This window comes from Canis aureus, chromosome X (assembly GCF_053574225.1).
Source record: "Canis aureus isolate CA01 chromosome X, VMU_Caureus_v.1.0, whole genome shotgun sequence".
NCBI classification, from domain to species: Eukaryota; Metazoa; Chordata; class Mammalia; order Carnivora; family Canidae; genus Canis; species Canis aureus.
In genome coordinates, this window is record NC_135649.1 from 66,899,274 (window position 1) to 67,013,473 (window position 114,200).

Genomic DNA, 114,200 nt, shown 5'->3' on the forward strand with positions numbered 1-114,200 from the left:
ATCAAGGGGTAGCTATCAGATGGAATGCAAGCAAAGCCCCAGCTAACGAAGGGGATATGGACATGCCAGGAAATATATCAACTTGTACAGAAATATATTAATTTACAGATATCTACAATTTGCATAGATGAATCAGAATGCCAGATCCTGTCAGATTGTAGCCTACTAAGATCAGAAAAACTTCATTTCTCAGTTTGATTCCTGGCTCATGCCCCAAGAATTATCCCTGTATTTACAGAGATCTATTTTTTTTCCTCTGGAATTGACAGCTATACAGTGGGAGATTTGAGATAAGTTCAATAAAAAAAGATCCAGGATATTTTTCTACCTCATAGAATAAATTTATTCATGATAAATGACAAATGAAAGTTTCACATAAAGAACTTGCAAAGATGCATGGGGTGGTCCGACAATGATTAAAACCATATTGGCATAATATTTTAGAACTGGAATATAGATCCTTGAAATCTCTTATTTGACAGCAGAGACACTGAAGCCCAGATTGCCCAAGATCTTATAGTAAATGGCAAAACAAGACTAGAATCTTGGCTTAAAAAAATACCTAGTCCGGTGTTTTATCCATCATACTATGCTGTCACCCAAAAATCATCTAAGAATGTTTCACATTTATTGAAATTTTGCTTTATGCCAGACTCTGGGTTAAGTACTTTACATGTATTTTGTCACTGAATCTGCACAAGAACACTCAGAATCTGGTACTATTAATGGTGATATTAAGGGATCCCTGGGTGGCGCAGCGGTTTGGCGCCTGCCTTTGGCCCAGGGCGCGATCCTGGAGATCCGGGATCGAATCCCACATCGGGCTCCCGGTGCATGGAGCCTGCTTCTCCCTCTGCCTGTGTCTCTGCCTCTCTCTCTCTCACTGTGTGCCTATCATAAATAAATAAAAAAATATGGTGATATTAATAAAGAAACCGAGGCCTTGAGAAGTTAAGTAATTTGCCCTAAGACAAAGAGTTACTAGGTGGTTTAATGTAGTTCTTTCAAGCACTGAAGCCTGTTATCTATATAATTATGCTACTCTGTATTACAAATAATAAGCTCTACTTGAAAAATGCTCAGCCTCACTAAAAATAAATGCAAACTGAATTGTTAGGAGCATTTTACTCCTCTTAAGATACTACTACTACTACTACTACTACTACTAGAACTCAATGCTAAAGAGGTTGCCAAGAATTAGGTACATTTATGCATTGCTGATAGTGACATAATTTGTCCTTGTAAATATTTATAGAGAGCAATCTGGCATTATGCATCAAGAGTTGTAAGAAAGTCAGTCTGCTCTTTAACCTAGAAATTCCATTTCCAGGATGTGTCCTAGGGAAATATTATGAATAAGTTAAAAGATATTTGTGCAATACCACTGATATTCTATTAGTGGAAAATGGGGGAATTTTCCAAAAGTCCCCAATGGGGAAATGTTTAAATTCTAAAATCACAGAATGCTGAAACCAGAATCTTTGAGGTCATTTTTTCCAAATGCTATTTTTAAAAAATCACCCCACCTTGTTTTTCAGATGAAGCAATGGAAGTAAACTCTAATATCAACTGGAATGACTTCTATAGCCATCAAACATGATAAATACCATAAAATGTAGGAAAGGATATAAATAGAATATTGTAGTCACAGCCTCCTATGAAAATGTAATGAATAGTGTAAGAAAAAAGCCAGTGAAGGGGTACCTGAGTGACTCAGTATGTTAAGGGTCTGCCTTGATTTCAGTTTATGTCGTGATCTTGGGGTTGTGGGATTGAGCCCTGTGTCCAGCTCTGCACTCAGTGCAGAGTCTGCTTGAGATTCTCTCTCTCCCTGTCTCTCTGTCATCCCCTGCCCTCTCCCTCTCTTTCAATAAATAAATAAATAAATAAATAAATAATACATAAAATCTTAAAAAAAGAAAAAATCTAGTGAAAAATCAAATTTTTAGGCCCATTCCTTGACAGCTGTCTGATACCACTAATTATTGAAATTTGCATCATGATGCCTAGATCATTTGCCTGATTCAGAGATCATTTATCTAGAGATAGGGGAGGGGAGAGAAAGCAGGTGGTCCTGTTGTTATCAATGTAAAGACAAATAAAAGAAAATAAATAATACTGCAATGAGAGTCAGGCAAACTTAGTTTCAGTTCCAACTCTGCTGTTAAAAGCAAGTCTTTGTCCACATTAGGACTTTTTCTTATTTGTATTGGAGAAGATGCCCTCAAAGATCTTCTTCCACTTCTAACACTGTCAATTCTATAATTTTCCCTGGAAGTTTAAAATTTAAATGCAAATGTGAGTTGTTCAAACATCATGTTCATGAGGCCAAGTCAGTAAGTTTAAATCCCCTTACTTTATCATAGATTACTTCCTCAATCCTAGCAAGTAGTCTCACAAATATGTGCTACTGGTTATGGGGAGGCCTGAACAAGAGTATCTGTACTACATTCTCAAAACTAGTGTAAAAAGTACCAAGGTAATATTACCTGAACATGAGGAAGATAAAACTATTATGCTTTAATAGTTTAAAACTATGGTGTTAAAATAAAATAAAATAAAATAAAACTATGGTGTTTTAATCTTAAAACTATTATGTCAGGTGTTGGAATTAGTTAAAAAGATTTAAAAGGAAGAAAGGAAGCAAAGCATCTTTAAGAGTCTATGTTGAAGCAAAAAGCAAATGGAAAGATTAATTAATAATTTTTAGTACTATATGCCACTTAGTTTTAACAAACTTTGAATTATCTCAAGGGGATAAATAAGAGGCTGACTGCTATAGGAGTTCACTGGCCACAGCTTCCCTAAGGGGGAGGATCCTTTCTTTTTCATCTGTGCTCTGGTAACTAGTATGTGTGGAGATGTCCTGGACAACAGCAATACTTTCCTTCACTTGCAGTTTTGAAAGCTCTTTATATCTATGATCTCATTTGATCCTCACAATAGCCCTATGAAGCAAGAATCATTATATTCTCACCATTTCATAAGTATATCATAGATTTTACGTGATCTCAAAGCTAGAAAAACGTAGGGCCAGCATTTGAATCCAAATAATCTGATTCCAAGTTCAGTGCTCTTTCCACAAGACCACTTTTACTCTACTTCAGGTGCTAGGTCTCAGAGCAGTCTCCAAAGGCTGCCTATTCTTTCTTTTTCTACTCACTAGTCCATGATCTCTTTTAATCTTTAGTTTCGTTTTCCATTCTATTGTAGATCAGCAGACTAGAACGTGGAAAAGATGCATTGCATACCTAGAAAAGAGAGATTTTAAAGTAGATTGAGTGTGTTGTAGGCTTAGGTGCTGGCATGTCTTGAGGAACTATTCATTTTTACAAGTTACAATTCATTTTTTTCCCCAAGAAAGAACATCTTAAAACCTCTTTCCAAGCCATGTCCCATTACCAACCTTTTCTATTAAACAACTAGACAATATGAGCATAAATTATCTCTGTCAGCTATTACTGATCTGAGGAAAAACTGGAACATAATATTTGGGTGACAGTAGCCACTGATTTCTTTGGATGCAACATCATATATCCCTCTAGTTGCTCCGTTCTTTATGGTAGGGTCTTTTTTAAATAATAAATTTATTTTTTATTGGTGTTCAATTTGCCAACATACAGAATAACACCCAGTGCTCATCCTGTCAAGTGCCTCCCTCAGTGCCCGCCACCCAGTCACCCCCACCCCCCACCCTCCTCCCCTTCCACCACCCCTAGTTCGTTTCCCAGAGTTAGGAGTCTTCCATGTTCTGTCTCCCTTTCTGATATTTCCTGCCCATTTCTTCTCCCTTCCCCTCTATTCCCTTTTACTAATCTTTATATTCCCCAAATGAATGAGACCATATAATGTTTGTCCTTCTCCAATTGATTTATTTCACTCAGCATAATACCCTCCAGTTCCATCCACGTCGAAGCAAATGGTGGGTATTTGTCATTTCTAATGGCTGAGTAATATTCCATTGTATACATAAACCACATCTTCTTTATCCATTCATCTTTCGATGAACACCGAAGCTCCTTCCACAGTTTGGCTATTGTGGACATTGCTGCTATAAACATCGGGGTGCAGGTGTCCCGTTATGGTAGGTCTTGATCTCATTTCTCTTCATTACAACTTCTGGAGTCAGCATAGGTCTGCTCTTAGTGATCAAACCATTTCTCTTAATCTTATGGTATCTTTGAACCAGGTACTCATTCCTCCCAATTGAGACTTAATTCTGACTTGGTGCCCGAAATATATCAAAGTTCATTGTTCTTAGAGGCCAAGCCAACACTAACATGAGTCAGATGAAATCAATAGGTTGGCCAGTGGAGTTCCCATTCTCATTTGTGAGCACAGATTTATTTGTTGATTGTTTCTTTCACTTTGAGCAAACAAAAATTTGAGACAGATGAATAAAAGCCAAGGTTGAGATAAAAGCCAAACTGAAAGAGAAATAAAATTAAGGATTATATAACACAGTAGTATAATTGATTACTCATTAAGCTCTTTATAGAGTAGCAGACTGATATTAGAGATATCATAGAAAATGGGGATGTGAATGCAGAGATAATCCCCATCAAATATGGATGTTAAGAGCATCCAGTTAGTTGAAAGGTTGGTATATTTGAACTTTCTCCTTCTCTAGTCACTTCAAATAATCAGCTGGAGGAAAAGGGGTCCCAGAAAATTTCTTCAACATCCAAAAGTGTAAAATCATTGTTTATAATTCATTACTCTTGCTCTTTGGCCCCTTTAATGTACATTCTATCTAATTTCACTAATCCTTGGGGACTTCAATTTTGAAAGCATTTGGAAGTCTCTTCCTCTGCCTTTCATTCTGATCATTATCTATGTCACTCTGAATATCTGCATTGTTGCCCAGTTTTCATCTGTGAGAACCCTGATCAAACTGTAAGTACAGTTGGTCCTTGAACAACATGGGTTTGAACTGTGCGGGTCTGCTTATATATAGATTTTTAAACTAGTAAAGTACTATAAATATATTTTCCTTATGATTTTCTTAATAACCTTTTCTCTAGTTTATAAGAATATAGTATATAATACATGTAACCTACAAAATATGTGTTGACTGTTTATGTTATTAATAAGGCTTTCAGTCAGCAGTAGGCTATTAGTTAAGGTTTTGGGGAGTCAAATTTATACATGGAGCTTTGACTTCATGGGGGATGGTGGTGGCCGGTTGGAGCTCCTAACCCCTGTGTTAAAGGTCAACTGTATTTCAGGATGTTTTCTCAGAAAACACAATGAAACATAGCAGGGTCCATGCACATGATGGGCGTACAAAGAATGCCAAAAGAACTTGAAGAGTGACCTCAAGTAAAAAGAACTGAGAAAGGACCCACTACTTCTACCTTGGCAGAGTTTTCTATGATCAACATTTTTTAAAACATAAGCAGCAGTAGATAATCTTGATGAAAGAATTGGATTAATTTATTCACCTATCAGAAGGCATACATTGTGAAATTGCTCTTCCATAGAAACAAAAGTACTGTGACTTGATATCTTCCCAGTCCTTTCACATGCTACCTTCTTAATCCTAACTATTCTGTTAGATGTAATTATTTCTATTCTACGGAAGAGGCAAAGGCTAAGAGTAAAACTGCATTCTCAAGATTGTCTAGAGAGGAATAGCAGGCAGGAAGCATAAAACAATTTACAGTAAATGTAATATAGATACTGTGCTTCTTTCCCTGAATCATGGCTGCCTTTCAAGAATTGGGAAAGCAGGTAAGAGGTAGCCATTTTAGAAGAGTGAGAAATAATCCTGTAGGGACACAGAATATGGCAAATAATATGTTAGGAAGGGCCTCTTTCATAAGGTGAAATTTTAAAAGCTATCAAGGGAAGCAGTATATCTGATTGCTGAAAGATGGGAGGGTAATTATAGACACAAATTGTTTGCTGTTTTTTTTTTTTTAACTAACTATCAGAGTTCTGTAAATCATAGAATTTGAGTCAGTGGTTTTTAAGGGTTGAAGTATCTAGCACTGACTTTTAAGGACAGATCTGCAGGGTGGAGGATAGTGTCCTCAGGCCCCTCAATGGAGGAGCAAGGATTTTCTGTTCTATTCTTGGATGCTGGGGATGCCAGTTTGACCCTTCCAATTTTTGCCAATACCCCACCCAATTAGCACCTCTAAATAGTGTGTCTATTAATTCTTACCCTTAATTCTCCCTGTCTATCCAGAGGAAGACAGAAATACTGAGTGTCACATCTCCCATGCCTCTCTTAAAGCAATTTTGGAATATACATCAAGAGCTATAAAGACTTCATATCCTTTCACCTAGTAATTTATAGGAATCTTTCTGAAGGAAATTACCAGACTCAGGTAAAGATTTATGTATGAAAATGCTCAAGAAGTCATTATTTATAGTAGCAAAACACTGAAAACAGACTGAATACCAAACTGTGGAAAGTTATGTCATATTCAAACATTGTACTTCTATATAACCATAATTTCATTTCAAAGATCACATACTGATATGGGAAAATATGAAACTGTAAATGCAGCATACAATATGCAATATAATTAAAACTTTAAAAAAATGCATTACACATACATATAAAAATGTTATACTGTAACATTTAAGACATTAAAATGGTTGTAGATGATGGGGTTATGGGAAACTTATTTTCTTCTTCATACTCACCATATTTTATAGTAGAAGCCAATATTTTTATAAGGGAAAATTATCTTAATTACCAAACTTTTCATACATTAGACCATAATACAGGTGCTATTAAAACAAAAACTTAGATCTGTTTGTAGTATCTAAACCTATTTTTCAAAAATGTTTTGAGTATAGTTGACACACAATATATTACATTAGTTTCAGGTGTACAACATACAGATTCTCTTGTATCCCTGAAAAAGGGTGTGCTATGCTTACCACAGTGTATATACCATCTGTTACCATACAACAGTATTACAATATTATTTACTATATTCTCTATGTAATGCCTTTTATTCAGGTGACTTGTTCATTCCATAACTGGAAGCCTGTATCTCCCACTCTCCTTCACCCATTTTGCACACTCCTCTAATCCCCTTTGCTCTGGCAACCCTAAGTTTGTTCTCTGTATTTATAGATCTGATTGTTTTTATTTATTTGCTTTTTTAGATTTGATTTATGAGTGAAATAATATTAGCCTATTTATTGGGTCCTTTTTTACAGAAGGGAAAAATAGACTAATTTAAAAAATTTTTGCATATTTTTAATTGGAGTTCGAATTGCCAACATATAGTATAACACCCAGTGCCCATCCCATCAAGTGCCCCCCTCAGTGCTCATCACCCAGTCACCCCATCCCCCCACCCACCTCCCTTTCCACTACCCCTTGATTGTTTCTCAGAGTTAGGTGTCCCTCATGTTCTGTCACCTTCACTGATATTTCCTACTCATTTTCTCTCCTTTCCCCTTCATTCCCTTTCACTATTTTTTATATTCCCCAAATGAATGAGACCATATAATGTTTGGCCTTCTCCGATTGACTTACTTCACTCAGCATAATACCCTCCAGCTCCATCCACGTTGAAGCAAATGGTGGGTATTTGTCATTTCTAATGGCTGAGTAATATTCCATTGTATACATAGACCACATCTTCCTGATCCATTCATCATTCTATGGACACCGAGGCCCCTTCCACAGTTTGGCTATTGTGGACATTGCTGCTATAAACATTGGGGTGCAGATGTCTCGGCGATTCACTGCATCTGTATCTTTGGAGTAAATCCCCAGCAGTGCAACTGCTGGGTCATAGGGCAGATCTATTTTTGACTCTTTAAGGAACCTCCACACAGTTTTCCAGAGTGGCTGTACCAGTTCACATTCCCACCAACAGTGCAAGAGGGTTCCCCTTTTTCCACATCCTCTCCAACATTTGTTGTTTCCTGCCTTGTTAATTTTCCCCATTCTCACTGGTGTGAGGTGGTATCTCATTGTGGTTTGGATTTGTATTTCTCTGATGACAAGTGATGCAGAGCATTTCCTCATGGGCTTGTTGGCCGTGTGTATGTCTTCTTTGATGAAACTTTTGTTCATGTGTTTTGCCCATTTCATAATTGGATTTTTTGTTTCTTGGGTGCTGAGTTTGATAAGTTCTTTATAGATCATGGATACTAGCCCTTTATCTGACATGTCATTTGCAAATATATTCTCCCATTATGTAGGTGGTCTTTTAGTTTTGTTGACTGTGTCTTTTGCTGTGCAGAAGCTTTTTATCTTGATGAAGTCCCAATAATTCATTTTTGCTTTTGTTTCCCTTGCCTTCATAGATGTACCTTTCAAGAAGTTGCTGTGGCCAAGTTCAAAATGGGTGTTGCCTGTGTTCTCCTCCAGGATTTTGATGGATTGTGTCATATTTAGATATTTCATCCATTTTGAGTTTATCTTTGTGTATGGTGTAAGAGAATGGTCTAGTTTCATTCTTCTGCATGTGGCTGTCCAATTTTCCCAGCACCATTTATTGAAGAGACTTTCTTTTTTCCAGTGGATAGTCTTTCCTGCTCTGTCAAATATTAATTGACCATGGAGCTGAGGGCCCATTTCTGGGTTCACTATTCTGTTCCATTACTCTAGTTGTCTGTTTTTGTGCCAGTACCATGCTATCTTAATAATCAGAGCTTTGTAGTACAAGTTGAAATCTGGCATTGTGATGCCCTTGGCTATGGTTTTCTTTTTAAATATTCCCCTGGCTATCCAGGGTCTTTTCCACTTCCACATAAATCTTAAGATGATTTGTTCCAAAAAAAAAAGATGATTTTTTCCAACTCTCTGAAGAAAGTCCATGGTAGTTTGATAGGGACTGCATTAAATGTGTACATTGCCCTGGGTAACATTGACATTTTCACAATATTAATTCTTCCAATCCATGAGCATGGAATATTTTTCCATCACTTTGTGTCTTCCTCCATTTCTTTCAGAACTGTTCTGTAGTTTTTAGGGTATAGATCCTTTACCTCTTTGGTTAGGTTTATTCCTAGGTACCTTATGCTTTTGGGTGCCATTGTAAATGGATTGACTCCTTCATTTCTCTTTCTTCAGTCTCATTGTTAGTGTATAGAAATGCCACTGTTTTCTGGGCATTGATTTTGTATCCTGCCACATTGCTGAATTGCTGTATGAGTTCTAGCAATCTTGGGGTGGAGTCTTTTGGGTTTTCTACGTATAGTATCATGTCATTTGCAAAGAGGGAGAGCTTGACTTCTTCTTTGCCAATTTGAATGCCTTTTATTTGTTTTGGTTGACTGACTCCTATACTACGTTGAATAGCAGTGGTGAGAGTGGACATCCCTGTCGTGTTCCTAATCTTAGGGGAAAGGCTTCCAGTGTTTCCCCATTGAGGATGATATTGCCTGTGGGCTTTTTGTAGATGGCTTTTAAGATGTTGAGGAATGTTCACTCTATCCCTACACTCTGAAGAGTTTTGATCAGGAATGGATGCTGTATTTTGTCAAATGCTTCCTCTGCATCTATTGAGAGGATCATATGGTTTTTGGTTTTTCTCTGTTGATATGATCTATCATGTTGATTGCTTTATGTGTGTTGAACCAGCCTTGCATCCCAGGGATAATTCCCACTTGGTCATGGTGAATAATCTTCTTAATGTATTGTTGGATCCTATGGACTAGTATCTTGTTGAGAATTTTTTCATCCATGTTCCATCAGGGATATTGGTCTATAATTCTCCTTTCTGGTGGGGTCTTTGTCTGGTTTTGGAATTAAGGTGATCGTGGCCTCATAGAAAAAGTTTGGAAGTATTCCATTTCTTTCTATCTTTCCAAACAGCTTTAGTAGAATAGGTATGGTTTCTTCTTTAAATGTTTGTTAGAATTTCCCTGGGAAGCCATCTGGCCCTGGACTTTTGTGTCTTGGGAGGTTTTTTGTTTTTTTGTTTTTTTTTTTTTAAAGAGATTCTTTTTTTTTTTTAAAGAGATTATTTTTTTAAAATTTTTATCTATTTATGATAGTCACAGAGAGAGAGAGAGAGGCAGAGACACAGGCAGAGGGAGAAGCAGGCAGAGGGAGAAGCAGGCTCCATGCACCAGGAGCCCGATGTGGGATTCGATCCTGGGTCTCCAGGATCGTGCCCTGGGCCAAAGGCAGGCGCCAAACCACTGCGCCACCCAGGGATCCCCCTTGGGAGGTTTTTGATGACTGCTTCAATTTCCTTGCTGGTTATTGGCCTGTTTAGGTTTTCTATTTCTTCCTGTTCCAGGTTTGGTAGTTTGTGGTTTTCCAGAAATGCGTCCATTTCTACCAGATTGCCTAATTTATTGGCGTATAGCTGCTCATAATATATTTTTTTAATTTTTATTTATTTATGATAGTGACACACACAGAGAGAGAGAGGCAGAGACACAGGCAGAGAGAGAAGCAGGCTCTATGCACCGGGAGCCCGACGTGGGATTCGATCCCGTGTCTCCAGGATCGCGCCCTGGGTCAAAGGCAGGTGCCAAACCACTGCGCCACCCAGGGATCCCCATAATATGTTTTTAAAATCGCTTGTTTTTCCTTGGTGTTGGTAGTGATCTCTCCTTTCTCATTCATGATTTTATTGATTTGAGTCTTTTCTGTCTTGTTTTTAATAAGGTTGGCCAGTGGTTTATCTATCTTTTTAATTCTTTCAAAGAACCAACTCCTGGTTTTGTTTATCTGTTCTACAGTTCTTCTGTTCTCTATTTCATTGAGTTTTGTTTGAATCATTATTAACTCTCTTCTTCTGCTGAGTGTATATCTTATTCGCTGTTCTTTGTCCAGTTCCTTTAGGTGCATGGTTAGCTTGGGTATTTGAGTTTTTCCAGTTTTTTGAGGGATGGTTGTATTGCGATGTATTTCCCCCTCAGGACTTCTTTGTCTGTATACCAGATTTTGAACGGTTGTATTCTTCATTCTCATTAGTTTCCATGAATCTTTTTAATTTTTTCCTGATTTCCTGGTTGACCCTCTCATCTTTAAGCAAGATGGTCCTTAACCTCCACATGTTTGAAATCCTTTCAAATTTCTTCTTGTGATTGAGTTCAAGTTTCAAAGCATTATGGTCTGAAAATATGTGGGGGACAATCCCAATCTATTGGTATCAGTTAATACTTGATTTGTGACCCAGTATGTGGTCTATTCTGGGGAAAGTTCCATGTGCACTTGAGAAGAATGTGTATTCAGTGTATTCAGTTACACAGATGTAAAGTTCTGTAAATATCTCTGAAATCCATCTCGTCCAGTGTATCATTTAAAGCTCTTGTTTCTTTGGAGATGTTGTGCTTAGATATCTGTAGATTGTAGAAAGTGCTACATTGAAGTCACCAAGAATAAGTGTGTTATTATCTAAGTATGCCTTAACTTTGGTTATAATTGATTGATATACTTGGCAGCTCCCACATTTGGGGCAGAAATATTCATGATTGTTATGTCCTCTTGTTGGATCGATCCTTTAAATATGATAGTGTCCCTCTTCATCTCTTACTACAGTCTTTGGGATAAAGTTTAATTTATCTGATGAAAGGATGGCTACCCCTGCTTTCTTTTGAGGACCATTTGAATGGTAAATGGTTCTCCAACCTTTTATTTTCAGGCTGTAGGTGTCCTTATCTCTAAAATGAGTCTCTTGTAGACAGCAAATAGATGGGTCTTGCTTTTTTTATCCAGTCTAAAACCCTGCCCCTTTTGATGGGGTCATTAAGTCCATTCACTTTCAGAATTACTATTTAAAGATATGAATTTAGTTTCAACACGATACCTATTCAGTCCCTGTTTTTGTGTATTGTTTGTGGGGCTTCCTCTTTCTTTTACATAGTCCCCCTTAATATTTCTTGCAGAGATGGTGTGGTGGTCACATATTCTTTCAGTTTCTGCCTATCTTGGAAGCTCTTTATCTCTCCTTCTATTCTGAATGAGAGCCTTTTGGGATAAAGTATTCTTGGCTGCATGCTCTTCTCATTTAGGACCCTGAATATATCCTGCTAGCCCTTTCTGGACTGCCAGGTCTCTGTGGAGAGGTCTGCTGTTATCCTAATGCTTCTCCCCATAAAAGTTAGAGATTTCTTGTCTCTTGCTGCTTTAAGGATCTTCTCTTTATATTTGGAATTTGCAAGTTTCCCTATTAAATGTCGAGGTGTTGAGTGGTTTTTTATTGATTTTAGGGGGATCTGTCTATCTCCTGGATCTGAATGCCTGTTTCCCTTCCCAAGTTAAGGAAGTTCTCACCTACGATTTGTTCAAATATATATTCTGGACCTCTGTCCCTCTCGGCGCCCTCGGGAACCCCAATTAAATGTAGATTTTTCCTTCTGAGGCTGTCATTTATTTCCCTTTACCTATCTTCATGATCTTTTAATTGTTTTTCTCTTTTTCCCTCAGTTTTCCTCCTTGCCATCAACTTGTCTTCTGTGTCACTCACTTGTTCTTCTACCTCATTAACCCTCGGTATTAGGGCCTCCAGTTTGGATTCCATCTCATTTAATTAATTTTTAATTTGGCTTGATTAGATCTAAATTCTGCAGTCATGAAGTCTCTTGAATCCTTTATGCTTTTTTGTAGAGCCACCAGTAGCTTTATAATTGTGCTTCTGAATTGGCTTCCTGACATTGAATTGTAATCCAGATTTTGTAACTCTCTGGGAGAGAGGACTGTTTCTGATTCTTTCTTTTGAGGTGAGTTTTTCTTTCTAGTCCTTTTGCTCAGTGCAGAGTGGCCAAAAACAAGTTGTGCTGGAAATAGGAGAAAAAGAAAGAAAAAAAAAAAAAAAGAAAAAAGAAAGAAAAAAAAACGGGGGGGGGGTGGGGAACAAACAGAAAACAAAAAACAAAGGGGAGTATCTTCTGATAATATATACTGTAAATCCCTCGACTTCCCCTGGAACTTTCCAGTGCTGCTTGGTCAATAACTTGCTCTTCCCCTGTCCTTCCAGCTGGTCTTCTGGGGGAGGGGCCTGCTGTGCTGATTCTCAGGTGTGTGAACCTGGGGTAGCTGCCCAGCCCCCTGCCAGGTGCACGGCTCAGCGGGAGCTGTTTATCCTGTGAGGCCCCTGCTCAGTCTCAGGTACAAGGTGACACCAGGAGGAACAACAGCAGTGGATGTGGCCAGCTCTCCAGCCCTGGAGTCAGCTCCTGCAGTAACCACCACAGGGTCCAGTCCACTGGGGCCTGGATACTCCGGGGCGGTGGGGCACATATCTGCACAGCTTGGGCTGCCTGGCGGCAGGAGCATCCTTGCTGTCCTGGGACCTCCCTGCCTCTGCCTGCCCCGGGAGGAGATCTGGGCTGGATCTTGGGCTTGTCCCCCAGCGCCCTGGGCTCCAGGGCCTGCACTGCTGGAATCGTGCTCCTGGCCACGCAGCATCCTCTTCGCAGAGCCTCTGCCTGAGCCGCCTCCGAGCTGCTCCTGGGCTCAGCGGGGCGGGCGCTGCAGCCCTTTAAGGAGCTTGGCCGCGGTGTGTGGCGCACTCTCCCCTGGGGCGCAGTTCCTCTGTTAGTGCCCCTCGGAACCTGAGGGCATCCCTGCCCCTCCTGGGATCCTGCTCGAACCCCCTGTGAGCACCTTTCCCTCGGGGAAGTTTGGTAAAGCTCCTGCTTCTCCGGGACTGGGCTTTCCTGTCCTGGGGGCACTCTCCGCGGGTCCTTAGCCCGCCTCCTCGTGTGGGCTCCTCTCCCTTGGATGCTTTTTTATTTCTTTATTATTTTTTTTCCGTCTTCCTACCTTGATAGAAGCGCAAACTCTTGTCACTGTAGCATTCCAGCTGTTTTCTCTTTAAGTCTCAGGCTGAATTCGTAGGTCTTCAGGATGATTTGAAGGTTATCTAGGTACGTTGGTGGGGACAGGTGACTTGGGGTCCCTAATCTTTTGCCATCGCCAGCAACTCCCTGCATGTTCTTCTCATTTAGGACCCTGGATATATCCTGCCAGACCTTTCTGGCCTGCTAGGTCTCTGTGGAGAGGTCTGCTGTGAATGTAATAGTTCTCCACATATAAATTTGGGATCTCTTGTCTCTTGCTGCTTTAAGGATTTTCTCTTTATCTTTGGAATTTGCAAGTTTTGCTATTAAATGTCGAGGTGTTGAACGTTTTTTTTTAATGATTTATTTATTTATTCATGAGAGACCCAGATTGAGAGGAGAGGCAGAGACATAGGCAGAGGGAGAAGCAGGCTCCTTGCAGGGGGCCCGATGAGGGACTCGATCCCGGATCCGGGGATCACGACCTGAGCCAAAGGCAGGCGCCCAACCACGGAGCCACCCAGGCGTCCCTGAATGGTTTTTTATTTTAGGGGGGGGGGACCTCTCTATCTCCTCGATCTGAATGCCTGTTTCCCTCCCCAAATTAGGGAAGTTCTCAGGTATGATTTGTTCAAATATGCTTTCTGGTCCTCTGTCCCTCTTGGTGCCTTCTGGAACCCCAATTAAACGTGAATTTTTCCTTCTGAGGCTGTCATTTATTTCCTCATGGTCTTTTATTCGTTTTTTTTTTTTCTCAGCTTCCTTCCTTGCCATCAACTTGTCTTGTATCACTCACTCTTCTGCCTCATTAACACTTGTTGTTAGGACCTCCAGTTTGTATTGCCTCTCACTTAATGATTTTTAATTTCGGCATGATTAGATCTAAATTGTGCAGTCATGAAATCTCTTGAATACTTCATGCTTTTTTCCTTAGCCACCAGTAGCTTTAGAATTGTGCTTCTGAATTGGCTTTCTGACATCGACTTGTAATCTACATTCTGTAACTCTGTGGTAGCAAGTACTGTTTCTGATTCTTTTTTTTTTTTTTTTGTGGTGAGTTCTTCCTTTTAGTCATTTTGCTCAGCGCAGAGTGGCTAAAAATGAGTTGTTTTGTTAGAAGCGAAAACTCATCTCTCTGTAGTGTTCCAGTTGTTTTGTCTTTAAATCTCAGGTCGTAAACTGTGGAAAGAGCCTCGGTGTCCATTGAAAGATGAATGGATAAAGAAGCTGTGGTATATGTATACAATGGAATATTAGCCAGTAGAAACGACAAATACCCATTTGCTTTGACGTGGATGGAACTGGAGGGTATTATGCTGAGTGAAATGTCAATCAGAGAAGGACAAACACTAAAAAAATAAATCTCAGGTTGAATTCATTGGTTTTCTGGATGATTTGAAGTTTACCTAGGTAAGTTGGTGAGGACAGGTGACTTGGGGACCCTATTCCTCCGCTGTAAACAGCCTATTTTGAAATAAGTCTAAATTTTCTTTTAGATTAATATCTTGGTACAACCTATTGTGATAAAAGAGAAATAATTAGCAGTCCAATATAAATAACAAAAGATAGGATAGATTTTATGATTCATACCTAGAATTCTTATCATGGAACTGTCACCTTGGGCAATATTACTCTGGGGAGATAACAAGGTAGCTGCTGCTTTGGGTGTTTGGCCAAACTTTTGTTGCAAAGCTATAAAGTAAAGATTAGTTCTAAAATAATGTGTTTGTCTTCCCTGCTTGTGGCTGTGTTTCACTAGGTGGTCTTTGATGCCACTATTCTATTTGGAAGCTTGACTAGCTTCATAAACACTATCCATTTATCATACACAGACTTTCAGAGGCATACAATTTGAAATACACCAATGTTATAGAATCATCTCATGGAAACTTAAAATGTCAGAATTAATTGAGGCTCTAGAAAGTGTCTAACTCAGGAATTAGGAAATCAGTAGGTCATTTGTTAAGAAAACAGTTCCCTCCACCACAAAAACAAAACAAACACCTAAAACCCCAAACACTCTCTCCATCACCACCACCCACTCACCAAATTCTTAAAAAGAATATATGTAGCTACCATGGTTCATATTTTTTCCTTAATTTTGAGACATGGATTCAAGAAATATTTTGCTTTTTACCTATATCATAAGAAAACAACATAACATGAGTTTCAGGGAGACAAGAGTAAATAGTAACGACTGTGGCACAACAATAAATGCTCCCTCCAAAAAGGGCAGGCTGCCATTCAGCTCTAGCTAATTGTTCACATGTGAAATTTCTCAAAAGAAGTGAGAAATCTGGATTTTTATGTGAAGTCTCTTAAGTGCTGGCAACTATCTCAAAATGTGTGAAAAAAAAGTCTGTAGGTCAAAGACATGTCTGTTGGAGGACTGGCTGTATCTTAGTTTGCAACTCTGATATAACTCAGCCTCCTTCCTGGGGATGATGGATAAAATCAAGCTGAGTGTTCTGATTTTTGCTAGAAGTCACTCAGGTAACAGAACAAGGATCATAATTCAGATTTATGGTAATTAGAACTGGAGAATTCTAGTATCCCCCAAAGAATTTCCTACACTGAGGTAGGTAAGTATCCCATTCTGTGTTAAATATTATTTAATCACAGATATAAAGGCAGCTGGTATCAGCCCTCAATAATAGAAAATGTAATGTAAAAGTATTTCCCACATAGCACATCCTACTCCACACCCAAGAAGTTATCAATAAAAAGTATAGATTTTTACATATCCATATGGTAAAGTTTCAAAAAATAATTTTATTTATCTTTAAGATTTTGAGAGAGAGCAGAGTGAGAGCTAGAGAGCATGATCTGAGACAAGGGTCAGAAGGAGAGGGAGAAGAGGGCTCCCTGCTGAGTGAGGAACCCCATGTGAAGCTGAATTCCAGGACCTTGAGATAATTATAATTATCAAAGATGATGGGAAGAATTGAATTTTTGTTATATTACATTTTCCTGCTTTGCTGAATTTGCAAAAGTTTGACATAAGTTTAAAAAAATCTAATATTGCATGCTAATCAGCTTGAGTAGCAATTTAGGTAGATGTTAACATTTGAATTTATAACTGTTGACAAAAGAGTCAAAACTTTTACCTAGTAGCTTCATATTTTGACATTTCTTTCACTAAAAAGTTATGCTTAAGTAAGGTGGAATGCCATATGACTTGACTTTTAATTTTATAGTTCACAGGTGGGCATGCAAAGTAGTTTAGAAACAAATTCCTACTTAGGCAAATACCAAACACTGGGCACAACAAAGGCCTCCAAAGCGAATATATAGTATGAATTACTTACAGGTTTAGATGTAACATTAGCAAGTGCAGGAAGATATGCAATATGCAAAATACAATTTTTAAAAGGAAGCCTTAAGTAACCAACTTAGAATGATGAAAACATAGAAGAGAAGGAAGAAAGGGAGATGTACCAAAGGACACACAATTCATTAACATAGATTTGCACTTTATTGTAATTTTGCATCCTGAGATAATAAAATTTTATATCTGACAAGTGAACAAAAGAAGCAGCAGTGAAAGTTTCAGAGAGGCAAGTGTCCTTCATTTTGGCACAGCTGTAAATAGGTTGAGTTCTTTCAGGGGAGTGACTCTCAAACTAGGGAGAAAAATAAATTCATTCCACAAGCTATGTAACAATACAAGATGCATGAATATTCTTGGTTTGAATGGACATATCCATTTTTATTCTTTTCTGGTAAAGCTGTCCCAGTAGGAATCCTCTGCCAAAAAGTAGAAATCCTAGGCTTTTCAAACGGATGTTTTGATCAATGCCCATTTTCCAGCTACCAGCATTTCCTGTTTTTGTAGCTGAGATTCATATTTGTATGTGGTTAGTCCAAGGAGGGCACACTAGCTTGTTGATTATATAATTTCAAACATCTGTAATTTGTTCAAAGTTCAGGCATTAAAATAATTCTACACTATATACTTACTAGAAAAATGGAAAATTAAGAAAATTAAGCGAAGTAAATAGCAACAAGATAAGCAGGACAAAAAGGGACATTTGAGAAATTATTGCTTATAATGAGTTTATACACAGAACTACTTTGAGACTCAGAAATTGATATTTAGTCCAATGCTTGAACATATAACAGTTTCCACATTTGCAATCCTATGTGTGTATGTATAATTTACAAATACACACTCAATCAACTCAATTATCCTGGAACAGAAGAGAACAGAAGGCAGATTCTAATCTGAAGTTATATAGCCCAGTCTAGCCAAAACACACACACACACACACACACCACAATTCAGCATTTCATTATTTAGGGACTGGTTTAAGTAACTTGTGGAGAGGGTCAAATAATCTTAGTTCCAAAAAAAATAATCTTAGTTCCTTTACAAAAGTGGCCTCCAACATTTTCACCATAAGGATCCCTTTATTGTTCCTTCCCCATGTTTTGAAGAGTTTTATTTACTAAACTTTATGTAATAGCAGGCTTTTTCATTCTTTTATTAATCAAAAGCAGAACTGTCATTCACAACTTCTGATCAGTGTGTGATAACCAGTATTATGTTAGGCAGGATTTAAAAAATCTAAGCAAAGTGCATGGAAATTCAATGTTTTAGTTGGCTTATGCAGTAGAAATATTATGGGTAAATGTATGATTTCTAGTATACTTTTTGAAGTATTAAAAAAAGGTTCAAGGATGCCCTCACTGCTATCTTTATCTGTCCCAAGTTGGGAACCACTGATTTACATCCACCTGCTTTTCCTTCCTAAGTCAAGTATTAACATAACACAATTACTCATGTTAACATATAGGGGATTAATAACAAAATTTACTACTGATAAAACAGATTAACTGCAACACTCATTCTGTAGGGTTTGACTGAGAAAGAAAACATAAAGACTTAAAGGAATCTATTTAGAAATGACAAAATTATGATATCCAGTATATATCTTTCAGTCAACTTCAAAAGCACATTAATATGTGAAAAAATCCTCAATTCCCCTGTGAGGTAGGTCCAGATTATTGTCCCCACTTCCACAATGAGGACATGAGGTACAGAGGAATTAAGCAGCAGAGCTAAGAATTAAACCAGAAGTGACTTGGGTTTGAATTCCATACTACTTCTCTTTCCGTCTAATAGCAATTTGTTCCAACAGATCCTTTTGAGGATATGGAACTTAGTAAGACACTGAAGCAGATATTGGATATTAAATTTTTCACATCAATTTCAAAGTGGATCCTCCCATATCTCCATTGTTGTCACAGTTATAATTCTTGCCTGGATACCAAAAACATAGATTCCACATATGCACAGCCCACAGACCTAAATCTTTAGTTCTTAGGGAAATTAAATTTATTTTTATTACCACAGAAGGGCTGAGGTCTAGCAGGTATCAGGTTCTTTGAGTCTGTGTGACATGAACACACATCAGCTAGGAGCCAGTTGGCAAATCAAACATTTACTGTGTGCAAGGCACTGTGAGAATTTCCACCAAGGGTAGAAGATCTGAGAAAAATCACTCTGGGATTCTGTAGAGAAAAATTTCCTAAGGATTCCTAGAATCAAAGCATGTTAGGTTATCTCTAATTTTCTGTCCAGCTCTAGGTTCAACCCCATGCTTTTACAGATAAATAGACGGATATGTAATTTAAGTGACTTGCCCAAAGCCCATGATATTAGATCATTTCCTCACTTAGTAAGAACCTGACAAAGTCCACAGAAAATGAATATATTCTCAGGTTGCCATCATCAAAATGAAAAGCTGGCTCAGAATCAAAAAAGAGAAATTTGGGGCAAGATATGGATATACATATCTTTTCTTTTTTTTAGTCCTCATGTTACTTAGACAAGTATTATTAATAAAATCTATTCCTTTTCTGTGAAAATTTTCCAATAATTTACCATTTAAAGGAATTCCAACAATTTGACAATTGGTGCAAAATGCAAAATGAATTTTTTAATGCAGAATTTTAATAGGCGTAAGAGGACTTAACTTCAATGAATTTGGGGATGTTATAATCAAATTAGCAAAACATATTTCCATATGTGAAACTGCTCAAACGAGTATATATAATTTTTATATCCTTCTAGGTCAACATAGTTAATTCTGATGAAATACTGTTTGGGGTTTTATGTTCAAGTACTGAGGTTTGATTTTAAGTGGTGGTTTATTTGTAAACAAAATTAAAATGCTAATAATTTTTAAAAGCTCTAATACATCTGGAAAAACCCTAGTTGTTCTAAGCCTTACAAATGCTGTTATGGAACATTTGTAAGGATGTGTATGGAACTTCATTCAAATTATGAAAAAAAATAAGAATAAATTTCATTAAAAATGGTAGGGTGCTAAATATTAACACAGATTAATTGATCACATATTAGTGTTTATAGATAATAATATAAATAGTATGTACATTAAATACTTAAGTGGATTTTGGTAGGGCTTCAAAGACCACTGTTCTTCTAGAACCATATTAAATTACATATTTGCTAGCATTAGAATTATACCAGTTTTATAAGTGATTGATAGTCCAGTTCTGTAATATTTTATTACTAACATATATGATTAGGGGAAAACAAAGAAATAGGCTTTAAGTAATAGAAGAAATATAATATGCTAATGAAATATTGGTATATTTGAAAAACATGGTTTTAAATTTCATGATCTGTCAATTTATCCATTCTGTTTCCTTCAAAATAAAACGTTATCTTTGTTGAAAAAAGACAAGGCACTTCTCCATCTAATTCTAACATCTGACTACAATGGTCTCTTTCTTAAATTAATACAGTGGGTAGGAGGGAACAAAAAGTAGTTGGAAAAGGTTAGGCCTTAATTTCTTTTTATACATAATTTAGATGTTTAAAGGGGCATTGAGGATGGAGATGTGTAACGGAATGTTAAAGAAGGAACAGTTTTAACTTGTAATTTCAAAGCTTTGTGAGATCTATATACTTTGGCAAATAGATGTTATTTTCTCTGGAACCTACCACAGCAGGTTTCATAAAAGAATATCATGTAACAAAGAAATTCAACTTTCTTTAACCTAAAAACAGCTTTCATAAGAATATTCTACTAACTTGATGGAAATATCCAAGTATGTTTTATCCTGAGGATAAAAGAAAAAAAAGGCCAATGGGGGAAGAATTAATGATCACATAGTGTACTTCGTCATTTCACCATTCATTGCTGCCAATTTCATTGAAAACATCCCCCTCCAAAGCAGTCCAAAATACTCAACTGCTAATTAGCCCCCTACATAGGAAAATAGTTTGAAAAAACAATCATATAAGAAAGAAAAAAGAAAATTGGGTATTTTCTGAGTAGTTCAAGAAAATAAGATGAGCCAACCAGCATAATGAGCAATAAAACAATAAATTTAAAAACAATTAGAGTAGGTTTAAAAATTAAGTTTACAAACACTGGCAAATTATTTTTATGACAAATATTACTGTAACTTGAGTTATATTCTGTCACCTTCAGATGCACTCTATTTCTGTCTCAATATTTGTTTCATGGAAACAATTCACCACTTCTTGCTGTTCTTTGAGCAAACCAAGTGTGATTTATACATGGCAGAAAAAGTTACTATGACCAAATTCTAAATGTACAGAAGAAAATGAGATTTTAAGGACTGACACTCAAAATTATTCTACCATTGCTAATTAGAGATTTCATACTGTTCTGGAAAACAATTTTGGTATTAGTCACAGTTTGAAGCATAAACCTGATGATATTAGCTGGAGCATAAACCACAGATACAATTGTTCCCTGACCTTAGCTATAAAACAAGACATTTGGTATGCATTTTCAGAGGTTTCCACCTTGTCTATAAAAATACATATTTAATTTTGCAGCAGACAGACAAATGATATTTGCAGGCACACATATTACAAGTTAGAAATTCTGGGTGGCTTGGTAGCACAGGGGTAATGGCGCTCTACAGTGGGAGGTGGAAAAGTGTGCAAACAATTAGAGTCATATCAAATAGTGTCTTTTTTTCCCTCTTCTTTTACTGGTCCAGGACTATGGATTTCAAATTAGGCATGAATTTTAAAAGTGACTTTAAAAGACTTGAACTTGTATGAAAAAATGACTGTTCTCTTCACTGGGATAAATGTTTACCTAAAAATTTTTACTGAATGTACTAAGTAAGAGTTAAGATGACAAATAGGATATTACTGAATCTCAGATACTTTTAACTTATTTTTAGCAACAGGAATTACAAATAATGCCTATATACAGGCATACATTTGTAGTTGAATTAACAGAATATAAAGCTTTAATTATGTTAAAAAATCAAACTAAGTGTGGTGTTCTTGTTCATCTTACTTGTGAAGAGAAAAAGAAAAATAGGTACATATCAATAAAAAGGCTACATGTGTGGTGAATTTATAAACTAAAATACTTTTGTCTAAGTACCTATCTTTCCTCATTAATAATATTCAAATGTTTAAAAAAAAGATGTTCAAAAAATAATATTTTTATCAATTATGAATCAGCCACGAAGTATTCTTTAGATACAGCTTCTCAATTAGCCTTCTCTTTCCCAAAACAAAATATCAGAACTCCATAAAGGGATTAGCAGTGGCTTTGAGTGAGGATCTAGACACCTCCCAGGACATCTGAAATCTTGAAAACACTCCTTTAAGATCATAATTGTGTATATTTTCAAATGAGGGAAAGGATACATAATGGGAAATAAATAAGGACAGTGAGGCTATGAAATGTGTCAGATGTCAAATGAATTTTTTGGGGGGTGGGAGTGGAGGAAAAAATGGGAATTACTGGATTAAATGGAAAAACTAAGGTTCTTGGTTTCAGGTGCAATGCAGAATATATCAGACAATGATTTTAATTTTAATTCACTCGTTACAAAGGGTAATCCTGCCCTACACCTGAAATTTTTAACAAACTCATTATGGCTCTGCCATAAAACAGCATGTTAACAGTCTATACATTCAAGAGGATGCTTGCAAACTTCATTCATATTAAAACCTATGCAGATTTGTTGGCAATACAGTAAGAGTAATATTACATTCTGTAAACCATGGCATATCACATTTTATGTTATGCAAAGAGACAGTATTTATAAGTTTTTTAAGAGTTTAATATTTTATCCACTAACATAAGTGATAATTTAGCAAAGTGCAGGACAAAACCAGTGCTATTAATTGCATGTCCTTTAAAAGCAAGTAAGAGTAAAACCATTTCTAAAAGCTACCAAAAGCTAATTTACTTATGTCCAGTAAGGGATTACAGAGCATTAAGTAGCCTAGAAAACTGATGCATATTTAGAAACAGTGAGTATGAAAATTATAAGGCAGCATGCTCAGAACAAATTTTTGTTTTTGTTTTTTTAAACACCAGCACTGATGTTTTATCTTTAGTGGCAACTATATATATACATATACGTCTCTGTGTGTGTATTTATTTAAAAACTGAGAGTGCAAAACACAAGCTTCATTTAACAAAAACAAAAAGATGTGCAAATTTTCTTCTTAAACCAACACAAATAAAAGAGTAAAGGAGAATATTCTAAGGAAGAAGAAGAAGAAGAAGAAGGAATAATAATAATAATAATAATAATAATAATAATAATAATAAAGAATAAGTTGAACACAGTAAAGGAGACCATCTTCATTCCAAAATCATCTACAAGGCACTAAGGGTAGGAAATGACAAGTAACACAGAAGTGACTGAATCAAATTCCTCAGTCAGGCCGGAATATGGGATATTTTGGTAAGAATTCTATTAGTATTACCTGTAAAATAAAAACAAATAAGAATATATTGACAAAATAATTTTCATTTACTAGAACATATATAACCCAAGAAGTCTATAATCATTTTTCATAGGATTATACTTTGGTCCTCTGTATAAAGCAAGTGAAATATATAAAATGGTTATAGAAACAATTTACAAGTTATCATTAGATTAGCAATTAAACTGGCAAATAACTATTTATTGTAGCTAAGTTTCTATGACCTAATTTACAATAGTTATTTGTTTAGGTGCAGAAAAGTAAACCCTCTTACATTATCATCTCCTTCTACACCTCCTCTCCCCCCTCCCCTTTTTTTTCTAACAAAGTAGAAAGGATTAAAACTGTTTTATACAGATTTGAAAAAATACCTTTATGTATATTACATCTATATATTTTTCAATTAAAGCAGTGATAATGGTTATTACTACCTTTTACAAGTTGTTTGCAAAAAATAATGAAGTATCCAAATGGATTGATTAAAACATTTTAATTAAAGAAAGGCTAGAAATATAATAAGAACCTAAGGTATTTATAAACATAAATTTATACATTAAATTTATATTTAATATTTTATTTATAAATTTAATGTATAAACTTATAATACATTATATAAGGTATTTATCTATAGTGGATTTTTGATTTGTGGTCATTTGCACATTTTTTCCCTAGCTATTCAAAGTGGAGAAAAATAACATGATAATCCTTATTTATGATATGGAAATGGGATGTTTATACAGTAAATATATACTATATGCCAACAACTTGAAGCTTAGATAAATTTCATATTATTTTGAATGTTTTTTTATTTTTTTAAAGATTTTATTTATTTATTCATGAGAGACAGAGAGAGAGAAGAGGCAGAGTCACAGGCAGAGGGAGAAGCAGGCTCCATGCAGGAAACCTGATGACGGACTCATTTCTGGGACTCTGGGATCAGGCCCTGAGCCAAAGGCAGACGCTCAACTGCCGAGCCACCCAGGTTGACCCTCTTTTGAATGTTTATGATGCTGAAGTTACCATATTGGCTATATGTTGTGTTTTGTGATTAAGATTGTATAGATTTCAGTAAAAAAAGCCTATGATGGGATCCCTGGGCGGCGCAGCGGTTTGGCGCCTGCCTTTCGCCCAGGGCGCGATCCTGGAGACCCGGGATCGAATCCCACGTCAGGCTCCCGGTGCATGGAGCCTGCTTCTCCCTCTGCCTGTGTCTCTGCCTCTCTCTCTCTCTCTCTGTGTGACTATCATAAATAAATAAAAATTTAAAAAAGCCTATGATTTCTTTATTAAAAATTAAATGTTAGCTAAGACAAAAACCAAGAACATGAATTCAGAATTCAGAAGTCAATTACTATTTTATGCAAGTTTTGTCAAGATCGCATTTAGAAATACTTTGTTCAACAGCAGCTGTGCCCATTACCATATGTGATGGTCTGTACCTATATGAAAAGATTAAGGTTGTACCATGTTTTCATTGGAGAATACTACCTGAGATTTTTCTCGGATCTAAGTAATTACTAGCCTTCAAGATATTTTATGTTGGCTACAAATCTAAGGAAGATGGAAGGAAATCTCTATGTTCCAAATGACAAAAGTTTAGGCTGAGGAGAGAAAAAGTAGAAAGAAGAACTGACAAATGATAAATAAGCATAGTAAAATGTAACATTTAGAATGGAATCCAAAAAAAGTAATTAGAAACAACAGCATACTTACATATTCCATCATATTGCTAGTTTCGCATTTCCTTTTAGTCAACTTCCAGTGCAAAGCAAGCTAAGAAAGTACAGTTAAGAATTTTGATATCAACTTATATTATTACCTATAACATTTGAATAAATCACTGAGAACCATCCAGGAATAAGCATAAGATACATAATATAACAGTTAAAAACAACTTGTAAAGAATATACATTAAAATTGAATATTAGTTCTTTAATCCATTCTTTTGTGGTCTGAAAAATTCCCATTTTTTTCAATATAATAATGCAAATATATAAATGGGGCATTTACTTGCTTAAACTTTCTTACCTTGTGATATAATCTGTTATTTTCCCATTCTAATAACTTCTGAATTGATCTTCTGGTCTAAGAGAAAGAATCAAGACTTTGTTACAAGATGAACTGAAGAACTTTGTAAATTATGTGTATCTATATTTTTCTGCTTATTTGTAAAATCCAATTGTTTTCTCTTCTTGTTTTTCCTTTAGAAATCAGAAAAAAGCAATGTAACTGACAGAAACTTCCAAAAGAGGAGTAATATGAGCAATTATTATACTGTTAATATAAGATCTCTCTCTCCCTCTCTTCATACACCCACACCTATATATATGAGATTTTAGTATATGCTTTTCAAAATGAAATATGTACAAATTGTTCTGTGTTATGCATTCACCGGATTATTGTGAAATCATTACCGATACCACTAGTAGTCCATTTATGGACCTAATCTTGACTTTCACATACCTTTCCATAGGGTTACTTTTTCTATATACATGTAATACGCCAAGTTAATCTGAATCCTCACAGAAAGCTTTCTCATAAGAGGTCCTAGCACAATGCCTGGCATATAGTAGTCACTCGAGGCGAAGTATACAAACTGAATGAAGCAAGCCAACATATATCAGAATTTCCACTGAAAAGAACATGTTAAAAACAGCTAATCAGAAAAATCGTATTTAAAGGAAAAACTATCAATGAGAAGCAGCACAGTCCTAAACAAAGGGACAGAGGGTGAATTTCTCTATTTGGAGTGCACATATTTTGTAGGGAGGAAGAAAAGTTTGCAAAACCTTCAAAAAATTAAAATAAAAGATTATACATTTTCAACTCTTATTTGGAAGAGCTTTTATTAGGTTTCTGATAAAGAAGTCATTGTTACTTTTTTTAAAGATTTTATTTATTTATTCATGAGAGACAGAGAGAGAGAGAGAGAGAGAGGCAGAGACACAGGCAGAGGGAGAAGCAGGCTCCATGCAAGGATCCTCTAAAGAGGATCAGGAAAAAGGGATGCCTGGGTCGCTCAATGGTTGAGCATCTGCCTTTGGCTCAGGTCATGATCCAAGGGTCCTGGGGTGGAGTCCCACATTAGGCTCCCTGCAGGTAGCATGCTTCTCCCTCTGCCTCTCTCTCTGTGTCTCTTATGAACCAATACACAAAATCTTTAAAAAAAGTTCAGGAAAAAGACAAGAATGTCTCTTCTCACTACTTTTATTAAACATTGTACTAGAAAGTATAGTGTGGGCAATTAGATGAAAGTAAGAAATAAAAGGCATCCAGATTGGAAAAGAAAAAGTGAAATCATCTTCATTTGCAGACATGATCCTGCATAGAGAAAACTCTAAGCGATTTGAAACTATGCTCCATAGGGTTAATGAAGTTAAAACGGTCACCAGCAAGACCCTCAGTGACTACTCCTTCTTCACAAGAATGTTATCCTTATCTTTTAGAGGCAAACAACAGGAAGAGCTTGGGTAGGCTTAGACTAGTTTGAGCTTGACCACAGACTCACACTTGTGCAGATGGACCATGGAATGTCTGACAGTAACTTCTACTTCATTATAATCTCTGCCCAAGGAGGAATTCAAACCTCATTAGCATAACATACAATGCATGTAAAGGCCTATTTCCTAAATACGTGTATATGACATTAAACCTCTACATGCAACGACAAATCCCTCCCCAACTTTTCTGAATATTCATCCTATCCCTAAATAAAAGAAATCCATTTATCTCCACTCAAGAGTCATGGCTTTGGAAGCTATTTCTCATGATTTCCTTATTTGTTGAAGTAAAGTTTTCTTTGTGTGACAACTTCACCTGATGTAGTCTGTTTGTAACTCACCAAGGAGTGAACTCACTTTAGTTGCTAGGTTACAAATTCACTAAAACATTACTTGAATAAGTAAATTCAAGTTTGCAGGAAATGAGATGTTGATAGGTAGAATTATGGCCTCCATAATCTTTACCTCCTGGAGTTATAGCTGTGAATATGTTACACTACATTGCAAAAGGGATACTGAAGATGTAATTAAAGTTGCTATTTGGCTTTAAAATAGGGAGAGATTATCCTGGATTACTATGGTGGACCTGATGTAATCTTAAAAGCTCTTAAAAGTAGAGAACTTTTGGGGCACCTGAGTGGCTCAGTGGTTGAGTGTATGCCTTTGGCACAGGTTGTAATCCTGGGGTCTTGGGATGGAGTCCCACATTGGACTCTCTGCAGGGTGTCTGCTTCTCCCTCAGCCTATGTCTCTGCCTCTCTCTCTCTCTGTGTCTCTCATGAATAAATAAAATCTTTGAAAAAGAGCAGAGAACTTTTTCTGGCACATGGAAGGACAGAGGGATTTGAAGCATGAGAAGAATTCAAACCACCATTGCTAGCTTTAAGACAGAAAGGGCCATATAAGAAGGAAATGATTTCTGCCAAAATCTGAGTTTGTAAGCAAATTCTTTCCCTCTAGAAAGAAATACAGCCCTGCCAGCACCTTGATTTTGAACTTGTGAGATCCTAATATGAGAACTCAATTCAGCCACGCTCAGACTTTTTTTTAAAGATTTATTTACCCATGAGAGACAGAGAGAGAGAGAAAGAGAGAGAGAGAGAGGCAGAGACACAGACAGAGGGAGAAGCAGGCTCCATGCAGGGAGCCTGATGCCGGACTTGATCCTGGGTCTCCAGGATCACGCCCTGGGCCGAAGGCGGTGCTGAACTGCTGAGACACCTGGGCTGCCCACACGCTCAAACTTCTGACTATGAAATAATAAAAGGTATTGTTCTAAGCCATTAAGTTTGTTACACTAGATAGAAAAATATAAGGATCAACCTATAAAAATCAATTGTATTTGTATACACTAGTAATGAACAATCTGAAAAGGAGAGTAACAGACTTTTTACAATATATTAAGAATAAAATATTTAGAAATAAATTTGATAAAGTATAAGACTTATAAATTGAAAAACAAAAAAAAAAACTCTCCTAAAATACCCTAAAGAAGAGGTAAATAAATGGAGAGATATCCTATGTTCATGAATCAGAAGACTCATGGAATAGCATTCACAACAATGATGCTGGAACAATTGGATATCCAAAAGAAAAATTATAAACTCAGATACCTATCTCACACCATGCACAAAAATTAATTCAAAATGGATCAAAGACCTAACCATAAGAGTTAAAAATTTAAAACTATAATATAGGAGTAAATCTTTGTGATCTTGAGTTAGGCAAAGCCCTTTTAGATATGATGCAAAAAGTACAAGCAAGAAAAATTTAAATATGACGTAATCAAAATTTAAAATTTTTGTGTGTCAAAGATATCAAGAAAGTGAGAGTCCTTCCAGAATGGCCATGTGGGGATCTTAGGAAAATCTCTTCCTTGTAGAGACAACTATTAAACTGATCAGTATTAGCAAGGATACTCAATCAAATGTTCCAGAGACTGATCAAAGGGATTACAATAGATTGAGAAGTATTTATTCAACAAAGTTATAGATAATAGCTAAGAATACTGGGAGGCCTTGGTAATGATGCTAGGCAATACACCCATATCTCCATTGCTCTACCTTGTGGAAGGTACTACTATTTTAACAAGGTTGGGAGCTGAGTGCCAGGTGGTTCCCCATAGCTCCTAGCTCCCTGGAGTGGAACTGCTTTCCTGGGTAGTTTCGGCACGGCAACAACTCTGTGTTGCAGAAAGTCTACATTGCATGGGTTGTGGCAGCAGGGGAGCATCCACTTCCCTACTGTCAACTTTGCAAAATTGGCAAAACAGTTGGTGAAGAGAGCAGTCCCTCTTTTTGGCACATATCCATATTGTGGGAAAACTGATTTACTTGGCTAGACAACTAAGTGGCAGTTCCCATCTTCCAAGGGCAGACATATTCTGGGTAGATTTGATAGATGGTGAATATTAGCAGATCACACCCTCTGGCTCTGGGCTAAAAAAACCCACAGCTAATATCATACCAAATAAGAAAAAAATCGTAAGTCCCAAAATTATACCAAAGACTGAAAGTTTTTCTTCTAGGACAGGAAAAAGACAATGATGCTCATGTTTGCCACTTCTATTTAACACACTACTGGAAATTCTAGACAGGTCAGTTAGGCAAGAAAAGCAGACAGGGGATCCCTGGGTGGTGCAGCGGTTTGGCGCCTGCCTTTGGCCCAGGGCACGATCCTGGAGACCCGGGATCGAATCCCATGTCGGGCTCCCGGTGCATGGAGCCTGATTCTCCCTCTGCCTATGTCTCTGCCTCTCTCTCTCTCTGTGTGTGTGTGACTATCATAAATAAATTAAAAAAAAAGAAAAAAAGAAAAGAAAAGACATTTAAATTGGAAAGGAAGAAGTAAAATTATCTCTGTTGGCAGGTGATATTATCTTATGTGTAGAAAATACAAAAAAAATACAAAAAAATCTATTAGTGCTAACAAACAAATTCAGTAATGTTTCATGATACAAAATCAACATGCAAAATTCAGTTGCATTTCTAGACAATAATAATAATTCAAAAAAGAAATTAAGAAAATAATTACATTTACAATAGCACCAAAAAGAATAAAATACTTAATAATAAACTTAAAGAGGTGAAAGACTGGTAACACAGAAAACTACAAAACCTTGTTAAAAGAATTTAAAAACCTAAATAAATGTAAAGGCATCCTATGTTCATGGGCTACATGACTTAATATTGCTAAGATGACAGTGTTGTCCAAAATGATCTATAGATTCAATGCAATCCTTATTGGAATCCCAGTGACTTTTTTGTAGAAATAGAAAAACATCCTAAAATTCATATGGAATCAAGAGACCACTATTAGGCAGCAATCTTGAAAATGAACAAATATGAAAGACTCACATCTCCTGATTCCATAACTTATTACAAAGCAATAGTAACCAAAACACAAACAAACAAACATGGTACTGGAATAAAGATAGATATATAGACCAATGGAATAGAGTAGAGCCCAGAAATAAACCTTTGAATGTATACGGTCAACTTCAACTGTTTTTTGACAAGAGTGCCAACCATTCAATGGGGGAAAAGGAATAGTCTTCAATAAATGCTGCAAGGAAAACTGGATATCCACATGCAAAAAATATTAAGCTGGACCCTACATTTACACCATATACAAATATTAACTCAAAATGGACTAAAGAACCAAACATAAGAGTGAAAACTATAAAAGTCTGTGAAGAAAATATCAGAGACAATCTTTGTGACATTGGATTTTACAATAATTTCTTGGCTATGACACTGAAAGCACAGGCGAAAAAGGAGAAAATAGTTTAATTGGACTTCATCAAAATTAACAACTTTTATGCATCAAATGACACTACTATCAAGAGAGTGAAAAGATAATCTACAGAATGGAGGAAAATATTTGCAAATCATGCATCTGATAAGGGATTAATAACCCGAATATATAAAAACTATAAACCAGAATATAAACCATTTTATTTTATATATAAACCAGAATATATAAAAACTGCCCCAACTCAACAACAAAAAACAGCTTAGATGCAAAATGAACAAAATACCTAATACTAGAAATGGCCAATAGCACATGTAAAAATGCTCAACCCTAGTCAGAGAAATGCAAATCATAATCACAGTAAAACAACACTTCACACCTATCTGAGTGGCTATTATCAATAAAATGGAAAATAGGTAATGTTGGTGAAGATCTGCAGAAATTGGAATCTTTGTGCATTACTGATGGGAATGTAAAATGGTGTAGCTCCAATGGAAGTTTGGCAGTTTCTCAAAATGTTAAATAATTGCCATGTGATCCAGCAATTCTACTCCTATGTATAGTTCCCAAAAGAACTGAAAGCAGGACTTGACCAGATATTTGTATGGCAATGTTAAATGCAGTATTATTCACAATAGACAAAAGGTAGAAAGAATTCAGGTGTCCATCAACTGATGAGTGGATAAACAATGTGGAATATATATAGAATGGACTGTTATTCAGCCAAATAAAGGAATGAAGTTCTAAAACATGCTATGACATGGATGAACCTTGAAGACATTATGCTAAGTGAAATAAGCTAAGTGATTTAATGCCAGGACAAATATGGAATTACTCTATTTATATGAGGTATCCAGGATAGGCAAATTTGTAGATACAGAAAGTAGATTAGAGGTTATCAGGGTCTGAGGGGAAGGGGAATGAGGAGTTATTACTTAATGGCTACAGAGTTTCTGCTAAAAAGTCATGAAAAAGATTTGGAAATAGGTAATAGTACTTACATTGTGAATGTAATTAATGCCACTGAATCCTTAAAATGGTAAATGTTATGTGTATTTTACCACTATAACACATTTTCAGAAAAATCCAGTAAGCACAGTAGAAACCAAAAAAAAAAAAAGATATCATTAGTTGACCAAAATATAAGTAATTTCTGTACAATATAGATGACCCCATCCTTAAATGAAAAACTGAACTCTAAAAAATTATAGCCTGACTGCAGACATCTTGGTATGAAGGTATAGAAGCCTGAAAAAGAAATAAAGATGAATTTGAAGTAACTTTAAATGTGCACAGCAAGGAGGACATATGCACCCAAAAGAAATTAAGATTCTTTTTTTTTAGATTTTCTTTATTTATTCATGAGACACACACACACACACAGAGGCAGAGACACAGGCAGAGGGAGAAGCAGGCTCCACGTAGGGAGCCTGACGTGGGACTCGATCCCGGGTCTCCAGGATCACGCCCTGGGCTGAAGGCAGCACTAAACCGCTGAGCCACCTGGGCTACCCAGAAATTAAGATTCTTATAATAAAGGAATATAATATGCCATGCCATGACCAGAAATTTAAAAAAGAAATTATGTTGTCAATGGCTCATTAATATCTACAAGGAGACAAATTATTAAAAAGAATCAAATGGAATTCTGGAGTTGAGAAGTACAAAACTGATATAAAAGAAGAGAAAGTAAGTTTGAGCTGAACAATAATCAGTGAACTTGAAGACAGATCAGAAGATAATATGTAATCTCAAAGCACAGAAAAATAGAATGAAAGAAAACGAAAAGAGCCTCAGAGAAATGTTAGACATCATTAAAGGCACTAACATACATATATTGGGAGTATCAGAAAAATACGAAAACAAAACAGAATATTTAAAGAAATAATGTGAAAATTTCTACATTTAGTGAAAAACACTTATATTTCTAGGAAGCTAAAGAGCTCCAAGCAGGAATAAACCACAAGGAGATCCGGAGCAGATACATAACAGTATATATTGAAAAACAGAAAACAGAAAATCATGAAAGTAGCAAGATGAAATGACTCATTACTTACAAGGAAACTACAGTAGGATAAATAGCTGATGTCTGATTAGAAACAATGTAAGGGGGCACTTGGGTGGCTCAATGGTTGAGCGTCTGCCTTTGGCTCAGGGCATGAACAAGCTTGAAAAGGATGGGGGCAGCCTGGGTGGCTCAGAGGTTTAGAGCCTGCCTTCAGCCCAGGACCTGATCCTGGAGACCCAGGATCAAGTCCCATGTCGGGATCCTTGCAGGGAGTCTGCTTCTCCCTCTGCCTATGTCTCTGCTTCTCTCTGTGTGTCTCTCATGAGTAAATAAATAAAATCTTTTAAAAAAGAAACAATATAGGACAGAAGACAGTAGGATAAAAAATTGAAAGTGATGAAGGAAAAAAAGATTGTCAACCAAGAAGCCCATATGCATCAAAATTAACTTTAGAAAATTAAGGTAATTCATTTAGGCATATAAAGGCTTCAAAGTCATCTCTTCTGCCCACATATCAAGAAAAAAAAAAAAAAACAGAACAACCTGAAAGCCAACTCCTATTAGATTCATCAGAGTAGAAACACAGGAGAAGAAAACTGTGGGAACCAGGACAAGGGTAGCAGCACCTGAACTTGATGAATTGCTGGAAGCTCAGTAGAGACAAGTTTGAGAGTTAAAAATCCCAAAGGGGCCCAGTCGTGGGGAAGACTCCCACAGTTTGAGTTTTGTTACCAGGAGCCCTCTCAGGTTCTCACAGTGACTGGGGAAAAATCCCTTCATCTTTCTAGTAGGGAAAGGGAAAGAACAGCCACTTTTAAGTATGCCCAGAACATTCTGTTCTTAAAGATTGTTCTTAAGAGAAACTATTGTACCAGAGCCTAGCCAATCTTGGGGAAGGGAAATATACAACTCCAGCACCCTCTAGCCTTCCTGTCCCACTGAAAGGGGAAAATAAAACAGAATGAAACAAACTGGGAAGCACTTAAAAGAGCACAGCTCCAGGGCACAGGGGCACTAAAAAACTGGCCAAATCATAGTACTACAGAATACTTTCAGTCTTCCAACACTGTACCACTTCATCAATAAGGTGTCTTATAATATGGGAATACAACTGAAAGAATCATGCATCTCAGACAATATAAAAAATAAATCATATGGATGAAAAGTATAGCATAGGGAATATAGTCAATAATATTGTAATAATTTAGTAAGATGACACGGTAACTATACTTATTGTGTTAATAAGCACTGTGCAATGTAGAGAATTGCTGAATCACTATGTTGTACACTTGAAACTAATATATCATTATATGACAACTATACTTCAAAAGACAAAAAATAAAAATAAGCAAAAAGTGAAGATAATTTACCTGCAGTACCCTACACTAGAGAATTTATTAAATAGTTATATTAGATTAAAAAACAAAAAAGAAATCTCTAGGGAAATCTAAAGAAAACAGGCCAGACAAACACAAGGACCCACTGGGGAAAGTTTAGCCTTCAACAGTGCCAACTACCGCAAACAGTAAATACAGCCAAATGCCTCACCTTACATTACCTTGTAAGAAATGTTAAAAGTTAAAATCTTATTTAAAGCCCTATTTACCTCAGTTTCTTTCACCTAGTACATATGTGTGGCTTTCAAACAAAAAGTAGAAGTCATACTAAAAGACACTGCAAGCATCAGAACCAGGCACAGAAATGGCAGAGATGCTGAAATGATCAGACTGGAAATATCAATCAACCAAAATTAATATGCCACATGTAATGCAAAAAGTGGACAACATGAAAGAACAGTAATGTTAGCAGAGAAATGGCAACTATAAGAAAAAATCAAAAGGAAATGGCAGAAAGCCAAAATACTATATAACAGAAAGAATGTCATTGATCGGCTCTATCAATAGACTGGACATGGCTGAGGTAAGTATCAGTGAAGGTTGAAGATATACCAACAGAAACTTTCAAAACTAAAATAAAAGAAAAAATACATAGAATATTCCAGAACTAGGGGCCAATTATAAAAGGAGCAATAGACACCTAACAGAAATGTCAGAAGGTAAAGAGAAAGGAACAGAGGAAATATTTCAAGTTACAGTGACAAGATAATTTCCCAAAATTAATGAAAGGCATCAAACCATAGGTTGAGTAAGTTCAGAGAGTACAAAGCTAGATACTCAAAAATCTATACCTAGTCCTCTCCTATTTAAACTGCAGAAAATCAAGGAAGAATCTTGAACAAAGCCAGAAGAGAAAAATGCCTTACATATAAAGGAGCAAAATAATAGTTACATCAGACATCTCTTTAGAAACCATGTGAGATAAGAAGAGTGGAATGAAATATTTAACGTGTTAAAATGTATCACCAACCTGGAATTCCATATCTAGCAAAGAAATACAGACTTTCTCAGACAAAAAATTAAGGGAACTTGTCACCAGTAGAATTACCTTGTAAGAAATGTTAAAAGAAGTTCTTCAGAGAAAAGGAAAATGCTATATTTAAGACAATTAGATCTTCAAGAAGGGTTATAGAAGGAAAAAAATGAAGATAAAATAAAATAGTTTATTTCTATTATTCCTTTTTTTAAATAAAAGTGTTCATGTTTTTCAATTTGAGGGTTAAATTGGGGGTATTTCTCTTATTCTTAATTGATCTAGGAGGTAACAATTTGTTCAAAATAATAATAATGTATTTAATGATTATAGCTTATGGATAAGTAAAACAAATAGCAGCAATGTTATAAGGGATGGAAAGAAGGAACTGGAAATACTCTGTAAATAAGGTACTTCCACGACCTGGGAAGTGGTATTGTGTTATATGAAACTGGTCTTGAATTGGTTGTATATATATATATATACTACAAACTCACTTTAGTTGGCAACCCTCTCCCAAAAAGGATTATAAAGATTATAAATCCTTTTTGATATGCTAAGGGAAGATAAAAAATGATATCATACAAAATACTCAATTAAAATCATACAAGACAGAAAAAGACTAGGAGACAAAAACAGGAACAAAGAACACGAGCAATGAAGAGAAAATAGTTAACGAGCATGGTATATATTAATCCAACTATATCAATAATCCCTTTAAAAAGGCTGCAGTGCAGTAGATGGCAGAAGAGTAGGAGTCCTCAACTCACCTGGTCCCATCAGCTTACCTAGATAACTTTCAAAACATCCTGAACACCTATGAATTTGACTTCAGATTTAGAAACAATGGCCGGAATGCTACAGAGAGAAAAGTTTTCACCTCTAGCAAGGTAGGAAGGTGAGATAAATATATAAATGAGAAAGAAGAAAAGAAAGAAAGAGAAAAGAAAGAAAAGAAAAGAAAAGAAAGAAAGAAAGAAAGAAAGAAAGAAAGAAAGAAAGAAAGAAAGAAAGAAAGAAAGAAGTGGGGGAGGGGCACTATGAGGAGCCGGGCTAAAATCTAGCAGTGAAAGCCTCCAGGACACCAAAGCTCAGCAGCCCTGGAGAAGTGGGAACTTTAAAAATCCGCACCAGATTTTTCCCTGACAGAAAAGTGCTTAGCAGGGAAATCGGGCAGAATCGCAGGAGGGTCAGTGAAGCCTCCAGTTTCCTGAGTCACTAACAGAGGAAGTGCGCTTGGGGGAAAGGGGGGAAAGCGCACCACAAACAGTGGGCCCATCTCAGTAAAGGGCTGGAGGGCGCACCCCTTTGGGGGAAGCCAGTCAGCTCTGGACGGAGGTGGCTGTGCCCCATTGCCTTTGGGAGAGGTGGCCCCTGGGAGCGCAATTCTAGCAGCACAGGGCCCCAGATAACAGGGTACCCGAGCGGACAAAGCCAGCAATCCTGCATTCTCCCTGGGACAGGTGGAACAAGGGCGGACACAGGACAGTGAGAACTCTCTTGCCGCTGGGTGTCCCACAAGCTGTGCAGATCAGTGCACCTGCGCCAGCCCCGGGAGCATCTAGAGCATGCGGACTGGGAGACTGCACTAGTTACTAGAGGGGCGCTGACTCCAGAACTGGAAATCTGGCCACCACCATTGTGTTTTCCCTTCTTGTTTCACCTTATGCCTGGGAGGGGAGGGGCCGCCAGGGAACAAAGGCCTCACAGCATAAACAGCTCACACTGAGCCCAGCACCTGGTAGGGGGCGGGGCATCTTCCCAAGGCATACACACCTGAGAATCAGCACAGCAGACCCCTCCCCCAGGAGACCAGCTGGAAGGACAGGGGAAGAGCAAGTTATTGACAAAGCAGCTCAGCAAAGCTCCAGGACCAAGGGAAAATCAAAGGAATATAATATATAGAAGTAGAGGGTCCCCCCGTTTTAAAAGTTTTTTCCCCATTCTTTTCCTTTACAATTACAACTGATTTTTATATGACACTAAAAATTTCCAGTAGTTTTTTTCATATAGACTTCATTATCCCTCCAGTACAACTTCTTCACCACCATCTCCCAGTCCCCCAACTTTTAAAATTTTTTTCCTCTTTACTTTTGTTTTTTTTTTCTTCTTTGGGATTTTTGGCCATTTATTTTTTTCTACTTTGTTTTAAAATTTGTTTTTCACATTAGTGGTCCTTTGGTGTTATTTTGTTCTGATCTTCTTTTTCATTTTCTGGTCTCTGACCTCGTCAAAACCATATAGGGTGAAATTTACTTAGTTTGTGGTTGATATTCTTGCCTCACCCTACTCATACACCCACTCTGCACTGAACAAAATGAATAGAAGGAAGAATTCACCACGAAACAATCAGAAACAGTACTCTCTGCCACAGAGTTACAGAATATGGATTACAATTCAATGTCAGAAAACTACTTCAGAAGCACAATTATAAAACTACTGGTGGCTCTGGAAAAAAGCATAAAGGACTCTAGAGACATTGTTACTGCAGAATTTAGATCTAATCAGGCCAAAATTAAAAATAAATTAAATGAGATGCAATCCAAACTGCAGGTCCTAACGGCTAGATTAATGTGGTAGAAGAAAGAGCAACATAGAAAACAAGTTGATGGTGAGGAAGGAAGCTGAGGAAAAAAGAGAAAAACAATTAACAGCCCATAAAGAAAGGCTAAGAGAATTAAATGATAGCCTGAGAAGGAACAACCTACGAATAATTGGGGTTCCAGAAGATGCCAAGAGGGAGAAAGAGACAGAAAGTATGTTTGAACAAATGAGAGCTGAGAACCTCATTGTCCTAAAGATGAGGGCTAATGAGGTAGAAGAAAGAGTGAGTGACATAGAAGACAAGTTGATGGCAAGGAATGAAGCTGAGGAAAAAAGAGAAAAGCAATTAAATGACCATGAGGAAAGGTTAAGGGAAATAAATGACAGCCTCAAAAGGAAAAATCTACGTTTAATTGGGGTTCCAGAGGGCACCGAGAGGACAGAGGACCAGAAAGCATATTTGAACAATTCACAGCTGAGAACTTCCCTAATTTCAGGAGGGAAACGGGAATTAAGATGCAGGAGATAGAGATCTCCCCCCAAATCAATAAAAACCATTCAACACCATGACATTTAATAGTGAAACCTGCAGATCCCAAAGAAAAGAGAAAATCCTTAAAGCGGTGAGAGACAAGATTCTTAACTTATATGGGGAGAAATATCAGATTAACAGCAGACCTCTCCACAGACCTGGCAGGCTAGGTAGGACTGGCAGGATGTACTCAGGGTATTAAATGAGAACAATATGCAGCCAAGAATACTTTATCCCACAAGGCTCTCATTCAGAATAGAAGGAGAGATATAGAGTTTCCAAAATATGCAGAAACTGGAAGAATATGTGACCACCAAACCAGCTCTGCAGGAAATATTAAGGAGGACACTGCAAAAGAAAGAGGAAGCCCAAAGAAATAATCTGCAGAAACAGGAGCTGAACAGGCATTATGATTACACTAAATTCGTTATCTTTCAAGTTACTCTGAATGTGAATGGGCTAAATGATCGCATCAAAAGATGCAGGGTATCGCACTGGATATAAAAGCAAGACATCTTGATTTGCTGTCTAAAAAGGACTCATTGTAGACCAAAGGTCACCTCCAGCCTGAAAATGAAAGGGTGGAGAACCATTTACCATTAAAATGGTCTTCAAAAGGAGCTGTGCTAGCAATCCTCATCTCAGATAGATTAAGGTCTATCCCAAAGACTGTACTAAGAGATGAAGAGGGACATTATATCATACTTAAAGGGTCTATCCAACAAGAAGACCTAAGAATCATGAATATTTATGCCCCTAATGTGGGAGCTGCCAAGTGTATCGATCAATTAATAACCAAAGTAAAGAGATACTTAGATAATTATACCCTAATAGTAGGAGACTTCAACATGGCCCTTTCTGCAAATGACAGATATCCTAAGCAGGACATTACCAAAGAAACAAGGGCCTTAAATGATACACTGGACCAGATAGATTTCACAGATATTTATAGAACTTTCTATCTGAATGCAACTGAATACACATTCTTCTCATGTACACATGGAACTGTCTCCAGAATAGACCACATACTGGGTCATAAATCAGCACTCAACCAATACCAAAAGATTGGGATAGTCCCCTGCATATTTTCAGATCATAATGCTTTGAAACTTGAACTCAATCACGAAAAGAAATTTGGAAGAAACTTAAACACGTGGAGGTTCAAGAGCATCTACTAAAAGATGAATGGGTCAACCAGGAAATTACAGAATAATTAAAAAGATTCATGGAAACTAATGAGAATGAAGATATAACGGTTCAAAACCATTGGAATACAGCAAAAGCAGTCCTAAGAGGGAAATACATTGCAATACAAGCCTCCCTCAAAAAACTGGAAAAAAAAAATCAAATACACAAGATAACCTCACACCTAGACGAACTAGAGAAAGAACAGCAAATAAAACCTACACCAAGCAGAAGAGAGTTAATAATGATTCAAACAGAACTCAATGAAATAGGGGCCAGAAGAACTGTGGAACAGATCAACAAAACCAGGAGTTGGTTCTTTGAAAGAATTAATAAGATAGATAAACCATTAGCCAGCCTATTAAAAAGAAAAAAGACTCAAATTAATACAATCATGAATGAAAGAGGAGAGATCACAACCAGTACCAAGGAAATAGAAACAATTTAAAAAATATATTATGAGCAGCTCTACGCCAACAAATTAGGCAATCTAGAAGAAATGGATGCATTTCTGGAAAACCACAAATTACCAAAACTGGAACAGTAAGAAATAGAAAACCTGAGCAGCCAATAATCAGTGAAGAAATTGAAGCAGTCATCAAAAAACTCCCACGACACAAAGTCCAGGGCCAGATGACTTCTCAGGGGAATTCTATCAAATGTTTAAGAATAAATAATACTGATTCTACTAAAGCTGTTCCAAAGGATAGAAAGAGACAGAATACTTCCAAATTCGTTTTATGAGGCCACCATCACCTTCATTACAAAACCAGACAAAGACCACACCAAAAAGGAGAATTATACACCAATATCCCTGATAAACACAGATGCATCAATTCTCAACAAGATACTAGCCAATAGGGTCCAACAGTACATTAATAAGATTATTCACCATGACCAAGTGGCATTTATCTGGGGATGCAAGGTTGGTTCAACACTCGTAAAACAACCAACGTGATAGATCATATCAATAGGAGAGAAAATAAGAACCATATGATTCTCCCAATAGATGCAGAAAAAGCATTTAACAAAATACAGCATCCATTCCTAATCAAAACTCTTCCGACTGTAGGGATAGAGGGAACATTCCTCAGCATCTTAAAGCCATCTATGAAAAGCCCACAGCAATTATCATTCTCAATGGGGAAACACTGAGATCTTTTCCCCTAAGATCAGGAACATGATAGGAATGTTCACTCTCAGCACTGTTATTCAACATAGTACTAGAAGTCCTAGCCTCAGCAATCAGGCAACAAAAAGATATAAAAGGCAATCAAATTGACAAAGAAGTCAAACTCTCCCTCTTTGCAGATGACATACTCTACAGAGAAAATCCAAAAGAGTCCACCCCAAGATTACTAGAACTCATACAGCAATTTGCCAATATGACAAGATACAAAATCAATGCACAGAAATCAGTGGCATTCCTATACACTAACAAAGAGACTGAAGAAAGAGAAATTAAGGAGTCAATCCCATTGAGAATTTAAACCAAATGCATAATATACCTAGGAATAAACCTAACCAAAGAGGGAAAGGATCTATACCCTAAAAACTACAGAACACTTCTGAAAGTAATTGAGGAAGACACAAAGAGATGGAAAAATATTCCATGCTCATGGATTGGAAGAATCAATATTGTGAAAATGTCTATGCTACCCAGGGCAATTTACACGTCAATGCAGTCCCTATCAAAATACCATAGACTTTCTTCAGAGAGTTGGAACAAATCACATTAAGATTCATGTGGAATTAGAAAAGACCCCAAACAGTCAGGGAAAATTGAAAAAGAAAACCAGAGCCAGGGGCATCACAATGCCCAATTTCAAGTTGTACTACAAAGCTTGATCATCAAGACAGTGTGGTACTGGCACAAAAACAGACACAAAGATCAATGGAACAGAATTCTAGAGAACCCAGAAATGGGCCCTCAACTCTATGGTTAACTAATATTTGACAAAGCAGGGAAGGCTATCCACTGGAAAAAGGACAGTCTCTTCAATAAATGGTGCTGGGAAAATTGCACAGCCACATGCAGAAGAATGAAACTAGACCATTCTCTTATACCATACAGAAAGGTAAACTCAAATGGATGAAAGATCTAAATATGAGACAAGAATCCATCAAAATCCTAGATGAGAACACAGGCATTGTGTATTTGATTTTTTGAACTTGGCCACAGCAACTTTTTGCAAGATACATCTATGAAGGCAAGGGAAACAAAAGCAAAAATGAACTATTGGGACTTCATCAAGATAAAAAGCTTCTACACAGCATGAGAAACAGTCAACAAAACTAAAAGACAACCTACAGAATGGGAGAAGATATTTGCAAATGACATACCAGATAAAGGGCAGTATCTAAGATCTATAAATAACTTATTAAACTCAACACCCAAGAACCAAGCAATCCAATCATGAAATGGGCAAAAGACATGAACAGAGATTTCACCAAAGAAGACATACACATGGCCAACAAACCCATGAGGAAATGCTCCGCATCACTTGTCATCAGGGAAATACAAATCCAAACCACAATGAGATACCACCTCACACCAGTGAGAATGGGGAAAATTAACAAGACAGGAAACAACAAATGTTGGAGAGGATGTGGAGAAAGGGGAACCCTCTTGTACTGTTGGTGGGAATGTGCACTGGTACAGCCACTCTGGAAAACTGTGTGGAGGTTCCTCAGAGAGTTAAAAATAGAGCTACCCGGGACGCCAGGGTGGCTCTGCAGTTTGGCGCCTGCCTTTAGCTCAGGATGTGTTCCTGGAGTCCCAGGATCGAGTTCCACATTGGGTTTCCTGCATGGAGCCTGCTTCTTCCTCCACCTGTGTCTCTGCCTCTCTTTGTGTGTCTCTCATGAATAAATAAATAAAATCTTTTAAATAATTGTAAAAAGAAATAGAGCTACCCTACAACCCTGCAATTGCACTGTTGGAGATTTACCCCAAAGATACAGATGCAGTAAAGACTGAGACACCTGTACCTCAATGTTTATAGCAGCAATATCTACAATAGCCAAACTGTGGAAGGAGCCTGTTTTCCATCGACAGACGAATGGATAAAGAAGATATGGTATATATATATATATATATATACATACATATACACACACACACACACAATGGAATATTAGCCATTAGAAATGATGAATACCCATTTGCTTCGATATGGATGGAACTGGAGGGTATTATGCTGAGTGAAGTAAGTGAATCAGAGAAGGACAATCATCATATGGCTTAACTCATATGAGGAATATAAAAGATAGTAAAAGGGATTATACGGGAAAGGAGAGAAAATGAATGGGAAAAATCAGAGAGGGTGACAACACATGGGAGACTCCTAACTCTGGGAAATGAACAAGGGGTCGTGGAAGGGAACGTGAGCAGGGGGGTGTGACTGGGTGACGAGCACTGAGGGGGGCACTTGAAGGGATGAGCACTGGGTGTTATACTATATGTTGGCAAACTCAACTCCAATAAAAAATATACATAAAATAGAAATCTGCAATTTTTAAGATTTTATTCATCTTTTAGAGATAGTAAGAGCCAGAGAGAGAGCACATGAGCAGAGGGCAGGGATAGAGGCAGAAGGAGACACCCCACTAAGCAGGGTGCCCAACATAGGGGTTCATCCCAGAAACCCAGGATCATGACCTGAGTTAGGCAGACGCCTAACTGACTGAGCCACCGAGGCACACCACCTAGAAATACTTTAAGTCACAGCTTTGGATTTTGTGAAAAGAATTAAATAGCTTAGTTTCATTTAAATTTACTTCAGTACTCCATTTATACTTCATTTAGTTAAAATGATGGGAATTCAAATCCAGACAAAGACCCTACCAAAAAGGAGAATTACCAATATCGCTGATGAACAAGGATGCCAAAATTCTCACCAAGATACTAGCTAACAGGATCCAATAGTCCATTAAAGCATTATTCACCATGAACAAGTGGGATTTATTTCTGGCTTGCAAGGTTGGTTCAACATCTGTAAATCAATCAATATGATTCAACACATAATAAAAGGACAAGAATCACAGAATCCTCTGAAGTCATGCAGAAAAAGTATTTGACAAAATACAACATTTCTTCTTGATAAAAACTGTCAGCAGTGTAGGGAAAGAAGGAACATACCTCAATAACATAAAAACCACATAGAAGGACCTACAGAGAATATCATCCCCAATGGAGAAAAACTGAGAGCTTTTCCCTTAAGGTCAGGAAAGCAACAGGGATGTCCACTCTCACCACTGTTATTCAACATAGTATTGGAAGTCCTAGCCTCAGCAATCAGATATCAAAAAGAAATAAAATGCATCCCAATAGTCAGATAAATAAATCTTTCATTCTTAGCAGCCAACATTATACTGTATATAGAAAACTCAAGACTCAAATACAAAAATTGCTAGAGTTCATACTTGAATTCAGCAAAGCCACAGGATACAAAATTGATGCACAGAAGTCAGCTGCAGTTCTATACATTAACAATGAGACAAAAGAAAGAGAAATAAGGAATCAACCCCATTTACAATTGAACCAAAACCATAAGATACCTAGGAATAAACCTAACCAAAGAGGTAAAGGATCTGCACTCTGAAAACTATAAAACACTTATGAAAGAAATTGAGGGAGACACAAAGAAATGGAAAAACATTCCATGCTCATGGAATAGAAGAACAAATATTAAATATTGTTCAACTGTCTATGCTATCCAGAGCAATCTACACATTCACTGCAGTCCCTGTCAGAATACCAGCAGCATTTTTCACAGAGCTGGAACAAACAATCTTAAAGTTTGTATGGAACCAGAAAAGACCCTGAATAGCCACAGGAACATTGAAAAAGGTAACCAAAGCTGGAGGCATCACAATTCCAGGCTTCAAGACATATTACAAAGCTGTAACCATTAAAAGACAGTATGGCACTGGCACAAAAACAGACATACAGATCAGTGGGAACAGTATAGAGAACCCAGAAATGGACCTCAACCCTATGGTCAACTAATCTTCGACAAAGTAGGAAAAAATATCCAATGGAAAAAAGACAGTCTCTTCAAGAAATGGTGCTGGGAAAATTGGACAACCACATGTAGAAGAGTGAAGCTGGACCACTTTCTTACACCTTACATAAAAATAAGCTCAAAATGGATGAAAGACCTAAATGTGAGACAGGAATCCATAAAAATCCTAGAGGAGAACACAAGCAGAAATCATTCTCCGCTTGGCTGTAACATGCTAGACATGTCTCCAAGGCAAGAGAAACAAAAGCAAAAATGAACAACTGGAATTTGATCAAAATAAAAAGCTTCTGTACAGCAAAGGAAACCATCATCAAAATTAAAAGGTAACCTATAGAATGGGAAAAGATATCTGCAAATATCTAATCAGATGAAGAACTAGTATCCAATATCTATAAAAAACTTATCAAACTCAATACCCAAAAAACACAATCCAGTCAAGAAATGGGCAGAAAACATGAACAGACATTTTTCCAAAGATGACATAAAAATGGCCAACAGACATATGAGAAAATGCTCAACATCATTCCGTATCAGGGAAATACAAATCATAATGACAATAGGATGCTACCTCACAGCAGTGAGAATGGTGAAAATTCACTAGACAGGAAAAAACAAATGTTGGAGAGGATGTGGAGAAAGGGGAACCCTCTTGCACTGTTGGCGGGATTGTGAACTGGTACAGCTATTCTGGAAAACAGTATGGAACGTCATTAAAAAGTTAAAAATAGAGGTACCCTTTGACCCAGCAATTGCGCTACTGGGTATTTACCCCAAAGATACTGATGCAGTGAAACACTGGGACACCCGCACCCCAATGTTTATAGCAGCAATGTCCAGAATTGCCAAACTGTGGAAGAAGTCATGATGTCCTTTGACAGATGAATGGATAAAGAAGATGTATATATATATATACACATACATACACAATGGAGTATTACTCAGCTATCAGAAGAGACGAATACCCACCATTTGCTTTGATGTGAATGGAAGTGGAGGGTATTATGCTGAGTGAAATAAGTCAATCTGAGAAGAACAAGCATCATATGGTTTCACTCATACAGGGAATATAAGAAATAGTGAAAGGGGTTATAAAGGAAAGGAGGGGAACTGAGTGGGAAAAATTAGAGAGGGAGACAAACCATGAGAGACTTCTAACTCTGGGAAACAAACAAAGGGTTGCGGAAGGGGAGGTGGGTGGGGGGATGGGGTAACTGGGTGATGGGCAATGAGGAAGGCACTTGATAGGATGAGCACTGGTTATTATACTATATGTTGGCAAACTAAATTTAAATAATAAAATAATATAAATATAAAAAATGTAGTAAGAGACCAGATGTCTATTAATAGATGAATGGATAAAAATGATGTGGTATATATAAACAATGGAAATCTTGCCATTTGCAATGATATGGATGGAACCAGAGGGTATTATGCTAAGTAAAATAAGTCAGAGCAAAAGAGATACCATGTGATTTCACTCCTATGTGGAACTTAAGAAACAAAACAAATGGACATAGGTGATGGAAAGGAAATATAAAGTAAGATAAAAAAAATAGTGAAAGGGAATAAAGGGGAAAGGAGAGAAAATGAGTGAAAATATCAGTGAGGATGGCAGAACATGAGAGACTCCTAACTCTGGGAAATGAACAAGGGGTAGTGGAAAGGGAGGTGGGCAGAGGGTTGGGGTGACTGGGTGATGGGCACTGAGGGGTCACTTGATGGGGTAAGCACTGGGTGATATGGTATATGTTGGTAAATTGAACTCCAATAAAAAAATAAAAATAATAGAAAGAAAGAAAGAAAGAAAGAAAAGAAAGAGAAGGAAAGAAAGAAAGAAAGAAAGAAAGAAAGAAAGAAAGAAAGAAAGAAAGAAAGAAAGAAAGGCGTAAGAGATGCTGAACTCCAGGAAATAAACTGAGGGTTGTTGGAAGGGAGGTGAGTGGGAGAAGGGATAACTGTGTAATGGGCATGAAGGAAGGCACCTGATGTAATGAGGACTGGGTGTCATATGCAACTAATGAATCACTAAATTCTATCCCTGAAACTAATAAAAAATAATAGTCAATAAAGAGAAGAAAATAAAATGATGGGAACTCATACTAAGTGATACAGTATTAATAAAGGCTGGACAAATCACTTTATCTCTCTCCCCCAAGCTTGTCTCTAGAATGAGGCTAGCACTGTTAAGAGAATTTTTTAAAAATTATGTAACATACTTGGCACATTTAAGTGTTTAATAAATGTTAGCTCTAAGGTTATACATAAAATGGTTACTCACTCTTTTGTTGAGACAAATAACAGGCCACAGGCTGCAACCCAGTGTGCAACAGCAGCAGAGACAACCACATAGCAGCCATTTCACATTGACTGGGAGAGCCTTTTTCAAACATGCATTCACACGGCCAATGCTGGTCTTAAATTCTTCTGGGGCCACCTGTAACAGGGGCATAATCTTTATTTAACAGTTTGTGGGCAGCTTTCCACCACTTATCTCTAAACCTAAAGAAAATGTTTATCTTATTACAAACATTTTAAGGAATTACATGTCTAAAGACATTTCCTCCCTATATGTATCACATACTCTTGGATGACATCAGAAAGCAAAACAATATAATTTCATGTTTACAGAACTTATTCTGATGTTCAACATAATCTTTTGAAATTACCAGTAATAAAATAACAATAAAACTGGTGGTAGGGATCCCTGGGTGGCGCAGTGGTTTAGCGCCTGCCTTTGGCCCAGGGCGCGATCCTGGAGACCTGGGATCAAATCCCATGTCGGGCTCCCGGTGCATGGAGCCTGCTACTCCCTCTGCCTATGTCTCTGCCTCTCTCTCTCTCTCTCTCTCTCTCTCTCTCTCTGACTATCATAAATAAATAAAAAAAAAACTGGTGGTAAAGAATACCCATCAAGCAGTTTTTTTCTACCAAATATTCTTATTATTCAGGGAATATTACAGTCTCCAATCATTATGACTAGTAAGACTAGAAGTGTTACGTAACAGTTAAAACCTAAATATTACCAGAGGAATTGGAATTAAAATTAAACTTTGGTAATATTCCTGGATTTTAAACTTCTCCTGGATTTTTCAATTTTTCTCCCTGGCAAAGTTGCAACATAACAATTTTAACACTTGTTATTGTTTGCAGGGAAAAGCTACACTAGAAAGACAGTAAGGAGTGATTACATTTTTTTAAAAGGGTCTTAATATGCAGCATAAAGTAGATTCAAAATTGCTGTAAACTTTGAATTTTGAAAGGTCCTTAAATACACAAACTTAACATTTTAAATTACGACCTCCATTCCTGGAAGTGCTGCTTGTGCCTCTCTGTAAACAATGACAAACTTAGTTCAAAGGCAAGAGCATGGTAGGCATATTTATACTGGAAATGCTGCGTGAAGGTTATACAATTCAAAGGCATACTAAAAATAGTTTGCTTTCAGTGAAATCGTATTTCTGGATCACAAAAATTATTCCCTTTTTTTAGAAAGCTGTTTGACTATAAAATCTATGGGAAAAAATTCTAACATCTGGCTGTGCAAGTAAAAATTATGAAAATATTAGAAAAATAAGCTGCTATAAAAATAAAAACCCTATTAACATGTTTGGTATAAAAAAATATGGAGCTTTACAACTCTTCCAAGTAAAAATTGCACTAGAGGAATCAATTTATTGAATTTTTATCTTTTAATGGACATATCTTAGAATCAACACTATAAACCATATACCTATTAGCAGATGTTATAAAGATACATGACCAAAGAATTCAGTGCCATCATGATTAAAACATTAATTATACTAGCTTTATAATTGTTCATGCCATCCAATAAAGTTAATTGCTTAACCCATAAATCTTATTTTCTTCCTAATATGTTAACCAACAACACTTGTAAAATTGCAAGGCTCAAAACTGTTTTTACATGGGCAAATAAACTAATCTATTCTCCATCTAAATTGTTGGCCATATCACCTAAAGACAATCACTAAGTAAAAAGAATTCCAATTAAATGGCTAAGTTCCTGGGGTAAATATGAAAATAAATTCAGAGAACCATGTCTTATAGCTGAAAAACAGAAAATGCTAACAGGCTAAGCATATTAGACAATAAATGAATATTTTTTATTCTAGTTACTTATTAGCTATGAAAAATCATAGACAAATTCATTAAATTTTTCTGAGTTTTAGTTTTCCATGTATAAAATGAGAATAATAATCTTGGTCTTACATATCTTACAGGAAATGGAAATCATATCTGAATAAGAACCTCATAATCAGACTGTTTTGAAAAAGGAAGCCAGTGAATCTTCTCTCTTGACTGGATTTGGAGAAAGAAAAGCAAATCTCTCTGTTGCATGGAGTCTCACCTGAAGGCAGGGGGTTTGATCAGGTAACCATTAATAATCCACAGCCTTTCTATACCCTCTATTATAAACAAAAGGATAATTAGCTACACTTTTTTTTTCATTTTAATTCCAGTAAGGTAATATACAGTGTTATATTAGTTTCAGGTGTAAAATAGAGTAATTCAACAATTCCATACATCACTCTGTGCTCTTAAAAAATACACTCCTTAATCCTCATTACTATTTCACCCATCACCCTCAACCAATTGTTCTCTATAATTAACATTGTTTCTTGCTTTTTGTCTCTTATTTTTTCCCTTTGCTTATTTTGTATCTAAAATTCCACACAAGTGAAATCATATGGTATTTGTCTTTCTCTGACTTAATGCACTTATCATTATATAATGATACTTTCTAGCTCCATCCATGTTGTTGCAAATGGCAATATTCCATTCCTCTTTATGGCTGAATAATATTCCATTGTATGGATATATCTATATCTGTATCCACAACTGTATATCACATTTTATCCATTCATCAATCCACAGACACTTACATTGCTTCCATATCTTGGCCCATTGTAAATAATGATGCTATAAACATTGAGGTGCATATGCCTCTTTAGTATTCTTTGGGTAAATATCCAGTAGTATATTGCTGGAACATAAAGTAGTTCTATTTTTAAGTTTTTTGAGGAACCTCTATACTGTTTTCCATAGCAGCTGCATGAGTTTGCATTCCCCACAGTACATGAGTGTTCCTTTTCCTCCACATCCTTTTTATGCTAGGACCGTACTGTCTTGGTTGCCATGGCTTTGAAGTATAATTTGAAGTCGGAATTGTGATGCCTACAGCTTTGCTTTGCTTTTTCAAGATTGCTTTGGTTATTCTGGGTCTTTTGTGGTTCCAGACAAATTTTAAGACTATTGGTACTAGCTGTGTGAAAAATGCTGTTGCAGATGGCATTAAGTCTGTAGACTGCTTTGGGTAACATGGACATTTGAACAATATTTGTTTTTACAACCCATGAGCATGGAATGTCTTTCCATTTCTTTGTGTTGTTTTAAATTTCTTTCATCAGTGTTTTATAGCTTTTGGCATACGGTTCTTTCACCTCTTGGTTAGGTTTATTCTTAGGTGTCTATTATTTTGGATGTGATTACAAATGGGATTGTTTTCTTAATTTCTCTTTCTGTTACTTCATTCTTAGTGTATAGAAATGCAACTTATCTCTGTACACTGATTTTGTTTCCTGTGACTACTAAATTTGTTTATCAGTTGTAGTAATTTTTTTGGTGGAGCCTTTAGGAATTTCTACATATAGTATCATGTCATCTGCAAATAGTTAAACTTTTACTTCTTCCTTGCTGATCTGAATGCATTTTATTTCTTTTTGTTGTTTGATTGCTGTGACTAGGACTTACAGTACTATGTTGAATACAAGTGGTGAGGGTGGGCATCCTTCTCTTGTTTTCAGTTTTTCCTCATTAATGATGACGTTAGCCGTGGGTTTTTCATAGGTGGCCTTTATTATGACGAGGTATGTTCCCTCGAAAATTATTTTGTTGAGGGTTACTATCATGAATGTGTATTTGTTCCAATGTGTCATTCAAAGCCATTGTTTCCTTGTTGAAGTTCTGTTTAGACAATCTGTCCACTTATGTAAGTTGGGTGTTAAAGTCCCTTACTATTATTGTATTATTATGGATTAGTTCCTTTAGGTTTGTTACTGTTTTATGAATTTGCACGCTCCTACGTTGGGTGCATACATATTTACAGTTGCTGTATCTTCTTGTTGGATTATCCCATTTATTATTGTATAGTTTCCTCGTCTCTTGTTACAGTCTTTGTTTTTTAAAGATTTATTTTCTTATTTTTTTTTTATGATAGAGAGAGAGAGAGAGAGACAAACAGGCAGAGGGAGAAGCAGGCTCCATGCCAGGAGCCCGACGCAGGACTCGATCCCGGAACTCCAGGACCACACCCTGGGCCAAAGGCAGGCGCAAAACTGCTGAGCCACCCAGGGATCCCCAGTCTTTGTTTTAAAATCTATTTTGTCTGATATAAATGTTGCTACTCTGGCTTTCTTTTGACATCCATCTATATGGTAAATGTTTCTCCATTCTCTAACTTTCAATCTGTAGGTGTCCTTAGGTCTAAAATGGGCCTTTTATTTTTTTGGTATTTTTTTTTATTGGACTTCGATTTGCCAACATACAGCATAACACCCAGTGCTCATCCCATCAAGTGCCCCCCTCAGTGCCTGCCACCCAGTCACCCATCCCCCTGCCCACCTCCAGCTTCCACTACCCCCTGATCGTTTCCCAGAGTTAGGTGTTTCTCATGTCCTGTCACCCTCACTGATATTTCCCACTCATTTTCTCTCCTTTCCCCTTTATTCCCTTTCACTATTTTTTATATTCCCCCAATGAATGAGACCATATAATGTTTGTCCTTCTCCGATTGACTTACTTCCTCAGCATAATAAGCTCCAATTCCATCCATGTTGAAACAAATAGTGGGTATTTGTCGTTTCTAATGGATGAGTAATATTCCATTGTATATATAGACCACATCTCTGTCCATCAGGAATATTGATCTATAATTCTTTTTGGTAGGGTCTTTGTCTGGTTTTGGAAATTAAGGTGATGCTGGCCTCAAGAACGAGTTTGGAAGTATTCTGTCCCTTTCTACCTTTCAGAACAGCTTTAGTAGAATAGGTATGGTTTCTTCTTTAAACGTTTGATAGAATTCCCCTGAGAAGCCACCTGGCCCTGGATTTTTGTGTCTTGGGAGGTTTTGGATGACTGCTTCAATTTCCTCCCTGGTTATCGGCCTGTTCAGGTTTTCTATTTCTTCCTGTTCCAGATTTAGTAGTTTGTGGTTTTCCAGAAATGCGTCCATTTCTTCTAGATTGCCTAATTTATTGGCGTATAGCTGCTCATAATGTTTTAAAAATCGTTTGTATTTCCTTGGTATTGGTGGTGATCTCTCCTTTTCCATTCATAATTTTAATTCTTAGAGTCTTTTCTCTTTTGTTTTTAATAAGGCAGACTAACGGTTTATCTATCTTATTAATGCTTTCAAAGAACCAACTCCTGGTTTTGTTGATCTGTTCCACAGTTCTTCTGGTCTCGATTTCATTGAGTTCTGCTTGAATCTTTATTAACTCTCTTCTGCTGGGTGTAGGTTTTATTTGCTGTTCTTTCTCCAGTTCCTTTAGGTGCAAAGTTAGCTTGTGTATTTGACTTTTTTCCAATTTTTTGAGGGATGCTTGTATTGTGATCTATTTCCCCCTTAGGACTGCTTTTGTTGTATCCCAAAGATTTTGAACGGTTGTATCTTCATTCTCATTAGTTTAGTTTCCATGAATCTTTTTAATTCTTCTCTAATTTCCTGATTGGCCCATTCAACTTTTAGCAGGATGCTCTTTAACTTCAACGTGTTTGATTTTTTTCCCAAATTTCTTCTTGTGATTGAGTTCAAGCGTCAAAGCATTATGGTCTGAAAATATGCAGGGGACAATCCATATCTTTTGGTATTGGTTGAGTGCTGATTTATGACCAGGTATGTGGTCTATTATGGAGAGAGTTCCATGTGCACTTGAGAAGAATGTGTATTCGGTTGTGTTTGGATGTAAAGTTCTGTAAACATCTGTGAAATCCATCTGGTCCACTGTATCATCTAAAGCTCTTGTTTCTTTGGAAATGTTGTGCTTATAAGATCTGTCATTTGCAGAAAACGCCATGTCGAAGTCTCCCAGTATTAGTGTATTATTATCTAAGTATGTCTTTCTTTTGGTTATTAATTGATTGATATACTTGGCAGCTCCCACATTAGGGGCATAAATATTCATGATTGTTAGGTCCTCTTGTTGGATAGATCCTTTAAGTATGATATAGTGTTCCTCTTCATCTCTTACTATACAGTCTTTGGGATAAATTTAATTTATCTGAGATGAGGACTGCTACCCCCAGCTTTCTTTTGAGGACCATTTGAATGGTAAATGGTTCTCCACCATTTCATTTTCAGGCTGGAGGTGTCCTTAGGTCTAAAATGAAACTCTTGTAGATAGCAAATAGATGGGTCTTTCTTTTTTATCCAGTGCAATACCCTGCGTCTTTTGATGGGATCATTAAGCCCATTTCACATTCAGAGTTACTATTGAAATATATGAATTTAGTGTCATCATAATACCTATTCAGTCCCTGTTTTGTGGAACATTTCTTTGGGCTTCTTCTTTCTTTTACTGAGTTCCCCTTAATATTTCTTGTAGAGTTGGTTTGGGGGTCACATATTCTTTCAGTTTCTGCCTATCTTGGAAGCTCTTTATTTCTCCTTCTATTCTGAATGAGAGCCTTGCTGGATAAAGTATTCTTGGCTGCAGGTTCTTCTCATTTAGGACCCTGAATATATCCTGCCAGCCCTTTCAGGCCTGCCAGGTCTCTGTTGGAGAAGTCTGCTCTTAATATAATCGTTTTCCCCAAATAAGTTATGGATCTTGTCTCTTCCTGATTTAAGGATTTTCTATCTTTGGAATTTGCAAGTTTCACTATTAACTGTCGAGGTGTTGAATGGTTTTTATTGAGTTTAAGGGGGAACCTCTCTATCTCCTGGATCTGAATGCCTGTTTCCCTTCCCAAATTAGGGAAGTTCTCAGCTATGATTTGTTCAAATATGCTTTCTGGTCCTCTGTTCTTCTCGGCCCCTCTGGAACCCCAATTAAATGTAGATTTTTCCTTCTGAGGCTGTCATTTATTTCCCTTCACCTTTCCTCATGGTCTTTTGTTTTTCTCTTTTTTCCTCAGCTTCCTTCCTTGCCATCAACTTGTTTTCTATTTCACTCACTCTTTCTTCTACCTCATTAACCCTCGTCATTAGGACTGCCAGTTTGGATTGCATCTCATTTAATTGATTTTTAATTTCGGCCTGATTAGATCTAAATTCTGCAGTCATGAAGTCTTTTGAATCCTTTATGCTTTTTTCCAGAGCCACCAGTAGCTTTATAATTGTGCTTCTGAATTGGCTTTCTGACATTGAATTGTATTCCAAATTCTGTAACTGTGGCAGAGAGTACTGTTTCTGATTCTTTCTTTTGTGGTGAGTTCTTCTTTCTAGTCATTTTGCTCAGGGCAGAGTGGGTAAATATGAGTTGTACTGGAAAAAGGAAGAAAAAATAAAGGAGGGCTATCCTCTGGTTCTATATACTGCAAATCCCTTGACTTCCCCTGGAGCTTTCCATTGCTGCTTGGTCAAGAACTTGCTCTTTCCCTCTCCTTCCAGTTGGTCTTCTGGGGGAGGGGCCTCAAGTGCTGATTCTCAGGTGTGTGCACCTGGGGGAGCTGCCCCGCCCCCTGCCTGGTGCATGGCTCAGTGGGAGCTGTTTATCCTGTTAGGTCCCTGTTCCCTGTTGGCCCCACTCCGTCCCAGGCACAGGGTAACACCAGGAAGAACAACACTGGCGGCAGCCAGCTCTCCAGCTCTGGAGTCAGCTCCCGCAGTAACTACCACATTCTCCCAGTCCACGCTAGCCTGGATGCTCCGGGGGCAGGGGGTGCTGATCTGCACAGCTTGGGGGTGACTGGAGGCAGGAGAATCCTTGCTGTCCTGTGCCCTCCCCACCTCTGCCTGTCCCGGGGGGAGCACAGGATCCTGGGCTGTGTCCACTGGGCATCCTGGGATCTGTGGTCTGTGCTGCTGGAATCGTGCTCCCGGGGCCAGGGCTCCCAAAGGCAGCAGGGCATAGCGGCCTGAGCTTCTCCTGAAGCCCCGCCAGGCGCACACTCCAGCCTTTTACCGAGATCGGCCCACAGTCTGTGGCACATTCTCCCCCGGGCACACTTCCTCTGTTAGTGACTCCGGGAGACTGGAGGTTCCACTGCCCCTCCTGCAGTTCTGCCTGAGTTCCCGGCTAAGTGCCTTTCTGTCCGGGAAGAATCCAGTGCGGATTTTTATAGTTCCCTGCTTCTCTGGGAGTGGGCTTTCCCGGAAGGCTTTTGCTTCCCTGCCTTAGATCAGCTCCTTGCAGTGGCCCCTCCCCTACTTGATTCTTTTTAATTTTTTTTCTGCCTTCCTACCATGTTAGAAGTGAAAACTCTTCTCTCTGTAGCATTCCACCTGTTCTCTAAATCTCAGGTCAAATTCATAGGTTTTCAGGATGATTTGAAAGTTATCTAGGTAAGTTGGTGGGGACAGGTGACTTAGGGACCCTACTGCTCCATCATCTTGCCCTGCCCCCTTATATGGGCCTCTCGTAGAGAGCAAATAGACAGGTCTTTTTTCTTTTTTTAAAGATTTTATTTATTTATTCATGAGAAACACAGACAGAGAGAGGCAGAGACACAGTCAGAGGGAGAAGCAGGCTCCATGTAGGGAGCCTGATGTGGGACTCGATCCTAGGTCTCCAGGTTCATGCCCTCCCTGGGCCATAGGCGGCGCTAAACTGCTGAGCCACCCAGGCTGCCTGCCCCCCCCCCTTTTTTTTTAACCCATTGTGTCACCCTATGTCTTCTGTTTGCAGCATTTAGTCCATTTACATTCAACGTAATTATTGATACATACATGCTTATTGCCATTTTGTTACTTGTTTTGTGGTTGATTCTGAAGATTTTCTCTGATCCTTTCTTGTCTTTTTTCATGCTTTGCTTATTTTCTTTAGTGATACATTTGGATTTCTTTCTCTTTATTCTTCACATATCTATTAGTGGTTTTTGAGATATGGTTAGTTAGGTTTGTATGTAACCTCTTCTGCATATAGCAATCTATACTGTTGATGGTCATTTAAGTTTGAACACATTCTTTTCTCTTGTCCTCTCCACTTTTTAGGTATATGTTATTTTATTTTATATCATTTTTGTGAGTTCCTTGACATGTTGCAGGAAAATTCATTTTTATTGCTTTTGTGTTTCCTACCTCTATACTGTCACTTTTGGTCTCTCTACTCAAAGAGTCCCTTTAATATTTCTTACAGAGCTGATTTAGTGGTCATGAACTCCTTTAGTTTTTGCTTGTCTGGAAAACTCTTTCTCTCCCCCTGTATTCTGAATGATAGCCTAGATGGATACAGTATTGTTGGCTGCAGATTCTCATTCAGCACTTTGAATATATCATGCTATTTCTTCTGGCTTGCAAAGTTTCTGTGGAGAGATCTGCAGGTACCTTTATGGGTTTTCCTTTGTAATTTAATGACGACTTCTTTTGTCTTACTGCTTTTAAAATTTTTTCTTTATCACAATATTTTGCAAATTTAATTACGAAGTGTCTGTGTGTTGGTCTGCTTTTGTTGATTATGCTGGGTGTTCTCTGTGCCTCCTGGATCTGGATATCTCTTTCCTTCCCCAGATGAGGGAAATTTTCAGCTCTTATTTCCTCAAATAAACTTTCTGCTTTTCTCTTCTTGTTTTTCTGGGATTCCTATAATATGGATGCTGTTACATTTGATGTAGTCACTGAGTTCCCTCAGTTTATTCTCATTTTGCATAATTCTTTTCTCCTTTATTCAGCTTGATTAATTTTCATTACTTTGTCTTCTAGGTCACTAATTCATTTCTCTGCTTCTTCTATCTTTTGTTCATTCCATTAAGTGTGTTTCTCATTTCATTTATATTGTGCCCTTTATCTCTGCTATGTTAATCTTTACCTCTGTGTTAAGGGTCTCACTCATGTCCTCCACTTTTTTCTCAAGCCCAGTGAGTATCCTTATGACCACTGTTCTCTATCAGGCATGTTACTTACATCTGGTTTGGCCTAGGTCTCTGGTTATGGCCTTGTGCTGTTTTTTCATTTCAGATAAATTTCTCTGTCTCCTCATTTTGTCTGCCTCTCTGTGTCTCTGTGTGTTAAGAAAGTCAGTTGTTTCTTCTGTTCTTGAAAGTAGTGATTTTATGAAGAAGAGGTCCTGGAGTGCCCTGGAGTGCAGTGTCCCCTGTTTACCAGAACCTGGCCCTTCAGTAGAGTATCCTATGTGTGTTGTTATGCCCTGCTGTTTCATCTGATTCAGTTTTCCTTTTAGTGCATCTGCACTGACTCTCTCCCTGTTGTGGCTGTGCTTACTCTCTGTGGGATCCAGCAGGCCAGCTCTGGGAGGTTGTGTCTACTGGGGAACTTGGGAGCAGAGGGACAGTGTTAGCAAAATTTGTGCTGGATCACTAGTCCTATGCTGGATCCCCCCGAAGCACCGTGGCAGCTGTGGGCTTCAACCAGGGTGGCCAAGGGCACAAGGCTGGGTATGATGTGTGATGGTGGCTGAGGGTGTTTGGTTGGGCACAGTGCAGGAGGACTGCTAGGGGAGCACAACTGAGTGCAGTGTGCAAAGGCACCTGAGGGCACCTGGCTGGGCAGGTGTGCAATGGCACCTGGAGGCAATGGAAAGTGTCCAGAGAGGTACATATGTGGGCATGGCCCATGATGGTCAATCAGCTACATTTTGCATGCAAATTCAATGCTCTTCAGTTCTTCAATTCTTTAGAGGAGTTTAAAAGAGATGTCCTTAAAAAAAAAAAAAGGTGCCAGGTTGCAATCAAGATTTACCTCTCAGACAGTGATATTCAACTTTTTTCCTAGTCAATTACTTGGCAACCAAATAGAAATTAAAATAAGGAAAACATATTTATATATTTAGCTCTAATTTGTAATATAACATTACTATTGATTCTTTTTAAATTGTGTGTCCAGAAACACACACGTTTTTAAAATATGGTAAATTTTTATGTAAACTCACATAAATCATAAAATTACTGAATCTGTGCACTCACAAATTTAAGTGCTTATAATTAAAATTTAAATTTTTATTTAAAAAGTAAAATTTTTACTTAGAATATTTATTTGGAAGTGTATAAGCACAGATAAATAAAAGAGGGAGGCTAAAGCCAGAAATGAATCAGTTTAAAAAGTAAAAACTTGTTTTTTGTTAAAATATTATTAATAAAATATATACCAAGGTATGTAAAATTTGCTATTTTTTTCTTTTATTACATGCTTCTGGAAATAACCAACGGTTTTACAGAATGTGGCAATTTTCCTTCTTTCCTGCTAATACCTTCCACCTTTAACACATAATCATATCAATTAGTACTCTATTACCATGGGAAAACTAAAAACTACAATACTGAAGTTACTAAAAATGAGAATTCAAGTTTTTTGAAGTCATAAGATAAACATATTGGAAGGAAAACTTCTAGAACTTCAAACAATAAAATAAAATCTGCATTTTGCCTTTTTAAAAAGGAGGCCAGGATTGTCTTTGGGAAAAAAAATCTGTATTTGAATAACAGTAAAAGTTATAAAACAGATGATGAGGGCATTAGAAATGAGAATTGGTTAATTCCTAATTTTAAACATTGTGAAAAAAATGTTTAGTTAACTGTGGAATCAGGGTTTTACTCATTTACTTCCACATAACTCAGTATCTTTAGTAATGAAAGCTGAATGGGAGCCTTTTACCTTCTAGTTGAATGGCAGGTTGTAAAGAAAAATTTAATTCCTTTTGACTTTCTTGGAAAGAAAGAAGCAAGCCACATCATAAAGGTAGGGGAAAGGGTCATAATATTTTATAGCAGGATACAAGAGACTCTGCAGACAGAAGAAAATATAAGCAAAACCCAGCAAGACTGTTTGCCTCTTCCAATCATGAGGAACACAACCCTATCAATCACCTGTCATATTGGGTCACAATAGTAATGGTCGATTTTATGGCTTAGGGTTCCTCCAACACTGCACACCCATCTCCTCATAATACCATTTAATTGTTTCAAGCTGAGGGTTGGAAGCTTTTATTTCTTCTAAAGTTCTGTGGTTCTTTCATTTTCTGTTCACCATAATCTATGTGTATGCACCTGATTGATATACCCTATCATGATAGGAAGACTTATCTTTAGTGAAACAATCTTTACTGCACTTGATACAAAAGGTTAACTTTTTATTTGTATTAGAAACATTAACACATAAGAAGCACAAGATTAATACTGAGCCACAGTTTGTCAAAATGGCTTTACATTTTCAGAATTAACTCTGTGGAATACTGTTTAGTTAGGCATAAAAGCTATTTAGAATCCCATTCATGCCAGAAGACTGATTTTGTAAAAGGTAGATATATTTTTCTATTTTAGATACTGCATTTATTCATTTTTAAATATTTTACACAAAGGTTGCTAAGTTTGGAATTCAGACCCTCCTTTTAGCTTTTTTTCCTGGTTAATGTAATTCTTCTTGCTCCTTCCCCCAGTTATCAGAGAAGCATTTTGATAATTCATAGTAACCTATACAAATACAACAGTGTGTAATAGACAAAAACTGTTTCATTAAAGAGAAAAATGAATAAAGCTAATGTTATCACCATGTGACTTAAAAGTCAGACTTTCAGCATTCCTTTTAGTGTTGTTTTCATCACTAAAAACTAAACTAAGATAATATCATAGTGTCATTTGTGCCTCATTTAATATATGAGAATTCTCATCCACTTTAAATAATGCACACTAGAATAAATATCCAATCATTGATATGTACTACAGAAATGGTCACCTGAAAATAAAGGATATCTTTAAGAACATCTCACATTCAGATCACTTACGTCTTGTAAATGCATACCAAAAGCAGCTTAATATTCTTATTCTAGTTCTAAAAAAAATGTATTATCTTTTGCAATGGTGGAGTTTTTAGTTTTAGAAGGCTTGTAAAGAAATGAAGAAGTATGAAGGAATATTCTGAATATTTTTTGGGCATATAAAACTGGCCAATTTCAAAGATGGATAAATTTTGTGCTTGGGAACTGATTTTCTTTCTTTTTTTTAAAAAAAGATTTTGTTTATTCATGAGAGATAGAGAGAGAGTCAGAGACATAGGTAGAGGGAGAAGCAGGCTGCATGCAGGGAGCCCGATGCGGGACTCGATCCCAGATCCCAGGGTCATGACCTGAGCCAAAGGCAGAAGCTTAACCACTGAGCCACCCAGGGATCCTGGGAACAGTTTTTCTTTTTGATTATTCATTTTCTAGAATTCTATGGGCTTGTAATTTAAACTTTTTTAAAAAAGATTTTATTTATTTATTCATGAGAGACAGAGAGAGGGAGCAGCAGAGACACAGGCAGAGGGAGAAGCAGGCTCCATGCAAGGAACCTGATGTGGGATTCGATCCCGGGACTCTGGGGTCATGCCCTGAGCTGAAGGAGATGCTCAACTGCTGAGCCACTCAGGCATCCCATGTAATTCAAACTGTTAAAAAACAAACCAGTATTAAAACTGAATGTAACTGCCCAGACAACACATGCAGCTGTACCAGGGAAACATATTTTCTATTGGAGATGTTTTAATTCACATTTTCTTTAATATTGAATTTGTCACCTTTCCACCAACACATTATTATTCAAGAGATTTTTCCACAGCTATTTTTTTCTGTTGGAGAAAACATTTATGATTAATTCATATAAAACAAATCTAAGTTTGAACTGCTGCTTCCCTTGGCAAATTATTCTAAATAATCAGGATAGGAAGGTAGAACATTGTAGAGAGTGAGGCCAAAACCTCTTTATGAGGGCTCTTTGTATCCTAAAAAGGTAAATGGACATATATTTTCTGTGAACGTAGCCAGGGAGTATTTCCACTTGCTTATTATATGGAATGATTTAACATTATACTTTAGGAAAGAGAGAAAAGGTCAACAGTTAAAAGGATAAACTACTGATGGGACCAGTGAATAAACTGTTTCTCAGATAATGTAAAAGAAGCAAAAACAGCTAAAAATTGAAAACTGGAAAGAAAAAAATTAGAGAAATAATCAGGATGAAACTGAGATATACTGGTGAAAAATGGTCAATAGCAACCACAAATTTATACTGGGAAGCTAATAAGTACCTGACAATATATTAGTTTTATACATGCTCTTTCATTTAACACTTACAAGAAGTGAGGTACTGTTATCTTCATCTCTATTTTTCACTTAAGAATTGAGGCTCAAAAAAAAAAAAAAAAAAAGAACTGAGGCTCAAAGAAGTGGCTTGCTCCAGGCCACAAAGCCAGTAAGTGATAGACCTTGTATTCCAACCCAGAACTGATTTCAAAGTTTAACTACTCTATAGTGTCTCTTGCTTGCTCCCATTTTTCAGATGGTAAAGGAAGCAAATAAAGTATAAAATACCTTTCATGATTAAATAAAATAGAATTTCTTATAATTTTAATGATAATTCTCATGAAAAGAAATAGCTCTGCTATATTTCTCTCCCCATCTACTTCTGAATAAGGCTGGGGAGAAGATTGGGATTAGGCCAAAAGTGAAAAGCAAGCAGCTGGAAAATATATCATGACCAAAAAGAGTCAATATTAGATGTATTTTATCCCATTCTCAGAGTTTGGAATGAGAGGACAAATTAAATTAAGGTTTGAATTGGTAACATAGTGACATGGTTGAAAAATCAAAACATTACTAAAAGATACTCCAAAAATGGTGTCATCCTTACCCTTGCCTCCATCTATCTCATTCCCCTTCTCCCATCAAGGTAACCACTTTTATTTAGTTCCATGTATAGCCTTCTACAACTTCTTTACACATTAATATGTGCTTATTTCTCTCCTTTATTACACATACCAGAGACACTGATTTGCACCTTGCATTTCTTACTAACATTATGAGAAAAATTAACAATAAGTTGCATAAAAGCCCTTTAGGGAATGGAATAATTTTAAAATACAACTAAAATCCATTCTGACAAGCAGCATTATTCTAGTACTAAAATTGAACAGAACAATATTAAATTACAGGCTTCAAAATACAAAAAGTTAATTTCTTTTAACTCCAAAACATCATTTCAGCTATTAACCATTTGGAAATTAGTATTTTGTAATATAATGCCTTTTCTCTTTCTTCTATATTTCCTCAAGTAACAAACACGTGTAAATAACTTTTTGTCTTAGTCAAAGTATTTTCCTTTGGGCTTAGAAGTTAGCATTACTGTTATAAGAGGATTTTCCAAACAGTTTCAAATCCTAGGAAGTCTGGTAACATTGAACCTCAAGTTTGAAGATACTGTTGAATGTAGAGGAACCAGGGAATAGAAAAGTAGCGAGTCCAATTCTAGAAACTCAAGCTATCTAAAAGGCAGACCAACTCCTAACTAAACATTTGATTCTTTTGACTTCTATTGCAGGACACTTTAAAAATAATAGAGTGATACAAAGTTAAACAATTATAACTTTTGTTAACTCTAAAAACATTGGGATTACTGACCCAAATGAAAACAATTACAGCTACTAGTGCTTAGAATAAAGGCAACACTGGAAAATCTGAACAGATAAGCAAATAGTGGTTGGCATTCATGGACAATGAACAAGATAACTGGTCATGGTGACAGCTTTCAGTCACTGACACAGCCTCCAAGTACCCTGGTCTCTTATTACCAACATTACCAGGGAGCCAAAGCATTTGTCCTAACACGGAATAAGCTATAAAACAATGCTTTTAGAATTGAAAAGCACAAAGTAAATTCTCACTTACCTTCCCTGTTAGAACTGAGGGAAATTCAGTATCAAACTTGTTGCTCAAGCCAAACCTTAAAAACAAAGAACAAAATATATTCTACCCAGCATATTTAACTCTTTACTTCTCTCCCTTTTTAAATAAAAAAGCTATGCATTTTTCTTTTGATGTGGTGATTTAAAAACATGTCCTAAAAATAATTTTATGTTTTTTACAGAAAACAAATCTTTGACTATTAATCTGAATTAACAGTCAAAGAAACTTATGATGCAAATGTTAAAGTAGGATTCTAACTGCTATCCACGAATGACGTGGGATTAAATAATCACAAATCAGAGCTGGAAATAAGATTTTTGACTGAATGTTTCTGTTAAAACCCATTTTTGTTGATAACTATAGATCTGACTGATTGGTAGTATATACGACTGGATGACACTATTTGTTTCTACTTTAATGTATATATGAAAATTTTTCTAATAAAACTAATTTAAACTTTGGAACTGTAGCTGAAACACTTATCATCAGTTAGTATTCAGATACTCAAAGGTGGTCTTTACAAATGGCTTTCACTCAACTTGTTTCAAGAAAACGGGTCTCAGCCTTGAAAGCTCTGACTCAAGTAAGCTCATTGCCATGTGTTTTCAGAACTCAAGATTAATTTCATAAGCCTTCAATTCACCTACTTGTTGGTTTCAGTAGTAATAATAAAGGCCATTTCCTGCATCTTAGATGATATATCACAGTGACAATAATTTTATAGTATAGTGTAGTATTGTATAGGGGTTGACAGGTGGTGAGCAAAAATGAAGAAAACAGGATTATTTATTGAGAACTCCTGGTGATGTAGGCAGTAATAGTAATGGTTACCAGTAACTATCCACTTACTATGGGTTAGACACTGTGCTCGATAAATATATTACTTCTAAAGTTTGCAATCCTGCAAGAATGATAGTCAACCCCTCTTACATACAAGAAACCTAATACTCAGAAATTTTTTTTCAAAAACTAATTATGAAGAAAGAGAAATTAAGGAGTCAATCCCACTTACAATTGCACCCAAAAGCATAAGATACCTAGGAATAAACCTAACCAAAGAGGTAAAGGATCTATACCCTAAAAACTACAGAACACTTCTGAAAGAAATTGAGGAAGACACAAATAGATGGAAAAATATTCCATGCTCATCAATTGGAAGAATCAATATTGTGAAAATGTCTATGCTACCCAGGGCAATTTATACATTCACTGCAATCCCTCTCAAAATACCATGGACTTCCTTCAGAGAGTTGGAACAAATCATCTTAAGATTTGTGTGGAATCAGAAAAGACCCCCAATAGCCAGGGGAAGATTGAAAAAGAAAACCAGAGCCGCGGGCATCACAATGCCAGATTTCAGGTCGTACTACAAACCTGAATCGAGACAGTGTGGTACTGGCACAAAAAAGGACACATAGATCAATGGAACAGAATAAAGAACCCAGAAATGGACCCTCAACTCTATCGTCAACTAATATTTGACAAAGCAGGGAAGACTATCCACTGGAAAAAGGACAGTCTCTTCAATAATTGGTCCTGGGAAAACTGGACAGCCATGTGCAGAAGAATCAAACTAGACCATTCTTTTACACCATACACAAAGATAAACTCAAAATGGATGAAAGATCTAAATGTAAGACAAGAATCCATCAAAATCCTAGAGGAGAACACAGGCAACACCCTTTTTGAACTTGGCCACAGCAACTTCTTGCAAGATACATCTACGAAGGGAAGGGAAACAAAAGCAAAAATGAATTATTGGGACTTCATCAAGATAAAAAGCTTCTGCAAAGCAAAAGAAACAGTCAACAAACCTAAAAGACAACCTACAGAATGGGAGAAGATATTTGCAAATGACATATCAGATAAAGGGCTAGTATCCAAGATCTATAAAGAACTTATTAAACTCAACAGCAAAGAAACAATCCAATCATGAAATGGGCAAAAGACATGAACAGAGATTTCACCAAAGAAGACATACACATGGCCAAGAAGCGCATGAGAAAATGCTCCGTATCACTTGCCATCAGAGAAATACAAATCAAAACCACAATGAGACCTGCCCTACGACCCAGCAATTGCACTGTTGGGGATTTACCCCAAAGATACAGATGCAATGAAACGCCGGGACACCTGCCCCCTGATGTTTATAGCAGCAATGGCCACAATAGCCAAACTGTGGAAGGAGCCTCGGTGTCCATCGAAAGATGAGTGGATAAAGAAGATGTGGTTTATGTATACAATGGAATATTACTCAGCTATTAGAAATGACAAATACCCACCATTTGCTTCAACGTGGATGGAACTGGAGGGTATTATGCTGAGTGAAGTAAGTCAGTCGGAAAAGGACAAACATTATATGTTCTCATTTATGTGGGGAATATAAATAATAGTGAAAGGGAATATAAGGGAAGGGAGAAGAAATGTGTGGGAAATATCAGAAAGGGAGACAGAACGTAAAGACTGCTAACTCTGGGAAATGAACTAGGGGTGGTAGAAGGGGAGGAGGGTGGGAGTGAATGGGTGACGGGCACTGTGGGTTATTCTGTATGTTGGTAAATTGAACACCAATAAAAAATAAATTAAAAAAAAAACCACAATGAGATACTACCTCACACCAGTGAGAATGGTGAAAATTAACAAGACAGGAAACAACAAATGTTGGAGAGGATGTGGAGAAAGGGGGACCTTCTTGCACTGTTGGTGGGAATGTGAACTGGTATAGCCACTCTAGAAATCTGTGTGGAGGTTCCTCAGAGGGTTGAAAATAGAGCTACCCTATGACCCAGCAATCGTCCTGCTGGGGATGTACCCCAAAGACACAGATGCAGTGAAAAGCTGAGACACCTGCACCCCCATGTTTATAGCAGCTATGTCCACAATAGCCAAACTGTGGAAGGTGCCTTGTTGTCCATCGAATGATGAATGAATAAAGAAGATGTGTGTGTGTATGTATATATATATATATATATATACATACACACACACACAAATGGAATATTACTCAGCCATTAGAAATGACGAATACCCACCATTTGCTTTGATATGGATGGAACTGGAGGGTATTATGCTGAGTGAAGTAAGTCAATTGGAGAAGGACAATCATTATATGGTTTCACTGATATGGGGAATATAAAAAATAGTGAAAGGGATTATAGGGGAAAATGAGTGGGAAAAATCAGACGGTGACCAAACATGAGAGACTCTTAACTCTGGGAAACGAACAAGGGGTAGTGGAAGGGGAGGTGGGCAGAGGGATGGGGTGACTGGGTGATGGGCACTGAGGGGGGCACTTGACAGGATGAGCACTGGGTGTTATACTATATGCTGGCAAATCAAACTCCAATAAAAATATACATATAAAAATGAACCTAAGAGTAACCACAAATTAAGTATCTGTAAGAGGTACACAAAAAATAAAGAGAAAAGAATCCAAGCACATCACTAAAGAAAGCTACCAAATCACAAGGGAAGAGAGTAAGACAAGAAAGGAACAGAGAAGAACTACAAAAACAATAATAACACAAGTAATAAGATGGCAGTAAGTACACACTTAACAATAATTACTTTGAATGTAAATTGAGTGAATGCTCCAATCAAAAGACAAAGGATGACTAAATGGATAAAAAAGCAAGACCTATCTATATGCTGCCTACAAGAGACAAACATCAGACCTAGAGACACATGCAGACTGAAAATGGAGGAAAGGAAAAACTTTCATCATGCAAATGAAGTGAAACGAAAGCTGGGATAGCAATAGTTCTACTGAACAAAATAGATATTAAAGCAAAGACTGTAGCAAGAGACAAAAAAGGAAACTACATAATGGTAAAGGGAACAAAGCAACAAGATGCTATAACAACTGTAAATATTTGTGCACCTCGGGATCCCTGGGTGGCGCAGCGGTTTGGCGCCTGCCTTTGGCCCAGGGCGCGATCCTGGAGACCCGGGATCGAATCCCACATCGGGCTCCCGGTGCATGGAGCCTGCTTCTCCCTCTGCCTGTGTCTCTGCCTCTCTCTCTCTCTGTGACTATCATGAATAAATAAATAAAATCTTTAAAAAAAAATATTTGTGCACCTCATGTGGGAGCATCTCAATACATGATAGTTGATACAACTATCAACAGACACAAAGGAAGAAGTTGACAGTGATACAAGAGTGGGGTACTATAACATCCCCTTACATTAATGGATAGATCATCCAGACAGAATCAATAGGGAAACAGTGGCTTTGAATGACACATTAGACCAGATGGACCTAACAAATATATTCAGAATATTCCATTGTTATTGGATGGAATATTCAGAACATTCCATCCAATAACAATGGAATATTCATTCTTTTCAAGTGCATATGGAACATTCTCCAGAATAGATTACATGTTAGGGCAAAGAATAGTCTCAAAAAATTAAAAAAGATTAAAGTCATCTCATGCATCTTTCCTGACTACAGGTTATGAAACTAGAAATCAATCACAGGAAAAAATCTGGAAAGAATACAAATACATGGAGGTCAAATAACATGCTACTAAACACTGAAGGGATAAACCAAGAAATCAGAGAAAATTTAAAAAATACACTGAGAAAATGAAAATCAAAATGTAGTGGTCCAAATCTTTGGGATGCAGCAAAAGCTTTTCTAGGAGGGAAGTTTATAGCAATACAGACCCACCTCAAGAAGCAAGGAAAATCTCAAATAAGCAATATAACCTTATACCTAAAGGATCTGGAAAAATAAGAACAAAACTCAAAGCCAATAGAAGGAAGGAAATAAAACAGTTATGAGCAGAATTAAAAAAAAAGAGTCTAAAAAATTAATGGAAGCAATCATTGAAACCAGAATTTGGTTTTTTGGTTTATCAAGAAAATTGGTTAGTTGGTTTCAGATTTATTCAGATTTATCAAGAAAACTTATAAATCTTTAGCCATACTCATAGAAATAGGAAGAGAGAAGGCACAATTAAATAAAACCAGAAATGAAGAGGAGAAATAACAACTGACACCACTGAAATATAAAGGCTTATAAGAGAGTATTATGAAAAATTATTTATCAACAAGTTGGGACAAGCTAGAAGAAATGGATAAGTTCCTAGAAACATATAACCTTCTGAAACTGAAGCAGGAAGAAATAGAAAATTTGGCAAACAAATTACTAACAACAAAATGGATTCAGTAATCAAAAAAAAAAAAAACCCAACACACAAAAGTCTGAGACTAGATGGATTCACAGGTGAATTATATAAAAAATTTAAAGAAAAGTTAATATCTATTTTTCATAAAGTACTATAAAAGAGAGAGGATGAAGGAAAGTTTCCAAATTTATTCTGCAAGGCAAGTATTACCCTGATGCCAAAACCAGATAAAGACACTGCAAAAAGGAGAGAAAACTACAAGCCAATATCTTTGATGAACATAGATGCAAAAATCCTTGATAAAATAATAGCAAACTGAATCCAACAATACCTAAAAAAAAAATCATTCACCATGATCAATTTGGATTTCTTCCAGGGATGTTTAAATGTGGTTCAATGTTTGCAAATCAATCAATGTGATGTAGCACATCAGCAAGAGAAAGGATAAAAACTATGATTATCTCGATAAATGCAGAAAAGCATTTGATAAAGTACAACATCCCCTTATGATAAAAAAAATGGCAACAAAGTAGGTTTAGAGGGAACATACCTCAACATAATAAAGGCCATGTATGAAAAACTCACAGCAAACATCATCCTCAGTGGTAAAACACTGAGAGCTTTTCCTCTAAGATCAGGAACAAGACAGGGATGTCTACTTTCATCACCTTTAATCAATATACAACTAGAACTAGAAGTTCTAGCCACAGAAATCAGATAAGAAATAGAAGACACGAAATTGGTAAACAAGACTTAAAACTTTATCTATTTGCAGATGATATATTATATATAGAAAAACCTAAAAACTTCACCAAAAACCTACTAGGAAAAAAAAAACCTACTAGGACTGCTTAATGAATTCAATAATGTCACAGGATACAAAATTAATATGCCGAAATCTGTTGCATGTGTACACTAATAATGAAAGTAACAGAAGGAGAATTAAAAAAATAATTCCATTTACTATACACCAAAAAAAAAATAGGTAGGAATAAACTTAACCCAGGAGGTGAATGCCCCATACTCAGAAAATTGATACACTGGGGAAAGAAATTTGAAGATGACATAAACAAATGGAAATATATTTCATGCTCATAACTTGGAAGAACCAATATGGTTAGAATGTCCATACTACTCAAAGCAATCTACAGATTTAATGCAATTCCTAAAAGAATATCAATGACATTTTCCACAGAACTAAAACAAATAATTTTAAGATTTGTATGGAACCATGAAAGGCCATGAATAGCCAAAGCAATCTTGAAAAAGAACAAAACTGGAGTCATCACAGTCTCATATTTCAAGATATACTACAAAGCTGTATTGATCAAAATGGTATGGTACTGGCATAAAAATAGACATATAGATAAAGGTTAAGAATAAGAGTCCAGGGCAGCCCGGGTGGCTCAGCAGTTTAGCACCGCTTTCAGCCCAGGGTGTGATCCTGGAGACCCAGGATCGAGTCCCACGTTAGGCTCCCTGCATGGAGCCTGCTTCTCCCTCTGCCTGTGTCTTTGCCTCTCTTTCTCTCTGTCTCTCTCATGAATAAATAAAATAAAAAAAGAATAAGAGTACGGAAGTAAACCCATGATTTTATGGTCAATTAATCTCCAACAACGGAGGTAAGAATATACAATGAGGGATCCCTGGGTGGCGCAGCGGTTTGGCGCCTGCCTTTGGCCCAGGGCGCGATCCTGGAGACCCGGGATCGAATCCCACGTCGGGCTCCCGGTGCATGGAGCCTGCTTCTCCCTCTGCCTGTGTCTCTGCGCCTCTCTCTCTCTCTCTCTGTGACTATCATAAATAAATAAAAATTAAAAAAAAAAAAGAATATACAATGAGAAAAAGACTATTCAACACATGGTGCTGGGAAACTGGACAGCTACATGCAAAATAATGAAACCAGATCACTTTCTTACACTATATACAAAAATATGATCAAAATGGATTAAAGACCTAAATGTGAGACCCCAAACCATAAAATTCCTGGATGAAAACACTAGCAGTCATTTCTTTGACATTGGTCATAGATAAATTTTTTTAGGTCTGTCTCTTCTGGTAAGGGAAACATAAGCAAAATTAAATGATTGGGACTACACCAAAATAACAAGCTTTTTTACACAGTAAAGGAAATCATCAAAAAACTAAAAGGCAACCTACTGAGTGGGAGAAGATATTTGCAATGAAGAGTTAATATCCAAAATATATAAGAACTTATATAACTCAACACCAGGAAAACAAACAATCTGATTAAAAATGGGCAGAGAATTTGAACATTTTTCCCAAGAAGACATATAGATGGTCAACAGACACATGAAAAGATGGTCAACATCACTAATCTTCAGGGAAATGCAAATTAAAACTATAATGAAATACTACTTTACACTTGTCAGAATGGCCAAAATCAAAGTGATAAGAAATAACAAGTGTTGGTGAGGATGTGGAGTAAAAGGAACCCTCATGCACTGTTGGTGGGAATGCAAACTGGTACAGCCACTGTGGAAAACAGTGTGGAGGTTCCTCATAAAATTAAAAATAGAAATACCATGTGACCCAGTAATTCCACTACTGGGTCTTTAACCAAAGAAAATAAAACCATTAATTTGAAAAGATACACGCATCCTGTTTAATGTAGCATTATTTTTAAGAGCCAAGATAGAAGCTACACACACACAGGAATATTAGCCATAAAAAGGATAAAATCTTGTAATTTGCAACATGGATGGACCTAGAGGGTTTAATGCTAAGTGAAATAAGTCAGCCAGACAAAGACAACATGATTTCACTGATATGTGGCATTTAAGAAACATCACAAATGACGAAAAAAAAAAAAAGAGACAAACCAAAAATCGACTGCTAAATACAGAGAAGAAACTGGTGGTTGCCAGAGGGGAGGCGGGTGGGGGATGGGTAAAATGAATAAAGGGAATTAAGAGTACACCTATCCTGAGGAGTATTGAGAATGTATAGACTTGTTGATCCACAGTATTGTACACCTGAAACTAATATAACATTGTATGGTAATTATATCTTAATAAAAAAAAACCATGTTCCTACCTCATTTGGAGATTGCTGCTATTATAGATTTTTCAGGCTGCCATTCTTTTACTATGTATCAAATATGTAGAAGATATAGACAGATCTATCCTTCAAAACATAAAGAATATTTTTATTATTTTAAAAATTCTGAGGTTTGCTATTCTCTTTGAATTTAGCACTGAGCAAGTGAACTTTCCTCTGTTTCCACTTCCTTAATATTCTCTCCTTTCTTGCCCATTTAGAATTTCCCTTTGTTGCTGTCATTTTAACTGAAAATAATCTTATTGACTAAATTTATTCAGAAAGACAAGTTCATCATGTCTTATTTAATTTTATATCCTCTTCCTAGAACTTTTCTCCTTGACTTTGCAGCTTTGTCACACTGTTGATCATTCCCTTCCTAACACTCTCTCTCCCATCCTTTCACTCTCTAACATTCTTGCCTTTCCCCAAAATTTAGCTTTTAGTCATCTGCTTGTCTTTCGAAAGGAACTTTAACAGCTCATCTATATTTTATAGTTTGACAGCACTTCTATGCTGATGACTATCAAATCTGTATCTCTACTTCTGTATTTTCCAACATTCTCTGGTCTCTAACTACATACTGAAAATTTTCTTTTCGATATCTTGTTAAAAACAATACCACCTCAAGCAAAACATGTCTAAAATTAAATGTTATCTTTTTATTGGAAACTAGTACCCTTTCAAATTTCTCATCCCTATCAATGGTACACTGACTCTCTTTAACTCTCTTGGTATTGGTTTTGCACCTCCTCTCTCCTATTTTTTGTACCTTACTTGCTCTAAGGTGGCCCCAAGTCCTGTGATTTGATTCTCTGAAATAGTTCTCATACTCATTCTTTCCCTTCCACTGCAACTGCCATATTGGCTGTTGTCTTTGCTCAGGTGGTTCCTCCTGCTTCCCCTCCCTAGTTTAAATCCTATGTAACCTTTGAGGCTCAAGTCAAGTCCCAACCCCTGCTGTTATGACTTGAATGCTCAAGCTTTTATGGATTCCTTCTTTCTCTGAATGCTCACAGATGCTTCTAATCTGTACTATACAATTCAACAGCTAGTAAAATATTTTCCATTATCCTTTGCTACTCTATAGCAATATCTTAAAGGCAATTTTCCTGTTAGTTTTTTAAAGCAACTTGTACTTTGCTTTTTTTCTGTATTCTTCATAGTGCTTAGGCCAGTATACAAGTTCTCTATACTTGCTATATTCACATTACTAATTTTCTTCTTTAATATAAAAAGGGATTGTCTTTTCTAAAATATAAAAATTATATTAGAAATGGTAAGAGTCTCATTTTACTTTTTAAAATACTTCTTTAGGGATGCCTGGGTGGCTCAGCAGTTAAGCATCTGCCTTCGGCTCAGGGTGTGATCCCGGAGTTCCCGGATCCAGTCCTGCATTGGGCTCCCTGCATGAAGCCTGCTTTTCCCTCTGCCTGTGTGTCTCTGCCTCTCTTTCTTTCTGTGTCTCTCATGAATAAATAAATAAAATCCTAAAAAAATAAGATAAAATACTTCTTTAGAGGCTATATACATGTCTATATTTCAAAAGGTATATAGGCAAACTAGGCTTTACTCTCATAATTTTGGCTAAAAGGCAGTAGCAATCCTATTCTTGCCTACCAGGAATTTTTTTCTTTTTTTTTTTAATTTTTATTTATTTATGATAGTCACAGAGAGAGAGAGAGAGAGAGGCAGAGACACAGGCAGAGGGAGAAGCAGGCTCCATGCACCGGGAGCCCGATGTGGGATTTGATCCCGGGTCTCCAGGATCGCGCCCTGGGCCAAAGGCAGGCGCTAAACCGTTGCGCCACCCAGGGATCCCAGGAATTTTTTTCTTATCTTTCTTCATTATAGACTCAGCACTTAAAAAGAATACTTAACTCAAATAACCTTAGGCATAACATTTCACTTGATACCTACTAGGAAAACGTTGAAATGGCTGCTGCTGAATAAACACCTCAGCTCTGTTTCATAAACAAGCTATTAAGAACTGTGAGTCCACAGAGGTTAGAGAAGATCATCTACCCATTACTGATTAGTGATAGGCATTAGCCAAGATATGGGGGTTTTTCAGCATTAGATAAATAGGCACTTGGGAACTTCTCACACTGTCTATTTTATCGGCTTCATTAAACACAGAGACTATTATGTGTTTGAAGCTGTCCTAGCTGGTGGTTCCTAATGACTGTATTTTATTTGTCAAGTATCTTCAATGCTTTAAGTTTTTAGTTTCTTGGATGATTCTTTGGAGTAAAGGAAACTGAGGCAAAGAAGGATGGGTCCTCTTAGTTGCTCTTCCTTCCTCTCTCCCTCCCCACACCCCCCCCCATTGTTTTTAATCCCTTTGGAAATGGCTACACACTAGTCTTTGAAAACACTTTACAAATTAAAGCTTATGTGTTCAGGTTGTTTAAGAAAACAGATAAAAATAGTAAAATTCTGCCAACAAGAAACACGAATTCACTAGAAAATTATGTACTTATAGTAGAGATTCTGAAGTGTATACATTGAACTTTATTTACTATACCATGAAAAAGGAAAGTCTATGCCATAAAATTCAAAGATATTTTCCGAAACATTATAGTTAAATCTCTTTAATATTTTATATAAAAACAATCACGTCTTGCCACACTGTAAAATGGCAAGTTACCATGACTTCAATATTCTGAAAGCCTAAAATCTTTTTTTAAAGGAAATTTTATTTACTTATTCATGATAGATACAGAGAGAGAGAGACAGACAGACAGACATACAGACAGAGGGAGAAGCAGGCCTCCAGCAAGGAGCCCGATGTGGGACTCGATCTCAACCCCAGGATCATGCCCTGAGCCAAAGGCAGACGCTCAACCGCTCAGCCACCCAGGCGTCCCTGAAAGCCTAAAATCTTATAAAATATTTACCATATACAAACATATATTAACAATGCATCACTGTAATTCCTCAAAGATAACTTTATAGAACAGGCATTCCATTAAGTGACTTGAGAAGTATCACTAACCAGAGTCTAATAATTGCTGTCTAAATTTTACAGAAATGCACTTTTTGGAAAATGTGGCCATCTTTTTCAATTCTATATGGAATAACTTTACCTTTTATAGATTAATTTTAATGAGACAATTTTATAAGAATTGGTAACCTATCATCTCTACTAATTTGCATACAGATCTACTATCATGGGTAAATTATGTTGGTTTTCTTTTAAGAGATTTTATTTATTTATTTGAGAGAGAGAGTGTTTGTGCACACGAGAGGTGGGGGTAGTGTGGTGGGGAGTAGCAGAGGGTGAGGGGGAAGCAGACTCCCCGCAGAGCAGGGAGCCAGATACAGGGCTTGATCCCAGGACCCTGAGATCATGACCTGAGTTGATGGCAGATGTTTAACTGACTGAGCCACCCAGGCACCCCTGTATATTTTAAGCAATATAAAGAGTGTGATAATGCCTATAAATAAAAGATCTCATGAGATATAATTTTCCTTGTATTTCAATACATTGGATCCAAATATTTATCCTAGAAATATCAAGAAGAAAGGTGATAGACACTAAATTATAATTATAATATCATTATATTATATGTATAGTATTTCTAAAATACTTAATATTTCCAAGAGGCATTTTATTATGTCTGTTTCTATAAACTCATATCTGTGGAGCTAATTTTGTCATATATTTTTTTTATTTGGAAAAAAAATCCCCAAATATCCATTCATCCTCATCATCTCAGCACTAGAATTACAATTAGTGTGGCTAGCTCATTCTACTTCTTCAAAACTTATAACTAATTCCATGTTAAAAGATTAGTATCTTGTTAAGGTAACTAGAAAGCCAATATATTAAGATAATACAGATAGGCATATTCTCACATCTTAACAAAGATTTCAGAGGTAAGGCCATGCCATAACCCCCCGTCACTGGGACTGGTGATATTACTGTAGCTCTATAGATCCTACCTCAGAATCACAAGTTCACTCTCCAGCATGATTCAAGTAACTGGTATTTATTGGGGGCCTAAAATATAGCATGCATTATGATAAAAATATTGAGTGTTACTAAAGTGAACCTGTATTCCTTCAACTCACTTTTATTAACTACCTACTTCAGGGCATGCACTGTGCTAGGCAATGAGGATTCAGAGGGAACTAAAAGTTGTTCCTGCTATATTGCAGATTACAATTTAGTGAGGGTAGAGAAGACTTGTAGGAGATGGTGACATATGGAGACCTGGGGTAAGGGCAGTGGGTACTGAAATTCTAGTTGGAGGTCCCAGTTTGAGTAGCAGCAAAGAGATAAGAAACAGCATGCTACAAACAGGAAAACATGAGCCATAAGGGGGAATGTCATAAGATTACGCTGATAGATAGGCAGCATCCAGTTCTATATGCCATGTAATGGAGCTTAGATTCTACCCTGTGGGTAAAGGGAAAACCACAGAATAGTCTTAAGCAGTAAAGGGGTATCTCAATCTGGTAGTAGGCTGGGGAATGGATGTGAAGATGACAAGGATGAAGGCAAGTTGACTGGTTAAGGTGGTGAAAGGGGCTCAAATCAGGGAAGTGCTGGCAGGGAGGAAAAGAAGAATTTTTTAGGTCATATATTATTAATACTTGTTACTAAGTATAAGTGAGAAAGAGGAACCAAGGATCAATAATGGGATAGGTGGAAGAATATTTAACTGAGATGGAAAACACAGAAATAGGGGGGAGTTTTTGAGGGGGTTGGGATGGAGGTGTAGAGGGATGAGTTCTGTTTTGAATATGCTGAACTTAGGATGACTGTAGGCTGTCAGGTGAGGAAGCTCGGATGAAAGTCTGAGCAAAGTCTGTACAGAGATAAATATTTGGGAGATGTCAGAAAATTGAAATCATGAGAATCGAGATGAGATCATCTAGGCAGAGTAGGAAATAAGAAGAGGAGCAGGTTGAGAACAAAACCTTGAAGACCACTAGTATTCAATGGTCAAGAGAATAAGAGAAGCCAATGAATGAGAGAGTTAAAGAATCACCAGAAAAATACAGGGCGAGCCAGGAGATTGAAGTGGCCAAGAAATTCCTAGGTTTGTTTGACAGGCAAAATGTTTTTACAAAATCAGAATCTGAGTATCTTTAGGCACAATATATACCACCTTCCAGTTCAACTAAGGCCCCATCGTTACTCATGTTACACCACTTTCTGTGACCTGTATTACCTGTGTGTTTGTGACCCCTGGAATACAAGCCTCCAAAAAAGAGGGAGTCATTATAAGTGTCATATACAGCAGAGAGAACCAGAAAGATAGGGAATGAGAAATGCCCACTAATGTAATAACAAAAGGGTCATGGTGATCTTAACAAGGCTAGTTCTCCCCCACCCCTTAGACTGTGATCATGATGGCAGAATCCAGGTTACAGAGGGGTTAAGTGGACACAGATATGGTGAATGTAGCTACTCTTAAGAAATCTGGAGAGGTAAGGAAGAAAGACAAGAGAGTAGCTAAATGGGAACATAGGTCTAGGGAGGCTTTGTTATTTTGTTTTAAAGAAAGAAACTAAATATGTTCATAGGCTGATGCAGAGAGGTAATATTGGAGAGATGAGACTGCCTGATGGAGCAAGATTTGGGAGGAGGCTGGAAGAGAAGGGTGCAGAAAGCACAAGTGGAGTGGTAAGTTTAGAAGTGACCTCTGAGGCTAGAGGAAGAGAGCATAAGAACTCAGACCTAATTAAGATCTAGTGCAGGTTTTTCAGCAGGAAAGCAACATGATTAAACTGTGTTTTAAGAAAATTAGTTTGGCACAAGCATGCAGAATGGATTGGAGGGGAGAGAGGTGGCAGACTGTGGCAATAATTCAAGCAGGAGTTGATGGCAACCTAAACTACAGTGGTGCCAGTAGAAATGGAGACAATAAATCTAATATACATTTCAAAAGATCTGATGACATAATTCTGGGACAGAATGGCACCGGACAAGTCAAGGAAAAGGAATAGTTAAAATGACTCAAGGATTTGAAATATTACCCCCAAATATTGGAGTGGTGATATCAGGGTCAGGATATCATGGGGCAACTGGAATGCACAGCCATGTGGGGTGGGAAAATGATGGCTTAAGATATACTGAGTTTCTTGAAGCAATGGTTCTCAAATTTTAAACTTTGAAAAGAAACAAAGTCCTCTGTGTAATAGACGACTACATAGTGAATGGAAAAAATAAGAGGGGTAGGAGACAATAAGAAATATTCCATTCAGAGAGGGAAAGTCTAATATTCGCATGCCAGAAAGAATTTTAACAGAGCTGGTTATTTTAGATGTCTCAAAATTATATTAACTATTTCATAAGGATCTTTACCTGATACAGGGCAAGTTTCACTACCATAGAAAGGCGAGTTCCTCAGATTCAGTAAAACTTTCTCTTAAACATTTCATTTTTTTTCAAATCTCAGACATTGAACATCAGATGTGCTTTTTAGTTGAGAGAGTGTGTACAATACAACTAGATAATTCTCCAAATTATATACACTGGTTAGTGGTTCAAGTACTAGTTTCCTGCTTTTCAGGTTTTGGCTTCAATTAATACCAACGGTTACTTCCAGCACCACTGCTTCATACTCCTAATTCCAGAATTTTTAAGCTGGGAGGGACTTTATACCTATCACAAGGCCCCGGATATGGCAAGTACCAGTGCTTTACTTTTAATTGAAAACAGGTTGGTAAGTACTTCACCATGATTGTGTGAAGAACAGAACCACAATTAAGTTTCTGGTAACTTGAATTCTGTTTCCTTGCTCCTCCTGTTTTCTTAATGTTAGAAAATAAGAAGGGGGTTGGAATGTTGGGAATATAAAATTACAGACTGGAATAAAAACTCCTTTTCTGTTCAGTCATGTGAAATAATCTGCATGAAAGTAACCTTTGGTGCCAGAATCATAATTAGAGTAATAAATTGTCTCCCTAGTGATCAAAGGAATAAAAGTAAAACAGCACAGTAGGCTGGCATCTGATCATTGTAGACTATCTGCAAAATTCTTGGACCAAGAAAAATTGTGTTAAAATAATTGCCTAACCAAAAAGCAGGTCTAAAAATCTTCCCAAACTCATCTACCATTTCAAAATCTTTCTTAATATATTCCATGCAAAGATCACAAAAGCGTATTACAATAAAAATATCTAACATGTTAAAATTAAAAGCTAACATGATGGAAGGGAAGTGTTGCATATTATAATACATGATTTCTGATAATATGAATTCAATTGAAAGTCAAAGGGACTAGGTGAGTCATTATCAAAATTAGAGGCAGCAATAGGAAAATGCAGGAAAAGACCGCATAGTTAAGAAGATAAACATGACACACACTCAAACTTTCAAGCATTTATAGCCCAAGCACATAAAAAAGAAAAAGCACTCTTCAAAGCCCAGAGAACTATTAAAATTTTCTTTTGCTTTGCAACTACTAGGCTATGAAGTCTCTCCTCCTTTTATTTTCTCAAATATGATCCAAGATTTAAATTTTAAAAAAAGTCACTCTGTATAAGTTTTCAAAAAACTCAACCTCAGCTCCTAGGGAAATAATTTCCATAAGTATTTAATGTCTGCATATTTAGTGTTTGGGCATACAAAATCTCCTATAGGTATCTTAAATTATCTCAGAGCTAAAAGGTTTTAGAAACCATCTGCCTCCAACCCCTCATTTTACAGATGGAGAAATTAAGGCCCAGAAATATGAAGTAACCTGAGCAAGGTCACAGGGCCAGTAAGAAGCAAAGCTGGGACTAACTTCCAAGAGCCCTCATTCTCAATCTACTGCTCTTTTACTTTTTACAATTGCCTCTTAATCTGAACCTCTAATTGTGTGATAATTAAGGAATGTCAGAATGAGGAGTTATTAAGACGTGGAAAGGATTATTGTATTCATTCATATAAGGATTAGATAGGAAGAATAGATGAATGAGTATGTGGGTGGGTGGACAGTCTATAATATTATTCACAAAACATATGTTTCTGTTTTAAAGAATCCAAGCCTAGGTCTTGTCACAGGTCACAGCAGTCACCGTGTTCCACAACATACCAATTTTAGCAGCAAAGAATCCTCTGGTACATCCTGCAGTTTAAAGACTACTTGCCAGCATACACAGAAGCAAGGAAACTCACCTCTACTCCCAATTTCTTTGGTTCCCAAACCTCTAATCTTCCCGTTCTATACTCACTCTTTACCTGATGTTGGTGCATCACATTTGCATTCTCCTCACTTCCCTTACACCTATCTCCCTTGGTTTCTCCATTTAGACCAGGTGTCCCTTTCTAATTGTTATGCCTTATCAGCCCTCCCCCACCCCACGGGCCCCTCGATCACCTTCTTATTCCTCTGTCGACAAATCTCACCGTTTTCAAACCCCTGGCCCCCTCTTGCTTACACAGTGATATGGCCGGCGCCCCGCACTAATACAGGATCAGGGGCATATCTGCGCAGATGCTCCTCACTCACTACCCGAGGCGGGGGCGGCGTCTCCTCTTCCTCTTCTTCCTCGTCCTCCTCTTCTTCCTCGTCCTCTTCATCTTCCTCGTCGTCGTCTGGCCCCGATACCGACGATGACGGCGACGACGACGACGACGTTGCCGCTTCTTCTTCCTCCTCCTCCAGTTCCGAGATGGTGTCGAACTCCGCCATGTTGGGCAGCAGGATGCTCATCACGTGATCTCGATCGCCGCCACCCTCACGAAGAGTTTGAACCTGCCAAAGTGCTGGAAGAGGAGGGGGAACGAAATGAAGAGAAAGAACGAGGGGTAGGGACAGGATTTGAAGAGATGCGCCTGCGTGTTGGGGCAGAATGGGGGGGGGGAGTTGGAGGCGGGGGCCCGAGGGAGAGAGGAACAAAATCAGTCTACGCTTGCGCGGCTCTAAAGGAAGGGGGGCGTTAGAGGCGAACTCCGGGGAATTATCGAGGCCGGGTTTGCGGGTTCTGTGCTTAATATTGCTTTTTGGGTTTCTGCTGCTTGGGCCCCTGGGACGTATCTTCTGGCTTTATTTCCCATTCATTAGTAGTGGGTACTATTTACCACACACCCCCACCCAGTGCAGGGAATGTATATTCTAAAACGTGAGGTTAGAACTTTGCCCCAGAGATCTCAAGGTATATACCAATCCCTTATGTTTGTTCAACATTATAGTTTAAAAGACTTTTGCATCAGAATTTTACCACCCTGCGAGGTATTTTTATTAACATTTTACTGAAGAGGAAACTTTCTATTACTACTTCTACTGTGTAATACTTAATAAAGGATTTACTAAGTGGGACTTTGCTAAGCACTCTTTGTGAATATCGCATTTAATACTTCACAACTGCATGAGATATGTACCAGGATGATCTCACTTTGCAGATGGGAGACCTAGATGCACGGAGGATAAATAATGTGCCCAAGATCCTGGCGTTACTAAAATGGCAGATCTGTTTTTAAACTTGGGAATCTCTTCTGATTTCAAAAGCCCAGTATTCTTAACCAGAGGGCTACACTGCCTGAAGTTGTTTGGAAAGGCTTTGTACAGTGGTGCCTTTTGGGCTGTTTCTTGAAAGATGTTTGAAGTTTGGAGTTTTTTGTCCGTTTTTTCCCTTTTTACAGGGGAGAGGGGCATGGAGGAGGTGGAGGAAGCATTCCAACCTAAGGAAACATTAATGAACATCATCCATCTTCCAGAGAGCTAGACTCTTTCATGTACAGTATCTCAGTTAACCCTTAAACAATCCTATGAGGTAAGCATCATCATATCTACTTTATAGATGGCAAAACTGAGTCTCATGAAGTTTAAGTAATTAAGGTCTGTGGTAACATTTTGTCCAAAATTTTCCATTTCAAATATTTTTCCTATCTTCTCCACAATCACTAAAATGTTGTAGAGATCACATATTTTGAGTTTCCAAACTATGTGTCAAACTATTTAATACTTAGCAGTAGCACAGAAATCCATGTCATAATTCAGGGATCATTAGGACAGTAATGTCACATAGCTGCTAATTAATAAAACAAATCCTGTGATCCAGGTATTTTAATATCAACTTCACAGCTCTTTCTGCTACTCTGCAGCTCCATCCAAATTTGATGGTGAGACTGGGGAAACAGACATAACTGCACTTTATTTTTTAAAAGATTTATTCGTTTATTTGAGAGAGAGAGAGAGAGAGCTGGAGGAGGGGCAGGGGGAGAGAAACTTCAAGCATGCTCCAAGTCCAGTGCAGACCCTGGCTTGGGGCTGGATCCCAGGACCCATGAGATCATGGCCTTAGCTAAAAGGATTAACCAAGAGTCAGAGTATTAACCAAATGAGCCACTCAGGCACCCTATAAGTGTACTTTAAGAAGAGTATTATGTTAGCAGTATAGCAATACAAACAAAGCATTTAGGATGCATGAGGGAGGAAGAAATTAGTTTTGTAAGAGGTGCTGGTCAAACCATTATTATTATCAATAAGTTTGTGTTATTAAGGTGAAAAAATGTTTTGTACTCCATACCTTGTTTACTTATGAACTTTAAAAATATGTTGCAACATTATCAATAAGCAACAAAATTTAGTTTCTTTTTTTAAATTTTTTATTGGAGTTCAGTTTGCCAACATATAGCATAATACCCAGTGCTCATCCTGCCAAGTGCCCCCCTCAGTGCCCATCACCCAGTCACCCCAACCCCCCGCCCACCTCCCTTTCCACTACCCCTTGTTCATTTCCCAGAATTAAGTGTCTCATGTTTTGTCACCCTCACTGATATTTTCACTCATTTTCTCTCCTTTCCCTTTATTCCCTTTCACTAATTCTTATATTCCCCCAAATGAATAAGACCATATAATGTTTGTCCTTTTCCAATTTACTTATTTCACTCAGCATAATACCCTCCAGTTCCATCCACGTTGAAGCAAATGGTGGGTATTTGTCGTTTCTTTTTTTTTTTTTTTGTATTTGTTTTTTATTTATTTATTTTTTTTATTGGTGTTCAATTTGCCAACATATAGAATAACACCCAGTGCTCATCCTATCAAGTGCCCCCCTCAGTGGCACCCAGTCACCAGTTACCCCACCCCCCGCTCCCCTCCGTTTCTACCACCCCTTGTTCGTTTCCCAGAGTTAGGAGTCTCTCATGTTCTGTCTCCCTTTCTGATATATCTCACTCATTTTTTCTCCTTTCCCCTTTATTCCCTTTCACTATTTTTTATATTCCCCAAATGAATGAGACCATATAATGTTTGTCCTTTTCCGATTGACTTATTTCACTCAACACAACACCCTCTAGTTCCATCCATGTCGAAGCAAATGGTGGGTATTTGTCGTTTCTAATGGCTGAGTAATATTCCATTATATATATACCACATCTTCTTTATCCATTCATCTTTCCATGGACACCAAGGCTCCTTCCACAGTTTGGCTATTGTGAACATTGCTACTATAAACATTGGGGTGCAGGTGTCCTGGCATTTCACTGCATCTGTATCTTTGGGGCAAATCCCCGGCAGTGCAATTGCTGGGTCATAGGGCAGTTCTATTTTTAACTCTTTGAGGAACCTCCACACAGTTTTCCAGAGTGGCTGCACTTTAGTTTCTGTAGTATAGAGAACTTTACTAGTCTAATAATATTTGACCATAGCCTTCTGATAAGACAGATACAATATATCTGCTTTTCTTGGAGATTAATAAAAATGTATCATGTGTCATTTATGGGAGCAAAATACTTTAGACTTAAGATCAAATCAATATTTCACACCAGTTCTTCCCTTTCAAAAAGTAAAAAAGTCATAGGCAATACTAAAAATTTTCCAAACATGCTGTATTATCCATAAAAGTCCAAGTCACTGACTAAATGGAAGTATTTTGCCGATTACTGCTTAAATAGTAGCTTCTCCTTTTCACCATTCAGGATTAGGCTAGGAAGAGATATTTGAAGGAGAAAAAGAGAAAGGAGTATAAAGGGTGGACTTTGTGATAAGTGCAAGTAAGATATTGGAACTATGGTAAGAAATGATGACTGTGGGGGATGGGAGGGGAGGAGGGGGAGGGGGAAATCATACTGTCAAAATGGAAAGCAGTCTCTGACATTTAGTCATATTCAAAAGAACAAAGCAGTGCTACGCTTGGAGAAACTCACAAGTATGGTCTGCTTTCTTGAATATACACTGTGCTGAAAATGCATATATAATTCTAAAAGTAAGTTGTTTTGCTAGATATAGGAGAATTTGGAATTAGGCAAGCTGAGAAAAACACATTTTGTCAGTAAATACAAGGAACATGATTTTTAGTTTTTTTTTTTGATTTTTAAATGATAATTTAGTAACTATCAAGAATACTAAAGCTAGGAGTGGGTGGAGAAGAAAGTAGGCCATATAACTTTTTGTCTGATGAGCTGAGCAGGGCATGGGGTAATTACTCTGTCTGATAGATGGGGACCTGAGTCAAGAAGTAACAGATTTAACCACCTAAGGGGGTTTCAATCTTAGAACAGCTGAAAAGAAATGTAACTTTTAAGATGGTTCTCCCTCCCTCCCTCCCATCCTCCTTTCCGTCCTTTTCTCTCTCTTTCTAAGTGTACAGTGATTTTAGTACATCTACAGAGTTTTTAGTACATTCAGTGATTTTAGTACATCTACAGAGTTTTGCAACTATCACTACAAACTAAATTTAGAACATTTCTGTCACACCCAAAAGAAATCTGTTCCATTTTCAACCATTCCCCACTCTGACCCCCAGCCCCAGGCAATAATTAGTCTACTTTCTGTCTCTATAGATTTCTTTTTCTAGACATTTCAAATAAATTTGATCATACAATATGTGGTCTTTTGTATCTAGTTTCTTTTGCTTAGCATAATATTTTTCAGATTTATCCATGTTGTGTCTTATGTAAGTACTCCATTCCTTTTAACTGATAAATAGTATGTCATTGTAAGGATATATCACATTTTATCCATTCACTAATTGATGATATTTGGATTGCTTTCACATTTTGGATATTATGAAGATGCTGCTATTAAAATTCACATACAAGGGGAAAGGAGAAAAAATGAGTGGGAAATATCAGAAAGGGAAACAGAACATGAGAGACTCCTAACTCTGGGAAACAAACAAAGGGTGGTGGAAAGGGAGGTGGGTGGGGGTGACTGGGTGACGGGCACTGAGGGGAGCACTTGATGGGTTGAGCACTGGGTGTTATGCTATATGTTGGCAAATTGAACTCCAATAAAAATAAAAAATAAAAAAAATAAAATTCACATACATGTCCTTGTGTGAACATGTGTTTTAATTTCTCAAGGGTAGATATCTATGAGTGGAATTATTGGATTATATGGTAAGACTGTTGATTTTAAGATAACTGCCAAACTGTTTTTTGAGGTGGATCAATCAGTTTGCATTCCCAGCAGCAATGTATGAAAGTTCCATTTTCTCCACATTCTCTCCAACATCCGTTATTTTTTTATTAGAGCTATTCTTGTGGATATGAAGTATATCATATTGTAGGTTTATTTTATATTTCCCTAATGACTAATGAGGTTGCACATCTTTTCACATGCTTGTTTTTATTTTTATATACATTCTTTGATGAACAGTTTATTCAAATCTTTTACCCATTTTTAAAATTAAGCTTTTTTAAAGATAGAGATTCACTTATAATTGTAGAAACTAATACAGAGAAGCCCTGTTTATCTTTTACTCAGTATTTCCCAATGATAACATCTTGTATAACTATAGTACACTATCTATACACAAAAGAACACCATAGTACACAAAATTGACATTGTACAATCTACCCATCTTACTCAGAGTTCCTCAGTCATAGATGTATTCATGTGTGTGTATTAGTATGCAATTTTATCACAGGCGTAGGATGTATTCATGTGTGTGTATTAGTATGCAATTTTATCACAGGCGTAGGATCCTATGACTATTACCATAGACAGGATAAAGAACAGTTACATCACCACAAGGATTCCTACTGTCATCTTTTTATAACAATTCCTCCCTCTATCCCCAGCAAACTTTAAGATGTTTACCATCTATAATTTTTGTATTTTCATGAATGTTATGTAAATTGTGTCACATGGTATGTAACCTTTGGGGATTGGGTTTTTCACTCACGTAATTCTTATTTTTTTTAATATTTATTTTATTTTATTTTTGAGTGTCTTTCAATTTACTTGGGTCTATGATTTCTTCCAGTAATTTTTTAAAAAATTTTTTATTGGAGTTCAATTTGCCAACATATAGCATAACACCCAGTGCTCATCCCGCCAACTGCCCCCCTCAGTGCCCAACACCCCGTCACCCCAACCCCCGGCCCCGCCCACTTCCCCTTCCACTACCCCTTGTTCATTTCCCAGAGTTAGGTGTCTCATGTTTTGTCACCCTCACTGATATTTTCACTCATCTTCTCTCCTTTCCCTTTATTCCCTTGCACTAATTTTTATATTCCTCAAATGAATGAGACCATATGTTTGTCCTTTTCCGACTGACTTATTTCACTCAGCATAATACCCTCCAGTTCCATCCACATCAAAGCAAATGGTGGGTATTTGTCGTTTCTAATGGCTGAGTAATATTCCATTGTATACATATGCCACATCTTCTTTATCCAGTCATCTTTCGATGGACACGGAGGCTCCTTCCACAATTTGGCTATTGTGGACATTGCTGCTATAAACATCAGGGTGCAGGTGTCCTGGCGTTTCACTGCATCTGTATCTTTGGGGCAAATCCCCAGCAGTGCAATTGCTGGGTTGTAGAGCAGATCTATTTTTAACTCTTTGAGGAACCTCCACACAGTTTTCCAGAGTGGCTATACCAGTTCACATTCCCACCAACAGTGCAAGAGGGTTCCCCTTTCTCCACATCCTCTCCAACATTTGTTGTTTCCTGTCTTGTTAATGTTCCCCATTCTCACTGGTGTGAGGTGGTATCTCATTGTGGTTTTGATTTGTATTTCCCTGATGGCCAGTGATGCAGAACATTTTCTCATGTGCTTGTTGCCATGTCTTCCTCTGTGAGATTTCTCTTCATGTCTTTTGCCCATTTCATGATTGGATTGTTTCTTTGCTGTTGAGTTTAATAAGTTCTTTATAGATCTTGGATACAGGCCCTTTATCTGATAGGATATTTGCAAATATCTTCTCCCATTCTGTAGGTTGTCTTTTAGTTTTGTTGACTGTATCCTTTGCTGTGCAAAAGCTTCTTATCTTGATGAAGTCCCAATAGTTCATTTTTGCTTTTGTTTCTTTTGCCTTCGTGGATGTATCTTGCAAGAAGTTACTGTGACCGAGTTCAAAAAGGGTGTTGCCTGTGTTCTCCTCTAGGATTTTGATGGAATCTTGTCTCACATATAGATCTTTCATCCATTTTGAGTTGATCTTTGTGTATGGTGTAAGAGAATGGTCTAGTTTCATTCTTCTGGAGGTGAATGTCCAATTTTCCCAGCACCATTTATTGAAGAGACTGTCTTTTTTCCAGTAGATAGTCTTTCCTGCTTTGTCATATATTGACATAAAGTTGAGGGTCCATTTCGGGATTCTCTATTCTGTTCCATTGATCTATATGTCTGTTTTTGTGCCAGTACCACACTGTCTTGATGACTATAGCTTTGTAGTACAACCTGAAATCTGGCATTGTGATGCCCCCAGCTATGGTTTTCTTTTTTAATATTCCCCTGTCTATTCAGGGTCCTTTCTGATTCCACACAAATCTTAAGATGATTTGTTCCAACTCTCTGAAGAAAGTCCATGGTATTTTGATAGGGATTGCATTGAATGTGTAAATTGCTCTGGGTAACATTGACATTTTCACAATATTAATTCTTCCAATTGATGAGCATGGAATATTTTTCCATCTCTTTGTGTCTTCCTCAATTTCTTTCAGAAGTGTTCTGTAGTTTTTAGGGTATAGATCCATTACCTCTTTGGTTAGCTTTATTCCTAGGCATCTTATGCTTTTGGGTGCAATTGTAAATGGGATTGACTCCTTATGTTTTCTTTCTTCAGTCTCATTGTTAGTGTATAGAAATGCCACGGTTTTCTGGGCTTGATTTTGTATCCTGCTACGCTGCCGAATTGCTGCATGAGTTCTAGCAATCTTGGGGTGGAGTCTTTTGGGTTTTCTATGTACAGTATCATGTCATCTGCAAAGAGTGAGAGATTGACTTCTTTGCCAATTTGAATGCCTTTTATTTCTTTTTGTTGTCTGATTGCTGAGGCTAGGACTTATAGTCCTATGTTGAATAGCAGTGGTGAGAGTGGACACCGTGTCTTGTTCCTGATCTTAGGGGAAAGGCTCCCAGTGTTTCCCCATTGAGAATGATATTGGCTGTGGGCTTTTCGTAGATGGCTTTTAAGATGCTGAGAAATGTTCCCTCTATCCTTATACTCTCAAGAGTTTTGATCAGGAATGGATGCTGTATTTTGTCAAATGCTGCCTCTGCATCTATTGAGAGGATCATATGGTTCTTGTTTTTTCTCTTGCTGATATCATCAATTGCATTGATTGCTTTACGAGTGTTGAACCAGTCTTGCATCCCAGGGATAAATCCCACTTGGTCATGGTGAATAATTTTCTGAGTGTACTGTTGGATCCTATTGGCTAGTATCTTGTTGAGAATTTTTGCATCCATGCTCATCAGGGATATTGGTGTATAATTCTCCTCTTGGTGGGGTCTTTGTCTGGTTTTGGAATGAAGGTGATGCTGGCCTCATAGAAAGTGTTTGGAAGTACTCCATCTGTTTTTATCTTTTGAACAGCTTTAGTAGAATAGGTATGGTTTCTTCTTTAAACGTTTGATAGAATTCCCCTGGGAAGCCATCTGGCCCTGGACTTTTGTGTCCTGGGAGGTTTGGGATGACTGCTTTAATTTCCTCCCTGGTTATCGGCCCGTTCAGGCTTTCTATTTCTTCCTGTTCCAGATTTAGTAGTTTGTGGTTTCCAGAAATGCGTCCATTTCTTCTAGATTGCCTAATGTATTGGCGTATAGCTGTTCATAGTAAGCTTTAAAAATCGTTTGTATTTCCTTCGTATTGGTGGTGATCTCTCCTTTCTCATTCATGATTTTATTAATTTGAGTCTTTTCTCCTTTCTTTTTAATAAAGCTGGCTAATGGTTTATCTATCTTACTAATTCTTTCAAAGAACCAACTCCTGGTTTTGTTGATCTGTTCCACAGTTCTTCTGGTCTCGACTTCATTGAGTTCTGCTTGAATCTTTATTAATTCTTTTCTTCTGCTGGGTGTAGGATCTATTTGCTGTTTTTTCTCTATCTCCTTTAGGTGCAAGGTTAGCTTTTGTATTTGGGTTGTTTCCAGTTTTTGGATGGATGCTTGTATTGCAATGTATTTCCCCCTCAGGACTGCTTTTGCTGTATCCCAAAGATTTTGAACAGTTGTATCTTCATTCTCATTAGTTTCCATGAATCTTTTTAATTCTACTCTAATTTCCTGGTTGACCCTTTCATCTTTTAGCAGGATAGTCCTTAACCTCCTCCTGTTTGAAATCCTTCCAAACTTCTTGTGATTGATTTCTAGTTTCAAAGCATTATGGTCTGAAAATATGCAGGGGACGATCCCAATCTTTTGGTATTGGTTAAGACCTGATTTGTGATCCAGTATGTGGTCTATTCTGGAGAAAGTTCCATGTGCACTTGAGAAGAATGTGTATTCGGTTGCATTTGGATGTAAAGTTCTGTAAATATCTCTGAAATCCATCTGGTCCAGTGTATCATATAAAGCTCTTGTTTCTTTGGCGATGTTGTGCTTAGAAGACCTGTGGATTGTAAAAAGTGCTACATTCAAGTCACCAAGTATAAGTATATTATTATCAAAGTATATCTTAACTTTGGTTATTAAGTGATTGATATACTTGGCAGCTGCCACATTCAGGGCATAAATATTCATGATTATTAGGTCCTCTTGTTGGATAGATCCTTTAAGTATGTTATAGTGTCCTTCTTCATCTCTTACTACAGTCTTTGGGATAAACTTTAATTTATCTGATATAAGGATGGCTACCTCTGCTTTCTTCTGAGGACCATCTGAATGATACATGGTTCTCCAACCTTTTATTTTCAGGCTGTAGGTGTCTTTATGTTTAAAATGAGTCCCTTGTAAACAGCAAACAGATGGGTCTTGCTTTTTTATCCAGTCTGAAACTCTGCGCCGCTTGATGGGGTCATTAAGCCCATTCACGTTCAGAGTTATTATTGAACGATATGAATTTAGTATCATCATGTTACCTATTCAGTCCCTGTTTTTGTGGATTGTTTCCTTGGACTTCCTCTTTCTTTTACAGGGTCCCCCTTAATATTTCTTGCAGATGCGGCTTGGTGGTCATATATTCTCTCAGTTTCTGCCTATCTTGGAAGCTCTCTATCTCTCCTTCTATTCTGAATGAGAGCCTTTTGGGATAAAGTATTCTTGGCTGCAGGTTCTTCTCATTTAGGACCCTGAACATATCTTGCCAGCCCTTTTTCTGGCCTGCCAGGTCTCTGTGGAGAGGTCTGCTGTTATCCTAAATTTTCTCCTCATAAAGGTTATGTATTTCTTGTCTCTTGCTGCTTTAAGGATCTTCTCTTTATCTTTGGAATCTACAAGTTTCACTATTAAATGTGGAGGTGTTGAGTGGTTTTTATTGATTTTAGGGGGGGAATCTCTCTATCCCCTGGATCTGAATGCCTGTTTCCCTTCCCAGAATAGGAAAGTTTTCAGCTATGATTTGTTCAAATACATACTCTGGACTTCTGTCCCTTTTGGCACCCTAGGGAACCCCAATTAAATGTAGATTTTTTCCTTCTGAGGCTGTCATTTATTTCCCTTAACCTATCCTCATGATCTTTTAATTGTTTTTCTCTTTTGTCCTGAGTTTTCTTCCTTGGCATCAACTTGTCTTCTGTGTCACTCACTCATTCTTCTACCTCATTAACCCTCGTCATTAGGACCTCCAGTTTGGATTGCATCTCATTTAATTGATTTTTAATTTCGGCCTGATTAGATCTAAATTCTGCAGTCATGAAGTCCCTTGAATCCTTTGTGCTTTTTTCTAGAGCCACCAGTAGCTTTATAATTGTGTTTCTGAATTGGCTTTCTGACATTGAATTGTAATCCAAATTTGGAACTCTGTGGGAGAGAAGACTGTTTCTGATTCTTTCTTTTGAGGTGAGTTTTTCCTTCTAGTCATTTTGCTCAGTGCAGAGTGGCCAAAAACAAGTTTTACTGGGAAAAGAAAGAGAGGAAAAAGGAAAAAAAAAAAGAAAAAAAAGGGGGGGGCAAACAGAAAACAGAAAACAAGGGGGAGTATCCTCTAATTCTATATACTGTAGATCCCTCTACTTCCCCTGGAACTTTCCAGTGCTGCTTGGTCAATGACTTGCTTTTCCTCTGTCCTTCTAGCTGGTCTTCTGGGGGAGTCGCCTGCTGTGCTGATTCTCAGGTGTGTGCACCTGAGGGAGCTGCCCATCCCCCTGTCAGGTGCACGGCTCAGTGGGAGCTGTTTATCCTGTGAGGCCCCTGTTCAGTCCCAGGTCAAGGTGACACCAGAAGGAACAACAGTGGCGGTGGAGTCCAGCTCTCCTGCCTTAGAGTCAGCTCCTGAGTAACTACCACAGCTCCCAGTCCACAGAAGCCTGGATGCTCCAGGGGCAGGGGGTGCAGGTCTGCACCGCTTGGGGCTGCACCGTGGCAGGAGCGTCCTTGCTGTCCTGTGTCCTCCCAGCCTCTGCTTATCACGGGGGGAGTGTGAGGGAGTGGGGGATCCTGGGCTGTGTCCCCCAGGGCCGTGGGCTCCGGTGCCTGTGCTGTTTGTATCGTGCTCCCTGGGCGCGCAGCCCTCTCCACGCGAGCTGCAGCCTGAGCCACTGCCTGAGCTGCTCCCACGCCCCCCTCCCCCACCTGCGCTGCAGCCCTTTAGGGAGCAAGGCCTGTAGAGTGTGTGGTGCGCTCTCCCAGGGGCGAAGTTCCTCCATCAGTGCCCCTGGGAGCCTGAGGGCATCCCCGCCATTCCTGGGATCCTGCCTAAGCTCCCTGCGAGTGCCTTTCCATCCAGGAAGATTGGTGAAGCTCCGCTTCTCTGGGCCTGGGCTTTACTGTCCTGGGGGCACTCGCTGCGGCGCCTTAGCCTGGCTCCTCGCTGGGGCTCCTCCCCCTTGGATGCCTTTTTTTTCTTTCTCTTTCTTTCTTCCTTTCTTTCTTTCTTTCTTTCTTTCTTTCTTTCTTTCTTTCTTTCTTTCTTTCTTTCTTTCTCTTTCTTCTTTCTTTCTTTCTTTTTCTTTCTTTCCTTTTCTTTTCTTTCCCGTCTTCCTACCTTGATAGAAGCGTGAACTCTTCTCACTGTAGCATTCCAGTTTTTCTTTCTTTAAATCTCAGACCGAATTCGTAGGTTTTCAGGATGATTTGAAAGTTATCTAGGTAAGTTGGTGGAGACAGGTGACTTGGGGATCCTACTCTTCCGCCATCTTGCCCCGCCTCCCACTCAGCGTACTTCTGAGGATCATCTAGATTCCTGGGTATATCCACGATTCATTCCTTTTTTATTGCTGTGTAGTATTTATAGTACAGATATACAATGGTTTGTTGAGCAGTTCACCTACTGAGGAAATCTTTCTCCCCCCTAGATTTTGGCTTTTATAAATAAAATTTCAATGAACATTTGTGTATAACTTTGTGTGTGTATAACTTTTTTTAAAAAATTGGTTGTCTACTTGTTGAGTTACAAAGTTCCCTTTACATGTTCTAGATAGAAGCCCTTTATCAGATGTATGGTGGATAGACATTTTCTACTAGTCTGTGGCTTGCCTTTTTATGTTGTTCATGGCATCTTTTGAACTGAAAAAGTTTTCAATTTTGATAAAACCCAACTCATCAAATTTTATTGCTTGTGCCTTTAATATGTATCTAAGCAATTTTTGCTTAACACGATATCAAAAAGACTTGCTCTGTTTACTTCTAAAACATTTTTAGGTCTGTGATCCATTTTGAGTTCACTTTTGTGTGTGGTTTGTATAAGGGTCTAAATACATATTTTTACATGTGGCTGTTGAATCGTCCCAGCACCATTTGTTAAAGACTGTCCTTTTTCTAAATTGAATTGCCTCGATATCTCTGTTGAAAATCAATTAACTGTAAACTTAGAGATTTGTTCCTGGACTCTTAATTCTATTCAATTGTCTCTAGGTCTGTCTTCATGTCAGTACCATACCATCTTGAATATTATAACTTTGTAGTAGGTTTTTGTTTTGTACTAAGTTTTTAAATTAGAATATGTATGTCCAGTAAATTTGCTTTTTAATTATTATTTTGACCTCCCTGAGTCTTCCATATTACTATATAAATTTTAAGATCATCTCATCAATTTCTTTTAAAAAACTAGCTGGAATTTTGATAGGAATCACATTGAATCTATAGATAAATTTGGGACCATTACCAAGTTAGCAATGTTAAGTCATCTGATCTTGAACATGGCATATTTCTCCATTTATTTAAATATTAAAATTTTCTCCAATAATGTTTTATAGTTGTCAGTGCACAAAACTTGCAATTCTTCTGTTAAACTTATTTCTACATGTTTTCTCTTTTTTGAACCTATTGTTAACAGAATTACTGAATTTCATTTTGGGGTTGCATATTATTAGTTTATGGTAGTACAATTTATTTTTGTATATTGATGTGCAGCCTCTTGCCCTTTCTGAGCACATTTAGTAGTTCTAATGTGTGTGTCTATGTGTGTGCATGTGTGTGTCTATGTGTGTCTGTGCCAGTATCTGTAAAATTCTTAGGGTTTTCTACATATAAATTTATGTAATCTGTGATGAACAGTTTTATCTGTTCCTTTCTAATCTAGATCTTTTCCTTCCCTCCTTTTTTCTCTTTCTCCTACTTCTCCTGTTCTTCTTTTTTGCTTCTCCTTCTCGCTCCCAGCCCCTTGTCTCTGTCTTTTCCTTTCTTAAGGATTTCCAAAATTTAAATTAATTTTGAATTAAAACATTTCTATTTGAATTAAATTTTCTTCTGTTTTTGATTTCTAATTTAATTTCAGTGTGGTTTGGGGACATAAATTGTATGATATAAATCCTTTAAAATTTTTTGAGATTTATTTTATTTTACCATAGTATTTATTTTAAGAGAGTTTTATGTACATTTGAGAGGAATTTATATTGTTATTGGTTGGATTGTTCTAAAAATGTGAGTTAGGTCTACCTCATAGTTCTGTTTATTTCTTCTATATTCTTGTTGATATTCTGTCTCATTTTCCTTTCCATTATGCAGAATGCGTCACTGAAGTCTCCAACTATTTTTGTTGGATTTTACATATTTTATTCATTTCTGTTAATTTTTGCTTCGTGTAGCATGGGGCTCCTTTGTTAGGTACAGATATGTTTACAATTCTTATATTTTCCTGATGAATTAATTCTTAACCACTATGAAATATCCCTCTTTATCTCAAGTAATAATGTTGGTTTATATTTTTATATTAGCATGGACACCTCAGCTCTCTTATTGTTACTGTTTGCATCTTACTTTTTGTTTTTTTTTACTTTATTTTATTAAAAAATCTTTTATTGAGTAATAATTGACATATAACAGTGTGTAAATTTAAGGTCTATAACATATTGACTTGATAAATTTATATCTCAATAAGATTGCCACTGTGGCATTAGGTAAAACCTCTGTCATGCCACATAACTGTTATTTCTTCTAGTGGTGGGAAGAATTAAAATCTAGTCTCTTAGAAAGTTCAATGTTTATATTTTTGTCACTGTGCTGTGTATTAGATCTCTAGGTCTTATTTATCTACCAATTGCAAGCATATAGCCTTAAGCAATATCTCTCCCATTTCCCCACTCCCCAACCCCTTATAACCATCAATCCACTCTGTGTTTTCAAGTTGTTTTTTTTTTAGATTTCACATATAAGGGATACCATACAGTATTTATTTTTCTGGCGTATCTCACGTAGCATAATGTCTTCGAGTTCCATCTGTGTTTTAGCAAATGACAGAATTTCCTTTTTTCTCGTGGTTGAATAGTATTTCATTATGTATACACCATGTCTTCTTAATCCACTTATCCATTGATAATGTTTTTTTCATATTTTGGATATTTTGAATAATAAATACTACAATAAACATGGGACTGCATATATTCTTTAATAACCAGCTTTCATTTCCTTTGGATATATACCCAGAAGAGGGATTACTGGATCATATGCTATTTATGTTTTTAATTTTTTGAGGAATTACCATACTATTCTCCATAATGACTGAACAAGTTTTATAATCTCACCAACTGTACAAGGATTCCCTTTTCTCCACTTCCTTGCCAACACTTGTTAATTCTAGCCTTCTTGATGACCATTTTTCTGACAGGTGTAAGGTAATATCTCACTATGGTTTTGATTTGTATTTTCCTGATTAGCAATGTTGAGTACTTTTTCATGTACCTGTTGACATTTTGGATGTCTTATTTGGGAAAAAAAATCTGTGTAGTTTCTCTGCCCATTCTTTAATTAGAATTTTATTTATTTGTTATTGAGTTGAATGAGTTCTTGAAAATTTTTGGATGTTTATACACTTTTTGATACATAATTGGCAAATATTTTTTCCATGTATTTTCTTCATCTTCATGATTGTTGTTTTTTTGTTTTCTTCATCTTCTTGATTGTTTAAGTTTGATCTAGTCTTGTTTATTTTTCTTTTGTTGCCTGTTCTTTTGGTGTCATATAAAGAAAACCATTGCCAAGGCCAATATCAAGGAGATTCTTCCCTATATTTTCTTACTAGAAGTTTTATGGTTTCAAGTTTATGTTTAAGTCTTTAATCTATTTCAAGCTACTTCTTCTGAGTGGTGTAAGATAGGGGTCCAATTTCATGTTTCTGTATGTGGTTATCCAATTTTTCCAGCACCATTTGTTGAAGACATTGTCTTTCCACATTGGATAGTCTTAGCTCCCTTATCAAGTATTAGTTTAATAATAAAATAATGTGGGGGTTTAATTCTGTTATACTGATCTATGTGTCTATTTTTATGCCAGTACCATATGTTTCAATTATTATAGCTTTGTAATATAGTTGAAATATAGATGCCTCCAATTTTGTTCTTTCTCATTATTGCTTTGGCTGTTTGGGTCTTTTATAGTTCTACAAGTTTTAGGATTGTTGTTCTATCTCTGAAAAATGCAATTGAGATTTTGATAGAGATGTTTTAAATTTATAGATGGCTTTGAGTAACAAGGACATTTTAATAATATTAACTCTTTGGACACCTGGGTGGTTTAGTGGTTAAGCGCATTCAGCCTTCAGCTCAGGGTGTGATCCTGTAGTTCCGTGATTGAGTCCCACATTGGGCTCCCTCCTTCTGCTATGTCTCTGCCTCTCTCTGTGTCTCTCATGAATACATAAATAAAAAATCTTTAAAAAATAATAATAATAACTCTTCTGGGGCAACTGAGTGGCTCAGTTGGTTAAGCAGCTGCCTTTGGCTCAGGTCATGATCCTAGGGTCCTGAGACTGGACCCCACGTTGGGCTCCCTGCTCAGCAGGGAGCCTGCTTCTCCCTCTCTCCCATGCTCATGCTCTTTCTTTTTTTTTTTAAATATTTTATTTATTTATTATTTATTTATTTATTTATTTATTATAGCCACAGACCGAGAGAGAGGCAGAGACACACACAGAGAGAGAAGCAGGCTCCATGCACCAGGAGCCCGACGTGGGATTTGATCCCAGGTCTCCAGGATTGTGCCCTGGGCCAAAGGCAGGCGCCAAACCGCTGCGCCACCCAGGGATCCCGCTCATGCTCTTTCTCACTATCTCCCTGTCTCTAAAATAAATACATAAAATCTTTAAAGATAATTAATAATGTTAATTCTTGCAATCCATGAACACAGGATGCCCTTCCATTTCTGTGTGTTTTATTTCTTTTGGCAAAGTCTTGTATTTTTTAATGTACAGATTTTTTATTTTCTTGGTTAAATTTATTCCTAAGTATTCAATTTTTTGATGATATCTTGAAAGTATTGCTTTCATTTTTGGGGAGAATATATCCAGAAAAGAGATTGCTGGGTCACATGATAGTTTTATTTTTAGATTTTTTTTGAGAACTCTCCATAGTATTTAATGCCTTTGTCTGCCTTTGGTCTCATGATAATGCTAGCCTTATAGAACGAGTTAGGAAGTCTTTGCTCTTCCTCAATGTTTTATAAGAGTTTGAGAAGACTTAATGTTAATCTTTAAGTATTTGGTGTAGTTTACTCAAGGAAGCCATCTGATGCAGGGCTTTTCTTTATTGAGAGGTTTTTGATTACTGAGTCCATCTTCATACTAGTTATAGGTCTATTCACATTTTCTATTTCTTCATGAATCAGTGTTGGTAGATCATGTGTTTCTATTTTTTTGTATATTTTTTTAATTGGAGTTAGATCTGCCAACATAGAGTATAACACCCAGTGCTCATCCTGTCAAGTGCCCCCCTCAGTGCCTGTCACCCAGTCACCCCATCCCCCCACCCAGATCATGCGTTTCTAAAAACTTGTGCATTTCATCTAAGTTATCTAGTTTCTTGGTGGACAACTTTTCGTAGTATTCTTTTACAATCTTTTTATCTCTTAAAATCAGTAGTAAGGTTCCACTTCATTGCCGATTTGATAATTTTTTTTCTCTTTTTACTTAGTCGGCATAGGTAAACGTTTGTCAAATTTGTTGATCTTTTCAAAGAACCAATTTTTTGTTTTGTTGATTTACTCGTTTTTTTCCCATTATCTATTTCATTTGTTTCCACTTTAATCATTATCATTTTCTTTATTCTGCTAGGTTTGGATTTAGTTTTATTTTTTTCCTAGTTACTTAACATGTGAATTTTAGTTGTTGATTTAAAGTCTTTCTTCTTTTTTTCAATATAAACACTTAGATCTACTAATTTCCATCTTAACACTGCTTTCACTGCATCCTATAAGCTTTTGTGTCATGTGTTTTGTTTGATTCTCTCAAAATATTTTAAAAATTTCCTTGTGCTTTTTTTAGTGTTAATTTCCATGTATTAGAGAATTTTCTGCGTTTTTTTTACTATTGATTTCTAGTATCATTCCTTTCTGTCTAGAATAATACTTTGCATGATTTTAGACCTCTTAAGTGTGTTAGTATTATTTTGTAGACTTAGAGTCCTCTATCCTGGAGGATGTTTGTTGTGTACATGAGAAGAATGTGTGTTCTGCTGTTGATTCATGGACTGTTAATGTATATGCGAGGTCTGGTAGATTTATTGTGCAGTTCAAGACTTCTGTTTCCTTACTTATACAATGTCTGATTATTCTATGCATTCTGAATGTAGGGTATTAGAGTCTCCAGCTATTATTGTAGGGCTATGTATTTCTTCTTTAGATTTTTATCAATATTTGCCTCATATATTTTGAGTCCTGATACCTGGTGCATATGTTTTTTATTGTTATATCTTCTTGGCAAATTGACTACTGGCAATATATAATAATGTCTTTTTTGTCTCTTGCAACAGTGTTTGACTTAGAGCCTATTTTGTTATTAGTATAGCCACCTTCACTCTCTTTTGGTTACAATATGAATGGTATATATGTTTTTAAAATTTTTATTCAAGTATAATTAACACAATGTTATATTAATTTTAGGTATACAATATGATTCAATTCTACACATTTCTCAGTGCTCAGTAAGTGTACTCTTAATCTCTTTTGTCTATTTTACCAATTCTTCCCAATTTTTTAAATTACTGAAGTATAATTAACATATAGTATCATATGAGTTTCCAGTATATGTCTTGATTTGACAATTCTATGTAGTACTAAGATAAGTGTAGTCACCATCTGTCATTATACAACATTACTACAATATTACTGACTATATTGCCTATGCATTCCTTTCCAATTTCATGACTTATTTATTTTATAACTGGAAGTTTGTACCTCTTTTTTTTTAATTTATTTTTTATTGATGTTCAATTTACTAACATACAGAATAACCCCCAGTGCCCTCACCCATTCACTCCCACCCCCCGCCCTCCTCCCCTTCTACCACCCCTAAATCCCCTTCGTCTATTTTGCACTCCCCATCCCTCTGGCTACCACAAATTTGTTCTCTATATTTAAGACTTTACTCATTTGTTTTGGTTTTTAGATTCCTTCCACATGTAAGCGAAATCATATGGTATTTGTCTTTCTCTGTCTGACTTATTTCACTTAGCATAATACACTGTAGGTCCATCCTTGTTATTGCAAATGGTGAGATTTCATTCTTTTTTATGGTTTAGTATTATTCCATTATTTGGGGTGTGTGTGTGTGTGTGTGTGTGTGTGTGTGTGTGTGTATGCCAAATCTTTTTTATCCTTTCATCTATTGATGGGCACTTGGGTTGTTTCTTGATTATTGTAAATAATGCTGCAATGAACAAAGGGGTGGATATATCTCTTCAGATTGGTGGTTTTGTTTTCTTTGGAAAAATACCGAGAAGTGGAATTGCTGGATCATATGGTATTTCTGTTTTGTAATTTTTTGAGGAAACTCTTTACTGCTTTCCACAATAGTTGCACGAATTTACATTCCCACCAACAGTGTATGAAGGTTCCCCTTTCTCCATATCCTCACCACCTTATCATTTTTCCTTTTAATAATAGCAATCCTAAAAGGTGTAAAGTGATGTGTCATTATGGTTTTGATTTGCATTTCTCTGATGATAAGTGATGTTGAATATCTTTTAATGTGTCTGTTGGCCATCTGTATGTCTTTTTTTTTTTTAAATGTCTATTCAGGTACTCTGCACATTTTTAAATCAAATTGGTTTTTTTTGTGTGTGTGTTGAATTATGTAAGTTCTGTGTATGTTTTGAATATTAACCCTTTATATGATATATCATTTGCAAGTATCTTTTCCCTTTAAGTAGGTTACCTTTTTTTGGTGGATGGCTTTTCTTGTTGTATGAAGGGTTTTTGTTTTGTTTCAGTAGTTTAATTTTACTTTCATTTCCCTTGCCTGTGGAAACATATCCATAAATATGTTGCTAAGGCTGATGTCCAAGAAATTACTGCCTATATTTTCTTTTAGGAGTTTTATGGATTCAGGTCTCACATTTAGGTCTTAATCAATTGTGAGTTTAAAAAAATTGTGAGTTTATTTTTGTGTATGGTGTAAGAAAGTGGTCCAGTTTCATTCTTTTGCATGTAGCTCTCCAGTTTTTACAACACCATTTATTAAAGAGACTGTTTTTTCTCATTGTGTATTCTTGCCTCCTTTGTCATATATTAATTTACCATATAGGTGTTTATTTCTGAGTTTTTTTATCCTGTTCTTTTGATTCATATGTTAATTTTTGTGCCAATACCATTCTGTTTTGATTACTATAACTTTGTAGTATATCTTGAAATCTGGGATTATGATATATTCAGTTTTGTTCTTTCTCAAGGTTTCTTTGGCTATTTGAGGTCTTTTGCAGTTATAGGCAAATTTTAAATTAGTTGTTATAGTGCTGTGAAGAAAATGCTATTGGCATTTTGGTAGGGATTCCATTGAAACTGTAGATTGCTTTGGGTAGTATGAACCCTTTACCCATTTTTAATTGAGTTACTGTGAGGTTTTTTTCGCTATGGAATTGTTTAAGTTTCTTATATATTTTAGATATTAACCCCTTATCATGTGTATCATTTGCCAATATTTCTCCCATTCCAAATGCTATTCCTATTTTGTTAATTATTTCCAGGGTTGTGCAGAGGTTTTTAGTGTGATGCAACCTGGCTTGTCTATTTTTTTTCGACTGTGCTTATAGGGCCAAATCCAAAAAATCATTGCTCAGATCAATGTCAAGTTTTTTTCCCTATGTTTTCTTCTAGGAGTTTTATAGTTTTGGATGTTACATTTAAGCCTTAATCCATTTTCAGTAAATTTTTGTATATGACATAAGAAAAGGGAATAATTTTATTCTTTGTCATGTGGTTATCCAGTTTCATGCCATTTATTGAAGAGAATATGCTGTTTCCATGTTCTTGACAACTGTGTTATTGTTTTTGTATATTTTTTTGGTTGGAGTTCTATTTACCAACATGTAGTATAACACCCAGTGCTCATCCCATCAAGTGCCCCCCTCAGTGCCCATCACCCAGTCACCCCATCCCCCTGCCCACCTCCCCTTCCACTACCCCTTGTTCATTTCCCAGAGTTAGGAGTCTCTCATGTTCTGTCACTCTCTCTGATATTTCCCACTCATTTTCTCTCCTTTCCCCTTTAATCCCTTTTAGTATTTTTATATTCCCCAAATGAATGAAACCATATAATGTTTGTCTTTCTCCGATTGACTCAGCATAATACCCTCCAGTTCTATCCACATGGAAGCAAATGTTGAGTATTTGTCATTTCCAATGGCTGAGTAATATTCCATTGTATATACATACCACATCTTCTTTATCCATTCATCTTTCGATGGACACCAAGGCTCCTTCCACAGTTTGGCTATTGTGGACATTGCTGCTATAAACATTGGGGTGCAGGTGTCTCAGCTTTTCACTGCATCTGTATCTTTGGGGTAAATCCCCAGCAGTGCAATTGCTGGGTTGTAGGGCAGATCTATTTTTAACTCTTTGAGGAACCTCCACACAGTTTTCCAGAGTGGCTATAGCAGTTCACATTCCCACCAACAGTGCAAGAGGGTTCCCCTTTCTCCACATCCTCTCCATTTGTGGTTTCCTGTCTTGTTAATTTTCACCATTCTCACTGGTGTGAGGTGGTATCTCATTGTGGTTTTGATTTATATTTCCCAGATGGCAAGTGATGCAGAGCATTTTCTCATGTGCTTGTTGGCCATGTGTATGTCTTCTTTGGTGAAATTTCTGTTCATGTCTTTTCCCTATTTCATTAACAACTGTGTTAAAGATCAGATGACCAGAAATCCATGAATTCATATTTGGGCTCTCTATTCTGTTTTATTGATCGATATGTCTGGGGTTTTTTTGCCAGTACTATACTGTTTTGATTACTACAGTTATCTAGTATATTTTGAAATCAGCAGTGTAATGGCTGAACCTTTCTTCCTCTTGTTCAAGATTACTCTGGCTATTCAGGATATATTGTGGTTCCATATAAATTTTAGGATTTTTTCCATTTTTGTTAAAAATGTCATTGAGATTTTGATAGGAATTACAGTAAATCTGTTTATCACTTTGTGTATTGTGGAAATATTAACAATATTAATTTTCCTAATCCATGAACATAGGATATATTTCCATTTACTTGTGTCTTTAATTTCTTTCCTCAGTGTTTTATACTTTCAGATGTTATAGTAAATGGGATTGTTTCCTTCACTTCTTTTTCAGATAGTTTATTGTCAGTATATATAGAAAAATTGCTGATTTTTATACATTGATTTTGTATCCTGCCACTTTACTGAAATTATTTATTATTGAATTTTTCTCATAGTTTTTATTTTTAAAATTTTAATTCTAATATTATTAACATACAAATATTAGTTTCAAGTGTACAACAATTCCATACATCACTAGGTGCTCATCACAACAGCTGCAGTCTTTAGTTCCATCACCTATTTAACCCTGCTCCCACACATCTTTCCTCTGGTAAACATCAGTTTTTTCTCTATAGGTAGAAATCTGTTTCTTGGTTTGTCTTCTCGTTTTCTTTTTTTTTCTTTTGCGCATTTGTTTTATTTTTTTTAAATCACACATATGAGTGAAGTCATACAGTATTTGTCTTTCTCTGACTTATTTTCCTTATTGTTATACTCTCTAGCTCCATACATGTTGTTGCAAATGACAAGATTTCATTCATTTCATGGCTGAATAATATTCCATTGAATACATGTACCTCATCTTCTTTATCCATTAATCAATCAAAGGACACTTGGGCTGCTTCCATATTTTGGCTATTGCAAATAATGCTGCTATACACATAAGGGTGCATGTATCCCTTTGAGTTGGCTTTTTGTATTTTGGGGGGTAAATACGCAGTAGTGTGATTACTGGATCCGAGGGTAGTTCTGTTTTTAACTTTTTGTGGAACCTCCATACTGTTTTCCAGAGTGGCTGCACCAATTTGGCACTCCCACCACCAGTGCAAGAGGGTTCCTTTTTTCCCCCCACATCCATGCTAACATTTGTTGTTTCTTGTGTTTTTGGTTTTTGCCGTTCTGACAGATGTGTGGCAATATCTCACTGTGGTTTTGATTTGCATTTTCCTGATAATGAGTGATATTGAGCATCTTTTCCTGTGTCTGTTGGCCATCTGTATGTCTTCTTTGGAGAAATGTCTCTTCATGTTTTCTGCCTATTTCTTAATTGGATTATTTGTGGGGGGTTTTTGGTATTTAGTTGTATCAGTTCTTTATATATTTTGGATACTAACCATTTCTTGGATGTGTCATTTGCCGATTTCTTCTCCCATTTGGTAGGTTGCCATTTAGTTTTGCTAATTGTCTCCTTTTCTGTGTGGAAGCCTTTTATTTTGATGTAGTCCCAATAGTTTATTTCTGCTTTTATTTCCCTTGGATCAGAAGACATATCTAGAAAGGTGTTGCTGTGACTGATACCTGAGAATTTGCTGCCTGTGCTCTATTCTAAGATTTTTATTGTTTGAGGCTTCACTATTTAGTTCTTTAATACATTTTGAGTTTATTTTTGTGTATGGTGAAAGAAAGTGTTCCAGTTTCATTGTTTTGCATGTTACTGTCTGGTTTTCCCAACACTATTTGTTAAAGAGAATGTCTTTTTCCCATTGGATATTCTTTCCTGTTCTGTTGAAGATTAGTTGACCATATAGTTGTGGGTTCATTTCTACCTTTTCTATTCTGTTCCATTGATTTCTGTGTCTATTTTTATACCAGTACCATACTGTCTTTTTCACTACAACTTTTTAATAACACCTGAAGTCTGGAATTGTGATACCTCCAGTTTTTGTTGTCTTTTTCAAGATTGTTTTGTGTATTTGGGGTCTTTTGTGGCTCCATACATATTTTAGGATTGTTCTAACTCTATAAAAAATGCTAGTGGTATTTTGATACGCATTGCATTAAATCTGTATATTGCTTTGGGTAGTGTAGACTTTTTAACAATGTTTGTTCTTCCAACCCATGAGCATGGAATAACTTTCTATTTCTCTACATCATCTTGAATTTATTCCATCAATGTTTTATGATTTTCAGAGTACAGATCTTTCACCTCTTTGGTTAAACTTATTCCTAGGTATTTCATTGTTTTTGGTGCAATTGTAAATGGAATTGTTTTATTAATTTCACTTTATGCTTCTTCATTAATAGTATATTGGAATGCAACAGATTTCTGTACATTGAGTTTGTATGCTGCAACTTTACTTAATTCATTTATCAATTTTAGTAGTGTTTTTGGTGGAGTCTTTCAAGTTTTCTATATAAAGTATCATGTCATTTGCAGATAGCAGGAGTTTTACTTCTTTCTTACCAATTTTAACACCTTTTTTTTCTTTTTGTTGTCTAATAGCTGTGGCAAGGACTTCCAGTACTATGTTGAATGATAATGGTGAGAATGGATGTCCTGTGTGGTTCCTGACCTTAGGGGGAAGGCTCTTAGTTTTCCCCATTGAATATGATGTTGGGGGATCCCTGGGTGGCGCAGCGGTTTGGCGCCTGCCTTTGGCCCAGGGCGCGATCCTGGAGACCCGGGATTGAATCCCATGTCGGGCTCCTGGCGCATGGAGCCTGCTTCTCCCTCTGCCTGTGTCTCTGCCTCTCTCTCTCTCTCTCTCTCTCTGTGACTATCATAAATAAATAAATAAAAATTAAAAAAAATTCTGAATATGATGTTGGCTGTGGGTTTTCCATATAAGACTTTTATTATATTGAGGTATGTTCCCTCTAGACTTTTGTTGAGGGATTTTTATTATGAATGGCTATTGTACTTTGTCAAATGCCTTTCTGCAGCCACTGAAAGGATCACATAGTTTTTATTTTTCATTATTAATGTGCTGTATCATGTTTATATTGAACCACCTTTGCATCCCTGGAATAAAGTCTATTTGATTTTGGTGTGTTTTTAAAATGTATTTTTGGATTTGGTTTGCTAGCAATCTTTTGAGGATTTTTTGCATCTATGTTCATCAGAGATACTGGCCTGTAGCGCTCTCTCTCTTTAATTTATTTTGTGGCATCTTTATTTGGTTTTGGTACCAGGGTGATACTGACTGCATAGAATGAATTTGGAAGTGTCCTTCCTCTTTATTTTTTTGGAATAGTTTGGGAAAAATAGGTATTAACTATTCTTTAAATATTTGGTAGAATTTCCCTGGGAAACCATCTGGTCCTGGACTTTTGTATGTTGGGAAATTTTTGATTACTGATTCAATTTCACTGCTGGTAAATAGTCTGCTCCTATTTTCTATATACTCCCACTTCAGTTTTGGTAGGTTATATGTTTCTAGGAATTTATCCATTTATTCTAGGTTTGTCTAATTTGTTGGCATATAATTTTTCATAGTATCCTCTTACAAGAGTTTGTATTTCTGGGGTGTTGGTTATTTCTTGCCTCTTATTTGTGATATTATTTATTTGTGTCCTCTGTCTCTCATTTTTTTTACAAGGAATCTATGTAGAGATTTATCAATTTTGTTGATATTTTCAAAGAACTAGGTCCTGCTTTCATTGATGTCATGTATTGTTTTCTTAGTTTCTGGATCATTTATTTCTGCTCTAATCTTTATTATTTCCTTCCTTCTACTGGTTTTGTGTATTATTTGTTCTTCTGTTTTTAGATCCCTTACATGTAAGATTAGTTTGTTTATTTGTGATTTTTCTTGCTCTTGAGTTAGGCCTGTGTTGCTATGTACTTCCCGCTAAAAACCACTAGAATGTCCCATGTACACTTGAAAGGAATGTGTATTCTGCTATTTTAGGACGAAATGGTCTGAATATATCTGTTATATCCATCTGGCCCAGTGTGTCCTTCAAAGGCATGGTTTCCTGGTTGATTTTCTGCTTAGATGATCTTTTTATTCATGTAAGTGGATGTTAATGCCCCCTTCTATTATTGTGTTATTTTCAATGAATTCCTTCATGTTTGTTACTAATTGTTTTATATATTTGATTGTCCATGTTGGATGAATAAATGTTTTACAATTGTTACATCTTCTCTTTTGATCGCTCCCTTTATTACGGTATAGTGCCATTCTTTGTCTCTTATTATAGTCTTTGTTTTAAAGTCTAGCTTGTACAATATCAATATTGCTACTCTGGCTTTCTTTTGATATTCATTTGCATGATAAATGTTTTTCTATCCCCTCACTTTCAGAATTTTTTTAAAGATTTTATTTACTTATTAATGAGAGAGAGAGAGAGAGAGAGAGAGGGAGGGAGGCAGAGACAGGCAGAGGGAGAAGCAGGCTCCATGCAGGGAGTCCGATGTTGGACTTCATCCCGGGTCTCCAGGATCAGGCCCTGGGCTGAAGGCAGCGCTAAACCACAGCCACCTGGGCTGCCCTATCCCTTCACTTTCAACCTGCAGGTGTCTTTAAGTCTAAAATGACTCTCTTATACCCTGCATATAGATGGGATTTTTTTTCATCCTTTCTGACACCCTATATCTTTTGATTTGAGCATTTAGTCTATTTACATTCAATGTAATTATTGATAAATATGTATGTAGTGCCATTTTATTGTTTTATCATTGTTTCTGGAGATTTCTGTGGTCCTTTGTCTTTGTGGGTTTTGGTCTCTCCTTTTTACTGAGAGTCACTTTTAATGCTTATTGTAGAGCTGGTTTAGTGGCCACTAACTCCTTTAGTTTTTGTTTGTCTGGGAAACTTTATCTACTATTCTGAATGATAACCTTGCTGGAGAGCATATTTTTGGCTGCTGATTCTTCCCATTCAGCACTATGAATATGTCATGTCATTTACTTCTGGCTTCCCAAGTTTCTGTTAAGAAACCCCAACTAGCTTTATGGGTCTTCCCTTGTATGTTAAGGAATTCTTTTGTCTTACTGCTTGTACAACTTTTTCTTTATCATTATATCTTGCAAATTTAATTATAATATGTCTTGGTTTGGGCCTTTATTTATTTATTTATTTATTTATTTATTTATTTAAATATTTATTTGAGAGAGAGTGTGAGGGAAAGAGAGAACACAAGCAGAGGGAGGAAGAGGAAGACACAGGCTCCCTGCTGAGCAGGGAGGTAGCCTGACGTGGGGCTCCATCCCAGGACTCCGGGATCATGACCTGAGCTGGAAGCTGATGCTTAAACAATGGAGCCACCCAGGGGCTCCTGATTTTGTTGATTTAGATGGGCATTGACTGTCCTTCCTGGATCTGGTTCTCTTTTTCTTTCCGTGATTAGGGAAGTTTTCAGCTATTATTTCTTCAAGTAAATTTTCTGACCCCTTTTCTCTCCTTTTCTTCTGTGACTCCTATAATACAAATGTTGTTACATTTGATTGAGTCACTAAGTTCCCTAAGTCTATTCTTGTGTTGCATAATTCTTTCTCTCTTTTGTTGAGCTTCATTATATTCCATTATTTTGCCTTCTGCATGGCTAATTCATTTCTCTGCTTCTTCCAGTGTGCTGTGCATTGCACTAAGCCATTTCCAATCTTATTTATTGCATTCTTCTTCTCTGATTGATTCTTTTTTAACTCTTCTATGTCTGTGGTAAGGGTCTCACTGATGTCTTTTATTTTTTTCTCAAGCCCAGTGGCTACCCTTATGAGTTTTGCTTTAGATTCTCCATTAGGCATGTTATTTATATCTGTTTTGCTTAGATCTCTATATGTGGCCTTATTTTGTTGTTTTATTTGGGGGAAATTCCTCTGTCTTGGCATTTTGTCTAAGTCTCTGCCTTCTTCTCTGTGTTAGAAAAGTGAGTTATATCTCCCACTCCTGGAAGTAATGGCCCTATAAAGAAGAGGTCAGAAAGTGCCCACAGCTTGGCATTTCAGTGAGTGTCTCTAGTTGGTGTTGTATTCATTCCGTTGTTGTGTTTTTGCTTCTCTGTCCTTCAGGTCTGCAGAGACTCTCCTTGTTTGCTGTGGGTAGTATTTGGTCCCTGTCCTGAATGTGGCTAGTTTTAATTAGGTATGCTCTGGTCTGCTTGTTAAATGAGACCTACATTACTTCCACCAGAATGAGGCCCTGTAGAACTCTCTGGTTGGGAGATGTGACTTGAGTAATAGTTTGTCCTGGTATGCTGGGAGAGGTGCCAACTGCACTGGGACTGGGGCATGGTTGACTGAAAAGGGTAGTCCGACCAGAGCATAGGGGGTTTTTGGCTTAGTGTAAGCAAGTTAGGCAGTCAGTGTTGGTGCTATATTGCTTCCCACAAGTGGCTCTGTGTTTGTGTTGAATGTTGGGGAGAGAAAAGGATGCAAGCCAGCTCCTTTGTTCCTAGAGATACATCTCCATGAATACTGCCTCTCAGGGATTCAGTCCAAGAGCAGGGAATAATCTCATTGCTGTGTGCACCAGGTGTTCTTCAGATCACTGTTTCCTCACACTGTCTTCCCCTGGGTTGTTTCCTGCTTCTTCCCAGGAGCAGCACAGTGCCATCCTAGTTCTACCCTGCCAAGCCTGTTCACTCCAGGCTTGAAGTTTCACTGGTTGTACAAACTAATGTTTTCCTGTCATTTTCCAAGCCAGTGTGTTTGGGGAAACATTCTACTTTTTCATTTCCCTGTGTGCCCTTCTCTTTCTTGCTCTTCTCACCAACAATGGCTCTCTTCCCTCTACCATACCTGTGATTCATTTCTCCCCTAAACCACGTGTCTGCACTTCTTACTTTCTTTGATATGGCCTCTTTTTTGCCTTTAGTTGTGGAGTTTGTTCTGTTAGTCTTCAGGTTGATTTCTAGGGTATTTAGAATGATTTGATAGTTATCTAGTTGTGTTCGTGGGAGATGAGCCTAAGGTCCTCCTATTCCACTAATATCTTCCTTTCCTCCCATTCATTTTTTTATTCCTTTTTCTTTTTGCTCCTCTGAGTAGTTTCAAATTATCTGTCTTTGAGCTCATTGATTCTTTCTTCTGCTTGGTCTAGTCTGCAGTTAAAGCTCTCTATTGGATTCTTTAGTCATTGTATTATTCAGCTATAAAATTTTTGCTTTTTAAATGTTTCCTATCTCTGGGACACCTGGGTAGCTCAGTGTTTGAGCATCTGCCTTGGGTTAAGGTCCTGGGATCAGGTCCCACATCAGGCTCCCCGTGGGAGCCTACTTCTCCCTCTGCCTATGTCTCTGCCTCTGTGTGTCTCTCATGAATAAATAAATGAAATCTTTTAAAAATTCTTTTATATGTATCCTCTTGTAACTCTCTGCAAGTCTTTAGAACAATTGTTTTGAATTATCTGTCTGGCACTTCACATATCTCTACTCCTTTGGGGTTAGTTCCTGAAAGCTTACCTTGTTTCTTTGGTGTTGTCATGTTTCTGTGATTTTTCTTGATCCCTGTAGTCTTGTATAGTTGTCTGCAAATTTGAAGAAGCAGTTACTTCTTCCAGGCCTTATGGACTAATTTCAGTAAGAACAAACCTTTACCTGTGGGTGGTGGCATACTGATGTGTGCTGTGGTCATGGGTCTAGTGATGCAGATTACTAAGTGCAGGAGAGTTTTGTAGCTCCAGCTGGGTGTGACTCATTAGTTCAGGCCATTGGGGTCTACATTTTTGACAATGACAATTGGGAGTCAGATCAGGGGCATGCAGGTGCACAATTAGAGGGCATAGTTGTAAGTGAACGCAATAGTGCTGGCCAGTGACAGGAGATAAGTCCAAATCTGGGCCTACAAGAAGCTGCATGGGCCCTGGCCATCAACATGCTTTCCTGTGGATGCATGGTCATTCTGCAGGCATGTACATGGCAGTGGATGCTGGTCATGGGGATCAGGCTGGTGACATACAGGTACACAGCTGGAAGGGCTAGCTTTAGGTGAGCCCATTGGTGCAAGCCAGTAACAGAAGACAGGGCTAGATCTGGTCCCCAAACCAGGTGCATGAGTTCTGGCTGTTGGTATGCAATACTTTGGCTAAACTCTCTCCCCATGGGTATGTGCATGGCAAAGGAGGCCAGTGATGGAGGTTGAACCAGGGGCATGCGGGTCTCAGATCAGCCCAATAGTGCAGGCCAGTGACAGTATATAAAACAAAATCCAGTCCCAGAAAAAGCAATCAACTTGAATACCAGTGGGAGAAAAACAAGTGAAATCTATAAGGTGCCACATTTGCTGTGCTGGCTGTTGCTTTCTTTAGTGGCAAAAACTGTTGTGGTTGTCTGCAGAGTAAGTAGGTCATTGGTAACCAGTCATTCCTGCTGTGTGACTGATATTGGAGCCATTCTTTGTTCCTGGTCATCTCTACACATCTCAGCTTTGCCAGTCTCTGGGTGGGGGGAAAATGAAATGGATTCTTTGTGTAGTGCTCTGAAAGGCTCGGAAAGCTGGTTGCTCACCCCACTCTCCCTTTCCCACCGAGGGTACTCTTTCAAATGGGAGAGTGTCCTCTTGGGGCTGAGCACCACTGGCATGGCAAAGGGGATGATGCAGGTAATGCAAAGGTTTTGTTCCACACTTTTTATGTAGTTATGTTCAGGTTTATGTTTCACTGGGTTGCTGAAGCTTCTTACGTGAACTCTTGAGCCATTTCAGAGTTATTTTTGTTTGTGGATAGCTATCTAATTGTTGATCTTTGTTGGGGGAATGGAGACTGGGTCATGTTCGTGACATCCTGATTGATTTTTATTTAACCAGCCCTGCATCCTTGGAATTAACCCAACTTGGTCATGATATATGATTTTTTAATATATATTACTGAATTCTATTTGCTAATATTTTGTTAAGGATTTTTTATATTTATATTTATAGGGATATTGTTTTATACTTTTCTTTTTCTGTCATCTGTTTGGTCTTACTGTCAGGATTCTAGCTTTGTAAAATAAATTAAAAAGTGTTATCTCCTTTTCTGTTTTCTAGAAGGGATCATGCAGAATTAGTTTTAATTCTTTAAACCCTTGCTATTATTCTCCAGTGAAACTATCTGAGCTTGGAGACCTTTGGGGAGCATTTCAAAGTATGAATTCATTTATGTTGAAACCTATAGAGCTATTCAAATAATGTTTCATTTGGGGTGACTTATGGTTTGTATTTTTTGAGGAATTGATCTATTTCATCTACGTTTTTAGATTCCTATGTGCAGTGTTGTTTGCATATCTTTATTATTTTGATATCTGTAGAGTCTGCAATGATAGTCCCTTGTTTCATTATAGTATCAGTAAGTTGTGTATTCTCTCTTTTCTTTGTCAGTGTTTTTAGAGGTTTGTCAATTTTGTTGGCATTTTTCAGAGTGAACTCTTTGTTTGCTTTGTGATTTCAGTCTCATTGATTTCTGTTTTTATTATTATTTAATTTTTTCTGTATGCTTTTGATTTATGTTGGTTTTCTTTTTCTTGGTTCTAGAGGTGGAAACTTAGATTATTGATTTGTTATTTTTCTCATATAATGTAACAGTTAGTGCTCTTGAATTTCCCTCTTCACTGCTTTAACTTTGTGTCATGAATTTTAATATGGAATATTTTTTCTATGCAGTTTACTATATTTTGATTTCTCCAGAGACTTCCTTTTTGACCCATTGATTATTTAGAAGCATATTTTTCAGATTCCAAATATTTATAGTTTTTCCTCTTAAGTTTTTGTTATTAATTTCTAGTTTTCTTCCATTGTATTTGGAAAACACAGTCTGTAGGATTTCTTTCAATTTATTGAGGTTTGATTTATGACCTTGGATATAGTCTATCTTGGCATATATTATGTAGGCATTTGAAAAGAATATTCATTTTGCTATTGTTTGAAGCATTCTGGAAATGTTGATTCTATATTGTGTTTCTTTAAAGATTTTATTTATTTATTCATGAGACACACACACACACACACACACACACACACACACACACACAGGCAGAGGGAGAAGCAGACTCCATGCAGGGAGCCTGACATGGGACTTGATCCCAGATACCCAGGATCATGCCTTGGGCTGAAGGTGATGCTAAATCACTGAGCCACCCGGGCTGCCCATTACTGTTGTTGATTTCTATATCCTCATTGATTTTCTTTCTAGTTGTTCTATCAACTGTTGAGAGAGGGCTATTGAAATCTCCAACTGTTGGTTTGTAGACTGGTCCCTATACCTGGAGGGTAAGAGGATATCAAAGAAAAAGGTAGACCATTCCACATTGGGAAGTGGCATTTTTAATTTAATTTAATTTAATTTAATTTAATTTAATTTTATTTTATTTTATTTTATTTTATTTTTTTAATTTTTTATTGGTGTTCAATTTACTAACATACAGAATAACCCCCAGTGCCCATCACCCATTCACTCCCACCCCCCGCCCTCCTCCCCTTCTACCACCCCTAGTTCGTTTCCCAGAGTTAGCAGTCTTTACGTTCTGTCTCCCTTTCTGATATTTCCCACACATTTCTTCTCCCTTCCCTTATATTCCCTTTCACTATTATTTATATTCCTCAAATGAATGAGAACATATAATGTTTGTCCTTCTCCGACTGGCTTACTTCACTCAGCATAATACCCTCCAGTTCCATCCACGTTGAAGCAAATGGTAGGTATATTTTTTATTTTATTTTATTATTTTATTTTATTTTATTTCATTTTATTTATTTTATTTTATTGGAGTTCAATTTGTCAACATATAGGATAACACCCAGTGCTCATCCCATCAAGTGCCCCATCAGTCCCCGTCACCCAGTCACCCCCACCTCCCACCCACCTCCCTTTCCACCACCCCTTGTTCATTTCCCAGAGTTAGGAGTCTCTCATGTTCTGGCTCCCTTTCTGATATTTCCATTCATTTTCTCTCCTTTCCCCTTTATTCCCTTTCACTATTTTTTATATTCCCCAAATGAATGAGACCCACATAATGTTTGGCCTTCTCCGATTGACTTACTTCACTCAGCATAATACCCTCCAGTTCCATCCACGTGAAGCAAATGGTGGATATTTGTCGTTTCTAATGGCTGAGTAATATTTCATTGCATACATATACCACATCTTCTTTATCCATTCATCTTTCAGTGGACACTGAGGCTCCTTCCACAGTTTGGCTATTGTGGACATTGCTGCTATAAACATCGGGGTGCAGGTGTCCCGGCGTTTCACTGCACCTGTATCTTTGGGGTAAATCCCCAGCAGTGCAATTGCTGGGTCGTAGGGCAGATCTATTTTTAACTCTTTGAGGAACCTCCACACAGTTTTCCAGAGTGGCTGCACCAGCTCACATTCCCATCAACAGTGCAAGAGAGTTCCCCTTTCTCCACATCCTCTCCATTTGTAGTTTCCTGCCTTGTTAATTTTCCCCATTCTCACTGGTGTGAGGTTGTATCTCATTGTGGTTTTGATTTCTATTTCCCTGATGGCCAGTGATGCAGAGCATTTTCTCATGTGCTTGTTGGCCATGTCTGTGTCTTCCTCTGTGAAATTTCTGTTCATGTCTTTTGCCCATTTCATGATTGGATTGTTTGTTTCTTTGGTGTTGAGTTTAAGAAGTTCTTTATACATCTTGGATACTAGCCCTTTATCTGATAGGTCATTTGCAAATATCTTCTCCCATTCTGTAGGTTGTCTTTTAGTTTTTGTTGACTGTTTCTTTTGCTGTGCAAAAGCTTCTTATCTTGATGAAGTCCAATAGTTCATTTTTGCTTTTGTTTCTCTTGCCTTCATGGATGTATCTTGCAAGAAGTTACTGTGGCTGAGTTCAAAAAGGGTGTTGCCTGTGTTCTCTAGGATTTTGATGGAATCTTGTCTCACATTTAGATCTTTCATCCATTTTTAGTTTATCTCTGTGTATGGTGTAAGAGAATGGTCCAGTTTCATTCTTCTGCATGTGTCTCTCCAATTTACCCAGCACCATTTATTGAAGAGACTGTCCTTTTTCCTGTGGATAGTCTTTCCTCCTTTGTTGAGTATTAGTTGACCATAAAGTTGAGGGTCCACTTCTGGATTCTCTATTCTGTTCCATTGATCTATGTGTCTGTTTTTTTTGCCAGTACCACACTGTCTTGATGACCGCAGCTTTGTAGTACAACCTGAAAGCTGGCATTGTGATGCCCCCAGCTATGGTTTTCTTTTTTAATATTCCCTTGCCTATTTGGGGTCCTTTCTGATTCCACACAAATCTTAAGATGATTTGTTCCAACTCTCTGAAGAAAGTCCATGGTATTTTGATAGGGATTGCATTTAATGTGTAAATTGCCCTGGGTAGCATTGACATTTTCACCATATTAATTCTTCCAATCCATGAGCATGGAATTTTTTTCCATCTCTTTCTGTCTTCCTCAAGTTCTTTCAGAAGTGTTCTGTAGTTTTTAGGGTATAGATCCTATACTTCTTTGGTTTATTCCTAGGTCTCTTATGCCTTTGGGTGCAAATGTAAATGGGATTGACTCCTTACTTTCTCTTTCTTCAGTCTCATTGTTAGTGTATAGAAATGCCACTGTTTTCTGGGCTTGATTTTGTATCCTGCCATGCTGCCAAATTGCTGTATGAGTTCTAGCAATCTTGGGGTGGAGTCTTTTGGGTTTTCTATGTACAATATCATGTCATCTGCAAAGAGGGAGAGTTTGACTTCTTCTTTGCCAATTTGAATGTCCTGGCTATCATTTAAAGGTTGTTGGGTGAATTTAGTAGTGGCTTATATGTATGCTATAATGTCCTCCAGGCCAATGGAAGGAAAGGAGATGATAGCCAAATGATTGTACCAGTGGAAAACAGAACATGCCCATCTGGCCTTAAAGAGAGGGAGGTTGGCAGCTTTAGGAACTTGACTTTGTTGTGCATACCATACTTATTGGCTGAGGGAAGCAGCACTGTCAAGGTGTGAGAAGATGGACTGGCAGCAGGATATACTACATCAGGACCTCTAAATTTCCCCCTCTTTCAACGGCGTGTGTTTCATTCCAAGTATACTGTGTTTCAATAGGTCTGGCTTGCAGCAGGACAGTGGGATCCCATGTTGAGTGGTTCCCCCACCCGCCCAGGAATGTAAAGTAATCACACATTCCAGTAGGTCATTCCATTCCATATCCCAGTAGATAATGCCTTTCCCAGGTATGATGGGGCTTGGTGTTCTCATCAACAAAGAACATTGATCTGTGGTGAGAGTTGGGACAATGACTATTTACTGTGATTTCCATACGTTTTTGATAGTGGATGTCTTGGCAGGGGTCCAAGCATATGGGGCATATGTCTTGGGCATATGGGGCAACAACCTCTGCTTGTTGATCATTTAAATGTATTAAAGCTTGGGGTAATACTTTAGTTCACCTGGCCAAGGTGGTTTTATCTGTTAGTTATTTAATCTGCTGCTTTACTATTCCATTTTTCTTTCTACTATCTCTGCTACTTACAGGTTATAAAGGAGATGTAACCTCAATTAATGTCACGTTTTTTTGCCTAGGCTTGAATATAATGACTCTTAAAATGTGATTGTATTTCTATATAGTCTAATGCCCTAATGGTAGTAGCTTGGCTTACACATCGATGGGAAGGCTTGGGTTAGGCCAGATGCGGTATCCACACAAACAAAGGCATATTTCAAACCCTCCCTTGGAGGGATGGGACCAATATAATCAATTTGCCAGTCTCTCACTGGTTGAGCTCTGGTGGATGGCCTTTGGCAGTTGCCATGGGCATTGTTTAGAATATACAGGAATGCTGTTATTGCACTAACCAAATCACTGTATTTCGAGGGCAATCCACCATTCTTGGCAATATGCCATTCAACCTGGATACTATGGTGACTGGCCACTCTTCTATGCACCCAGTCTGCTGTATGTACT

The 114,200-nt window shown here is 37.2% G+C and overlaps 1 protein-coding gene and 1 long non-coding RNA gene across 6 annotated transcripts; one reads left to right on the forward strand and one right to left on the reverse strand.

Annotated features, from left to right (window-relative positions):
- Positions 1-3,851: 3,851 nt before the first annotated feature.
- CHIC1 (cysteine rich hydrophobic domain 1) lies at positions 3,852-79,222 on the reverse strand. 4 transcript variants are annotated; one of them, XM_077889405.1, is made up of 6 exons: positions 78,809-79,222; positions 62,215-62,269; positions 46,665-46,820; positions 25,496-25,552; positions 25,181-25,240; positions 3,852-4,427 (listed from the first exon to the last, which is right to left on the reverse strand). In XM_077889405.1, exons 1-6 carry the CDS (start codon positions 79,081-79,083, stop codon positions 4,344-4,346), a joined length of 687 nt encoding a protein of 228 aa, XP_077745531.1. In that variant the 5' UTR covers positions 79,084-79,222; the 3' UTR covers positions 3,852-4,343. The 4 variants fall into 4 exon arrangements, with proteins under 4 accessions (XP_077745531.1, XP_077745533.1, XP_077745532.1 ...); XM_077889406.1 differs by lacking the exon at positions 3,852-4,427 and adding an exon at positions 17,176-23,467; XM_077889407.1 differs by lacking the exon at positions 25,181-25,240.
- Positions 78,816-97,410, forward strand: LOC144308627 (uncharacterized). Of its 2 annotated transcripts, XR_013375033.1 has the most exons (4): positions 78,816-79,178; positions 80,013-80,143; positions 89,438-89,549; positions 89,784-90,644. It is a non-coding gene; the product is annotated as an uncharacterized LOC144308627 (long non-coding RNA). The 2 variants fall into 2 exon arrangements; XR_013375032.1 differs by lacking the exons at positions 89,438-89,549; positions 89,784-90,644 and adding an exon at positions 95,024-97,410.
- The last annotated feature ends 16,790 nt before the right edge of the window (positions 97,411-114,200 follow it).

Bases quoted from the DNA above. Each gene is read 5' to 3' on its own strand.
- CHIC1 (XM_077889405.1), bottom strand. From the start codon at position 79,083: ATGAGCATCCTGCTGCCCAACATGGCGGAGTTCGACACCATCTCGGAA. The intron at 46,821-62,214 runs GTAAGTGAGAAT...CCCCTGTTACAG, and splicing joins CCTCAGTTCTAACAGGGAAG to GTGGCCCCAGAAGAATTTAA. The intron at 25,553-46,664 runs GTGAGTAACCAT...TCTTTCTCTTAG, and splicing joins TTATTTGTCTCAACAAAAGA to ACCAGAAGATCAATTCAGAA.